Source organism: Ammodytes marinus, assembly GCF_949987685.1.
Source record: "Ammodytes marinus genome assembly, chromosome: 23".
NCBI classification, from domain to species: domain Eukaryota; kingdom Metazoa; phylum Chordata; class Actinopteri; order Uranoscopiformes; family Ammodytidae; genus Ammodytes; species Ammodytes marinus.
This window is the reverse complement of record NC_137227.1, coordinates 6,572,989-6,717,167: the sequence shown is the minus strand read 5'-3', so window position 1 is coordinate 6,717,167 and position 144,179 is coordinate 6,572,989. Positions and strand designations below refer to the sequence as shown.

Sequence of the window (144,179 nt, the reverse complement as noted above, 5' to 3'; positions counted from 1 at the left end):
TGTGGACATTTTTTTACATCAAAATGGCTCCCGTATAATTGTGCTAGAAACTCCGCTGACAAAGAAGCACTGCCATGTGTTGCATTAATTAGCTTAATTAATGACCTTATGAGCATAATTGGTTTTGTTGAATATATCATGGCCATTACAGCCAGGCATTAGGCAGCTTATTTGCCTCTTGTTTGTGCTTGGCTTGATGAATGCATGCACCCAAACACGCAGCTTATTTGTGTGGGTTTGTGGCCTGTTTAAAGGGGCAGCACGTAAGCCAGACAACGCATGATGCATTCACTGACATCATGTGCCCCCATCCCTTTAGGATTTATGGATCAACTTAATTGAATATTGATTGATTTTTGGTTTTGCTTGTATGATAAAGAGAGACGTTTGTAGGTAAAGGCCACTTACCATACTGTAAGTGCAGAACATTACGGGCAGACAGACAGTGGCAGACATTTTAGTTCAATTGTAAATGCACACTAAGTATGTGTGCGCCAAAGAGTGATCAAGCCAGGAGCCCAAAATAGCATTCATCTTTCTTAACTCTCCATGGGCCAGGCCCAGTTGGCTGTGCACACCAAATATATTTCCCAGCAGTGGGCAGACAACTTATTTTCAGTGTGGTTAATATAGGAAGACCTTTTTTTATAGAACTATAATACTGTCTCAGTGTGAAGGTGGGCATACTGTTTTTTGCTGGTGTGGTAGTGGTGTTGTATATCCATAGTGTGTGAGTGTTGCTATGTCTGTTTGGTGAGGTCAAGCCAGACAAATGCCTGACACTGTAGTTTATTTCCTAATGTATCTAGTATAAGATAAAGATACCTATTCCTGTTGTCATGTGTGTAATGCCTGCAAGTATTATACATTGACAATGTTAAAAGTGTTATGTATTATTGATTTATGGGGTAGTTTTACGAAAAACTATTGTTAATTTACAAAAGAACTTATACTTTGTTATTTCTGTATCTTTCTTGACCACACACACTTGCACTCCCACTCTCTCTCTCTCTCTCTCTCTCTCTCTCTCACTCACTCACACACACACACACACACACACACACATATATATAGACTCACATCTTCCTAAGACCTCCCTACCTAAACCTAGTTAAACATGTAATTAGCAATAAAGAGATGGATAGATGTATAGTGAAAATTGAGCGGTGCTTGTGACCTTATACAGTATTTACACTTGGAGCCCACAGCGGACAACATGCTGTAGCATCTGGCTGTATACCGGTGCTTAACCTCTACTGTATGGGGCTTAATAGATGACCTTTGCAATGCACCTGCCTTTAATAAAGCTCTAATTAGGAGTCCCATTAGAATGTGAGAGGCTTTCAGTTAATGGCTAGTTAAATAGAAAAGATTTAGGTGTTTGGTGGAACAATCGAAGATACTCGGCGAGTAATCACGAGAGGCAAATGTCAGGTATAGCAACAGAAATTGTGAGCTGTTATTACATTGCTGTGTTGATGAATGAACGGTTGTTTTATAGGGGACATGTTCAGTGCTTTATTATTCCACAATGGGCATTTTGATTTGCAAACTGCCTTTCTGTGTCACTTAATAACACATTAAACAACAATCATTACGCTGACAAAATTGTAAAGATGAAACTAATGAAATGAGGAATGTGCTTACAGTCGCGTAGTCCCAGTCCCTATTACATTATGCAAGTGAACCAACTGCATTATACAGGTCAGAATAGTAGTCAGTAGGCCTATATACATGTAGAAATTTCAAAAAAAATTCCAATCAGATCCCATTTCTCTGTTCATTCACATATTCTTCCTTTATGATATACTGTACTACAAAATGACCAGGGATAACATTACATATTGCTTTCTTATATATAGACCTTTTTTTTCCCTTCAAGACATTTTGGCATTTCACGCCAGGAAAAGCACAGTTGTATAAATAATAAAAAAAAAGGAACGGTGGCTGCATTCCATTTAGGCTGCTTCACTTTCAGGGGGTCCTGGTTATTGAGCATGCTGGCTCTCTGCCACACTGTCACGGCTCACTGGGACCCTACTAGTACTGCTGTAAAAATAAAGGTGTATACTTATTATGTTATATAAAAACAATATATATGCTGGAGTGTTACTTGTGCCTAAAAAAAAAGTAATTGCACAATTCTGAATTCAAAGCACGATGTGTCATCCCTTGTAATAGGGTTATTGGTGTGATTCAGATTGGGGATTGCTTGTATTTTTTCGGGAGTGCACACTGCTGCACTGTAAGTGGCTCTGTTGACAAGTTCCTCCTCAGCTGCCATTAGACAGAGTTAACGTCATCAAGAAGGGGAGCTGGAAAAAAGCAATTTCGTGTCTCGGTCCCCTTTTGCTTTCTCTGTATACCGTCTGTCACTCCTTGTTATTGAATGCTGGTGTTGCACTCACACACACACACGCACACACACACACATACACACTTGTCCTCTGAACTCGTGTAATTTACAGGCCAAAGTAGTGAACATTTGCCCCGACAGCTTTCGAAATACTGAAGTTACTGATTCTAACGATTACCTTGTCTCTCTCCCTCTCCCTCTTCTCTTTATTTTCTCCTCCCATCTCTACATCCTCTTTTCCTCTGTTCTTTTTCCCCACACTTCCTTATCCGTCTCCCCCCCCACTATCTTCCTACATCCATCTTTTGTTTTGCATACATTACCCAGGCTTCCTCAGTACGGGGGATCAGTCTGCTAAGGGTAACTACGGCCTGCTGGACCAGATCCAGGCCCTGCGTTGGCTCAACGAGAACATCGGCCATTTTGGAGGAGACCCGGAGAGGATCACTATCTTCGGCTCCGGTGCCGGGGCGTCCTGCGTCAACCTGCTCATCCTCTCACACCACTCAGAAGGTAAACCCAAGACTCTATAATAATGTCCTGTTCTCACCAAAATGATTCACTCTCCTTTTCTTTCAGTAGAAGCATTAAAGCTGGACTCAGCCATTCTGGAGAACGCTTTTTGTTAAAATCCCTTTTTGTCAAAATAAAATCAAAATAAAATAGAATATCGCCATCACAATACGCTACCTGTGTGTGTGTGTGTGTGTGTGTGTGTGTGTGTGTGTGTGTGTGTGTGTGCGCTGAAAACTCCGGTGTTTATACAAAGCCTAGGCTCTGTAAACTGGCATGTAAACAAAGGGTATGTAAACAAAAGGGGCCTACCGCAGCTTAAAATGATTGTTACGTATGTAACTACGGTTCTATGAGTTCCGGATGACCGCCAGAGACGATGCTGTAGGAACGAAATAGAACATGCCTGTTTACAGAGCCTAGGCTGTGTACCAACACTGGATTGTCACTACGGACATGTGAGGAGATATTCACTGATTTTGACAACAATCCCTGACTGGGCTGTGGCTGCTACCATGAATTCCACCTGATCTAATGATATTCCAGTCCTCAGTTTAGATAATTCTTCACTAATCCCTGCGTGGCCGCAATGCATATTTACACACTGTCTCTGTGTATTTGTTCAATGTATTTGCTAGACGCTGCACACCTGCTCGTCCTATTCAACCTCTGAAACTCTCCACCGAAAACAAACTGTATGTTCCTGTATTTGTTGCCGGACTTAATTGTGTTAATCTTATTATAGTATTGTTTTTATGTAATGACCCATGTTTTATCCAATGTAAAAAAATGTAATCAAGTCCCTGCAAATTCCCATGTGGTCGGACGGTAAAAACTAGCAGCATCCAGCCGAGAGATGGTTAAGTCCTCCTGCTATGTCCGTCCTCAAAGGAAAATACGCTGCTCTGTCCTTTTGAACTGAAGAATCTAAGCAGCCATGCGGCTAATGAGCGAGCACACGTTTGATCCAGGTTACGTCTTTATACGTCTATGGAGGATAAATGACACAGGAACTTTGCACCACAATTCTTGACTTTGGCGAGCACCATTGGCTCTGTTAACGGCCCACTGCGCTCTCCCTCGAGTCCAGGAAAAAAGAAAAAAAAAAAAAGACCTACATCCGTCTGACCTCATGCTCCCCATTACCGACAACACACCCCGAGGGCCGAATGTTAACACTGTACGGCCAAACGAGAGAGAGGGGGGAGGGGGGGTGGGGGGGCTACGGACTAATCTACTTTGATCTGAATTGAGATGGGTGTGTGTGTCTGACGACCCGCAGCCAAACGGTCACGCACCGGCCCTGCCTTTGATCAAGGCGCTCTTGAAGCTGTCCTCCTCCGACCGTAGCTTCTCCCCGGTTCCTCCCCCCCCCCTCCCCTTGGCTGCTGCTCCAGGACTCACACTAAATATCTCTCTCTCTCTCTCTCTCTCCTCGTTCATCATCACATGCACAAACCTCTCAAGACAGAAACAAGGAAAAAATGGTGCCTGGAAAAAAAAAGAGAGAAAGATTAGAGAGAGCACGTTCGCTCCACCGCTCCATCTGTTTTGATCCCAGTTGTGTGTGTGTGTGTGTGTGTGTGTGTGTGTGTGTGTGTGTGTGTGTGTGTGTGTGTGTGTGTGTGTGTGTGTGTGTGTTGAGAAGCACCAAGTGGACGCCCGACATATCTCTCCCTTTGACTCATTCTGTCATGTGAGGATGTGTCTTGAGAACAAATGTGTGTGTGTGTGTGTGTGTGTGTGTGTGTGTGTGTGTGCAAAGCTTGACAGAGCATCTGTGCACTGCTTCCATGTCATCGTGTCCATTTAACACAGCCTCTGTAATAACCACTGACTGTCTGTTAACTCTTCATCTCAACACAGGCGCTCCCAACTTACCAGGTGGCCAATTTAGCCGTTAGAAACATCCCAAGAACCCCAAATGTTACATATTTTTATCACGATAACAGAAGTCCCAAGGTGCCTATGGCTTGTACAAAGTGTGGATACAAAGCATGTTGAAAGTACTGTATGTTTTCTGTAAATAGAACAAAGGCATGAAATATTACATGGATTTTGGATTGGAAATGCAATTAATATAGCACGTGTTATTGCAACATAAAAAGGACCTAACACAATTTGTGTGTGGATAAAACAGATAAGATATGCATTATTTAGTGAACTTGTTTGGTAAGCCTGCTAGCCTGGCTCTCTTTATGTTCTACAACAACTTACCTTCTGTACAGTATGCTTAGCTTAGTTAATTACCTCTGAGCTCCATGTTGGTATTTAACATACAGGCATTATAGTGCTATGAATCTTATCTTATCCACCTCTGGAAAAGTAATTTAAAAAACAGTTTTCTCTAGTACACTTTAAAATAATGTACCACTCTGTTCAAGAGGCGTGTGTGTTAGTCATTGTAGTTTGAATTCATTCATTTTTCAGAGGGACGCTAACGGTTGGGGAGAGCCTGTATTAACCCATGTGTCTGCTGTTTGCTGACTACCAACCCCCTGCTCACACTGCCACCACCGCCACTACTGTCCATTCTCATTGCCTCCTGCTTTTGTCATCACCCCACCATCGTCAACCATCGTCTTCATCAGCATCTTCGCAGCATAACATCCGCCCTCTACTAGACGCCTGCCTGCCTGTCTGTCATTCACACCCACCACCCCACCCACCACACACACTCTCTCTCTCTCATCTCCCCCCTGCCATGGACGCCAGGTAAGGAGTCTGTCATCCCCAACCCTTAAGGCACACCAATCATGTCAACAACGCAGCGTCACACAAATCAAGGCCGACAGCACATGACGTGACTGGATGGATGGTAGATGGTAGATGGTAGGGTGGAAGTGGCAGACATTATGGAGGGAGGGACCGTAAGTGATAGTGATATGATGAAGGGGACATAGAGGGGAAGGCAGTGTGTATATATAGTGCGCTTCTTACTGTGTTTAAGGAAAGAGAGGAGAGGTAATAACATTTGTTCTCATTTTCAATAGAGCTGCACAGTTCGTTTCGGCTGAGCACGGTTTCGCCACAGCACGGTAACCGTAGGTCTGGCTTGGGTTTCCACTGCCGACACAGTACTACCCGTACTAAGTAGATTTATGTTGGACAGCGAAAGCCAAGGTCAGAGTATATACAGTCTATGGGTCAGAGCCATTAAACAGCCCTGGCCGTGACAGCTACAGTATGTAACTGTCATGACATCGTAGCAGCAGGACACAATGTAGCCCGCTGTTTAATTCAATTAAGAGCAAAATAAACAGGGAACTGTGCACCGGCATTTTTATCCAAACACAAGACTCTTCACTCTTGCAGAGGTGACTCCACACAATGTTTTATCGCTGATACTGGAATGATTATTCTGTCGACCAATCAACAGACTGCAGTGCATAGCTCCACCCTATTGGGACCCTTTGGGAGAGTTTAGTACCCCCGAACAAAGGGTGACAAAAATAGGTGTGGCTCGGCTTGCTAATTTTCGTACGCTTTCCAACTTTTGACAGTTGCAAACGAAAATGAATGCGTGCCAAGCCACACCGAACCAAACCGCTCCACTCAATAGAAACAAGGCTATTGTTAAGGAGGAGGAACAGGACATAAAAAGGCCCCTTGACATGGCATATCAGAAAAGACTAGTAGCCCCTATAGAGGAAGGTTCATAGCAGGGAAGGCAACAGGCACTTAGGGAGTGACAAAGACACTGATTGTGAAGACAAATGAAATGATACCTACCTCCCATCTGTTCTATATCCATCTCCCCCCTCCCTATTGCCTCTCTCACTATAGATATGTAGGTATAGCTGTTTCCAAGCTACTTCTTACTATAATTGATTTCCCAGGGAAAAGGGGGACTCTGCGGCTCGGCTTAATAATTAACTGGCCAATCTTCAGCACCGGGAGAGGGGGAGGAAAAGGGAAAGGAAGAAGGAGTGCGAGAGTAAAGGAGCGAGGCAGGCGGGCCCCTAACGAGCCACTCCACTGCTTCAAACAGCGCCATAGCTGTAGCTAGGACAGGCAGAACTAAGGAGACGGAGAGAGTGAGACAAAGTGGGAGGCACGCAGCTAGAGAGAGTTGGAGAGAAAGAAACAAGCACAGCACAAGGCAGAGGAAAATGGCTTCCTTGATGCCTCAGATGAGCCTATTCCCACTACTCTGCCTCTTTCTTTGTTCTCTTCTTCTTCTTTTTGAGCTACATCACAATAGCGAGCTCTATTTGAGATGATTAGGGGGTCTGTTGTCCATCCTGTGCTGCCAGCTTTCAGCCCCAGTGAGAATGGTTAGATGAAAAGACATCTACATTGGGAGAGTTTTTTTAAATAAAGGGTAATTATAAAAGTGGAAAAAGATCAATTTATTTACACATAAAGTAGTCTGTATGCATCCCAAAACTAAACTTCAGTTAGACAAGTTAACAGAGCTAATTCCTGCTAGCAAAAATGCTAAACATGGGGGCGGGGGAAAGCACATGACATTTTACATCGCTAACATTTCACCATGTATTTTAGAATGTTTAAAAGCCGGATTAATCTCCTCCTCCTGTCATAAAAAAAAAATGAATTGTTTCCATCTTTCCTTACAGGTTTGTTCCACAGGGCCATAGCCCAGAGTGGGACCGCCATCTCCAGCTGGTCCGTCAACTACCAGCCCCTCAAGTACACCAAGATCCTGGCGCGGAAGGTGGGCTGCACCTACACGGAGACGGCCGACCTGGTGGACTGCCTCCGCCGCAAGAACTTCCGGGAGCTGGTGGACCAGGACATCCAGCCGGCCAGATACCACATCGCCTTTGGCCCCGTGGTGGATGGAGACGTGGTGCCCGACGACCCAGAGATCCTCATGCAACAGGTGGGGGTCTGACCGCCAGTATATACCCAGGGTGGTACTGCAGACATGCTCTGTGCTATGGGATACATTAGTTGTTGTTGTTTTTTTTGCACGAGAACATCAAGAAATTGTTGCAGTAGGTGGGATTGTGACCTTTCCATACATGTGCCGCAGTTTGGGACGCATGCCCTGGTTTACAACTAGTATGTGTAACCCTCCTTAAAAGAAGAGGTGTCGTTTTGCACTGACAAAAAAAATGGAAGACAACAATAATGACCTTAAGAGTGTTTATTTTCCTTGGAGAGACGCACATTAGGGTTGAAAAGAATGTGCCGAGGTGTGATGTCATGACACTTCTACCACTGCTAGGGTACCATCACTGCTGTGTTGTTGGTGCGCATTGCCTTGGCGGTATGTTTTAGACACATCCTTTGTTGCTTTTAGAAGTATTGTGAACATGCGAACCCCTTTTAAGAGGCCCGAAAAGGTAAAAATAAAAATATCCTTATTATCTGAAGATGACCAGCTTTTAAATATGACACAGTGCAGCAGCAAGTCATCATGTCATATATTTTACGGTCACTTTTTTGGCTCGTAGCTGAAATCATCGCATAATAACTGCAATGTATCTAATGGCATATTAGAGATGAAGAGGGATACATGAAGTGTGAATGTTGCTGCTACTTTGTCAGTCTACCAGACTCTTCTCTTAGATCCCTAAAACAACATATAATCTGTAAGAAATAATAGAGGTGAGAATCAATACGTTTCTTGCTTATTTGATGTGGAAAAACCTGATCACAACACCTTTACATTTAACTTGTATTAGGTCATTGGTCAAACACTGCACAAGATAAGTGCTTACATTTTATTTCTGTGCTAATTTTCTTATGATGGAGTAAATCTTGTCTATTTGTTGAGCCTGTGGTATGGATTAAAACAAATAAGTGATACCGTGAGTTACATGTCTTGGCATAAATATCACAGAAAAAAATATATTTAACTGATTTGACTTGACAGATGAATACACAAAACACAACCTTACTGAGCAGCATTCATAGTTATGGCGATTTTTGGATTTTGTGAAAAAATGTACCCAGACTGAAAAACCCCTGTCTGTTGAGAACAATGTCATCACTCAACATGTCATTCTCCTATTGCGCCACCAGGGGGAGTTCCTTAACTACGACATCCTGATCGGAGTGAACCAGGGAGAGGGGCTGAAGTTTGTGGACGACAGTGAAGACAATGACGGCATCTCCGCGGCGGCCTTCGACTACACCATCTCTAACTTTGTGGACAACCTCTACGGCTACCCCGAAGGTGAGGAATACAAAACACTATACTCCTTTAAAGGCTTTATAGTCATCCATACTGTGTTCTCTAGCTGCTTCTCACAACACATAACCCATTGTTCTTTCTGCTTATTAGAAGCCCAGTTCATTTAATGATCCTTGGTCCACCAGACTAGACTGAAATTAATGAAAAAATTAATGATTGTCCAAATAAAAAAACACATGTAGTCGTATTTAAGCTGCAAAAACATCAATACTGGCAGTATTTGCAAATTCATAATTTGATGAAATCAAAACTTAAAATAGTGGAGAGAGTGAGACCTCCTCTGTTATCATCTGAAGCTATGGTAGAGGTCATGACAATACAATGATCTATACTGTACATACAATACATACAATATGATGAATGTGTTCCCTGATCCTTGAACTGTATGTGACATTAAGCACTACAGAAAAAGAGTTGCTACAGTTTGTTTTTGTTATTTGATCATACGCTTTCTCCAAAACTACATCAAACAACAACGTTTTCCAAAATTTCTTGTGTGAAATGCAAAGCCAAAAAAATAAAAAAAAACATTATGCGGGCAATGAATGAGAGAGAAAAGAACAAGATCAAAAGTGAGGCCCAGCAAAGTGTATCAACCAAGACAGGCATACTAAAGAGATTGCCTATCAACGAGATTATCTTTTTGGTCGTGGTGGGTCTCAGTGCTTTGGCCTTTTGAGAGGCTCTGTGGGCACTAATGTCGTCTCTCATCAATTCCCCCCCCCTTCCCCTTGAGGCAGCCAGGCAGCCTCCCATCCACAGGGCTGTTGTTCCTAACAGATCAGCCTGCCAAACCCCCACACAGCGGAGGGCCACAGTCAAAAATACAGACACAACATTTGGATAACACAGTCACGCTCCGTCTCACCCATTCTGCTCGGAGGGCCATACTCTCTCTGTTGCCCTTTTCAGTCTATCCTTTGAGGTTTATTCTCTTTAACTATATCTCTCAAAAACACAGATGCGTCTTACTTTTTCTTTTTTTTTTCTTCATTTCTGCCATGTTCATCTTAGCAACGGGTGCTTCTCTCCGCCTCAAAACTTTACATCTCTAGAAATGCTCTATCCCTCTCCTCTTAAAATCTTCTTTTTTTCTCTCCTGTATCCCCTTGTTTTCCCCTTGTTTCTACCTCTCCCCCCCTCCTCTCCCGCGTCTTACCCCGCCCCCCCCCCCCTTAGGCAAAGACATCCTGAGGGAGACCATTAAGTTCATGTACACAGACTGGGCGGACAGGGACAATGGGGACATGCGGAGGAAGACCCTCTTAGCTCTGTTTACCGACCACCAGTGGGTGGCGCCGGCAGTGGCCACCGCCAAGCTGCACGCCGAGTTCCAGTCTCCGGTTTACTTCTACACCTTCTACCACCACTGCCAGACGGAGACGCGGCCGGAGTGGGCCGACGCCGCGCACGGGGACGAGATACCGTACGTGTTCGGCGTGCCCATGATCGGCGCCACAGACCTCTTCCCCTGCAACTTCTCCAAGAACGACGTCATGCTGAGCGCCGTGGTCATGACCTACTGGACCAACTTCGCCAAGACCGGGTAGGCCTTTTGCTTTTATTTATTTATTTATTTATTTAGCCTTTATTTATACTGGAGAGATCAATTGAGGGGGGGGGGGACCCTTGTCGAAAATGATGTAGAGTCGAACAAAAACCAACAACACAAACACGATATACAATGCGAATACGTTAAATACGCGACAAGCTGATAAAGACCCAATTGAAATATTTAGACAGCGGTGTAGAATGGCTGCAATTAAAATGAAATGGGTGGAAGTACAATATATAATTTATATTAATATATTTTAAGTTGTTACATATGCTCTGTGTTGCGACTGCAGTGTTATCTAGCTACTGTAGCTAAAGTGAAGTGCTTCTTTAAAGATAAAAGGGAAATATTTTGCTTCCCTTTTAAAAGAAAGGATGTACAGTATTTACGAGACACGAGCTGATCTCACTAACTAAATGTGGGTAGATTTGTAAAAAGTTGTATGCCCTGTTTTACTCTGCTGGAAGTTCATATATGATACAAGGGTAAAGTCAGTGTTTGGATATCAACTCAATGAAATTGTTGATTAAAATCTCGATATGATACCTTTTAATATATTCATATATTCCATCTTTTCTCCATCAGGGACCCCAACCTGCCAGTCCCTCAGGACACCAAGTTCATTCACACAAAGCCCAACCGCTTTGAGGAGGTCATCTGGACCAAGTTCAACTCCAAGGACAAACAGTACCTGCACATCGGCTTAAAACCTCGTGTCAGAGACAACTACCGAGCCAACAAGGTGGCCTTCTGGCTGGAACTAGTCCCACACCTCCACAGCCTTCATGAGGAGCTCTTCCCCACCACGACCCGCTCTCCGGCGGGGGGCGGCCCAGGAACCCACAAACCCTCCTGGCCCAGAACGCCCGGCCCTCGCACCACGCGTCACCCCCCCTACCCCACCTTCCCCTCTGACCCAGAGCCTGATGGCTCAGAGCGCCCGCCCCAGTCCCTGTTCCCCGGGGACATGAGGGACTACTCCACTGAGCTGAGTGTGACGGTGGCTGTGGGCGCCTCGCTGCTCTTCCTCAACATCCTGGCCTTCGCCGCTCTGTACTACAAGCGCGACAAGCGGCACGAGATGCGGCGCCACCGGCTGTCCCCCCAGCGGGGCACGGCCAACGACCTGGCCCACAGCCAGGAGGAGGAGATCATGTCTCTGCAGATGAAGCACTCTGAACACGACCCCCACCACGACATGGAGCCCCTCAGGCCCCATGACATCCTGCGGCCCGCCTGCCCTCCAGACTACACCCTGGCCCTGCGCCGCGCCCCCGATGATGTGCCCCTCATGACCCCCAACACCATCACCATGATCCCCAGCACCATCACCAGCATGCAGCCTCTCCACGCCTTCAACACCTTCCCCTCCACAGGCCACAACAACACCCTGCCCCACCCCCACTCCACCACCCGGGTATAGTAGGGACTGAGCCCCAGCACAGCGCCCACCTACGGGAACCAGGGAAGACTGGATACTCTGCTACTGATCTAGGAAAAGGGAGGCCTCTGGATGTGGGGGCCTTTATTCTGTTCCCTTATTCACTTGTTTCTCCAAAAGACAACTCCACCTCCTCCATCCATCGTGTGCTGTGACAAACTGAGCAGCTCCACTGGTTGGCGTGTGGAGAAGCGACTGAACTGCATGGCAGCAGCTGATCAGTTTAGTGGTGGGGATGATTCAAAGATGATGTTTTCAAAGAGGGTCTGCTGTTTTCAGACTAAAGCTCCCCTGACATTTGTCAAAGGGACAACTGCTTTTCTCCCCTTGCTGTTTTCCCCTCTTGTTCTTTTCCGTCTCTCCCCTATTTTCTCTCTCCCTTGGTGTGTTCTGTGCATATATCTCTTTTCTCCATCTCTGTCTTATCCCTGCTTTGTTGTCTTATTCGACATGTGATTCTGTCCCTCTCGGCAGTGCTCCTTTGCTCTAAGGATTGATAAACTACTGGGCATTGGGTGGGGGCATAGAGTACGTAGAGTTATCATATAGCTATGAAAACATTGGTATCTGATACTTTCACTCTACCAGCATTCTTGGTGCCAACTGTGTACTACTGTGTTTGCTTTCTCATCGAGGGAGAAAAAAAAACTCTAGAGTATTCCTATTTACTGTCGATTAACAGATGATGTGTGTTCTCATGACCAAGTGCCAAACTGGCCCTCGATTGTGTTTCTTTCTTTCTTTCATCTTCCGTTTCTTTTTTTCAAGCATTTGTTTAATTGTTGTTTTTTTTTGTGGAAAGATTTTTTTTTGCTGAAAATATAGATATAGAGAAATGATATTATATATAGTTATATATAAATGTGTACAAAGGAGAAAGTATATAAATGGGGTTTTCTCAGTGGGGATCTATGCATGAATTATTTTTAAAGATGATGACGGGGAGGGGAAAAGGACACTGTATCTGTCAATGCACGTTTCCCCAAATCTAATCAATTCATATCGGCCCCACATCTGGATCTTTTGGTTTTACCTCACGGAACAAAATCAACACGTAAAATACGTACCATATTGTGCAACCAAACAAGTCTTTTTCACCATGCCAACACCCATTCTATGAAAACAGAGAACTCATGGCCACAGACCTCACAAAATGTTAGGGTCCAAGCAACAACTGTGAACACACTCTTCCACTCATTCTCCCCTTCACGACGTGAGTAAGAGAAAGAAAGAGGGCCCATCATTCCACAGTAGCTATACTTTTTTTTCCTTACCATCTGTATGAAAATGCTTGGTTTTTTTCGGGGTACGTGAGGTACCAAATCAGTTGTTGTAGCTTGCCTGTACAGACTTATTTTTGTATTTCAGTGACGGTGAGAAACAAAGCGGAGACAGGCAGCGTCTGCTCTTTAACGTACACCTTCCTCTTCTCCTGTCTGCACCCCTATTTCCAGCACATGCATATTCTGTTTGATGTGTGTGTGTGTGTGTGCCTGTGTGTGCATGCGCGTGTGTGTGCGTGTGTGTGTGTGTGTGTGTGTGTGTGTGTGTGTGTGTGTGTGTGTGTGTGTGTGTGTGTGTGTGTGTGTGTGTGTGTGTGTGTGTGTGTGTGTGTGTGTGTGTGTGTGTGTGTGTGTGTGTGTGTGTGTGTGTAAAATCTGAACCACTAAACATGGGTACAGGTGAGCCCTAATTAGACAGCAAAGAGATAGAGAGGCAGACAGGCCCGATCACGCCCATGGCAGAACTTTAGACTCCAGAATGAGCTCCTTTGTGCAGCATATCCATACACCTCCCTTCCTTCTCATCCCTCTGTCATGACAACAGCTTTGTATTCAAACCTGACGCCCATATTGCGGCGATCGCCCACACCTCCCCCCGCTGTGACCGCAAAAACTCCCTGCGCCACCTGACTTCACTGTGTCAGCGCCGCTCTACACAATTTCTGACCTCAGTTCAGCTCTGCTATTATCCTCACATCCTAAGGGGGTTAGTTCGCTATACGCTTGTGACTTTTTTAGAGCTCGTCAGTTGAAAAATGAAAATCTAAGCACACTGAGGGTAACCGGTGGGCCTTAAGGGGCTGAGGCGCAGAGCTGCAAGATGAAAAACAGGGGGCTTCGGATCTCCTACACAGGGTAAAAGCAACACAGTTGACGACTGCTGGTTTTTCCAATTCTACTCTTTTCTGTCGGGTGAGAATGTGCAGGCCAACAGCTCAGCGATGCCCCCCCCCCCCCCCCCTCCGATTCTCTGCTAAGGATCTCAAACACAAACCATGGGTAGCCCTATACTCATACAGTATGATAACTGAACTGATTTGCTATTGTTGGAGTGCACAGGAACACATGGTAGCCTACATCCAGTAATGGGAGGAGTTAGTCACCAGTACTGTCTTTTGCTTGTGTCCTAGCTTTTAGCCTGTTTGTTTGTTTTCTATTTTATTACTGCCTAACAAGGTGGTGGGGGCAGGGCTGGAAGGGTAGAGAGAGATACATCTGCCTGCTCCTGTCAAGTGATTTTGTAAGCCCAACGAAAAGGGAAATGTGCACAATGTAACACGCAAAACAAACGGACCTGGGTGTGCTGCAGGTGGGTGAAGGCAGTGGGACAGATGGAGGACGGTATGTGCGAGGAAAGGTGCACGCTGTGGAAAACAGACTTTGGGAGGAGATCGGAACAAAGACTCACAGCCTTAAATGTAGAAATCAGGACGTTCAAAGGCATGGCCATCTTTCTACCCACAATGTTTGCCAAGAGGATCCCCTTGCTTATAATCTGTTCTATGGGAGATGTGATATGTCTGATCAGATCCATATGAACCCTTTTGTACTCAATCCTGTGGACAAAGAGGCGGTGAGGGGGTTGTCAAGTAAACCTCACCACAACACAGTTCAGTGACACCACCAGAGTAAAACAAAAAGGTATTTGGTCTGTTCTTTTTTTTCCCCCTGTCTATTTTATAAGCTAACACTGGAGGGCGCCATCGTGACAGGTTCGCTGCAGTCCGCCCGCCCTGAGGATGTTTTATGAGGAAAGAATGCCAAACCGGGTGGCAGGAAAAGAGACGGACACACAACATCTGGAAGAGGATCAAAACTGTACATTTTTAAGTGTAAGAATCAAACAGACAAAATATTTGTAAATATTAAGTTTCTTGTTTGTTTTTCTTTTCCCGTTTTTTTTTTTTTGAGTGAATGAATGAAATGCTTATTTTGTGACAACAGACAACAGGTGCAGTTTGCCTCCCCAAAAAAATAATGGCCACTAGTTTAAGGTTTCACAAAATAAATTCCACCTTTCACTTTTCATACCATTAGCATTTTTAAATTGCTCTTGTTTTAATGGTGCCCACTATCTTATGGGCATCCTGTAGCATCATGATTTACAACCAGGAAAGTCACTGTAGCAGAAATGATTCTCCACTGCAGCCCCCACACAACAGATGACAACTTAAATCTGTGGTTTCATTGTTCTTTGTTTGTCACATAATCTCTGTAACATCAAAGTATTCGTGAAAACATATCAGAGGCTAAGAGCACTGATAAAAGCCAGCTTTGACCAGCTAGCTAACCTAGCCATGGTGTAGGGAACTGTGTAAGTCTGGGTCAATCCTTGTACACGGATGGAGATACAAAACTAAAGAGCAGTTAATACAATTCAAGCTGATCTCGCATGTAGCAGTGTTTACATGTAACCACTTCAATCACACATGGGGCAGACATGAGGGCTTTGATACCATAAGATGCCTCAAGAGATCATACAGGTCCCAATTTTTCCTTCCACACACTGTGTTGCATTGTGGTGACAGAGGTGAGGTGTTGACCTTCCAGCAATGTGATGAAGCAGTGAAGACTTCCCTATTCTGAACAGTTGAGACATGAATAAAATGTTAAGTTAATTTGAAAAGTCAAGTGCACTTTTGGATTTAGGGGTTAACAGTGGATATATGTGGATATCCACGTGGCTTCGCCTATGTTACAAAATGAGTCACGGAAGCCCAGTGTTTCTCACAGTTTGGGCTGGATTTCGGTTTATTAAAACTGCAGCCAAGCAACAGAAGATGTCTGCCTATCAGTGAGGTGTCAGTGTCAGTGCCCCCCTCCCCCCACAATGGCAAACATAACTTACACAAAAACAGTGACTAACACACACACAAACACACAATCTTACACACTGAATCTCCATTGCGAAGTTGCACCTGTTGTCTCGTTTTTACATTCTTTGTTAAATTCAGAAACCCAAGACTTGAGATGAAGAAAAATGTTAAATAATGGAAATTTAAAAAAAAGATGATTATTAAAAAAAAGTATAGTAAAACTATATAAATAAATGAGGTGATGATATTTCTGTTTACTTTAGAAGTTATTATACACTGTATGCTGTGATTCTGATCTGGGAAACATTAAAGACATTCATAGCCACTCTGCTGATTCCGTCTCTTTATTGCAGTACTTAACATGAGTAAGTTATATTGACATGATGATACGTATTTGGAATCAGTTTCTTTACAGACACTTAGGCAAATATATTTTAAATCTGGATTTTGAAAGAAATCACATCAAACTTAATTCGATTAAAACACACTTTCTGTCATGTATACATGTTGACACACATAGCTGAATATACTTTACTTGCTTTTAAAAATACAGATATGTTGAAACAAAAACATATATTCAAAATTCGACTAAAAAGAAAGATCAGAGAGAGCTTGCTTAGATGTAATATTTTTTCAAGTTCAAGGAATATCAGCAGGCTTTGCAATGAAATATTTGGCAAACTTCTTGTTGAATGTTGCCATTTTGAAAAAAAAATCACATCAAACTTAATTTGATTAAAACAGACTTTCTTTCTTGTTTACATGTTGACAATATCTCTTTTACATTTTAAATTCAGATATATTGAAATTAAAACAGATATTAAAAATTCGACTAAAAAGAAAGATCACAATTCGACTAAAAAGAAAGATCACATATCAGTCATAATAACATGTTAAGACTCTTCTGTCAGTTTGGTCTCATGACATTGTAAAACTTTTCAATGACAATATAGTGAAATTCATCCATTAATTTCACAAATAACATACTTAGATATAATCAGATTTGAACATTTAGTATGTTTCTAATTCGTGCTCCTTACACACACATACACATTGTCAAAGTATCACAAAGTACGTAAAAGTCCTCTTCAACAAACATTGAGTAAAGTAGAACATTTTTATAAAACATTTTAAATGTGATCTCGGTTATAGGTTGAGGATTATTTACAGACATTTTTGTTGTAAGCATTAGTGGTAAATATCATGGTGCACAATGACAATATCTTCAGCCATGCAATCCTATATACAGCATGTTGCTAAACGTAATTCTCTTTTATATCAAATAAAAGGAAATATATCTCGGAGGATTATGAAGGAATGAATGTGCACCTCTGTAACCACTAAGCATGTAATCTCTTAGCGGATGTTAAATGCCTCTTTGAGACTTGCATCTGCTTGCTCAAGTGTGATATATTTCCATGTGTCAGGAATATCACCGGGCTTTGCACCAAATGCTTTGGCAAACTTATTGTTGAACTTTGCCATTACATATTTCCAGTAGTCTGATGCCTCGAGGCTTACATCTGGAGCAATGTTCCAGTCAGGGAATATGTCTATGTAACGCTTGTAAGGGTGCCATTCATTTTTTGTTTTACTGCAGCGAAACTCTTTGTCACTGATCACCAAGGAAGAACATATGTCAATGCCTAGTTTATTTGTCTCATCCCACCTGCATCCACCAAGAGCTTCCGGACGATGTGCTGATGTCCAGTGCTCAATATGTTTTTTTCCTCCTGCCTCACAAGGCGCTTTGCAGAATGGACACTGTTTACCACACCCAATTAATGTGGTGAACAACTCATTTTCAGGCTTCCTGTGCAGATTCTTCAGTTTCGTTTTGAAGGTTGTTTCTTTAAACTTATCTTTAAGATTTTTTTCCATCTCCTTCACTGACACTGTGAGCCAGTGAGGAAACTGTTCCTGGTTGGCTCTGTTTAGGATCATGAAAGCACCAAGAGCATCCTGGGAAATGATCAGTTTATTGCCAAGTTCCTTACAGATATCTTGGACTAATGTCATCAAGTTGCCACTTTTTTTAGCTTTCTCAATAACATCATTTATGATCCGGATACATGACTGTACATGTTTATCCTCAAACTCAGACACTTTGGAACCATCTGAGAAGTGCTTCTCAATTTGTTTGAGTATCAATTCATTTACATACTTCTCATATGAACCAACATAGCTGAGATAGTTCTTGAAGTCCTTTGAGAGCAAGTCCTTTAAAACTGAATACTGGAAGAACATTCGGCTGCTGAAGTCCCTCTTTTTCAGCATTTCACCAATGATATCAAGACCCAAGGAACGGTTGACGAAGTCTTCGACTGCTGGCTTCAAGCAGCTGTTTGTGAACTCTTCTGCCTTCTTCTGGCACTGGTCTCGATTATGGAACACATCTTTGAAATCAGCACGCCACTTTTCTTTGTTTTGATTCAGACATCTGAATGGATCATTCTCCTCAATGAAATCTTCATTCATTTTCTGAAACTGCCTGGCTGCATTTCCACAGATGTGCTGTTTTAGAGAAACTTCAAAATGGATATCTGCCTTAACATCCTGATTGTCTTTCAGCCTCTCGTCAATCCTGTGTAGGATCTCCTGGATGTAATTTTCATGGTAGTTGTTTTTCTTTTGTACTTTTTCAGTCACAAGCTGTTTGCAATTGGTAATGATGCTGTCAGCTATTTTTTGTTTTGCCATAACCGGATCGTTAAAGGGCATTATCCTGCTGATGTGGTGTGTTATCGTATCGACAAGTCCAGCTTTATATTTGAAAGGTTCCAGTCCACAATCATTCAGCTCTTTTTTACTTAGTAATTCACATGCTTGACTCCCTTTATGTGATACATTTTCTCTCAGGTGGGTGGCCACATTTGCGATGACATTTTTGGCCTTTTGTTTAGAAAAGGCCAGTTTATCCACTGTTATTTTCCACGTGTTATCAAATTCTGTGTCTAACTCTTCGTCGGTCATCTTGGCTTTTCCCAAACGACATTTATCAATCAATCCACACACTTTGTCTTCTAATTCTTTTGAGTGGTTCTTCTTGATTTTATCAAGTACTATCATTCCCTTTTTGATGTCAGCTGCTGCTTTGAGTTGATTTAGAATAGAGGTCTCCATTTCTTGATGCAGGCTTTCTGCAGAGTTTTTAAAGTGTGCTTTGTATTCTTCAACTAGATGGACATGACCATATGTTTGCTTGAAGTACTGAGCCAGTTTTGCAAGAAGTGTAGTCTTCCATTTTGACAGCACTGTGCAAGCTTCGTCTTTCAAATCAGTGAGAAATGTATCAATGTCAGTTATCTTAGATTCATCAGCAATTGTGCCGAAATTGGAAATTTTGGTCCCTGCATTTGTCACCCATTGGTAGATTTCCTTTTTGAATTCCCATTCCCATGTGTTGAATTCTGTGCACAGCCTCATGTATGCATCAGCCACTAGGCTGTTTCTGAAGCTGAAGATGAAGTTTTCATGTTTTACCGCATTCCATAGGCTTTTCATCCACTCTGTAAACTCCAAGATATTATTAGCAGTTGACTCACAACTTCCCAAAATGTGGATAATTTCCTTCTTAAACTCATAAACAGCCCCACTGTATCCTGCATTGACCGGAGCCATTGGTGGGTTTCCTTTCCAGAGTCCAGGAATGTACCAGTTCCCAGTGTCTGGACTGTACTCCATCACATCAGTGAAGCTCTTGTTCCCCTCTTTCTTTTCCATTTTGGCTGCTGCCTTGGTCATCTCGTTTAACTGTTGCAAGAGCATTTTCCTGTCTCGTAAGTTCTTGTCATGGGCTGAAATATCTGACACATTCTGGTGAACAAACTGACATTTGGGCTTTTTTCCCACCTCTTTCATCCTGAGAAAAGCATGCACAACAATTTGCAGGATGTCCTTCATTTCTGATGAATTCTCCATTGAAATATTGATGATGGTGATATCACTTAACCCCACAACAAGTGTTGCAAGCTCATTGTCATGCTCATAGCTATTGTCCAGCTGTGCAAGCTCTTGTGACTTCAGTCCCTCAGTGTCAATGATCACCATGAAGTCACAGTTGAGCACTTTTTTGACATCTTCATTGATTTTGATGAGCAACATAAAAGCACCTCGAGTGCATCGACCACTGCTGACTGCAAACTGCACTCCAAACATGGTGTTGAGGAGAGTAGATTTCCCTGTGCTCTGAACTCCAAGAACTGTAACCACCAGTATTTTGTTTTTAGGGGATACCAAGTCATTGAGCTGAGATAGAACATCACTCACCCATCTGAGAGGTATGTTTGATGCATCTCCATCTACAAGCTCAAGCGGAAACCCATTAAGCAACAACTCTGCACATAGTTTGGGCAGATGCTGTAATTGTCGACGTGATGGGTGTTTTTGTGGAAGGGAAACTGAAGCTTCATAGATCTGACCCATTTCACGGAAAAAGTGTTCAGTCCCCAGTGAGCTGTTGGAAAGTTGTTTGTCAATTTCTTTCATCTCCTCCTTGTTCTTAGACTTTTGGGATTTTTCTTTGTACTGCTCTCTGAGATCAGACAGCTTTTTTCTTGACAGGTTGTCAAGGTTCATTCGCATCCATTTCAGAAAATAACACCTCTCCATCCCCTCTTTTGATATTGCATTTATGAAGCATGCCATTGCATTTGATATGGCATAAGAGTTCTGTTTTTCCCGGAGTTTTGTTCTCTGGTCCTTGAGATCACTTTTGTACTGTTCTACCACTTCAGTCCCAACTTTTTTGAGTCGAAATTCTTCTTTCTCCAAGTGAGCTAGTTTCTTCCATAGTTCGCCTTGAAGGGGTAGCTGAGTTTTTTTGAAATCAAAGATGTCTTTAATCTCTTTTGTGATGGCATCTGCATGTACCTTGGCTTTCTGGCACTCCTGGGAGTCTTCATCAACCTTGATTCCCAATTCATGGGCAATGTCAGCCATCTTCTCTATTTGCATCTTCAACTTTGGGTTCTCGATTACATTGCCAACTGTTTCACGCAAACGTTTGACGAAGTCTGCATCGTTAATGTTAGTAGCCTTCAAAAGAATGTTGCTATTAGTCAATCCTTTATTCTCTGCTACCTTTTGTAGAGCATTTTGAGGTGATCTTCCGATTGTCTGGTTACCAACCAAAAAGAGCTGTGCATTTGAATGTTGGTTGGTAAGCAGATTGGACCCAGAGTCCCAATTGTCAGAGAACACAAAAACGGCTGCAGATGTCTGACACAAAAAAGAAAATTGTGTTTCAAACAAAGCAATGTCCCCTCGGAGGTTAGCTACAGCTACTGGCTCTCCGAAAATGTCCCCGTCTTCGTCCCCACGAGGAAGATACCAAGTTAATTCAGTCAATCCGTCGGATATTCTCCTTGGACTGTCACCACCCTCCATATCACGGTGAACAAAGGTATCGTGATACTCCTGAGAATTGCTCAGTATCTTATTGAGGATTTCTGACTTGGACAAGGAGCACTTGCCCAGTCTCACAAAAGATATCATTGGAATTTCAGAGAGGACAATGCTGTCCTCAATGAAGCCCTTGGATTCTGAAAGTGACTGAGTTCTGTACTTTTTTATTATGTCTCTCATGGCCCACAGCATGAGTGTGGACTGATTCTTGTCACAATTTGGCAGCAGTAGAGGCACAGAGAACTGACACATAGACATTTTGAGTGCCATTTCCTGCTGTACAAAACCATCAGAACACAGAAAGAGAGCAGTGATTATGTCGAGGGGGTTAAGCCTGTCAGGTGAATGCTGACTGCCAAACAGTGCTTTAAAATCTAACTTAGTGTTTCCTGATGTAGCATCACAGGTTGAATCACTTACTGGAGTACATTTTAAATTCCTAGCTGTCGCATTAACCATCATCAGTTTCTTTAGAAAAGACCATGGAAGATCTGAGTTACTTCTGGCAGGTGCATCGGTAATGGTCTTCTTATCAATCTGAAGTATTGTGCTCAGGGATAGCTTCTTTGTGTAGTGCTGCTCCAACCCCAGGTCCTCCAAAAAGCTCTCTTGATGTGTCTCTGTAGATATGAAAATAATGGATATTAGAGCTATAATAACAGTCATTTTAACATTTTACAATTATTTTAGTGTAATTGTAGTGTTAATTCAGTAGGCTACATCTAACTTAAACAGTCTGAAATCTGTACTATTTACCCATAATTCCTAGAAAGTTTATTCAATCAAATTTAAAAATTGGTAGTAGCTGGCCCGGACAAGTTACAAGTTATTCTTAATTGAGAGCGTTTGTCTGTTTTACTTTACATTAAAAAAACATCCACCAGATGGCAGCTTTGGATCATAATGGCAACAGTAGGTTTTTTCAGTAAAATGGCATGTAAAGAGAGAATGTGATTTTCTGCTAGACATAGATTATGATAAAAACTGGTTGAGGTGCTTTCGGATGAATTCTGACTGATGATTCTGTGTTAGTGCAGACAGGTAGTATTTTTTTAATGTAATTGTAGTTAACTTGCTTATTCATTCATGAAAGAGTAAGCTATTGTTACTTTACTGTCACCTACTTGATAATAGTGCAGGCCAGAGAACATCCATAAATTAAGCCAAGTCAAAAGATACTCTTCGTAATCTTCTTTGTATATTGCCCCAAAATCTGTAGGTTAATTTCAAAAAATGTATTCTTCATTTTTTATTGGAATTTTGATTTGACTTTACTTACTTGTGCGGGCAGATGTTACAGTTGGTTCGCTTCTTCTTCCATTCCTAAATTGCACAGAAACCTGGAGAGAGTAGCACGTCCCTGGCATGAGGTTGGTGACTGTCAGGTTGTTTGTTTCCGTTCTCAACTCTTGCACGATTCCCCCCTCACTGCAACAAGTCACAATGTAACTCTCCACTTCACCAGCAGGAGGGTTCCAGTCCAGAGACAGTGAGTCAGTGCTGACCTGAGAGACTGTAAGCTGCTCAGGAGGGCAGGGCTCTGTGGAAACAATACATTGGTTCACTTATAACTGGAATTCAAGTTCTTTCAAGGGCGTTCTGCATTATAAAGCACTGTTTGAATACAAGCATGGCTGTGGGAAAAGACAAAGGCGCATACAATCCTATCATAGCCTACACTTAAATACATTCTACCACCTCTTTCGTCCAAAACTACATTTTATAACTCAATTCACACCCAGTGTAAGAAGAACATTTGTATGTACCAAAACAAATATAATTCAGACAGCAATTTCACAAAATGTTCTTTCTTTCAGATTAACCTGTGAAGTAATTCAATTTAGTAGCATATTGTACCCACCAGAGTAATCAATGAATGGTAAAGAAACAGTCTCCTGGTCTGCACTGAGAACTCGTACTTCTCCTGGTGGAGGAATAACTGTCATAAAAGAGGAGAGAAACATTTCAGTACAATACAAGCTTTTTTGATGACCTTGCTGAACTGCTGTCTGTAATCTGTACTGAGTTTGACTGTGTATTAATCGTCGGAGATTTCAATATTCATACTGACGAACCAGAGGACAGATGTGCGAAAGAACTGTGCTGTGTCCTTGACAACTTTGGACTAAATCAGCATGTTGACAAACCAACTCATAACAAAGGGCACACGCTGGACCTTATCATTTCCAGAGGAATGAACATTTCAGACTTAACAGTGGCAGATATGGGTCCCCTCTCAGACCATTCCTGTTTATTTTTTGAGAGTAAAATGTCTGTGCACACAATTGATCAATCAAAAGTAATCAAAAAACGGTATATTACAGAAAATACCAGTGAAACATTCATTCAAGCATTTTCTTCGATACCACCCCTCCCTTGTAACTCAGTTAAGGAGCTCTTAGACAACTTTAACGGCAAACTTATAAGTATTATAGATGCTATTGCGCCCACTAAGATGAAGGCTGTCTCTGGTAAGAAAAGATCTCCTTGGAGAAATGCCCCGCAGGTCAGAATAGAAAGAAGAGAGTGCCGTAAAGCAGAACGCAGGTGGCGAAAAACAAATCTCCAGGTTCATTATGACATCTTCAAAGAGAAACTGTGTACGTTTAACTCAGAACTGAGAAATGCAAGGCAGTCTTTCTTTTCTGACATAATCACCAAAAACAACAACAATGCACGTGCCCTGTTTGCTACTGTCGACAGATTAACAAACCCTCCTGTGTCAGTAGCGTCTGAACATCTCTCCACGAGAGCCTGCAATGAATTTGCCTCCTTCTTTACTGAGAAAATTCACAAAATTAGACAAGCTGTCACTGCATCAATACCAAGTTCAACATATGTGTTCCCTCTTAAAATCAATTCAAATACAATGACAGAATTTTATCTTATAAACCACAAAAACCTGGAGGACATTATACAACACCTGAACTCCTCATCCTGCTGCCTTGACATTCTGCCCACAGGCTTCTTTAAAACAGTTTTTAGCTGTATGGCCTCAGATGTTCTACAAATTGTCAACATGTCCCTTCAGACAGGTGTATTCCCACAGGCCCTGAAAACAGCAGTCATCAAGCCACTCCTAAAAAAGAACAATCTAGATACATCACTCATGAAAAATTATAGGCCCATATCTAACCTACCATTTTTAAGTAAAATCATTGAAAAAGCTGTTTATCAACAGCTAAATAACTACTTAGCAAAGAACAAATGCTTTGATGTTTTCCAGTCAGGATTTCGACAACACCACAGCACTGAGACTGCTCTGGTTAAGGTCCTCAATGACATCCATTTAAACACAGACAGTGGCAAAAGTTCTGTCTTAGTTTTACTGGATCTCAGTGCCGCTTTTGACACAGTTGACCACAGCATATTACTAGATCGACTAGCAAACTGGGTTGGACTTTCTGGAACTGTACTAAGCTGGTTTGAATCCTACTTAAAGGATAGAGACTACTATGTGTCAATAGGCAATTTCACATCTGAGCGGACAAATATTGAATGCGGAGTCCCCCAAGGTTCCATTCTTGGGCCTCTTCTGTTTAACATCTACATGCTCCCACTAGCTCAGATTATGAATAAGAACAAATTATGCTACCATAATTATGCAGACGACACACAAATTTACATAACCATATCACCAGGAGACTACAGTCCGATACAGGCACTGAGTAAGTGCATTGAACAAATCAATGATTGGATGTGCCAAAATTTTCTTCAATTAAACAACGACAAAACTGAAGTAATTGTCTTTGGTGCCAAAGATGAACAATTAAAAGTCAGCGCACAGCTTACATCCGTTATGTTAGAAACCACACCCCAAGCAAGAAATCTTGGTGTAATCGTAGACTCTGACTTGAATTTCAAGAAACACATTAAATCAATTAATAAATCAGCCTACTACCACCTAAAAAACATATCAAGAATTAAAGGGCTTATGTCTCAGCAAGATTTAGAAAAACCTATCCATGCATTTATCTTTAGTAGACTTGACTACTGTAACAGTGTCCTTGCTGGCCTTCCAAAAAAATCTATCAGACAGCTTCAGCTAATTCAGAACGCTGCTGCTCGTGTCCTCACTAGGACCAAAAAAGTGGATCACATTACCCCAGTTCTGAGGTCTTTACACTGGCTTCCTGTCACTCAAAGAATTGATTTCAAAATACTGATGTTGGTTTATAAAGCACTAAATGGTTTAGGGCCAAAATACATTACTGATATGCTGATACGTTATGAACCGTCCAGAGCCCTTAGGTCGTCTGAGACAGGTCTACTTACAGTCCCTAGAGTTAGGACTAAACAAGGAGAAGCAGCTTTTAGTTATTATGCACCAAAAATCTGGAACAAACTCCCAGAAAACTTGAGGTCTGCTGCAACTCTCAGTTCTTTTAAATCGAGTCTGAAGACTTTTTTGTTTCCATTTTAACCTGCAATTTTTATTTTATTTGCTTCTTTTATTCGCTTTTAAATGTTTTATAATGTGTTTTATGTATTCTAATCTTGCCCCTGTAAAGCACTTTGAGTGGCCTTGTGTCTGAATTGTGCTATATAAATAAACTTGCCTTGCCTTGCCTTGCCTTGCCTTGCCTTGCCTTGCCTTGCCTTGCCTTGCCTTGCCTTGCCTTGCCTTGCCTTGCCTTGCCTTGCCTTGCCTTGCCTTGCCTTGCCTTGCCTTGCCTTGCCTTGCCTTGCCTTGCCTTGCCTTGCCTTGCCTTGCCTTGCCTTGCCTTGCCTTGCCTATCTCCATGTTAAAGCATGTATTAAGGCATTATATTAGATTAGTTCCTGACAGTCTAATTGTGTTGGTGGGCCACAGGTGGGCATGGGGCTTTATTCAAAAGTTTAGCTTATATAAGCTTTTCAATAGGTTTTTGGAGAAATGATTGTACTTGCTTCCATTAAATGTACTCTTCCTTAAGCTTTGTATATTGGCCCTAAGTCTGTAAGTACATAACAAAAATGTATTCTTCATTTTTTTAATGGCAATTTTAATTTGATTTCACTTACTTGTGCGCACAGATGTTACAGTTGGCTCGCTTATTCTTCCATTCCTAAATTGCACAGAAACCTGGAGAGAGTAGCACGTCCCTGGCATGAGGTTGGTGACTGTCAGGTTGTTTGTTTTTGTACTCAACTTGTGCACGATTCCCCCCTCACTGCAACAAGCCACAATGTAACTCTCCACTTCACCAGCAGGAGGGTTCCAGTGCAGAGACAGTGAGTCAGTGCTGACCATGGTGCTGACCTGAGAGACTGTAAGCTGCTCAGGAGGGCAGGGCTCTGTGGAAACAATACATTGGTTCACTTATTACTGGAAATTCAAGTTCTGTCAATTAAGTTCTGCATTATAAAGCACTGTTTGAATACAAGCATAGCTGTGGGAAAAGACAAAGGTGCATATAATCCTATCATAGCCTACACTTAAATACATTCTACCACCTCTTTCGTCCGAAACTACATTTTATAACTCAATTCACACCAAGTGTAAGAAGAACATTTGCATAGACCAAAACAAATATAATTCAGACAGTGATTCCACTTTTGTTTTTTGATTTGTTTTTTCAGATTAACCTGTTAAGTAATTTAATTTAGTAGCATATAATACCCACCAGAGTCATCAGTCTCCTGGTCTGCACTGAGAACTGTTACCTCTCCTGGTGGAGGAACATCTGTCATGAGAGAGGAGATGTACAGTACATTTCAGTATCTCCATGTTAAAGCATGTATTAAGTCATTACATTAGATTAGTTCCTGACAGTCACACTTACATTCAGACTGTGGTGGTGGTGGAGTGTCCTCTCCTTCCCCACAGTAAAGATCAGGGAAACGATTGGATGCATCACAGAACTCCTTGGTAATTGAGACAAAAATTAAATTCAAAGATTAAATAATCCATTAAAAATTTCATTAACAGTACAAAACACGTAAAGATATATTTGGGCTGTAGTTGTGTGCAATCTTGTTATGTTAATAGTTGCAAAAACAAGCTGTGTACCTTCTCATTGGAGTTATTCACTGTGGGCTCTGCCATCCCACAGTTGGTCCAGACTATTCAAACTGCTTCTCACTGAAATTACACACAAATACCACCGTTAAGTGCAGGCTCCTAGACGTTAAGGGACAGATAGAACATGCAGAGTCATACTGTTTCGTGCGATGGTAAGCCTACATTCAAAAACTATTTCAGGATACAGATTTCAGGTTGCCTACCTTTGTAAAAGAGATTCATCCATCCTAATAATAAATAATCTTTTATCTTATCTGTCCTTTTATCCAAGGGTTTTATCTACTGTATTTGCAATATGATTTTACAGATTAAGAATTGGTTTTGAGGATAAGTCTCTGCACTTCACTGGGAAAAGTGCACAATAACCTAATGCAGGAGTGTCCTTTTATTCTGCCAGGCGAAATCACTTTAGGTTTCGTTTCCTAGGAAATTGGATGTTGAGTTGAATGATTATGTAGCTTGATAAGTGTCTGCTGATACAGGAGTTACGCTATCAGCAGTCATAAAATAAGAATCACACATGTACCACAACAGGACAAGATTAAATATTAAGCAAGTTAACACAAGATGCAATAAAATGGTGAGAAAAACTATTGACATCACAGCTTACAGTCCTTATTGATAATAGCGATGATGAGAACTCTGGTGAATGCGCTTCCAACCCGAATCTCTCTATGCAGCTGTTACCTGCAAATAAAATACTTCCTTTCGATGTAAAGTTCATATTTTTTGTGTGATGGGTTGTCGATGACAACAATACTAACCACATGATATTGACTTGACTTGATTGTAACTGTAGTTCAATTGTTAGTTATTTCATTGCAATGCACCTGACTCCAATGGTGTTGGAGGTGGGCCCACAGGGCGACCTCTTCATGTTATTATTTTGGGCTGTTTTTAGTGAGCAACCACCAGGCTCTTCATTCTCAGGTCTATACTGTAGCTCCAGGAGGGGGCCTTGTTTTATTCACGGTTGTGTAATAGCCAAGAATAGTAAAAGGTTTCAAATACAAGACCAAAGAAAGAAAAAAGAAAAGGTGAAACATTAACTATAGAGCTGCTCCATGACACTAAAACTAAAGGGTTAAAAGTAACAAATACTGCAACATTTTTTAATTACATTCTGTTCACAAAACAAGCACTGAATAATTTGGAAGATCCTTTAACTACAGAACAATTATACGTAAAAGGGTCTTTACCATAGAATAAAACAGACAAAACGTGTTACAAAGTCAAATTAGATTCTTCAAGTTAGCATTTGCCAATTTCTTGTGAAAGCAAACCTGAAAGTCAAAAACCTTTGGTTTAAGTTGATCACATGCGGGAGACATGAGGGATTTTATAATCACTTAATAATTTGGAATAATATCACAGTTGCTTCCCTCTCTTTCTCACATTAGCGAGCAGTGACTTTTAACTAAAACCATTAACTGACAGTTCTTGTGTCTCTGTGTATTTTTTCTCTTATTTACTTAGTTTGGCTCAGCAGGAAAACATTCACTGAACTGGATATAGAATTGGTGAGATCTTCACTGAACCGTGTTTCTACTTTGAAGATGACCAGGTGTCTTCTTCATGCAGGTAAACATATTTTTCAGCTTTTTTGATGACGTACACATCAAAAAATACGGACCCCATGAAACTTTAATTCATCATAACTCAGGCTGTGTTACCTAGCTGCACCACATTTAAAACCCAAATGTATCTTTGCAGGACCCACACAAAAGCCTCTTGAAGCCCCGCCCCAAAATCAACAAAAAAACTTTTAATTTAAAATATGTGAATTTCTGACTCTCAAATCATCACAATGTTCAAAAATTGACAACTCCTAGCAGGAACATATTTAGCAAAATGAAAACTCTAGGGACACTCATAAGACATGGAAGATACACCAAAAAAAATGTTGTTTGATTCCGAATAACTATGACGAGATGGCGGCCGATATTCTCCAAAGTTCACTCATATCTCATAACTCCACATTACTCTGCAGGATTGCAGAGTAAAGTGCACACATAACAACTTTTTGTGCAAAAAAAAACATGATAGGGTATGTCCTCCGACATGGAAGATGATATACCCGAAAGCTTGTTTTATCCGGAACTACCGTCTTCCAGCACCGGCGCCTCATTCGCCAAAAAACATCAAAAACTGACCTCATGAACCCTTTAATTGATCATAACTCAGGCTGTGTTACACTTAGATACACCAAATTTTATACAGCAATGTACAATCCCAGTACAAACAAAAAAGCCTCTTGATGCCCTGCCCCAAAATCAACAGGAAGTGTCTAATTTTGAAATATTCGCCAAAAAAACAGGAAGTTGGCCTAACTCCACCATGCTCAGTCTCATCTTCTCCAAATTTGTTATGGTTAATGAGACCCAAGACCCGAGGAGGTCCACACGCTAATATTCATATAAAGTGAGAGCGCCACATGCTGGGCAAAAAAAATATTGCATGTTGTTGATTTACCTCCACGTCCTACACACTCGATCAAATCAACCTCAAAGCACCTCAGGGAGGTCCAGAGACAACGATAACACGGGAAGCCGGTTCCGTCGGCTCCGTAGCCTTCGTAGTTTCTCGGCGTCGTCGCCACAAAACAGGAAGTCGCCGTAATTTCCCTCCGCACCGTCCCACGCGCTCCAAACTTCACCCGCCCGGTAAGAGCCCAGGCCCGAGGACGTCCTCGCGTCCGTATCGAGCGCGTCGCGGCAACTTCCGCGGTTCCGGCGACAGGCGTCGTTGCGCCGTGCGCTCCGAAGAGGAGGAGGCCACGGCGCGTCCTCTCGCGCGGTCGCCCGGAGCGCCGAGGCCGGCAGGACAGAACGGCGTCCAGCACAAGAGTGCGAGGGCCCGTTCATCACTGCTCGCAGTTTTAATTTTTATTGTTTTGGAAAACATTCACTGAACTGGATTTAAAATTGGTGAGATTTTCACTGAACCGTGTTTCTACTTGGTAGATGACCAGGTGTCTTCTTCATGCAGGTGAACATATTTGTTTAGCTTGATGTCTCCCTTTTGGGGCATGTGTTCCAACTTGAAAACATCGGTGTTAGACGGGTCACGTTGATCATCGTTAGCATGTGACTGTTCACTGCTGTGTAACAATTTTATAGTCTTGGATGTAGTGTTGATTGAGTTGAATGATTATGTATGTAGTTAATAATTGTCTGCTGATACAAGGTAGCCCTGGACTCTGTTCACTCTACGTGTTTCTTTATTCCATCCTGCGGTGTGTCTCACCTTGATCAATCGGGTTTTATGATATCAGCAGTCATAAAATAAGAATAACACATGTATGAATAAAGTCTAAAGTATCACAAAATGACCCGATTAAATTGGGGCGACTGTGGCTCTGGTGGTAAAGAGGGTCGGCCAATGATTGAAGGGTTGGCGATTCCATTCCCGCCCTACCACTTGTTGTTTCCTTGGGCAAGACACTTCACCCACCTTTCCTCGTGTGAATCTGTATGACTGCTGTGTGTTTGAGGTGGTGGTCGGAGGGAACAATTGACATCAGAGCTTACTGTCCTTATTGACGATAGCTACCTTGGAGCTATAACTCTGGTGAATGCACTTCCACCCAGTGGCGGCTCCTGACAATAATCTCAGGGGGGGCAATTGTTGCCATGATGGGAAATATGACCCAAAATTAACCTAAATCAGATAGCATATGACAATGTCATATTGCATTTAACTGTTTGTTTTTCCTGTTCATCTGGCATAACCACTCTGGCAACATTAGACAAGCATTGCACTGTACAGTATTTTTGGAAATTAAGTTAGTTAATTTCTTGAATAAAATTATTTTAGCTCTAAAATGATTAATTATCCGGCTGTGGCCATCACAGATAACTTGTCATCTACCAGTGTGCTCCTCAGATAGGCTTACTTTAAAAGTTAGGAGACAAAAATGGATGCTGGCATAGCATGTGCAACATTAACAGTGCTAATCATCACATTGGTTTGGGTTACTACTAGGGATGAGCCCGAATCCGAATATGTATTCGGATAAGCACGGATAATGAGTTATATACGGATACGGATAATTTCCGAATAGTCCCGTTATTATTCGGGGATTTTTTTTTATATATTATGCGCCTAATTGACGCAGCGCGTTCCGCCTGAATGACACAACAGGTAGAATGACACTAACAGCTGTTCTGCGGTGGACATGACAGGACCGGGCGCGTCCCGTGACCCGCGGTCTCTCTCTTTTTATCCACTGATAAACGCAGCGTGTTCGCCCTTTCCCTTGAATAGAGGGTTCTACCTGTCGCATTCGCTGCCGTTTTTATGTGAGTTTCCTCCGCTGCCGTGGCGGAGAAGAGACGAACCGATGGAATATGCTGCACCCCGAGTCACCGTCAGCCCTTCCCCGATGTATTTACATTCACTAGGCCTACTGCTTAAACTCTTTCAAACACCACAACGTTTCCATCAAACTGATGTTTAGGACCTGTACTTTTTCAGCTGTCAATCAATGCGTATACGGCTAGGCCTACTTCAGGACCTATACAATAAAATCGGAAACTGCAAACTTTACACATTAAAATCACATGTGGCTTTGTGGAAAGGCTAACATATTATTTAGCCTATGGTTTATGAGATTGGTACGTTGATACATATATTGTTCCTAAATCTTAATTTAGTAAAACAAAAGTAAAAAAAGAGGGAGAGATAGAGATAAAAAATAATCATGAAATACAGCTGTATTTCCCCCAGTTAAAGGGATACCTTAATTAAGTTAAAAGTAAAACACTGGCCCTCATTTACTAACAGTGAGTAGCCTATGCACAGATTTGGGCTGTTATTTATCAATATTTTCGTTCCCTGAATTTCTTCGTATTCTGAGAACAAAGAAGAGAGAGAGAGAGATGAAAAGGTAGAAATATATCTGACTTTTTGACTTATATGTCAATATTACATCAATGTGATGCTTTGAATTGACAACAATTGCATTGACAATGAATATTAGTTTAGAAAATCAATTTAGGTGTGACTTCCTTTAATGTAGGCTAATGTAAAAGAAACTTCCGGTATAAGCCACGCCCACTTCTTGTTGTGTATCCGGATACAGATACAGATACAGATAATTTTGTTGGTTGAACAGATACAGATACAGATACAGATAATGACGTCCCCGCACACCCCTAGTTACTACTGTCTACAGCACTTGGTAGGCGGGTTTATGTCGGACGGTGAAAGCAGCTGTCAGCTAAACGACGATCAACAGCTGATCACCGTTCAATAGCCGATCAGCTGTTGAACGGCGCTGGCTCGTATATGCAGATTGATGTTTAATGTTTGTTTTACCTTTTCTGAGAGATGATGCATAGGGGTGACACCCAAAGTTATCCATGCGGTCTCTGTGCTGCCATCAGGATGGATAAAAAGCCAGTATACAGTCCATATCATCATGCAGCGGCAGCAGGACAGAGCGTTAGCGCATTAGCATCCTGCTAGCCTCGTTAGCCGTTCAAACGAGCCCCGTGAAAATCCGCGTTTATAAGATCCCCCAATCCATCTTGGTAGATACTTGCTTGATGGTTACATTTTGTCTGGGAAAGACCTAGTCCGAGTCCGATCAAGTAAGTAGCTTGCCAGCCTAGCCTGAGTTGATATAAAGTTGTGTTGGTCTTGAATATGACCGCTCTGGGCTGCATACTGGACATGTGACTGTATCAGTCACTGTAATTGGTTTATTGTTTACTGTACGTATGACGACAACACGTTAGTGCGAGCACCCCCGGAACCCATAGAGATTGCATTGCGAGGCTTGCAGTTTGAAAAAAAAAAGTTTTACATTGATGTCTATGAGAGCGCTGGGGGCGATTTTCAACCAGCCCGACATCGCCCCAGAGTGACGGTACAGAGCACAGACGCTGATTGTACAATGATATTCAGACTTAGATGCAGGTAAAAACTGTATTGAAATCATAAATTATGATTATTAATACAAAAAAAACAAAAAAAAAACATTATTATTCATTATTATATTTTCGTTTTTTGCTGATATGGCTCAAGGAGGGCGGCGCCCTATCGCCCTCTATGGGCGAGCCGCCACTGCTTCCACCCTAAATCTCTCTATGCAGCTGTTACCTGCAAATGAAATCCTTACTGCTGATGCAAAGTACATATTGTTTTGTGTGATGAGTTGCTGATGACAACAATACTAACAACATGATATTGACCTGACTTGATTGTAACTGTAGTATCAACTGTTAGCTATTTAATTTGAATGCACCTGACTCCAATGGGGTGTGAGGTGGGCCCACAGGGCGACATTTCCTGCAACACAGCAGGAAAACATTCTGAACTGGATTTAGAATTAGTGAGATCTTCACTGAACACCTTGTTTCCCCTTTGTAGATGACCAGGGGCCTATTGCATAAAACTAGGATAAGGGATTAACCTAGGATATTTCGGTTATCCTGGCTTGCGTTAGCCATGATCCGGTTGCATAAAAGCGGAGGGACATAAGTTACCATGGAGATTTATCCTTTACGTTTAGCCTGGTCGGGACCAGGCTAAACGTAAAGGATAAACTTATTATGTTGCCTGATTGGCTCAGTCAGCTGTCACTCCGATCTGAAATCAAGGTGTTTAACAGTTATTCCATGATCTTCTGTGTATTGCTTTATTTTCATTAGCCTGTTTTAAGGTACCACATAAAAGACTGCATTGTCATTTAGTTAAATAGTTCTTCTTTTTTATTTATTTAACCTGAACCATTTATAATTAACTTAATTATAATTAGATTAAGATGCAATGATATAAATTATAATAATTGATGTTCAATATTGCAGGCTGTATTTATACAATTAATTATCGATGGCAGATGACGTTGCAAGTGTGGGTCAAATAAATTCACTTTGTACTTATCACTATATCGAGGTGCATCTAAAACAAAATTCAATATCAATGAAAAATTCTTTTTTCTGTAATTGAATTCAAAAAGTGAAATTTAAATATATTCTAGAAATTCATTACACATGGAGTGAAATTAATCGAGAATAAACATACTTTTCAGAAGGTCGACATTTCTGTATTATAAATCCTTTTTCTGATTGGTTGTATGTAACATTCTAATATTTTGAGATACTGGATTTTTTATTCCATGATCAACCAATCATCCAAAAAAAGGCCTGACATATTTCACTTTGTGTAATGAATCTATGAAAGTTTCACTTTTTGAATGGACTTTCCATGATATTCAATTTTTTAGATGCACCTGCAGACTGCTCACTGTCAACTATTTTATCATAAAACAATGCAGGGACATCAAGAACAGTTGGCAGAGAATACATCTCCTGTATGAAATGAACTGCCCCCTCACTTACGGTTTAAACTAGCAAGGCATTGTGGGAAAATGGGCCGTTTTCCATCAGTAAATCTGTGTTCGATCTTTGGGTCTACTTCTGAAAGCTGTGGGCTGGCACTTAACAGAATTACTTACACCTGGCTTGACAAAGCAGCCCCTTTACATCCTGGATTGGCATTTATGCAACTGACTAATCCAAAGTGCCCAGGCTAGACTTTGTCAAGGCTGGCTTTATCAATCATCCTGGATGTCTTTATTCCACTTTTATGCAATAGGCCAGGTGTCTTCTTCATGCAGGTAAACATATTTGTTGATTATGTGTGTAGATAATAATTTTCTGCTGATACAAGGTAGCCCTGGACTCTGTTCACACGTGTTTCTTTATTCTATCCTGCTGTCTCACCTTGATCAATCAGGTTTTATGATATCAGCAGTCATAAAATAAGAATAACACGTGTATGAATAAAGTCTAAAGTCTAAAGTATCACAAAATGACCCGATTAAATTGGGGCGACTGTGGCTCTGATGGTAGAGAGGGCCAATGATTGAAGGGTTGGCGATTCCATTCCCGCCCTGCCACTTGTGTCATGGTTGTTGTTTCCTTGGGCAAGACACTTCACCCACCTTGCCTCGTGTGAATCTGTATGACTGCTGTGTGTTTGAGGTGGTGGTCGGAGGGGCCATAGGCGCTGAACGGCAGCCACGCTTCCGTCAGTCTGCCCCAGGACAGCTGTGGCTATAGCTTAACACCACCGGTATGGTGTATGAATGAATGACACCTAAAAACCCAAAGCATTTTGAGTGCCCAGAAAGGCACTATATAAATCCAATCCATTATTAATATAATAATAATAATTATTATTATTAGATATTAAGCAAATTTTACCTGAGATACAATAAAATTGTGAGCTAAACAATTGACATCAGAGCTTACTGTCCTTATTGGCGATAGCTACCATGGAGCTACAGTAACTCTGATGAATGCACTTCCACCAAGAATCTCTTTATGCTGCTGTTACCTACAAATACAATACTTCCTGATGATGCAAAGTAAAAAAATTATGTGAGATGGGTTGCTGAAGACAACAAAACTAACAACATGATCTTGACTTGATTGTAACTGTAGTATCAACTGTTAGCTAATTAATTTCAATGCACCTGACTCCAATGGGATGGGAGGTGGGCCCACAGGGCGACATTTCCTGCAACACAGCAGGAAAACATTCTGAACTGGATTTAGAATTGGTGAGATCTTCACTGAAACTTGTTTCCCCTTTGTAGATGACCAGGGGCCTATTGCATAAAACTAGGATAAGGGATTAACCTAGGATATTTCGGTTATCCTGGCTTGCGTTAGCCATGATCCGGTTGCATAAAAGCGGAGGGACAGAAGTTACCATGGAGATTTATCCTTTACGTTTAGCCTGGTCGGGACCAGGCTAAACGTAAAGGATAAACTTATTATGTTGCCTGATTGGCTCAGTCAGCTGTCACTCCGATCTGAAATCAAGGTGTTTAACAGTTATTCCATGATCTTCCGTGTATTGCTTTATTTTCATTAGCCTGTTTTAAGGTACCACATAAAAGACTGCATTGTCATTTAGTTAAATAGTTCTTCTTTTTTATTTATTTAACCTGAACCATTTATAATTAACTTAATTATAATTAGATTAAGATGAAATGATATAAATTATAATAAGTTATGTGATAGTCTGTTCATATTGCAAGCTATATTTATACAATTGATTATCGATGGCAGATGACGTTGCAAGTGTGGGTCAAATAAATTCACTTTGTACTTATAACTATATCGAGGTGCATCTGAAACAAAATTCAATATCAATGAAAAATTCTTTTTCTAACTCTGTCTGCAAACTTTGTTTTCTTTCTTTCTTATTTTTTCAGTAATTGAATTCAAAAAGTGAAACTTAAATATATTCTAGAAATTCATTACACATGAAGTGAAATTAATCTAGAATAAACATACTTTACAGAAGGTCGACATTTCTGTATTATAAATCCTTTTTCTGATTGGTTGTATGTAACATTCTAATATTTTGAGATACTGGATTTTTTATTCCATGATCAATCAATCATCCAAAAAAAGGCCTGACATATTTCACTTCTTGTAATGAATCTATGAAAGTTTCACTTTTTGAATGGATTTTCCATGATATTAATTTTTTTAGATGCACCTGCAGACTGCTCACTGTCAACTATTTTATCATAAAACAATGCAGGGACATCAAGAACAGTTGGCAGAGAATACATCTTCTGTATGAAATGAACTGCCCCCTGACTTACGGTTTAAACTAGCAAGGCATTGTGGGAAAATGGGCCGTTTTCCATCAGTAAATCTGTGTTCGATCTTTGGGTCTACTTCTGAAAGCTGTGGGCTGGCACTTAACAGAATTACTTACACCTGGCTTGACAAAGCAGCCCCTTTACATCCTGGATTGGCGTTTATGCAACTGACTAATCCAAAGTGCCCAGGCTAGACTTTGTCAAGGCTGGCTTTATCAATCATCCTGGATGTCTTTATTCCACTTTTATGCAACAGGCCCCAGGTGTCTTCTTCGTGCAGGTAAACATATTTTTCAGCTTGATGTCTCTCTTTTGAGGCATGTGTTCCAACTTCATTTACTTTAAGGTATCAAAAACAAGACTCATTTTATAGTCTTGGATGTAGTGTTGATGGAGTTGAATGATTATCTGTGTAGCCTAGATAATAATTTTCTGCTGATACAAGGTAGCCCTGGACTCTGTTCACTCTACGTGTTTCTTTATTCCATCCTGCTGTCTCACCAGGTTTTACCATATCAGCAGTCATAAAATAAGAATCACACATGTTTCACAAAACTACATGATTAATTATTAAGAATATTTTAAATAAGATACAGTAAAATGGTGAGCAAAACAATTGACATCAGAGCATATTGTCCTTATTGGCGATAGCTACCATGGAGCTGTAACTGGTGAATGCACTTCCACCCTAAATCTCTTTATGCAGCTGTTACCTGCAAATAAAATACTTCCTTTTGATGCAAAGTAAGCCAACATATTTTTTTGTGTGATGGGTTGCTGATGACAACAATACTTACAGCTTGATATTGACTTGACTTGATTTTAACTGTAGTTCAACTGTTAGTTACAAAGGAAGCTGCTTTAAACGAAATGCCAATTACAATGCCAAAAAAAAAAAAGGGAAAAGGGAAAGCTGCTTTGAAGACCGACTACGCCATGGCCACTAGATGCCGCTGTACGACGCGAGCATGTAAAATCAAAGAGTGGATGCACTGCTGTGTGATATTTTACTATGCATGGTGCATAAAGGATAACTGTCTAAACTCCCATGCTCAAAAACATTTCAGTGAGGAAATAACCGGAGAGATTTAGTGCAGGAATCATTGCACTCACTCACTGTAGGAATGTCGAATGTGTAATTACATTTTGTCACTCCTAAATTTATAACAAGCTTACATGGTGTCTGTTTTTAAATTATTGGTGAATCGCTGATTAACAGCTAGAATGTGAAATTCCTTGAAATTTGTATTAATTTTCAGTTTCAAAAAGTGCAGGCTGCCCATGCGCAAAGCAGAGCAAAAGGCCTACAAATAAATACAGATTTTTATTTTTTACAAATAAATACAGATTTTTATTTTTGTAGGCTATGTGTTTCTTGTTTGTTCATTTCCATGTTTGACAGAACACAGCCGTTGGAATTATTATTTTAAATATTATAGATGGTCTAGGGATTTTATTTCTTTGCTGAAAATCATGAAATATTTTTCGACCGAGGCAGTGTTTTTCGTCCGTCGGACTACTTCCGGGGCGCACAGAAAATAAACAGCTTCTTCTACAGAGAAACTGCACGCTCCTCAGATATCTGCGATGGTATAAGGGACAGTTCTCACTTGGAATTATTTTCTGAAGGTACGTGAGCTAATTTAATGGACGAACTAGTCATGGAAATTACCTTTCACAGTAAATGACAGGGTGGGCTGCCTACCACCACAGGCTAATGTTGCGTTAGCTCGTTAGCTATGACAGGGCTAATGTAACACACGAACCTACCCGTGTGTCCCTACAGCTTGTTTAATACAGACAAGCCATATAGTATAGTTTAGGTGAGACACGTCTTTTCTGTTTTAACGATGCAGTAATAGTCTCATTTTAGTGGTAGTTTAGCACATCCTGCTTATGCCCATAATAACAAAGCTATATGGTGTAGATAAGCCATTCATTTTCATAGTTCCTATGCTATGAGATACACGTTTTTCATTTGTTGCCCTATTTTAGTGACGGCCCCTATAGTGTATGGCTGCAATGACTAATGTAAATCAGTATTAGTGAATCTGTTGATTGTTTAATCAGTTCATAAGAATGTGAGTAATAATAAGTGAAACATCCCCATCACAATTCAATCCAACCATCAGTCCAAAAGGGAACAATTTTCATTATACAAAGATATAGGCACTACTTTATGACTTAAAACATTCAATCATTCATTAATGAAGTTGTCAATTTTCTATTGGACACCTGACTTACTGCAGGATCAGGGATGTACAGCTGAAAGTACTGGTCAATTGATAGCAAATTAATTAACAACTACCCTATTATATTAAAAACATATTTTATATGTTAAATGATCTAGTCTGAAGTTTTTTGGTTCTGTTGCTTTTCTGTCTTATGGTATAGTTTAGGACTGTTGGTTGGATGCTGAAGGTATTATCCTGCGTTTTAGGAAATACCTTTACTTACATTGTATATAATAATATCATTACAAAAAAAAAAAAAAAATATCAAGAGATTTAGAAAATAATTGTCAGTTGCGGCCATGATAGGACAAATACTGTAATTGTTGAAGGTGTCATTTATCATGACGACATCTCACTCTGTCTGCAAACTTTGTTTTCTCAGCTTCCTCGTTTGGCCCCAGCTGCTAAGAACACATATCTCCACTCAGAAACATGACGGAGCAACGCAACCCAGGTATGTCCTCTGTCCCTGCTAGCGCCCCCCTGCACGCTGACTCTGCCTCTCCCGCTGTAGAGATGGACCCGGGGGAGTACACCCTTAGGAAGCGCCTGCCCCGCAAACTCCCAAAGAGACGCAACGACGTCTACGTCAACATGAAGACGGACTTCCGGGCTCAGCTGGCACGCTGTCAGAAGCTGCTGGAAGGTGGGGCTCACAGGGAGATCTGTGTGCACGGCCTGGGCCTGGCCATCAACAGAGCCATTAACATAGCCCTCCAGCTGCAGGCCGGCAGCCAGGGGGTACTGCAGCTGGCCGCCAACACCTCCACCGTGGAGCTGGTGGACGACCTGGAGCCAGAAGATCCCGATGAGGCCGGGGAGCCCATGACGCGCACACGCAACAACTCGGCCATTCATATTAAGGTTTTCTACCCAGACACTAAGTGAACAAAGGCGTGTGTTGGTCAGAAGTTCTCTATTCGTCTTCAAGTACGCATTTTGTTTCCTCAAAGACTGGTAGATGGATATCATATTGTTATCTGGTGGGACTGTGTGTGTGGAGACGACTGGTCACAGCAGCCAGAGGACTGCAGAACATTAAAGACAGCACAGTGTTTTGGATGTGTGTTTGTCAGTTTACTGTGTTTGAAAACTCCAAGTGGGACAACCTTAGTTGACTTAATATAATCTGCTAGTTTGTCATGTGTTTTGTCAATTACAAATTGTCACTGGTTGTTTATTCTTTCTTTTTTTCACTTTGCAGGTCTCTTGACGCAGCAGTGTTGTTTTCCATGTTAAACCTAAATGTGATTTAATAGTTGTTAAAATGTACAACTGTATTATCTTCAAAAGTCAGTGCAAGTGTGTATGGTTCCATGTATGTGCATATTTTGACCTTATTATTATGAAATAGAAATATCTGAGTTTACATTTCAAGCATGTGTTCTTTCGAATAATGTCCACTAGATGTCAGTGGTCTATTGATTTACATTTTGTTTCAGCCTTATGAACTGCTCATGTTCAAGCAGTTTTCAAGAAGACAAGGCATTTGATTTCATGGCAAAAATCTTACTTGCTGCAATGTATCTTGTACCATCACCTTTGCATGAAGGGCACGTTATACTTGAATGAATGAGACTCATTGAACCAGCAGGGTCTGTGGTAGCAGCTTGTATTCAGCATCAGAACAGCAGAAGCTTCTTTAACTCCACTGATGTGAACAAGACAAAGTTAATGAATGAAATGGGCAGACTTCCCCTTTGCTGTGTTTCCATCTATCCTTTCTTTATCCAAGAATAATATTTTGTATTTAAATAGCACATTATACAGTGATGGGACAAAACAACACAAACACAACAGGAAAGAAAACATGTACAAACATCCTTAAAAAACATCTAGCACTTGCAAAACAAGATTTAAAAATACGGGAAAAAACAAGGAAGAGCACTTAACTAACGTCATATAGTTGAGCATCCATTTGATGGAAAACCTCAAGTTCCCAGGACTAACTTGATTGCTGTTTGATGACGAACATTAGCAGGATGGAAGAGACCGTGTTAGCGTCAGAATCCGGAAAAATATTTGCAATTACAGTCTCGCAGGATGTTAAGGCAGTTTGGCCATCAGTGTGTAGCGACTGATGACTGTTGGTCTGCCAACAACAAAAACACACTTCTCATGTAATCCTCCATCCTTAGTCATGCCATGTGAATCTAACAGCTAGTAAGATACATACAGTCTTAATTAAGAGGAAGATGGTATCATCTAATGATGTCAGCAAATGCCATTACAAATGCACAAGAGGACATGGGAACTAAAGCCCAACTAAAATCTTAAAGCTCTGACACTAAAAAAATACAAAGACTGGAGCTTAAACGTAGAAAATCTGTATAAATAGTAATTACACAATTTTAAAAAATATATTAAAATATATATTGAAAAACATCCAAGAAAAGAGAGCAATGTTTCTGTGAGGCATATTTGAAAAATGTTAAAAGGCTTGTGGGGTGAGGCCTCGTTCAGTTTTGCCTTTTTGCAGTGGAATTGGAATCCTCGCAGTCCACTAATACCCTGGTGCAATCGAGATTTTCTGGGAGTTTCACTCCACAATTCACTCTAAAGAGGTAAGTGTAGAGGCCAAACTCACTGGAAACAGTCACACATACACACTATGTGCAGATTTAAACTTGCGGTCTTAACTAACACACAAAAAAGTGCAAGAGAGTGCCAGTAGAACAGCTATTGGAGCAGTGCTTCCCATAGGCCTCATTTTGGTCAGTGGGTGCTTCACCATGTCCCATGTTTCACATTCTGAGGTGCAATCATCTGCTGCCCACCCAAAGCCTAGATGGGACTGTCCTTTGCATCCAGCCTTCTCCCCTTATATGAGGATGGCTGTATCTTTCTTTGTCTGCTCACCGCTTCCAGCAGCCAGCATGAAGGGCAGCAGTGTCAAATCCCTCTTCTTGCCTTTGGAAACACAAAGTAGCTTCGCCTGGAGAAGGGAGACCAGCTGATCAGCTGACATCTTGCTGACAAGCCTGTGCATCCAGAAGAAGGAGGCGCACTTTGCCTCTCAGGAAGTTGACATGGACTTGAAGCAAATCTGTTGCTGAAGACACCGTCCATGTTCCTTCAAGTGTCGTTGCACTTGTTGGAGGAATATATTCCTGAAAGAGTACAAAGAAATAGTTTTGTTCTGACATTTCTCCTTCCATGCGTACAGTACAAAATGCTACTTTTTCCCCTGTAGGAGTAAGCCAAGTCACAGACATTTGCATCTGATTGATCTTCCATGGCATTTCCTCTTCAGGCAGCCCCACAGCAGTGATCCTATCTCATCTTGAAGTGTAGTGAAAATACTATTTATATTGACAAGATAGTTTTTTGTTTTGTTTTCGCTACTCATTCAGCTTTAGTTAGTCCAGCTACAAAGCCTCAGCTTGGACCTGAAATAGACCAAGGCTGTGCTGCCACAACTTAAGAACATCATTGTGCTGCAGCTTCAGTGCCCACGGTACTGTCACAAAATGCTTACGTTTTCTTCTCAGTGTTCTTTTACCAGACAAAACACCATTAATTCATTACAAGGAACTCAACTTGAGTTCAAGTATGGCCATTACATCTTCAATATAAGATAAATACATCTGCTTTATTTACCCTGGCCAATTTTCTCTCAGATATAATGAATTTATCTGGACAGGTCCTAAGTGTTTTCTTCATGACTACAATACATGGAAGGATAGGGTAAGGATCTCAATGTGCCAGTATAGTATAGTATATTGATTTTCCTAATATTATTACAATTAGGTTAATTTAATACCATTAAAGGAGAAGCAAGTGATATTTTTTTGTTAATATACGTGTTAAATCACTCTATTCATACAGCAATAACTTAAAATCCTAACAGAGCTCTCCCAGTTATTCAGCTTTCCAGGATTTGCCAGATACAATTTCGGGTATCCCGCTAGTTTTTATTCAATCAGGAGACAGAGCGCTATAAAGAGGCGGGCTTATGTGCCTGTGAACAATGACTCGCTGCTCTCCATTGCGGCACTATCTGATGAATGCAGCTGCGGGTTCATGTGGGGGTGACATAGGGACAAGGGAGGGGACTGCAGTGCCGACTGCAGTCACTGACAAGAAGTTAGCTTAAAGGACCATATCACTTACTTCTACTCTAAAGGGATAGCTCTGCATTATTGAAGGGGGCTTGTAGATGTACTTAGTCTGGCTAACCGGGTATAGACAACTAGTATAGCACTCCGGATGAAATGGAACCGGGAGCTAGGGCTGGGCGATATATCGAATATATTCGATATATCGCGAGATGTGCTCCAGGGGATGTATAAAATGACCCTATCGCGACCATCGAATACAAATTGGCACGTAATGTGTTTTTTTTAGCCACCGCCGCCGCCACCGGCAAACTCGCTGGTGTTCGCTTCTCTCGCTCTTTCCTGTGGCTCTCTGCCCCTCTGCCTCACAGACTCACATGCATTGGCAACTCACTCACTCACCCCTCCCAACCAGAGTCTCCTGGGCGCGCACCTGTGACGTAGTCTGTGCCCTGTGAGTGTTCACTTTTATCGCCATGTGAAAACAACGACGAGAGGGGGAGAAAAAAAGACGAGGGCTCTGCTCTTATGACAGCCGAACGAGCGGGTGGAGGGGGCGCGAAAGACGGCGAAGGCGGCTGTCGTTCATAGCATGGACCTTTTTTGTAGACGGGCGCTTGACAGCATAAGCGGCCGCTGTACAGAGCCTGGTCCTTATGAGAGGAAAGCGAACGAGCGCCGGGGGAGTTTTTGGTCCAACGTCACACAACCACGGCATCCCATTTAATTCTCAGCCGTATTTATTTAAATCCTCTGATTGTCTTCCAGTTTTATTTTCATTAACTAAATACAGGAGAATTAAACAATAAGGCAGGTAACAGAGGGACGATGAGCCACCTGCTGTTTGCGCTTGCATGAATCTCTCTCTCGGACTAACAGGCAGAAAACGAAACTTAACTTAGACAGGGAGCAACTGCTCTTAAAGCGACAGTAACCATTATACATGTCAGAGCCTTTTATACACATAGACTACTATTATGGATCAAAACCTGTTCTGCATTTAAAGTGTGGCTGCTATCTTCAGGGGGTTAGTGGTGATAAACAATTAGTAAGTGGTTGTAATGAGTCATAATTAGTGTTCTCAGTTTACAGATTAACAGAAGATGGAAAAAACTGTTTCTAAATAAAATAATGCTGGATCCATTGTATGGGAGTGGAAGGATGTGGAATAATCAATACAATGTGCAAACTCTTTGCCATGTGCAAGTTTCAAATTGTTTCAATAGAAAGCACTAAAGAATATAAACATGTTTCATGTAGCCTAATGCATCGTTAGTGCAGACACATTTTGCAGGGACTATTTAAATCATATTACTGGTGTGATGTTATGCAAAAAATAAATTAAATTGAGCATTTAGGATGTGCTCTAGAGGAGATTTGAAATATATCGAGATATATATCGTGTATCGAGATATAGTAAAAAAATATCGAGATATTGATTTTGGCCCATATCGCCCAGCCCTAGCGTTGTTAAACTCCCCCCCTTCCCCGCTGTAGCCTACCGTTTATGCTCCACTCGGGAGACAAAAGAAAGTGCGAGCGTGTGTTTGATATGTTTAAAAATATCCAGCTCATAATGTTGCTGCGCACACATACAGCACACGTCATTAACGGTGTTGGGTCGGCATCTTTTATAATAGGTCCATGGTCATCAAATTGCACTATTTTGAATGGAAACGTTGCGGCTTCCTGGGCCAGTTTTCCCGCCTATACTCGAAACTATATAGTTTGGTTGCGGACCATACTACTAAGCTTTAATTTGGTCTGGCTGAGCAAGACTAGTGTAGTCATTAGAATGAGTATTTTTGCACTTTTTCAAGTAAATTTTGGCCATGTGTTAAAATGCCAACTTGCGTTGGTGAAGTGCAGCGTATCAGTCCAGAAATCAGCAGTGAAAACATCATATATTTAGTGTAAATATATGTTTTTTTTTTTTAAAGTTAGCATTTTTATAATTGGTGGGGGGGGGGTTCTTCTGGCCCTCTCTGAAACAGTACAAGGCCGAAAATGCTAAAGTGATGTTTCTTACAAACTCCTTAGAATGACTGCAGTGATCGCCATCTCTATAAGGTAACAGACTAAAGATGCATAGGTACCTCATACAACCCCATTCAAGAATACTGAACTATGCCTTTAAGCCTCCCAGTAAACACTGTAACTCACCTGGATGCTGAGGCTGCGCAGCACAGCATTGATGCTTAGCAGGTTTCTGATGGAGTTATCTATTTGGCTGTGCAGTTCTGTGTTGGTGACTGAGGTCAGTAGCAAGCTGAGGGCCTGTTGTAAGAGCCATAAGCCGGACTGCACCTCATGGGCTTGCTCCAATGCCTTGCGAGAAAATATAAAGAAGACAAGAGTTTTAGAGTTATAAAGAACAAAGGAAGCAACTTATCAGCTTTCCCATTTGAAATTAACTCGAGTTACTTCCCCCAAAAACTGCAAAAGATAATGATATCTGAGAATTTTGGAAAAGTACGTGAGGATGTTTGTGGTTGAATGATTACACACATAAGCACATTTCTAGGATCTTGTATGATCTTATTGCATATCTAAATATATTTTCAGTGGTTACTTACATTTTTCTTCTCCCAGACATCAAATTCGACTGTGGTTTGAGGAACAGTCACAGACTCTGATAGGCTACAGCCTTCTCTGCAAGACTTCTAAGAAAACCAAGATTCAAGATTCAGTAACCATGTTAGCGATAAGGACACACTTTCTTTAATGATACAGGAACATTCAGTGCCAGTGATTCCAGGACATCAACCTCTCTGTGTTCACCTGGCCTTACACGCACACATTTGCCCTCACCATAGCAATTTCTGCGTCTCGTGCTTCCTTGATGAAATGGTTCAGGACTCTCAGGTCACAGATTGGCTTCAGCGGGGTCGGTAGGCTTGGCCGGGTCCACTCCAACACTATCAACAGCAAGGCGAGCAGTCCTGCAATCAAACATACATAAATACTGTCACTCAAAGGTCGCTTTAGAATTGTGACTGAATGAAAACACATAATGTTAACGTGTGTGTGTGTGTGTGTGCGCGTGTGTGCGCGTGAAAACAGGAATCTAAATGAATCCTTTTTTCACATTTTGAGACTAACTCTAATATAATTAATTTTTTTCCCCTTATCAATCCATACTTGACACCCCATGATGAAATGTTTGCAAATAACTTAAAGGGAAGATTAAGCCTACATATTTAAGATAACACATTGATACAGACAGTATTCAGACACTTTGCTATGAAACTTGAAATTCAGCTCAGACACAGGATTCTGTCCAAGCACAGATCTTGGAAAGTCTAGCCAAGATCAAAGTGGCATCCTTGATGCTTAAATGTAAAAAATTTGGAACAACTGGGGCCCTTTTAGAGACGGCCGTCTGTCCGAGAGAGGTGACCAAGAACCTGATAGTCTCCAAATATTTTGTGTTGAGACAGAGAAAGCTTGCAGAAGGACAATTATCCCAGCAACACACCCAACACTCCAGCAGTTCTGGGTCAAGTGCCTTGAAATGGTTGGCACCGAATATGTTATACCAGCCACCACTGGTATTACAAATAACACCCTCCTGTCCGGTGATCAAATATATGACGCGGAACATACAATACAACCCATTTATACATACATCTGATGACTCGCATATGGTCTGCCAAGGCCTTCAGGGGTAGTGACGCATCACTTTGGATTGAATTACTTTTGTCTAATTCCTACCATCGTTGTCCTATGTTCACCCACTTTGAGGTCATAGGTCTGTGTCAATTACAAAACAAGAACCTTCCAGTTGCTGGGGCCTTGCTTGCACTCTTATCTAGATAATTTAGCTGTTCGGGAATTGACCTTTCATTATCATTACAGTAATAATATATGATTTTTTAGGAATGTTTAAAGAACAATCAGCATGATTAAGCAGCATCTCATTTAGTTTCATGTCTAAGAACTAAGAAATCATGTGATTGCCTTGATTCTGAACAGAAAATCGCCGATATCATGACAATACAGAAATGATGGTGCCCTTGTTTAACCCTTCTTTAGAACAGGGCAGTTCTGTACCTTTAAGCAGCCTTATTCAGAAAGTTGAATATATTACTTCTAAGCTTTTCTCATTGGCCACGGAAGAAACTTCTAACATATAATTAAAGCACATGCACACTCTAGGGAAATGCTCGGCAATTACTGTAGTTTGGCTGTTGTGGGTCATGTGGGCATCAAGCCTCGTTCCTCTGTGCCACATGCTGAATGCTCTCTTTCAGCGCAGCCTGGGTGTGTGACGCAGAGGGAGGACAGAGATACAGCTGATCTTTCCAGGGAGATGGGTCAGATGCAGGCCAGATTAAGCTCCCAGAAAACTAGCAAAAAATTGAGCTGAACCGCAAAAACAAAAATGGTTACACTAATGTTGCAGGTTTGCTTCGGTACCACTGAGAATTATAAAGATAAATAGAATCAGTCTGTGTATATTATACTGCACATCTGACTCATAGCACCCACTTGTTTCCCAGAAAACCTGCTGTAAACCTTATGTACATATGGTAGTTGTGCACAGCGTCCCAAATCTTCATAGGTACTTATTGAACCATGTGCATTAGTCACAGTAACAGCCACCTTTCCCCCTGAGCCAACACTTATTATCCCTGCGGACGTGCAATCCAGTACGAGCGCACATACAAGAAAATATGCATGTTAATGGTGTTTATACAAGTGCTAGATGGATCCTCAAATTATCGTTCAAAAGCAAAACTTTACATCAAGTAGCGTCCCGACTGAATGCTGAACACATTCATATCAGATTCAAGTGAAGTCTGCACCGGCAAACTTATTCCATACACGTCATTTTCTAAAACGTGACCACTTTGCAGTAAGTGTTGTGTGTGACTCAGCTTGAGGATAATCGGTGACCCTTTCACCTGCGCCATTGCCTACGTGAGAATGTGTCAATCTAAACTGCGTATACACATACGCACACACACAACCACTCTACATTCTCACCATGGTGGTTGAGTTTGCAGGTACAGGACTGTGGCCAAACTAAAAGTTAATAGCTCTGTCTGCCAAGATCAGCTGGCAAAATAATGTTACTATTTTTAATTGGAAACAAGAGTCCACAAGTGGCAATGCTTTGGATAATGGCAAGCTACACTCCAGATATGTGACAGACACTTTGGAGAGGTGATGCATTCACGTGAGATGATGCCTTTGACATGTGCTACTTTATCTAACCGTATCAAACAGGTTCACACAACGAGCCCCCTAGATAAGGAGCTATTTAAAGTACACCTCACTGATGGCATTTAAATGCTATGCAACCTCCTTTCTATTTTGAAAAGGTCTTCCCCATGACCAAGCAGAGTTGTAAATAAGTAGTAATCGCATGACAAAGGCATGACATCATTTCCTGTTCAGCTTAGTTGGAGTCCCATAGAGCTGTCAGCCTTTGATAAAATGTTGCTTCTTTTTGTTGACGCATGTCAACTGACAATGACAATTGAGATTGTTGACCAAAAACTGCAGATTCAGCATTACCCTTCACTTTACAGTTTGCTGTGTCATGCTAGAGGAGAATGACTTGTATTTTCCCAGTGAACAAAGCAGAAAAAACAACTAGTCATTAATTACTCAGCAACTGCTTCTGCTGAGGTGGCTTACAGTAACATCTCTAGCATGACTAGGGAACAAAAGCACAACTCCAACAGATGTACTGCCTTGTCCAATCAGAGCAATAACAGTATATCAGCTTCAAAAACAGCATTAAAAAGATCAATGCAAGTTCAGTCCATTATTACGTTTGTTAATGTCCAGCACCTGACAGTCATTTAACTTCATTTAGAAGTTAATGTTAAAAAGCTTTATGATTGATGGCGATCCAGGGACTATAGTTTTGCAGAATAGCTTAATGTGGGCGACAGCAACCTATTAAGAAGTGGCAGTAAACAATCTAGTTCCATGAAATGTGGTGATTGAATACAGTCCTGAAGCATACAGAAAATAGGTTTTAGAATAGCCTAATGATATAGGATGAACACAAGTCAGGTGCCAACTCCTAGGAAAAGATGCAACAATATTCAAAGAATCCCAGACGTCCTGATGCTTTAAATTATCTCAAGATACATTGTGAACGAACACGTGCGATGACTGAATAGCTGCCAACACATGGGCTATATCCTAAAGATGTTGCAAAATACCGATACACTGATGCAGCACACAATGCAAAAAAATACAAAATGCACACAATTGAACGCAACAGACTACATGACATAAGCGCTCTTACCTCTACCCGTTTTCTGCAACATTCGCAAACAGGTGCCGCATCCTTAAAAAGCATTGTGACATAATTTAATAAATGCACAGGCTCCGCTGCTCAACTTAAAACGCACCAGTCAAATCCTATTAGTCCAACAGACAACAAAGTGCGCTGTTCCCAGCGCTACTCCTACCGGCATGTAGGTCCGAGACAAAAATATCTGTGCTCTCACCTACCAGACTTGGCATCACTGCAGTGCTCTGGCAAAACCTTTTATTTACCTTCCCAAAGGATATAGCGATAACATGATAGCCTGCAATGACGGGGACGCACCTTTTTACGCACCACGGTGAGCGATTAAACATCAAACCATGTCCCGCTTTGCGTAAAGCGTGAAAATAGACTAACAACCTAAGCCAAAGTACGGAGGAAAAAAATCACGAAAGGCATGTCCATAACTCACTGGGAAACTCCATAGCGGTGTCCGCATAGCCCTTCACAGGGTCCTCGCGGTTCGGCCCATAGGTCCGTCTATTGCCCATTAATTGGAAACCAAGCTCTTTTGTGAATCTCCTGCACTTATCCGGGAGGTGTTTCTAAAAACTCTTTGATTTTTTTTATTGATGACTTTGAAAATAAAGTTGCATTGTTTCTACGATGACGATCTCCACTACCTCCTCCCTTAAGGCAAAATGTTTTCTTTCATTGTTATCCAAATAATGGTCTATCCCTGTTTATAAAACATTTGTCCTAAAAAGTAAATACTGTCTCAAGAAAAGCCAGACACTTCCCATCCATTGTTCGGAGGATGTTAAGCCATTAAAGCAGTGTATGTTTTTTTTTTTAAACGAACGTGATACCAAATGAGCAATTGAGTCCTGATTGCCAAAATGTATATTTTTTTAAAGAATATAATTATTATAGAACTGCCACCGGCATCTGTCATACGCCAGAGCGCATTGAGTGACCACAGTGGTCAAATGATGCGACACAGAAATCAAGCTTCGACATTAATCGATATTATTGGTGAATGTTTCAACAATCTGACACTTTGAAATTGAGAATAAGAAGGGACACTGATCGCAGAGGGTCAGTAAGCATTTGTAGAAGTTGGTTATAGCACTGTGCGTCAGTCCGGTCAGCTGGCAGTAGGGCTTTAGTAGCTTTTGACGCACATCTATAGCCTCAAACACCCCTACCAGCGACACACACACTGCCCTCGAATCTCTGCAGTGTGTGTGATATGAAAGCTTTCATGCGTGTCAAAGTCGTTTGTAAATGAATTAAAGGAGGCGTGACTGTATGGTGTGATTATTTTACTCTGTGTTAATTTTAATTCAAAGTGTTCCAATACTTTAGTTCTCATCAGGTGATGAGACTGAACTGCTAGTTTATGTATGGTAAGTGATCAGCATAGCCTACTTATATTACAAACAGGTAGGTGACAAACCAAAGGAAAAGCTGAATCAAGGACTGGAAAAACCAAATAGGCTAAATGCAGATGATTTTATGCAGCTGTCTGAGTATGACATTTTCATTCATAACTTCTCAACCTAGTTGTAGCCTACACACATATGGGAGGGACATGGTAGTGCTTTCCACCACCATCATCATGAAATCAAAGGAAGGAAAATCATTTGAAGAATGCTGGGCATGCCTCCACCAGAAAGCTTGTGTTGGCCAAACTCGACCAAGCTGGTCACCTTCTTCATGTTTTCTAATATTGACAATCTTAAATATAGATACAGATTCACTGACTACGCTTTTTTTCCAGTCAGCATTTCCTGTTGTGCTAAACAGTATGCATACTGACTTTGGAAAATGGCAGTTAATTTTTTTTAAATGAAGGCAAATACTTTAAAAGTCACATATAATGCTCATTTTCAGGTTCAAAATTGTGATTTTGATCATTTTTTGGCATTTTTTATGCTTTTTATTTACAGTTTGTAGAGACAGAGGTGACATGGGGACAGGGGGGAAGACATAAAGAGAACGGACCTGGGCGGGATACGAGCCCGGATCTGCTGCGGGGCCTGGGCCCGGGGGGCAACGCCCTTACCCCTGTGCCACGGGCGCCCCCATGATTTGGATTTCTATTAGAACCTGATTAGTGTCCAAAAAAATCTTAATTTATTCTGTTTTAGCTAAACCCGCCTTCCAAAACGCTCAGTCGGCTCTGCCTGGGGTATCTGACGACGCTGAAGTTGGCAGCTGATTCGCAGCAGCCGATTCGGCAGTTAAGGAAAAGTTAAGGGATTCTTAAGGAGCGGCGGAGCGACTGATTCTCCGTTGTTTAACCTCCTAAATCGCGGCGGTAAAGCCACATTAATTAGTCTAGATTATCTAAGAGAGTCTAACCATTCTTTAAAAACAGTTTACAATTGATGTAACCTTTATTAAGTTTGTTTAAAAGAAAGAGAGGGGAGATTTCACTGCTTTTTTTGCATCTGGACCACATTAGAGCTGGTCCTGATTGAAAACCACTGCACCTAGACTCTTCACATCTGGACTAGAATATCACAGAGAGGCTATACATTATGGAAAACATAGTTTCTGATTTGTGAAACCTTTTTTCTATTTGTGAAAATGCAATAAAGATAAATTTCAAGTTTTTTTGGGGGGTCCAGACTGCATTAGAACTGGTCCTGATTGAAAACCACTGCACGTAGACTCTTCAAATCTGGACTAGAATATCACAGTGAGGCTATACATTATAGAAAACATAGTTTCTGATTTGTGAAACTTTTTTTCTATTTGTGAAAATGCAAAGAATGAACATTTTAATGGTTTTTATGGGTCTAGGCCACATTAGAACTGGTCCTGATTGAAAACCCTTGCACCTAGACTCTTCAAATCTGGACTAGAATATCACAGTGAGGCTATAGATTATAGAAAACAGAGTTTCTGATTTGTGAAACTTTTACCCTATCTGTGAAAATGCAATAAAGGCACATGTCAACGCTTTTTTGGGGTCCAGACCGCATTAGAACTGGTCCTGATTGAAAACCACTGCACCTAGACTCTTCAAATCTGGACTAGATTATCACAGTGAGGCTATAGATTATAGAAAACATAGTTTCTGATTTGTGAAACTTTTTTTCTATTTGTGAAAATGCAAAGAATGAACATTTTAATGGTTTTTAGGGGTATAGGCCACATTAGAACTGGTCCTGATTGAAAACCCTTGCACCTAGACTCTTCAAATCTGGACTAGACTATCACAGTGACGCTATAGATTATAGAAAACCTTGTTTTTGATTTGTGAAACTTTTTTTCTATTTGTGAAAATGAAATAAAGGCACATGTCAACGCTTTTTTGGGGTCTAGACCGCATTAGAACTGGTCCTGATTGAAAACCACTGTACCTAGACTCTTCAAATCTGGACTAGAATATCACAGAGAGGCTATACATTATAGAAAACTTAGTTTCTGATTTGTGAAACTTTTTTTCTATTTGTGAAAATGCAAAGAATGCCCATTTTAATTGTTTTTAGGGGTCTAGGCCGCATTAAAACTGGTCCTGATTGAAAACCACTGCACCTAGACTCTTCAAATCTGGACTAGAATATCACAGTGAGGCTATACATTATAGAAAACATAGTTTCTGATTTGTGAAACTTTTACCCTATCTGTGAAAATGCAATAAAGGCACATGTCAACGCTTTTTTGGGGTCCAGACCGCATTAGAACTGGTCCTGATTGAAAACCACTGCACCTAGACTCTTCAAATCTGGACTAGAATATTACAGTGAGGCTATACATTATAGAAAACATAGTTTCTGATTTGTGAAACTTTTACCCTATCTGTGAAAATGCAATAAAGGCACATGTCAACGCTTTTTTGGGGTCCAGACCGCATTAGAACTGGTCCTGATTGAAAACCACTGCACCTAGACTCTTCAAATCTGGACTAGAATATCACAGTGAGGCTATTGATTATAGAAAACATAGTTTCTGATTTGTGAAACTTTTTTTCTATTTGTTAAAATGCAAAGAATGAACATTTTAGTGGTTTTTAGGGGTATAGGCCACATTAGAACTGGTCCTGATTGAAAACCATTGCACTTAGACTCTTCAAATCTGGACTAGAATATCACAGTGAGGCTATAGATTATAGAAAACATAGTTTCTGATTTGTGAAACTTTTTTTCTATTTGTGAAAATGAAATAAAGGCACATGTCAACGCTTTTTTGGGGTCTAGACCGCATTAGAACTGGTCCTGATTGAAAACCACTGCACCTAGACTCTTCAAATCTGGACTAGAATATCACAGTGAGGCTATACATTATAGAAAACATAGTTTCTGATTTGTGAAACTTTTACCTTATCTGTGAAAATGCAATAAAGGCACATGTCAAGGCTTTTTTGGGATTCAGACCGCATTAGAACTGGTCCTGATTGAAAACCACTGCACCTAGACTCTTCAAATCTGGACTAGATTATCACAGTGATGCTATAGATTATAGAACACAGTTTCTGATTTGTGAAACTTTTTTTCTATTTGTGAAAATGCAATAAAGGCACATGTCAACGCTTTTTTGGGGTCTAGACCGCATTAGAACTGGTCCTGATTGAAAACCACTACACCTAGACTCAACAAGAGAAAGAGCAGGCTGCAGCCTTCACAATCGACAGAGTTGGGCATTTGTTTGGATGCCAAATCAGGAACTCTTTTTTTTTGACGTCGGCGAGACAGGCCGCCCTCAGGGCGTGCTTGTCCCAGTTTCGTTTGGGGGCCACAGTGACCTGGAGATTCAGCCTCGACTCTTTGGATTAATGGTAGCCACGGTGCACATCGTGTCCATGGCCCTTCTGAACATGCGCCCAGTGCAGCGTTGCCTCCTGAGCCTGGGACTTTGTCCACAGAGAGATCTGCATGCCAGAGTGTTGGTTTCACGCAGACTGCGCATAGCTCTCCGCTGGTGGGAGGAACCAGCCAATTTAGCACAGGGCAATGCACTGGGGCCGGTGTTGCGTCGCCAGGTGGTGTCCGCCGACGCCTCCCTGGTAGGCTGGGGAGCCGTACACAAGGGTCAAGGCATCAGTGGCCAATGGCACAGACCCTGGTTGACACAGCACATCAATCAGTTGGAATTGCAGGCTATCCATTTAGCTCTTTTGTACTTCCTGCCAGAGCTGGAAAACCGCCATATACTGGTAAGGACAGACAGAACAGTGGCAGCGGCATACATAAACAGGCAGGGGGGCCTGGGTTCCCCGCGCCTTTGCAGATTGGCTCAGATAATATGGGAGTGGGCGTATCCACGATTCAAGTCCCTCAGGGCGATGCACGTCCCGGGTCAGGTGAACCTTGCGGCGGATCGGCTCTCCAGAGGGGGACCCCTCCCCGGAGAATGGAGACTGCATCCGGGGGTCGTGAGCGATATCTGGGAGTGCTTTGGTACAGCCATAGCCGATCTCTTCGCCTCGAGGGAGACAGCTCACTGTCCCCTCTTTTTCTCCATGAAAAGGGGCGATCCTCCCTTGGGCACGGATGCCATGGCACACCAGTGGCCACAGGGCCTCCTGTATGCCTTCCCTCCCTTCACCCTCCTTCATACACTTCTACAGAGAGTTCAGGTGGAAGAGGTGAGCCTCATCCTGGTGGCCCCCAACTGGCCCCAGATGATTTGGTTCTCAGCGATTGCACCCCTGCTTCAGGGACACCCGTGAGAGCTCCCGGGTCGGCAGGACTTCCTGTCCCAGGTCCACGGGACTCTTTTTCATCCTTTTCCCCAGGGTCTCCGGCTTTGGGCCTGGCCCCTGAGAGGGCCGGGTTTCTAGCTATGGGGTTGCCCCAGTCTGTGGTTAGCACTCTACAAGGAGCCCGGGCTCCATCAACGAGGGCGGCATACGCTTATCGTTGGGGAGTGTTTCAATCATGGTGCAATTCGAGACAGGTGGATCCCCTCGCCTGCACGGCCCATGACATTCTCCAGTTCCTTCAGGAAATGTTGGAGGTGGGCAAATCTCCCTCGACATTGAGGGGAATAGTGGCAGCCATAAAGGCAGCCCGTATTGGACCTCGGAAGCTGGCAGAAGGCTGTTGCAACCTTATTGCTCAGTTTCTTAGAGGTGCTCGTAGGGTTACTCCACATTGCAGAAGGCCAGCTGTCCCCCCATGGGATTTGGAGGTGGTGCTGTTGGTCTTGCAGAATGAGCCATTCGAGCCCCTGGATACAGCTAGGCTACAATGGCTTTCTCTCAAGACAGCGTTTTTGCTCGCAATTAATATGGGAGAGCTGCATGCTCTTTCAGTGCATGAGGACTGCTGCCGCTTCTTGCCAGGTGGTGCTGGGGTGGTGCTGCGCCCGAACCCTGCATACCACCCTCAAGTCTGTTCTGAGTCCCACGCCGGTCGATCTATTGAGCTGCACCCTTTCCACCCTCCTCAGGAAGGTGAAGCAGGGTGGAGTCACTACTGTGCCCAGTCAGGGCCCTAACAGTGTATCTGCATCGGACACGTGGCCATAGGACAACGGACCAGCTCTTTGTCTGTTACAAGCCCAACAGTCTTGGACAGCCAGTCTCCAAGACCAGGCTTGCCCACTGGGTTGTGGATGCTATCCAGCAGGCATATGAGAGGGCAGGCAAGCCGACCCCAGTAGGGGTGCGGGCGCACTCCACACGGGGCATTGCTACGTCATGGGCCCTATGGCAAGGGGCCCCTCTATCGGAGATTCGTACGGCGGCCTCTTGGTCGACCCTGTCGACTTTTATCCGGTTGTACTGCATGAATGTGGCAGCCAGCACCCCATTCTTGGAGCGAGTGCTGGGCTCAATGCAGCAGGACGGTGTGTGTTTGGGCTAGGCCATCTACCCATTCATGGCTGGCTTTAGCGTCTTGCAGGGCCAGCTTAGCCTTTGTAGCGTCTGGCGCCTTGGCGAGGAGTGTGTACATATGTATAATTGTAAATAGTTCCTTAAACTGGGCACATGGGTGAACACTGGTGGTGGTGACGTGTCATTCGAACTCAACTGCCTTTTTTTATTTAGGCTCCCGCAGGAGCAGCTGGGTCTGCTTGGTTTCCTCGCGGTGTGTCTTACAGAAGTCCCCGTACATATGGAATATGTAGGGTGGAGAGATAGTCTTGACACGATAGAGAACGGTTGGTTACGTTGTAACCCAGGTTCTCTGAGTGGAGAGACTATCTCTCCAGCCAAGATGCCGCTCAGAAACGCGTTCCAATCAAGGTTCAAACCGAAGAGGCCACACATGTGTGTAGCTTATATAGCCATGGGTGGCCAATCATGCGTGGCCGCCACAAGTGATGTGTCTTAAAGAGTATCCACGTCAACTGCCCCTGTGGGGGTCAGTCCCCGTACATATGGAATATGTAGGGTGGAGAGATAGTCTCTCCACTCAGAGAACCTGGGTTACAACGTAACCAACCATTCTCTGCATGTCACTCCCCTCTCTGCCCCATTTCAACTCTGTCTCTACACTGTCAATAAAGCATAAAAATGCCCAAAAAATATCTTTAAAAAATAGAACAAAAAAAAAACAAATATAAAGACATCAGCTTCAATCAGGACCAGTTCTAATGCAGTCTGGACCCCAAAAAAAACTTCAAATGTATCTTTATTGCATTTTCACGAATAGAAACAAAGTTTCACAAATCAGAAACTTTGTTTTCTATAATCTATAGCATCACTGTGATAATCTAGTCGAGATTTGAATAGTCTAGGTGCAGTGGTTTTCAATCAGGATCAGTTCTAATGCGGCCAAGACCACTAAAAACGATTAAAATGTGCATTCTTTGCCTTTTCACAAATAGAAAAAAAGTTTCACAAATCAGAAACTATGTTTTCTATAATGTATAGCCTCTCTGTGATATTCTAGTCCAGATTTGAAGAGTCTAGGTGCAGTGGTTTTCAATCAGGACCAGTTCTAATGCGGTCTGGACCCCAAAAAAAAAACCTTGAAATGTATCTTTATTGCATTTTCACAAATAGAATAAAAGTTTCACAAATCAGAAACTATGTTTTCTATAATGTATAGCCTCTCTGTGATATTCTAGTCCAGATTTGAAGAGTCTAGGTGCAGTGGTTTTCAATCAGGACCAGTTCTAATGCGGTCTAGACCCCAAAAAAGCGTTGACATGTGCCTTTATTTCATTTTCACAAATAGAAAAAAACTTTCACAAATCAGAAACTATGTTTTCTATAATGTATAGCCTCTCTGTGATATTCTAGTCCAGATTTGAAGAGTCTAGGTGCAGTGGTTTTCAATCAGGACCAGTTCTAATGCGGTCTGGACCCCAAAAAAGCGTTGACATGTGCCTTTATTTCATTTTCACAAATAGAAAAAAACTTTCACAAATCAGAAACTATGTTTTCTATAATGTATAGCCTCTCTGTGATATTCTAGTCCAGATTTGAAGAGTCTAGGTGCAGTGGTTTTCAATCAGGACCAGTTCTAATGCGGTCTAGACCCCAAAAAAGCGTTGACATGTGCCTTTATTTCATTTTCACAAATAGAAAAAAAGTTTCACAAATCAGAAACTATGTTTTCTATAATGTATAGCCTCTCTGTGATATTCTAGTCCAGATTTGAAGAGTCTAGGTGCAGTGGTTTTCAATCAGGACCAGTTCTAATGCGGTCTAGACCCCAAAAAAGCGTTGACATGTGCCTTTATTTCATTTTCACAAATAGAAAAAAACTTTCACAAATCAGAAACTATGTTTTCTATAATGTATAGCCTCTCTGTGATATTCTAGTCCAGATTTGAAGAGTCTAGGTGCAGTGGTTTTCAATCAGGACCAGTTCTAATGCGGTCTAGACCCCAAAAAAGTGTTGACATGTGCCTTTATTTCATTTTCACAAATAGAAAAAAAGTTTCACAAATCAGAAACTATGTTTTCTATAATCTATAGCTTCACTATAATATTCTAGTCCAGATTTGAAGAGTCTAGGTGCAGTGGTCTTCAATCAGGACCAGTTCTAATGTGGTCTAGACCCCAAAAAAGCGTTGACATGTGCCTTTATTTCATTTTCACAAATAGAAAAAAAGTTTCACAAATCAGAAACTATGTTTTCTATAATGTACAGGTGAAACTCGAAAAATTAGAATATCGTGCAGAAGTTAATTTATTTCAGAAATTCAACTTTAAAGTTGAAAATAATATCTTATACAGACTCATTACATGCAAAGTGAGATATGTGAAGCCTTTATTTTTTATAATTGTGATTATTATGGCTTACAGCTTATGAAAACCCCAAATTCAAAATCTCAGAAAATTAGAATATTACATAAAATCAATAAAAAAATGATTTTAAATACAGAAATGTCGGCCCTCTAGAAAGTATAATCATGCATATGTACTAAGTACTTGGCTTGGGCCCCTTTTGCATGAATTATTGCCCCAATGTGGCATGGCATGGATGCTATCAGTCTGTGGCACTGCTGAGGTGTTATGGAAGCCCAGGTTGCTTTGATAGTGGCCTTCAGCTCGTCTGTATTGTTGGGTCTGGTGTGTATCATCTTCCTCTTGACAATAGTCCATAGTTTCTCTATGGAGTTCAGGTCAGGAGAGTTGTCTGGCCATTCATGCACAGTAATGCCATGGTCAGTCAACCAGTTACCAGTGGTTTATGGTACTGTGGGCAGGTGCCAAGTCTAGCTGGAAATGGAAATTGTCATCACCATAAAGCTTGTCAACAGACAGAAGCATGAAGTGCTCTAAAATCTTCTGGCAGATGGCTGTGGTGACTTTGGACTTGATAACACAGTGGACTAACAGCAGCAGATGACATGATACCTCAAATCATCACTGATCCAAATTAAATGTTGCATTCCATTTGGAAATCAAGGTCCCACAGTCCAGAGGAAGAGTGGAGGGGCACAAAATCCAAGGGGCTTGAAGACCAGTGTCAAGTTTCAACAGTCAGTGATGATTTGAGGCACCATGTCATCTGCTGGTGTTGGTCCACTGTTTTATCAAGTCCAAAGTCACCACAGCTGCCTACCAGGAGATTTTAGAGCACTTCATGCTCCTGTCTGTTGACAAGCTTTATGGCGATGCTGAATTACTTTTTCCAGCAAGACTTGACACCTGTCCACAGTGCTAAAACCACAAGTAACTGGATGACTGACCATGGTATTACTGTGTTGATTGGCCAGACAACTCTCCTGTCCTGAACCCAATAGAGAAACTATGGAGTATTGTCAAGAGGAAGATGAGACACACCAGACCCAACACTACAGAAGAGCTGAAGGCCACTATCAAAGCAACCATAACACCTCAGCAGTGCCACAGGCTGATAGCATCCATGCCACGCCGCATTTAGGCAATCATTTGTGCAAAAGGGACCCAAACCAAGTACTTAGTACACATGCATGATTATACTTTCTAGAGGGCCTATATTTCTGTATTTAAAATCCTTTTTTTATTTTATGTACTATTCTAATTTTCTGAGATTTTGAATTTGGGGTTTTCATAAGCTGTAAGCCATAATAATCACAATTATAACAAATAAAGGCTTGCAATATCTCACTTTTAATGTAATGAGTCTATATAATATATTAGTTTCACCATTTAGGTTGAATTTCTGAAATAAATTAACTTTTGCACAATATTCTAATATTTCGAGTTTCACCTGTATAGCCTCTCTGTGATATTCTAGTCCAGATTTGAAGAGTCTAGGTGCAGTGGTTTTCAATCAGGACCAGTTCTAATGCGGTCTAGACCCCAAAAAAGCGTTGACATGTGCCTTTATTTCATTTTCACAAATAAAAAAAAAGTTTCACAAATCAGAAACTATGTTTTCTATAATGTATAGCCTCATTGTGATATTCTAGTCCAGATTTGAAGAGTCTAGGTGCAGTGGTTTTCAATCAGGACCAGTTCTAATGCGGTCTGGACCCTTAAAAACCATTAAAATGTGCATTCTTTGCATTTTCACAAATAGAATAAAAGTTTCACAAATCAGAAACTATGTTTTCTATAATATATAGCCTCACTGTGATATTCTAGTCCAGATTTGAAGAGTCTAGGTGCAGTGGTTTTCAATCAAGACCAGTTCTAATGCGGTCTGTACCCCAAAAAAGCCTTGACATGTGCCTTTATTTCATTTTCACAAATAGAAAAAAAGTTTCACAAATCAGAAACTATGTTTTCTATAATGTATAGCCTCTCTGTGATATTCTAGTCCAGATTTGAAGAGTCTAGGTGCAGTGGTTTTCATTCAGGACCAGTTCTAATGTGGTCCAGATGCAAAAAAAGCATTGACATGTGCCTTTATTTCATTTTCACAAATAGAAAAAAAGTTTCACAAATCAAAAACTATGTTTTCCATAATCTATAGCCTCACTATGATAATCTAGTCAAGATTTGAAGAGTCTAGGTGCAGTGGTTTTCAATCAGGACCAGTTCTAATGTGGTCCAGATGCAAAAAAAGCAGTGAAATCTCCCCTCTCTTTCTTTTAAACAAACTTAATAAAGGTTCAATCAATTTTAAACTGTTTTTAAAGAATGGTTAGACTCTCTTAGATAATCTAGACTAATTAATGTGGCTTTACTGCGGCGATTTAGGAGGTTAAACAACGGAGAACCAGTCACTTCGCCGCTCCTTAAGAATCCCTTAACTTTTCCTTAACTGCCGAATCGGCTGCTGCGAATCAGCTGCCAACTTCAGCGTCGTGGGTATCTGGGGGTGTGCTTATCACAGGCAGACCCGGCGCCAGAGCAAATCTATACAGGGGGCACGTCGATTTTGTGGGAGGGCCCGCATCAATATTATGACAGACAGGTGTAGCCTACAAAAAACTAAATTGCGACAGTCCACAGCAGCGCAAACACATCAGCATGGCCAACAGCATTGCCTTAGACGCACGCAGCTGGCAAATAATACACATTAACACACAAACAGCCAAATACAAATGACATTTGCATTGTGTGCGCAAATAAGCATAACATACAAAACATTCGCAACATTGAATCATGTGCTCGGCAAAAACATTGTCGCATTATCCAATGAAAGCGCTGGTCGGGAGCCATGACGTCGGCATGTGAACAGACTTCAGCCTCGTTTGAGATGTCGCCGTCTTGCTAAAACCTGCGCAATTATGATGCTCGGCTTGCTGAGCGCACAGCATTTTTGCAGCATTTTTGTTGTGCGCTCAGCAAGACGCACGTCATAGTTGCGCAGGTCTGAGCAAGGCGGCTCCAAGTCGAACGAGGCTTTCGTCTCTTTTCACCAGAATTTGTTGGAAATTAGCGACAAAGACTACCAAAACAATTACCATAACACAGTGATTTTCGCTTTTCATAGCTTCAGGGCCTGTGTCCAAGTTATGTTTATTTTATTTTTTTGTCGGTTCACTGTCTGTGCTCTCGGGAGCGGAAAGGAAAAAAATTAAAAATAAGTTGATGAGGCAAACATTAATTTTTATGCGCTGGGAGAGAGAACGCTGTGAGCAGGGGAGAAAAAAAGCTGATCGTCATCTTGTCCACTGCCTATGTTAAGGCCTAAACACTGGTTAACTGTTTAGACTAACTGCTCTCTTTTTAAAATCGTTACATTTTAATATGAGTAGTCTTATGAAACGGAGAATACCGGTACTTTCCACCATCCTCTGTTTGGATGAAGAGTTATCGCGGCTCTTGCAAACACACACGGATCAAGTAGTAGGCTGATGCGCATGCAATGAGATAAAAAATAAAGCGAATCAAGTGTTTGCCTATCTGCTCCCACAGGAGGGCCCGCATCAATATTATGACAGACAGGTGTAGCCTACAAAAAAACTCATGCGACAGTCCACAGCAGCGCAAACACGCCAACAGCATTGCCTTAAGACGCACGCAGCTGGCAAATCCAGCTCCAGCAAGGGGCTCAGCCCGGTCAGGGTGTAAGCTAACTTTACTTACTGTAACTGCAGGTTTTTTTTCCGGATAAGTAGGCCCATTCGTTTTTAACCAGCGTCTGATATCCATTTTCAAAACACCAGAGCAGGCTAGGCTTCTAATTTGAATTTGCCGGTTAACGCTGTCGTTCCGTGTGACGCATTCTGAATAGTGATAGGTTTACACATATGTCAATCACATAGTCTCTATTTTCAACACATTTTTTATTTAGTTTAACAATTATTTTTTGAGATTTTAAATAGTATCTGACATCATATATATCTTAGCATAAAAAATAAAATAAAAAAGTAAAATACATTTTATTTTTACAAGGGCAAAGACATCAAATGGGCGGGCAAAGACACCAAATGGGCGGCCCGGCCCGGTCTGGCCCGCCCTTGGCGCCGGGTCTGATCACAGGTGAAGGTAGTACTAAGTTAGGTTGGTAATGAGAGGCCATATGATGTCATAAGGGGGGAGAAATCCAAATCATGGGGGCGCCCGTGGCGCAGTGGGTAAGGGCGTTGCCCCCCGGGCCCAGGCCCCACAGCAGACCCGGGCTCGTATTCCACCCAGGTCAGTTCTCTGCATGTCTTCCCCTCTCTGCCCAATTTCACCTCTGTCTCTCTCTACACACTGCCAATAAAGCATGAAAAAAGACAAAAATATATTTATGGATATGTTTAAATGTCACTTTGTAAAAAGGTTAGGACTATTCATTGGTTCAGTGCAGATGTGTTAAAAGATGTCCTAGAGCAATTCCATTCTCTGCCTGTGTTTATGTCAAGGGTCAAACCCTGGCCCTTTACAGACCCTTTGGAGCCAGAGTACAGGAAATGCATTGAAATGTCCTGAAAGTCCCCGCGTGTTTCCTAGAGAGGGTGTATTCCAGGGGCTACAGGAGGCTTTTCCATCAGACAGGTAGTAAAAGTATGTTTGCAAATGCATTACCAGGAGCCACCATGCAATGTCAACTGACATAGTTTCATTCACACTAATACTTGGAAGCACTGATAAGTTATCCAGCCCACAGGTCGGCACACTCACTATTTCCTAAGCCCATGTAAGGCACATGTACAGCAACCACGCGTGTCCATGAGTACAGAAGGATGAAATATAACAAATTACGAGAGTATTTGAAATGCAAAAGTAAATGATAAACAATAGTCTACTGTTTCTGATGTAAATTATGTTAATTATTCCTTTATAGTTCAAAATGACATGAATCTAAAATGTATTTAATATAAATGTATTACAAAATTAAAGAGGGTTATTTCTGGAAATTCTCAAATACGTTTAAATATGTATCTGTACTATTTCTGTTATGAGTCACCTTTAATACGCCATGGTCACTGCAGGGTTTAGCTGAAGACAATGTTGAAAGATTGTTGCACTGTTTGCTCAAAAGGCTGTTTGCTTATGTCTGAGCCAACATGAGAGAGAGACAGGGCAGAGGGAGACAAGGTACGTGCTGCGAGCCATGCTTCATGGCCAGGCCAGGGGATTGGGGTGGGAGGTGGGGGAGGTGTGTGGAGTGCGGGGGCAGGGGAATCCAGTCTCAATGACTCCTTAGTTGGAATGGGACACAGTTATCGAATTTAGGTTAATTCAAAAGAGGGGGGTGGTGTAAAGTTGGGGATGAACCCAAATGCTCTTTCGCTGCGACGTACTTGCACTTGCGCAGGAGAGGCTTTATCCTACTAATTAGAAAGCAATGTGCATATGATAGGTTGCAGTGTGTGTGTGTGTCTGTGTGTGTTGCATTCTCCCATCCAGGTTTTGGGCTCGCAGCCAGCAAGGTCTACTCCTCTGTCGCGACACGAGACAGGAAGCTGACAGAAAAGAATGGGGGGACTGACTGAGGGACGCAGGAGCCAAGACAGTAGACACTGACGAGGTGGGAAGGTATTGTTTGAGCTTTCAGGCATCCACGGTGACACAATCTTATCACTCTATTGAAGTTATTGTGGTCCCATGGTGATGGCAGCAAGTGAGAGAGCAATCCAGGACAGGAACCTCGTCACAGGGGGTTTCTCCCTGCACGAGTAAAGCATTTAACCCCCTAAATGCTCCAGTAGGAGCAACACAACACAACACTGTATGCGTGTAACTGTATTGCAACTATTTCTAAAGAATGTCAAAAGATTTGTATATGCTGATACTTCCCTTGGAAAAATAACAGGACTTAGGGTTTGTACTTATACCCAAACCTGCCACCTTGAGCACTGAAGTGCACATTCATGTGGCATCATGTAGTAGGCAGGTGAGAGCCTGAAGCCATGCTAGCAGCTGTGTAAGGCTTAATGTTTCCCTGTGCTACATGCAAACGCCGATGGGCTGATGGGAATGTCATTAGTTTTGCAGGAATTCAATCATTGGTCCCCAAGACCGAGAGTACCGTTTTACTGCACAGCCAAATACTCTTGTTTAAATTGGTTCCAAAATGATAGAATACAATAGACACAATATTGAAAATGACAACTTCTGTTTTTTCTAGTTAATTTTCAAAGCATTGCTCTTAAGTAGGACTTAACCCTACCTGCCTTAAACACTGTAGCATGTAACCCTCTGAAATCTACACGACATCCTTCGCAGATTTTTTTTTTTACCCTTGCCACCAAAGAATATGCCCCTTTGGACATTTCACAATTATTCGGCTTGTATCTATTCTCCCTGTTGCCAGGCTGCCTTCTGTGGTATTTTTTTGGCCTAGCTGCTGCTAGCCTCACACCTTCTGTTATCCTATAGGTCTAACCACTTGTTATTTCCACCTGACACTCATCCCTCCTCTTTTGGCGGTCCAGTTATTTCCCTGACTTGCTGGCCATGACTGTACTCTCTGTACTGCTTGAAATGCAGGTTCACATTTCACCTAAACCTTTCACCTCCATTTGTATTGTACTGATAGTTAGCCAGCACCCTGCGTAGTAGCTAAATCTATTGGTTTATGAATGTGTGCTCCAGTTGTAAGTCGCTTTGGATAAAAGCGTCTGCTGAATGACATGTAATGTAATGTAATGTATTATTGTGAAGTTTATGAAGCAATACATATATATGACAAATAATGTCTTATTAGAGGTGAACACATTGAATTTGACTGCTATTTGTCTGGTTGGGTTATTTACCACATGCATATAAAAACAAAGAAAATGACATTTTACTGGCCAAATAAGCTTGTCTAACAATAAGTGATAATCTGATTAGTATATGTGTGCTTTCAAAATGTAAAGCCATAGCTGTTTTTTTAGGCTCTCCCTTGTGCCTTGGTCTTGCTCATTCTTCTCCATATTTTCCAAAAGTAAACAATGGTGAACACAATGCAAGAGGCAATTATGTTTCATAATGTGCTAGGCAAAACAAATTATAAGTATATAAATAAAACGTGGTGGACGAAGCCATTCATCAAACGATGGGATGTTCACACCTTGAGCATGGTTAAGGTAACTTGTGAATTCTTAGTCCACCTGCCTATACCATCTTACAAGGTCATCCTTAAACGGTTGGAGAAGACGTAAGGCATAAAAACCCAAGATCAACATAATTTTAAAAAATTATTAAAAACAGTAGTCCTGAAATCTGAGAGGTTTCCTATTTGGTCCCTTACATTTCCTCCAGGGAATGTAAAGCATATACAGTATATGGCCAGGTAGCTGTCCCATTCTTACTCAAATGTCTGTTTATTCTAGTGCACTTGCTTGTTGCCCCAGAGATATTTTAGGCTCCATTGGGGTCTTTAAAACCTATTTGTGGAAATTCCTCGTAGGTTTTTTTTCATGGCTGACTGAAAAAAACTACACATTCTTCATTCATGTCTCTCATCTGGTCTGGCTCTCCGAAGATGACCAAAATCCTGCCCACAAATACAGTATTCGCTTGTCATTTGAAAATACATTATAATTTACCAAAACTAAACCATCCCTTTGGCATTTGGTCTGAGTTGTTCTGTTTGTGTTTCGTGGGGTCCGGGACAACTTCCTCAAAGGGACATGCATCACTGACTGACCTGTTTTGGTTAAGGTGCATCCTCGACCGGAACAGCACTGGCTCTCTGCACTGGCATCCAACAGGGATGTGTTATGCTACATGCAGACACAGAGCGTTAAGGAGGTTATAGTGGGACATTGTAGTTAGAAAAACTGAAGTTTACAGAAACAAAATTGGATAGTATCAGTTGCCTGAAACTGTTTGGGATGATAAGCACATATTTTGCTAAAAGAAATAACTCTTTGTACATTATTCTATTCAAATCTATTACTTTGTTTACATAATAGCAGTTTCATATTTTCCACAAACATTTTCTTTCTGCAGTTGGTTGTGTTGTGTAGGGGAGCTTTTTGAAGGTTATAGTCACATTTAGGGCCTTTTAAAAGGGGGTTTTGTAGGTGCATTGAAGTAATCAATTGTCAGTAGAGCCAATTAAAGCTTGTATGGCCATTCATGGCTTCCAACAATCATTTTTGTATCATCCAAATTTCAACTTTTATAATGACTTATGAGAAAAAAACAATATGTGATTGATTGATGCTTTATTTTCAAACACCTTGGCGATGGACTGACAGACGGCCTGTCCAATGGGAGCGTGGCAGGGTGTGAAGTGGTCCAACTGCTGTGTCCTCCTCGTGCTTGTTTTCTGCCAAAAATACATAAAGTTAGTGACCATACCATTGCACAGGCTACTATGTACACATCATATACACAAATTGCTATGCTCATGCTATCATTTGCATTCAGCACAGCTGGCAAAAATAACCCAAGATTGTTTAGGTTGCATTTGTAAAGGGCTGATCAACCTGTATCTGGTTCAAGTCGGTGTCCACTGTTCTTGTCTTCGGTCCGTTTAAAGCAGTCATCAGAGTCACAGCATTCACATAAAGCATTGTCTCCCTCTGTGGCCTGCCAGCTGAATGACAGAGAACCAGCCTGATAATACACATCAGCTCAGCAGATACAATACAATTCAGTAAATGTTGTAAGCTGGAACTGGATAGTTCCCATATAAGACCATATCATTTTGAAGTGATTGCACAACTGAGGGTCACCAACAGTTTGGCTGCCTTACCTGAATGTGGACCCATGAAAGAAGCAGGCTTTATCAAGGTGGCTGTGTGAGTTTTGTTTCAGAGTGGCCGTAAGGTGGCAGCTGATGAACATCTAGTGGAAAAAAGACAAATGTATTTATATTTGATGCAAGATTCATCTCAACAATATAAGCAATAAAGACAATTTAGCAAAGTAAGGTATGTTGAATTGTGCAGTAAAGGTGTATTTTGGCATCATCTAGTGGTGAAATATTTGATTGCAAGGCTCCGTCCCTACCCCTCCCATTCAGAGAATTTACAGAAACTACGATGGCCTTCAAGGAAAGGATAGTTACTAAAGCCTGCCTCAAGTCTTCCCACAATATCAAGTGATGATGTATTTAATTATTTATATAGTACTTAATATTTCAACAGGTGCATTTCCGCTGGACACCCACTGTATATTAAAACGCGTATGGCTGTTAAGTTTGTCCATTCTGTGCTACTGTAAAAACATGGTGCTCGTATGTAGATGTAAAACGCTCATTCCAAGGCAATTAAAAAAAACTTTTATTTGACTTTATATGAAAATACATCTTCAATGGCAATGGCTGTCCAAAAAGCCATTACCTGTTTCCTAGAATCATTGCTGAAGTGGAAGGCTTGGACACTGAAGCACAGTCTGTTGTCTTGCGCCCTTGGGAGGAATTTGGATGACGACCCTGGCAATACACTGTCTATAAGGTATCTGTAATGGAGAAATTATTCCATAAAAAGGGATAGGGTCCAACCTAGCTTCCCTTCCAACGTAGACAGCTAAATGTTAAAAGATGACCTAACTTGGCTACCAGGATACAGTACATTTAATCTTACATTGTTTGAATTGGATTGAGCACTGTGCAGTATAATAAATAACCTTATGTTGTAATGGGAGTTCAATATACTATCCATCCACAGATGAGTGTTATATTTTTTCAGTCAGAAGGAAAGACTTGGGGGCGCCCTTAGCTCAGTTGGTAGGGCGTCCCCCCCCCATGGGCCTCGGCCAGCAGCGGACCCGGGTTCGATTCCAGCCCGCGGTCGTTCTCTGCATGTCTCTCCCCTCTCTGCCCCATTTCAACTCTGTCTCTACACTATCAATAAAGCATAAAAATGCCAAAAAATATCTTAAAAGAAAAAAAAGAAGGAAAGACTTACCCATGCTTGATAAACTTGTAGCTTGGCAATGAGAGAGGGTCAGGCTCCCGTGTAGCGACGCAGTAGTCCACATATACAGTTAGAGGAGGGTGCAGAGGGGCCTCCACACTGGCCTCCAAAAACACTGCTTCCCCCTGCTGATACACTGACGAACTACGTACAGAGCTACAGTCCTCTGCATAGGAACAGACAGACTTTTATTTTCTGTCCACATTTCACATGGACAACAGATTGAAACAATATGGCCAGATTATAAGAAAAATCGTCCACCCAGTTTCTATTATTGTTTTCACCTGCCATGGTACGAAGGGAGAAGTGTAGAAGGCCAAATACACTGATAGTGGATGTCATCGGTAGCCAGGTTGGGGTTATTGGTTCTCCATGCACCGTCTGCTTTCTGTGCTCACACAAAGGAAAGAGACAGGTTATAACGTCAATGTTGATGGAAGCTAGCTGCAAATCTTGACAATAACATATGAAGCAGCATAAGAAACATGAACCTGTGTTCATATTGTGACGTGTACTCCGTAGGTGTACAAGCATGCAGTATGGCTCCTGACTTACCTCTTATAATGGCACTCGACAGGTATGACAGTAGCAGCCCTTCGAACTATCACACTGCCTGTAGTGGTGGGAACCACAGCCGGAAACAGTACCAGCTGGTTGGAATACACTATCCACTCACCGTGAACCTATCAACCATAAAGAAATTAATTGTTCCGTAAAATATGAAAAATTCCTCACATCCACTGCATAGGCTACATATTATAGTTTTTGTATTATTGTGCATAAAATGAAAGTTGATCACGTATGTCATAATTTAATATCATGTACAGTATTGTATTCACAACTATGTGCAATTAGTAGGCCTGTTTTAAACTTGAAAGATAGGCTACTTTGTGCAATATGACTTGTCACCATCTCAGGGTATCTATTCTTTCTGTGAGGCACTGTTTCTTTGCTTTTACTTCATACTTCATAAAAAATATTATAATTATAACACTTTTTATTTTATATTTCAATTGTTTTAATAATTTTTGTTTCTGTCATTTTGGAACTACTTGGCAAAACTATTTATTTTGGCATGAATACAATTGTATCTTTTCTAAAAAGTAAGGAATTAGTTTAAATATCTTTCATAATTTTATATTCACTTCCAACTTTTCTTCGCTGACCGCTCATTAAATAAAAAATGTAAAAAAACGTTCTCTTACACTGGACTCAGTCCCACATTCTCGTAGCCCAGCAGAGATGACCATTTCAGACCCAAACACCTGTCCCTCTGGTCCGCAAGAACTCTGCTGTGTTGAGTTGGCACCAAGTCGAAGATACTCGGCTTTGAACGGAACATGTCTCTCCTCGAAAAAAAATCGCGTTACGGTGATTCTCACTTTGACTTCTCCGCATTTTATTTCTAGTCCGACGCTGTCTGGAGTTCCTACATTTATTTTTTCAGCAAAATAAACGTCTCTCACGGATAGCAAAACCACAAATAAAGGGACGAAGCTTGTATATTTCACTCGGGACGCCATTTTTTTGTAGCGAGAAAACAAGCTAGTTGTTTATTAATTAGCGTCAAATTAATGACAGCCAGGTGTGTTGTGCTCGCGTGCACTGTCAAAGCCCGTTTGCCATCTTCAAAGACCGCTAAAAATATGGGAACTTTGATACTCACAGACAAATACCTAGTTAAGATGTGACTTTAAACGATTATATCTTTCATTGTGACTTAAAAAAAATATATACATATTTATGCGGTATAGGCTACTCATACAGTTTATGGGTATACTCATAGATAGGCCTTATAAAAAAGAGGATATACTACGAAATCTCCCAAACTATATCAAAGCAAAATGTGCGCATGCTATTCCAATTTGACAACACAATTAAACACTAACACAAAATCAGACCTTACTTTTTTAGATAAAACAATAACGGATTTGCTGAGAGAAATACACTTTCAAACAACTAAAAATTACGAAAATGTATATTCGCATGCATGGACCGGAGCTAAGGAAAAGCCCCTGAAGGCATAATCGTCAGTAGTGGGAACTGCTAAGGCGGAACTGAAGTATTGTTGCAAGTGCACTGGAGGGACTGTTATTGCAGTTACACCATGAGATTTTCGGACGAATAACCCATAATGAGCAGCTGGGACCATTTGTAAGTAGATATAAATTGTTTTAAATGGATTCAAAGCTTGCAGCGGTGGAATCTGAGGAGATTGACTGGGGAGGAAGTGGAGCTGAAGAGGGGAAGACTAATAAGAAGACCAACGCCTTATCAAAGAATGTCCAAATTGATCTTCCCCGTCCACTTGCAGACCCTGTGAAATGTTCTATGATAAAAGGTGACTATCTCTACTTCCATTATGGCTGTGATGGACAAGATGACAGAGGCTGGGGCTGTGGCTACCGCACTCTTCAGACCATTGCTTCCTGGCTTTGCCACAACTGCTGTCTGCCAACTAAGGACCAACAACACAGGCCTCCACCAAGCCTCCCAGAGATCCAGCAAGCCTTGGTCGACGTGGAGGACAAACCAGGCTTGTTCTCGTGCTCCAGGGAGTGGATAGGAACATTTGAAGCCTCCGTGGTCCTCGACTATTTCTACGATGTCCCCTGTAAGCTGGTGCATGTTCGAGGAGGAGGAGCAGAGCTGGAGCAGGTGGCAGTGGAAGAGCTCCATCAGCACTTTGAGAGGCATGGGTCTCCGGTCATGATGGGAGGGGACAGGGACAACTCTTCCAAGGGCATATTTGGGGTGTGCACTGGGGACAAAGGGAGCTACCTGCTGGTGGTTGACCCTCACTACTATGGCTGTCAACTGGAGAGGACGGAGCTGCAGAGGCAGGGGTGGGTGGTGTGGAAAAAAGTGTCATCTCTTGATCAGTCCTCATTTTATAACCTGTGCATGCCTCAGATTGCAAAGAAAGTAACATAAACTAAGCGATGATGGACTTATTTCTTTTTCTGACTTTCTAATTAATTATATTTTGTCTGTGTGAACTATACATGTGGGATTTCCATCTATATGTGATGTAAAAAGTGTCTTTTTGGGACAGGCTTGTGAACTGCATTGGCATTCATGATATAAAATGAGCTGTAGTGCCACCCTGTGGAGGAAACCAATGACAACACATTTAAAAAATAATTTGATGAAACTTCTTGATGATCAATTTCTTTATTTTTGCTCCTGCTGATAATCAAATGTTCTCATAAGTTACGTATTAACTTCAATGATTTATTTAGATAAAAGTAAAATGCTTTAAATTGTATTCCATGTGGTCAATATGCAGATTAAGGGTCAACAATCAAACATTCATAAGCATTTAATAGCACATGATTTTTTCTTCAGTATTGTAGATATAATTTGTAAGATAATGAATGACGTTTGGCTTTGCAAAGGGGGTTTTACCACTAATATTTATATAATTTAACACCGAATTATATTTGACTTTTAATTTTTAACCACACACACTAAATATCATATGGTTACAGCTTCGCAAATATGAAGATTGGCCTCTTTTCTCCGTCTTGTGTGATTGTAAACTTTAAATGTTTAAATATTTTATACCATTGGTTTCAGTTATTTTTTGCTATTTCTTTAAATTTTACACAGAACAAATTATTCAGATTATTCAAGAAAATTAAAGCCTAATTGATAGTAATTATATGGACATTCAGACTGAATTAGACGGACTCTAATCTATTTTATTGCTTACCATATATAATATAATTTGACAACACATCATCTTAGTTTCATGTATATTTCCAGCTGCAAGAATCCTAAACCTTTTCTACTGTGACACACTTTAAACTTCAATCCTAACGGAGATCCCACCCACTCCATCTCAGTTATCTGGCACACAGTCATTGTAGAAAATCTGAAAGTTCTTGTCCACGTCCATCCTGCCCTTGAGAAATTTCTCCAGGTTCTTGAGAGGGACTTCCACCATGTGATTGTTGACCCGATCGTTCAGCCCGTAAGCTGCGAACACTGGGAATTTGTAGCGCACAAAGTAGGGTGCGTTTTGGTCGAACTCGGTGCAGCAGTAGGCCGACCACATATACTCCGGTATGGCCACTCGGTCCAGGTTGTTGCGGCGGATGGTGTGGCCGGAGGTGGTGACTCCGGTGATGACGAAGGCTTTGCCGCGGCAGTAGTTGTTGAGACGTTTGCGGATGATGTCCTGGTGTTCGGACCAAGGACCCAGGTTGAACTCCCTGATCTGGGGCACCACGTTGGTCAAGCTGTAGGTGGAGGCTTTGTCCATGGGGTCTGCCTGGTGCTCGTCAGGATTCAGCTGGCCACGCTCGTACTGAACCACATCGGCGAAGTCCTCCAGGACCGCCTGGCTGTCCTCAAAGTTCATGTGCATGTTTGACGACTGGGGGAAGGGCTCCATGTTACTGCTGCTCTTATCTGAGGCCAGCTATAGATGCAGAGACAATAGAAAGAGCACAATGTGGCTTGAAACTTAGTTTTGGTCATTCTGAAGAGTTGAAGCTCCTTTCACAATGAGAAAATTTGACGCATTCCCATAAAACACATTTGCAAGCGACACATTTGCATAACTACGTACTAGATCATAAATGGTCAAGGCAACAGTGTTTCTTTTGAAATACTATACATAGCCAATAAAGCAGCCTATCTCAGGCTTACTTTGTTGCCCCATAAACTTCTCCTTAGTTGTGAATTCATAAAATACTTGTATGTATACTGCATTTGGATACATAGTGAAATACTGCATCAATGTAACTGATATATTTGCATAAGATATGTCACTACAAATATGATAGCAAAATGTATGACTGCTTTTTACATGTAGGCCCACAGAGAAAGAAAACCTAACCCACTTACCTATAGTATACCAAAGTGGCTTTGTCACTTGTCAGGCCGCAATAAATAAGAACTTGCCTGTTTTTAAATAAAAGTCAAATAAAATGGGTAAAAAAAAACATGAAAGAATACCCACCTGGGGCTCAAACATCCATGGGAAGTCCACCTTCTTCTCCCCGTCGGACTTCTTGAAGGTGTAGGCAGAATAGATGGGGATGTGTCTGTGGGGGTCGTACAGGGTGACATAGCGGGGCTTGTCCTCGTACCTCTGGCAGATCTTGCTATAGCCGCTGCTGAGGTAGCCTCGGGGAGGGGTGCCCATAAACAGAGAGTCCTTGCAGCGCTCGGCGTGATTGAAGTCCCCCACCACTCCGGCATGGGCCCCCTGGAGCAACACACAGGTCAGCACAGTTACCACAGCTGCCAGGGCCAATGCACGGTTTTCTGAAGCAGGTATCATGACGGAGGTTTTCTTTCCCTCGGTCTTGCAGCCTTTATGTCCCTCTTGACCTCTCTGCGTATGCTCCTACGTCTCTTTCTAACCTGCAAAGCACCACTGCAAACCCCACTGAAGTCACTGAAGTAAAGCTGTCTGTCCCAGCTCTATCAGGCTCAACACACCCCTGTGCCATGAGCGAACTGGTCTCCCATTGTACAGTATTTTCCATATATTCAAAATGCCACAAGGGTTGTAGCAGTCATTTAAGAGCAGTGAATGTTATCAATCATAGAGAGGATTTTATTACTATGAGCTGCAGAGGGAAAAGCGCTGCTGACTTGGTACTCTCTTGTGAAAAAATTAGACCTTTCCTCAAGCTGTGCACATACAGTCCCACACCACATTTTTAGGTGAGCAAAAGTATTGGAACAGATAGACTTAAAATAAATTAAAGTGAATAAGACTTAATATTTTGTTGCAAAGCCTTCGCTTGCAACAACTGCATCAAGCCTGTGACCCATTGACATCACAAAACTTTTGAATCCTCCTTTTTGATGCTTTTCCAGGCTTTCACCGCAGCCTTATTCAGTTGTTACTCTCTTCAGTCTCCTCTTTAGCAGGTACAATGCTTGCTCTATAGGGTTTAAGTCTGGAGGTTGACTTGACCAGTCTAAAACCTTCCCTTTCTTGACCCTGATTAACTCCTTTGGTGTTTTTGCAGTGTGTTTTGGGTCATTATCTTTAGCATTATGAAGAATCTTGCAATCAGTTTGGTTGCATCTTTCTTTAAATTGGCAGACAAAATGTTTGTGTAAACTTCTGAGTTCATTTAGCTGTTGCCATCATCAATGAAGATTAATGAGCCCATCCGAGAAGAAGCCATGCAAGCCCAAGCCATGACATTGCCTCCACCGTGTTTCACAGATGAGCTTGTATGCTTGGGGTCATGAGCAGATCCTTTCTTTCTCCAAACTTTAGCCTTTCCATCACTTTGGTAAAGGTTCATCTTGACAACAACACAGTAACACATGATGGCAGCAGCAAAATGAACTTAGAAGTTTACAGAAACATTCTGTCTGCCAATTTAAAGAAAGATTCAACCAAACTGATTGGAAGATCCTTCATCATGCAGCAAGGTAATGACCCTAAAAAACTGCAAAAACAACAAAGGAGTTCATCAGGGGCAAGAAATGGAAAGTTTTAGACTGGCCAAGTCAATCTCCAGACTTAAACCCTATAGAGCATGCATTTTACCTGCTAAAGAGGAGACCGAAGGGTGTAACCCCCCAAAACAAACAGCAACTGAATGAGTCTGCGGTAAAGGCCTGGAAAAGCATCACAAAAGAAGAATGCAAAAGTTTGGTGATGTCAATGGGTCACAGGCTTGATGCAGTTATTGCAAGCGAAGGATTTGCAACAAAATATTAAGTCTTATTCACTTTAATTTATTTTAAGTCTATCTGTTCCAATACTTTTGCTCACCTAAAAATGTGGTGTTCCTTTACAACAAATGCTATCTTCTCAGTTGTGTATCAGATCCAGATGTAAATACCTGGAAATGAAAGCTTAAATGTTGATCTATTGTCTCATATTCATATTTTGGTGTCAAACCCAAATGTTTCCAGTCTACAGCAAAAATAAAAGAATTGGCCTCACTGTTCCGATACTTATGGAGGGGACTGTATAGCTATAAGTTTTGCATTCAGTTTTGTGTTAAATTAAGAAAATACATCTTTAAAAATATTTTATGTCTGGGTGAAACTGTATTGCTATCCATGTGTCAGAGAACAGTTACCAAGTGAGAATACCAATTATCAAGAGTCTGTATATATTTCATGACGAGTGCAGGTGGCAGCAGCCCCATGAAAAAGGCTATGTGACCATAAGTGAGATAAATTATAATAGTAGCATTCTGAAATAATATGTGACTGTTTTAATGTAGGCCTACAAAAAAAAAGGATAAAAGCTGAGAATTATGGAATCAGATCCAAAAGAGGCCTTAAAGTGCTAATTTCAGAGTATAGCTTTCATATAAATGTGTTACTTGTAATATGAAGTCCCATTATATCAAAGGAATGTTCTTGAATGTGTCAAAGTAAGATTCAAAGACAGATGATTTACATTTTTCAAAGGTTTAATATTGCAAATTTGACAAAGCAGGTATACATTGTTACATGTGCAGACTAAGTGAGTGTATGTTGTTACAAGAGACAAGTTCCATGTTTTCTATCTCCACCAAATGATAAGACTTGTCGGCGCAGACATTTTGACATTTCATGGCAGGAAAATCACAGGGGATAATAATACAATTCATCTATTCTGAATCCAATAAGCCGTTTCAGTTCGATGGTCCGGTTATTGTGCACGCTGACTCACCGTCACACTGCCAAGGCTTACCGAGATGCTTGAACAGAGCCATTGTTATCAGGTTATCAGAAACATCTGTGCTTCTCTTACTATGACGTGTCAAAGTGCCTGCTGGTGTTCCGAAGATAAAGAACTTGACCAACATTACCAAATCCACAAAATCCTTCTAAAAAGTTTTTTAAATATTTATGAACATTTACTTTCAATCAGATTAGTGTAAAAGCTTATTGTGATAACCCAACATTGATGATATATTGATTTTTTTTTTACTATTTTAGACCAGGTTTTCAGAGGCTTTGAGGCAAAATGGCACATCGCTGCCTCATAGCTGAATATTTGCTTGTTCAGTTTCTACTGGCTGGCTGCTGGGACACAGTCACCCACAAAGATCTGAAAGTTCCCCTCTACATAGGTGGTCCTCTTGAGGAACTCCTTCAGCTTCTCGACGGAGGTTTCCACCACCTCGTTGTTCTCCGCCTCGTTCAGGCCGTAGTGAGCGAAGGACGGGAACTTAAAGCGCTCGCTGAAGGGCATGTTGTGGTCGTAGTCCACGCAGCAATACGCCGACCACAGGTGCGTGGGCACTGCGATGCGGTTGATGTTCTCCCGGCGTATCATCTTCCCCGAGGTGGTGATGCCTGTGACGATGTAAGCCTTTCCCAGGCAGTAGTTGTTGAGCCGTTTGCGGATAATGTCCTCCTGCTTGTCCCAGACCCTGTTGCTGAAGTCGGGCACCATGGGCACCACATTGGTGAGGGTGTACGTGGAGGCCTTGTCGTCGATGTCCTCCTGATGCAGGTCCGGGTTGAGGGTGCCCCGCTCGTAGTGGATGGCGTTGGTGTAATCGTCCAGCACGGCTTGGGCGTCTTCGAAGTTCATGTGCGCGTTTTCAAGTGGGAAAGGCTGCATCTCATCGGTATCGGCGGTAGTGGAAAGCTGTGTGGGTATGACAGACAGAGCCAGAGCAAAGGAGAGGATGAGAGTAGAATGTTACAATGGGACCACACAACATCTGCATGAGATAAAGCACTTGCTCGAGAATACTAACATGATTTCAGTATGGAAAAGTAGGCCAGCATGCTGTTCATGTTAAAGGTCACCTATTGCAAAATGCGATTTTTCATGATTTTTCAACATTAATATGGGTTCCCTGTGTGGTGTCACTAGATAGGCCTTTCACACCGCCGCAAAATCGGAGCTAGTTCCGGGCTAGTTCGGAGCTAGAGCCAGTGTTTTGGTTTCACAACGCCAGAGAGCCGGCTCCGGGCTGTAAAAACCGGTTCAACTCTAACCCCAGGATTGAGCAGGGTTTGAGGTAAGAACTGCTTGCGCCAGCGGCCGGGGGAGGGATTATCCTGACCAACCAGACCAACTCAAACCTCATGCCCGCCATATTTAAAAACACCGCTACTACGAGACGTAAACATAATTACCGAACGTAGCGATCAAATTGACCGGCGAAAATACGCTGTATGGGTCCTGTTTTTGCAAAATAAACTTGTGTCACCACCGGTAATGCCAGAGACACGGCTTTCTATATTGAAAAACACTATCTTTAGATCAGCGTGCAGCAGTTTAGTTACAAATAGAGCATTAAGGCTGCGGCTTCACATTAAAGGTCACATATTATGCTAAATGCACTTTTTAAATGTGTTCTAACATATCCATGGCTCCACGGTGTGCCTAGAGACTGCCAAAATATAAAAAAAAATAACAATCTCTCCTTTTCTCACTCTCCCCCTTTCTGAAACCCCCACCCCTCCCCCCCAATATACTCCAGTCAGAATTCTCCTCGTTTCTGACCTCACAAACTGGAAAGCCAGAAGCTTCCACTGTGCAGCCCACACCCCTATTTCTTATTGGTCCACGGCCCTGACAGACAGAGGGCGAGGCGTATAGAGCTGTTAAGCGGAAGTCCCTTACTTCCGGGGCATGGGGCCTATCGGCTCGAAAAATTACAAAGGTAGTCAATGGAAAGAAATGTATTATTTTCTGGTCCCAGTCATGAAATGCCTTCGATTACACATATGTTTTGTATGGATTTAGATGGTATTTTTTCGTGCAAAGAATGGAACAATTTAGCGAGTAGAAGCTGGATACGGTCAGGTTTTGTGCAGAGCGCTTTTGTGGACTACAGCTCTTTGCTGCTCTTGACACTTATGATATAAGTCACCACCACTCGCATCCGCTTAGCTCAGAAACATGGCTGTGTCTTTAATGCACTTTACCGCCTTCTTTCAATGACAAGACAAAAGTCTTCAGCGTGGCGAAAACCACTACACAAGTGGACATGTGGAGAGTTTAAATTTCTCGAGTGGGGAGATTGTTGGCGTTGTCCACGCCAGCCATTAGCATTAGCATTAGCACTGTCAGTCGAGAAGTGGAGGGAATGTGTTGAGGTGACGTCACAGAGGCAACAAGACTTGTAGTTGTTCTCGTAAAAAAATTTCAAAAGCCGTTAGACGAATAATCATACAACATACCGTCAAACTCTTCACATGAAAAATTATCATTTAGACCCATACAAAACATATATGTAATCCAAGGCATTTAATGACTGGGACCAGAAAATAGTAGATTACTTTCCATAGACTCCCATACATTTTTTTTCAGCCGATAGGCCCCATGCCCCGTAATTCCGCCACTTCCGCTTAACAGCTCTATCTGGCTTCGCTTCCGGACAGGGGGCGGGGGAGCTCAAAGATTGTATATTTACGAGGGGAGCTGCAGCTCTTTTTAAAAAATAGGCCATTGTGAGATTAGCTGAACATCAGCATAGTACAATAAATTATCTGAAAGTTTTTTTCAGCAAACAATTAAAGAAAAACATATTAGGGACCACTAAGACCATATAATATGGTGTATAATAGTACCAAAAAGTGTATAATATGGGAGCTTTAAAATCATTTCACTGGCTTCACATTAGCATTTCACTGGACAAACGTGAGTTGGCTTTTATTTTGAAGTAACATGAAAGTAAACGCTGAAGCAGGCAGCACCTTCACAGCATAAACACATAGCCCACTGAGCCAAGCAGCGCGACAAACGGAGACACACACGCACACACACACACACACACACACACACACACATACACAGATAAAGTGAGAGCCAACACGTGTAAAAATAAGACGTATTCGCCGCTGTTGTTGTGCTTAAAGCTAGCGCTAGCTTTAGCGTTAGCCACGAGAGCAGCGACACACGTTTACAGTGACGTCATGACGTTGCTCTCTTGCCGGCTCCATGGCTGGCTCTGGTCGTTGTGAAACCAACCGGTTCATAACTGGTATAAGGCTGTAACCAGTTTTGAACTGGCCCCAGCACCAGCCCGGAACTGACTCATGGTTCTTTTTGGTGTGAAAGGCCTAACACTAGAGACTCCCATAGTATGAGAAAAACATCCCTCTCTCTTTTTTTCAACTGCCACTTTTCTGTTCAAACACTCAGTTGAGATTTTTTTTATTTTTCCATATATGATGTCACAAGGGGAGAAGCCACCTCTCTGTGATAAGCACACGCCCAGATACCCCTGAATCTAACTGGCAGTTAGATGCAGGGCCAATCAGAGCAGACTTTGTTTTTTGGAAGGCGGGGCTTAAAGAGACAGGCTCTAAAACAGAACATTTCAAAGAGAGGCTAAAAAGAAGAGATTCAACCATGGCACTGAGAAATATGAAAGTTTTTTTGACAATGTACCATGAAAACAGACGCTAGTAGAAACCAAAATTAAAAAACGTTTTACCCGAGAATGAGCATGACATTTAAAGAACTTTTTCTAGCACATCACGTCCAACCTTATTTAGTTACCTGAGGTTCGTACATCCATGGGACATCCACACATTTCTCCCCCTCCGTGCGCTTGAAAGTGTAGGCCGAGTAGACGGGTATGTGGTCCACGGTGTTGTACAGCGTCACGTAGCGTGGCTTCTTGTTGTAGCGTTGACAAATGAACTGGAGGGATTTGTGCTGCAGCCCGGTCGGTGGCGTCCCCATGTAGAGGAATTCTCTGCACTCCGGAGAGAGCTGCTCTTCCACTCTCCCTCTCACCTCCAACAACATCATGTTGACCAGCAGGAAGGCCGTCTGAGCCCAGAGAGCCATAGTCCGGGTGGGCTTCGGTGAGGGGGTCAAAGCTGTCAAATCTAAATTAGAGCCGTGTTTCTGTGAGCTGCTACGAATGATTGAACGTGTCTTGAATGTATACACCTTCCCATGCACCTTCCCATGCAGCTCAGGTTTCACAGTACACTCTGTAATCAGGAGTCGGCATGCAAAACAATGAACTTCTCACACCTACCTGAGCAGATCCACCCACAGCGAGAGGTGCAGCTGCAGTGTTATAGGCCTATACCAATAGGAAAGGCATCAGCATCACATGTGAGGAATACCATAGAACTCATTCTACCCCTTTAAACCAACTCACCCCCTGCAGTCAAGCACTACTCAAATACACAATCTGTTAGGAACAATTCTAGTCCAAGTTTCCTACGGTTTATAGAGATTAACACATATATTTAATGCTGCATTAAACTAGTGCAACATGATGTAAGGAGTCTGTAAACCACCAGGTGGCCACATAACGTCCTAAATGGTGAGCAATGACTAACGTTGTACTACACCTCTGGGATTCTCTCACTGTTATGGTTATGACTGCAAACACTCATGTAAGACAGCTTCATGTCACTATGGTCTTACATAATATAAATCAATAAATGCATATGACAGAAATGTATTCATGAGTTTATAAGATAAAGAGGAGTTAGAGATGGGTGAGCAGTTGGCTGACCAAAAGTATTATTCTGAAGCCCAATCAGCTGGAAATGACAGAGTGCAGTATGAACCATTGTATTTAATCCAGTGATTAGCTGGTCAAACATACTATTTGACTAAACTGCAACCGTGTATCTTGTTCAAACAGTAACACAATTAGGGTATTTGCTCACAGAGGAACCCTAAACTTTGTATTACCAGTCACTAACTTGACATCAGGCTCTCTGGTGTGTTATACAAACCTTTGTGTTATACATTCGAAATGATCTCCCCCACAAAAGAGTACAACACGCAATGTCATTTCATTGCAAGGAAATCTGGAAACATTAAATGAACAGGCGAAACATTATTGGCAGATTGAAAGCAAAGACAGTGTTATGAGAGACTCTAGACATTGCATTCTGAGGTCACGTCACTTCAACATACCATGCATGTGACGAATCAGGTGTTTTATCGTTTTTATTCATGATTTAACAGATGTACTATTGATCTAAACATAATCAGTAATCAACACGCTTCACACCAATACAAAGATATCAAAACATATGTATTTACAGTATAAGTTATAAGCATTAGCTAGTTTCAAAAGTCATAAATGCTTGAATCCATAGCTTTTCTAGCATGTTTTCAACACTCTGTAGCGTCTCTTATGTGATGTATTGTATCCACTGATCATCCTGTGAAAAGCTTGGATCATTCCAAGTGGACTACAGAATGTCAGAGGTATGCAGCTAACCATTATGAGCTAAAAAACCCATAGAGAAAAAGTTTGCACAGCTTTTTTGCACACCTTCTTTTGCCCTGTCTGCGCTGCATGGTTCTGTAAGTTTTGGTAGTAAACCTTGTTTTTCTTTGTGGTGGTAGTACATATTTCTCATGTTTCGGCCATGGTGTTGGCCCAGTACTTCCCTAACTTCCACACATGGAACCTTTCGTTTGTTCAGCACTGACATATCAGTAAGAGGCTAATTTCCCAGAAGGAATAAGCTTCAAATAGTGTGCGGTCACACTTCCATGGAGTTACTTTGTCACCTGTGATATGGCCCATTCTTTTATACCACCATATAATGCAACTATGAATTAGAATCTTAACTAATCCCTTTTAAGGCTAAATGAAGAGCTGTGTTAGTTAGGGCATGGCTCTTTATTCCCAAACACATGAAGTCGGGTCTGCTTCTGTGACAGTTTATTTGAATAAGCCCTGTTTATACAGTCTCAACATAAAGGCTTCATCCATGAACGTCTATTCAGTTTAAGATGTCCCATCATACTGGAACACTGCTCAGGTCTCTCTTCTTCTTGAAGGTGTTTTCAGACACACAGCCCTTGTAGAAAATAGTCAACTCGCTGCCTGTTTCTGCCTGGCTCTTCAGGAAGCTCTCTAGAGTCTTAACGGGGACCTCCACCACACTCTGTTCGGTCTTTTCGTTCAGCGCGTAGCCTCCATAACTAGGGAACATGAACCTCACCTCGTAGGGCGCGTTGCGGTCAAAGCGGGGGCAGCAGTAGGCCAGCCACAAGTGTTTGGGGATTGCCAGGCGGTCCCGTTTATCTCGCTGGATGGTCACCCCGGAGCCAGCCACCCCCGTCACCATGAAAGATTGTCCGTGGCAGAAGTTGTTGAGGCGACGGCGGATGACGTCCAGGTACGGGTTCCAGCAGGTGTCCAGCAAGGTGACGATCAGCGGGACGACATTGGTCAGAGTGTACGTGGAGGATTTGTCGTTAGGCTCTGACTGGTGCAGGTCGGGATTGAGAGGGCCGCGTCTATACTCCACAGCGTCCGTGTAGTCTTCCAACACGGCCTGGCTGTCCTGAATCAGAGGGGGGGTGTCGTCAATCAGGGGAAGCGTTCTCATGTTGCCGCTCTCATCGCCAGAAACCAGCTACAAGGGGAAAAAGGAATGAAAGTTTTATCATTTTGATCCGCACACTTAATGTTTACTTTGGTGTCATCTGGTGGAGAAAGTTTTACATTGCAGTGCTCCCTTGCTTTAAGCCAATGCAAAATAAAAGCCTTAAAAGTCAGCTTATGCAATCTTTGACTGTAATAGGATTCCATTCAAAAAGTTCCAACTTGTCTCATATCTAATGCCACTGAGGATTTTCAACCACAAATTATGGCCTCAGCATTTGTTTTTCCTTTTTTTATGATTTCATATTTGATTTCAGTTTTCAATGACCATTTTGTAAATAAAAAAACAACTGACATGCAACTAGACGACCTGGTTATTTAGTAGCTGTGGAAATGTACATAACTTAGAGAAACAAGAAGCAAAAGCTAACAGAATTACAATAAAATAAAGCTCACAATAAAACAATAATAATCACGTTAAATCAAAATGAAAATTCGCCGAAAGAGCACATGACTGGCCATAGTGCATGAAGAGCAACAATCCACAAAGTCAGCTTAGTTATCACATTCTTATCAACTGAGCTTTATAGCGCCCCCTGGTTTTTCTTTTTCTAGCTATTCTTTAAAAATAAAAATAGATATATGCATATTTGCTTTCTTGCCAAGAGATCTTAAATGTATGATCAATTTGTATGTTTGTATGTTTGTTTGTTTGTGTAGAGCTGTCTTTGTGCTAAGCTAAGCTAACCAGCTGCAAACAGTAATGAACTTAAAAGCATTCGAGTGGAATTAACATTTCTCACCTAGGCCTAACTCGAAGCAAAAAAGCAAAAAAAATAAAATAAAAAGTATTCCTTTAAAGAGAACTAAGAATATTTGGGTGGTCAAAAGGTGACTCAGGTGGGGATTGCTGTTTGTTTTGTCCTGGGCTCCATACAAGTGTTGTCTTGATTACACTTTAAATTCTGCCTAAGTAAGTAAATGGCAAAAATGCAGCCAGCAGTACGCCCAAATTCAACCTTTTAAAATGTTGTTTTGCGAAGGTATCTGCTGATATCTCCACATATTGATGCATCTGATCTTATTTTTAGCTTGAAGATAAATACTAAATGACAAAATATTCTATGCCAAATCACATTTCTCTGTCTATATATACCTGTGGCTCATACATCCACGGTGTGTCTACCCTCCTCTTGCCGTCGGACTTCTTAAAGATGTAGGCTGAGAAAAGGGGGAGGCGACGACTGCCATCATACAAGGTGGCGTAACGCAGTTGGTCTGCATACATCTGGCAGATCCTCTTTAGGCCGCTTGCCTTCGACCCTACTACGGGTGGTGTCTGCATGTAGAAGAAATGGCTGCATTCTCTGAAGCTGCTGGACACTGTGGCACACACCAGCGGGGATGCTATCAGCAGAGAAAAGGAGAATGAATGAAGGAAATCCATGTGGCGATGAGGAATAATACTTCTGTTTAATGTGTCATGATCTAGTGAAGTGTAACGACTGTTGGACTGAGAGACTCTGCATGCAAAGCAGCAAGCAGCAGCAGCTCAGGGTGGTTCTATTGGCTGGATGGTTGACCTATCTGATCCTACAATAACTGTACAGCCAGCCAGGCGTACGTATGCTTTCCTGTTCAAATTGTGTGTGAAAGCATAAATCACAAACAATTAGGACATACTGACGTGTGTAATTATTTTGTAATTCTAGAATTATTCTTGGCATCAGTGATCTAAATGAGTTCAATTGGCATATGAGGCTGATATGGTAAAAGATCAAACTAAAAAAAGCCTTCATCACATTGCTAGTGACAGGCCTGTGTGATTGATGTCAACACCTGGCAAAACAAGAACAGGCTCCTACACCATCAGTCATTGGGAGCCTTACAAATGTGGAGCCGAGGCCAGCTGGACAATAGGCCAAAACACAACTCCAAGTCACTCATGCAGTCTGATGAAAAATTATTATCGCAATCTTTTTTTAATCTTTTTGTACAAACTAAATGTTTTGATGATACTTAAAGCTGGGGTGGAGGGTTTGGCGAGAAAATGGCAGTTGGGATAGAGATTCGAATCCAAATACCTCAATCGCTCCACTTGTTCTCTTTGGTCCCTCCTCTATGGTCCCTCCCTGACACGCTCTACTACACCAACAAAGTTGTGCCAAAGTGAATGGACAGTCAGTCCCAACAGCCAATAAGAACAGAGAATCAGAACCTTGCTCTGATTGGCCAAAGTGTCAGCTCATGTTAACTTTGACCAATCAGATATCATATACCCCAGCTCTAATAGCTGAATTGAATTGGCCTTAAGCATATTTTACAAATGCAAACAAAATGTTGGTTTCAGTTTTCCATCAGTCATTAGACCATCAAAGGTATACCAACTGTCGATTGAACACACAAACAGTTTGTTGCCTTCTAGTGAGTAAATAAGACTCTAACGAAGAACCATGTTGAATTGTATCCTGTTAGACACTTCAATACAGCTGCCCTGCAACAAATGCTACCTTTTGTAAATGTTTTTATCTACAGCTTTTATATACATGTTGTAAGGACAAAATATTATAATCACCTTCATGGCTGAATTCCCTGGTTGGTGAGCTGTTGAGCCCATGCCCTGTTTACCTACAGGTTGTGTCATTTTGTTTGTGGTAAATTAAACCCATTTTATTTTGGAATAAGCATGATCCAGGCACAATATACAACAATAATAACGTAAAGAGAACCACAGGCTTTGGGATATAAAGATTATTTATGCTCTGATGCTCCACAATAATAATGTAGGCTAGTTTTAAATTGCTTTGTAGCTTGTCATGCCTTCCCCACTGTATGTATTCTATTGTCAACTTATTCTAAATGTAATATTTAAATGTCTAATTAAATGCCACACCACTGTTCAATTGGGTCTGATTTATTTGCTTAATTTTTGTCTTCAGCTCCTCTAACTATTAAAATGCAAAACAAATGTATAACTATCAATGTTCTAACTTTGCAGAAGTTGAATTAGGATTAAGATAAAAGTTGGAGAACTTGCAACAATAAAGCTTTTTTCAAAAGTAATATATGCATTTCTTCAATATTTTCCCATCCACTTAGTTTTCCCCCCTTTTCAAGTGCATATAAAATATAGCCATGCATGTCTGCAGCAAAAAATACTATAGTGCCATTGTTGTTCGACATTGCCCCCTTCTGGCTAACCCCAACAATGTATTCCACTACAGTACCTGCACATGCTCAGATCGACATTCCCACTCAACATGCCCCGCATTCAGTTAACTTTCAAGGGTATAGCTAATGAGTCATAATATGACACTATGTCAAACACTACTGAAGGCAAAGTTAATGAAAATACTTTTTTCCCCAGAGGTTAACGTCACTCAATGTTGCTGCCTCGTGAATTTGCATCGAGCTGGCGCTTTTCAACGAATATTTTCAACACACGATACGCATGTTAAATGTGTCCCCTCTACATCTTGTTGGTTTATTAAACCCATCTCAAGTGAAGTGAGACGCTCCACACACAACCGTTGCAAACTGCAGTGCACGACGGAGCCCAGGCTTGTAAATAGGGGTGTGTTTGCCCTGCTACAACATTGGTTCTCCGCTTGTCAATGTCCAGTCACGTGGTATCACACGGACGGCCATGTTTCCGAAACACAAACAACAAGAAGAGAGCAGCGACTGGGAGCCAGCAGACACATACTGATACGCAGCTGCGACCGTTGGAGGAGAGGGGAAGAAAAATAATAAATAAAATATAGAGCGCGACTTACTGAAAGTACAATTCTGTCGAATGAATACGTTTACAGTGTTTAAAGAGACCAATGCATACGTTATTTTGGCTGTAGAGACGCCGTGCAGACAACCAGTCTGGTAGCTATAAACAGTGAAGGTAAGCCATGGTTCCTCTTTGCAGCTAGTCTTTTTAGCTAGCTGGCTAACGGCAGCTAACTGGCTAACCTCGGTTCTTTCAGCTCCAATGGCTTGGATTTTTGTCGTGAGAAAAAAAACGTTTGCAGTGAGGTCTTTAACAGCTCAACACCCTGTTGTTTTTGCCCTTGTGTGTTGTTTTGTTTACATCGCATTAGCCCGACAGCGCAGTGGAGGTGGTCGTCCGCACATTGGCGGAGCAGGCCGGGGAGTCTGATCCCAACACTCCGCCCCCTCCGCCATCATATCTGGTGTCGTTTGAACCTGCAGGCGAAGGCCTTTACGATCAACAACTCATACCTTGTGCTAGGTTTGGTAGCAAGCTAGCTAACTAACTAATCTGTGTTATGCGACAGAATAATATGATATCGCACGGCAAGTACTTTTGTAAGGATTGAATCACCTTCATTCCCTCACTAAAAGATGTGCTGGAATTAGCTCGAAAAACGAACAATGTACACGCTGATGTAGCTCGCAACCACTAACTGCAACTAACGTCAACTCGAAAGCAATTTTGTCTAAATGTTGTCCGTCTTTACGACCAAAGAAATTGAGAATTTGTTCACTTTGTTGAAGTTACACGCTTTATTACATTGAACGCCAGCTCTAGCATAGCTTCACAGTCTGTATCCCCGCAGCTTGTAGTCGTTGTCCCGCCACGTTTTGAAGCGGCACAAGATTTGCAAATATTCAAATGCATGAAAGCTTTGATATTCCGAGAGCAACGTTGATGTTGATCCTGCGTGACCTTGCCTCAGGTTTCCCAGTGCACATTTAGTACAAGCAAGGTACTTAAGATGTAAAATATGTTACCCGTTTTGGCCTAAAGTCTGGGGTGAAGTAATGCAATACTTGTTTAGTTTAAAGTTGGTATGATCTTCGTTGCTTCTGTTCTGTTAACTCAAGTGTGCAATCCTGCCAGGTCTTCAATGAACTCACTGTAATTTGCCATAAATGAATCCTAAATTCAATGTTTTCTTAATGTGCTGTCTTTTTAAACTGGTAATTTGCAAGGTGCATGTGCCCAAAGTGAATGGTGCTCACTAAATGACAGAAAATACGCATAGTAAATAACCTGAAGGATTTGGACAGACATGGGGGACTCGAGTCACATGACTTGACTCGAGTCAGACTCGAGTCGCAAATTTGAGGACTTGAGACTTGCTTGACTAACACTGATAAAAGACTCGACTTGACTTTGACTTGGTCTTCATGACTTGAGACTTGACTTAGACTTGAGACGGATGACTCGAAATGACTTGAATTTTTAAAAGTTAGATTACGTTAGAAATTATGTTTTATTTTGAAACATGATCGGGTGATTTTACAGTGCAATGCACGCAGCGCGCTGCACGGACAAACAGCGTCAGCAGGTCAACACAGGAGCAGCAGTCATGGAGGCGGCTAGACCTTTCTTTATATGTCCATGGGCTAGACCAAGAGTAATTCACGTGAGCCTCCCACACGCTTATCACAGTAAATATGTAGCGCCTTCTTCCCTTCCCTTTTCACGTTGTAACGGCCCCGGGAAGTCTTGTAAAAGAAAACGAAAATAACGAGCGTTTCCTGCAGCGCTGCTGCCTTGATAACGCACGCTTCCTTATCGAGCGCCCTACCTCCATGGACTGTAGGCTTTATATAAGCATCTCTGTGAGACAAAACAGCGGTTATTAATATGATGCAGTTCAACCTTCCACGTTCACCGGCTCCTTCCGACAGCTCACAGCCGCCGCACCCGCACCGACAGCACAGCAAACTGCCCGTTATGACAGTTCGCCCCCCAGTATGAAAAATTAATTAATCGGGATAAATCAAAATGTGATCCTGCCATAAAATAAAAGGTGATATGATATGTTTGCCATAGCGCAGATCCTTGCCCTGTTTTATTCTAAATGCATTATGGGGATTAAAGGTGCAGTGTGTAGCCTAATATGACATCATCAAGAAAGTTCTAGAAAGTTCTAGAATGCAACGCTCCCTGGGTAACCCCAACCCTTTCGAATAATAACAGAAGCTACAGTGGCCTTCAAGGACAAGAACAATTCTAAATTTTAAACAATGCACCTGATGACATTCCAACTATGACACTTTCAAGATGGCGGCACTAGGCCTTGGTCCAAAATATGCAGAAATATGGACATATATGAGACCCTTTCTAAGAGAAAAATAAATAATTCAAAACATTTTTTTCAGCTATTATGCACTAAATTAAATGTACTTATGGATATTATAATTACTTTCTACAAAATCTGCTAGGAAATAAAACCCCAAATTCTACACACTGCAGGTTTAAGTGTCTGTTTTGTGTAGCCTAAGTAGTAGGCTATCTGTTACTATTTGCCTTTCTTGTTTTCCATGTTAAAAGTAAGCTACTTGAAAATTGAAAGTAGCCTAAATGTGGTTGAAAGAAAAGGAAATGTGCGGTGTTGATCATATGTGATAGATAAGGGGTCGCTATTGGATGCAGACATTATGAGATTCGGACCTTTGCTGTAAGAAAATGTTGTCAACTGGACCCATTTCAATTTTAGTTGAAGACCCCTCGGTCAGACCAAGAATAATTCAATTGTAGTTCAAGGATGATGTTGTCGATGACGGTATGAAGAAGAGAACTGTGAAATGCAGGTCTTTTAAATGTAGAAACTGGGTTAGATAATATGATTTTTGTATGACTTGACTTGTGACTTGCTTGACCTGAGCAATGACTTGACTTGTGACTTGCTTGATTCTCACCACAGTGACTTGGACTTGCTTGAGACTTGAAGGTTATGACTTGAGACTTGCTTGTGACTTGCACATTAGTGACTTACCCCCATCTCTGGATTTGGATAATTAATAATAATAATAATAATAATAATACTAGTAGTATTATGATGTCATTCCAATATCAAACAGTTGTGGCTACAGATGTCTGCTGGAAATGGTACACAACATTCCCGTATTTAACAGGTCACCTCTACCCCAATTTACTACAAAGGCTGTTGCATTATGTCCCTTAAGTTACTATTAGGGGTGTAACGGTACGCTAAAGTCACGGTTCGGTACGTACCTCGGTTTTGAAGTCACGGTACGGTACAGTACGGTACGGTTCATAGTTAACGGAGAATGAACATCTTTAGCTGTCAGTAAGTAGCTGACAGTAACATATATTTATTTTGAATTGTTTTAGTTTTACAGTCTCTAGTGTTTTCTCTCTGATGATGGCGTTTCCTCAGCGCAGTTTCCTTCCTGTTTTTAATGAATTTCTTATTTTGGGGTATGGATGGGTGGGAGGGGGAATGTTTTTGCATGTATGCATATCTCTGGGTGGGGGGTGTGTGTGTGTGTGTGGGGGGGGGGTTGTATTAAGCACTTTGTGTTACATTTGATTCTATGAAAAGTGCTATAGCCTATAAATAAAGTTTGATATAAATAAAATGCATAACAAATATAAAAATACTGCCGCAATTCTCCAATAAATAAAATAGTTATTAAATACTAGTGTAGGTGCAGCATAAACTAAAATTGCAATGAAAAAATATAGTGTTAATACTCAGCAGGCTCTGTAAGCTGGTGTAAACAAAGGGTATGTCATCTTTAAGGGTCTTTTTGAAAAAAATAAAATATTGCTGCAGCTCTCTTAAACTCTAAAGTGCTCTTATAAATATAAAAATTATCAAATAAAAGTGCTACTGCAGCATTAATTAAATGACAGCTTGTTTATATTCAGTATAAAAAAGAAAATAATGTCTGGGTTTTGCCCAGCTCGTTTTTCTTCACAGTAATGGTGAGAGTAGCCAAACACCTGATGGTGCCTTTTCTAATGCGTACATGTTCGACGTGTTGCCTCCTACATAAGCGATCGCGGTGAAACAATAACCTGTGTGCCGACATTGTTCCACACGTCTGTCACTGTTTTCATGATTCACCTGGAATCCGAAATTATCCCTCAAACGGGATTTGAATAACAGGGGGACGCCTGCGCGCTCCGGTTTCCTGTTGTCTTTCGCCATGCAATTCGCTCTCTGTTCGAAAGCACTGTATCATTTTGACTTGCACTACTCATAGACTGTAAAAGAGGGGGGAACGCTGCTACTACAACTGCTAATAGTGATGCAAACGGAACACTAGAGCGGAGAGGTGTGTATCTCCTGCTCTGACCGCAGCTGGGAGGGACTGCTGCGTGAGGACTCGGCCGCCTGTCAGTGCTGTGGGACCGGGGGGAGTGGCCGTTGAGCACCCGCTGGCCGCTGCTCGTTTAGAAGTGTTAAGAGCGATACATGCTTTAGCGACAGCACAGGGTCTCCAAAAGTCACCAATAACACCAGAAAAAGTAGCTAGATTGGTCGCTGGTCGCTTTTTTAAAAAAAGAGTCACCAGAGCGGTCTGAAAAGTCGTTGAATATAGCTAAGTTGCTAACACTGCCTGACCCTCATGCTCACCATGGAGATAATACACTCTCAATCGCTGCTGGCTGCTACTGCGCACGTGCGAGCCGAGCCGCAGGCTAAATGGTCCGGGGGGAACTCCGACCACAAGTTTTAAGTTCCACACCGCAAAACAAGCCTGTACATTCGCCATATATTAACGCTATGTACTCCACATACGGACCGCGGTCCACCTCTGTAACACCAAATACGTGCCTGTACCGTCACGGTACGGTACAAATACGTGTACCGTTACACCCCTAGTTACTATATACTGACATATAGATAAGGATGTCAATCCAAACCCCTCAAATAAAAATAATAATAACTTGCACACAAAGCAGTTGTATGTAAATGCGGCATTACATTTTTTCAATAGTCTGTCTTAATTTAGTGTCCCTTTTAAGTTTCTAAGATGGTAGACTTTTGAAGTACTCAGCAGTAATGGTGTACATATTTATTCTGTTAATACATAGTGTGTTCACCATGTTGAAATTATAAGATGCAGCAGTTCTAACACTAGCAGTAAACTGCACAAAAGACTGCCGGCTTCATTCAAAACAATTTTCAAAAAATACAAAACATCCAATTGTTAATTCACATGGGAAAATATAGTGTCTCAATGTTTTCTAGAAGTTTGACTGGTGACATTTGGGGATTTTGGGCATGCACAACTGTGTTATAGAAGAGTCATTCAGAATTACACATTTGTTGTTGTTGTTGTTCCGATCAGTGTGCCTTTGAATAATCATTTATCAGTTAGAGTAGAGTTGAATGCTGCCTCCTCGTAAGTGATTGGCAATTTAAAACTTGACCGTCAGGTTCACAAAACTACATATTTATACATTATTAAAAAGCTGAAGTGAAATGCGGTATTCAGCTAGCATAAAAGTGCTAGGAGCTAGAAGGAATTGAGGTTTAGTTTTAAAATGACAACAATTACTTTTATAAACTTTGGTACGAAAAATGGTAACAGCCAGGGTGGCAGTTTACATCTCTCACTTACTTAAAGTGATTTGTCTTACTTATGTATTAAGCATTTAAACGTGAGGACGCATGGAGGCCATTGGGTTTCCTGGATATTGGTTTAGTTGCCATGACATTCTCGGGAACCCTCCCCAACCAGCTGGTTCACTACATCACTGAAATAAATCTCCTGTGAGTAGCGGCAACACTGGGCCGTGATTGAGCACTGGACTACAAATAGTTTTCCTTTTCATTCATTCAGTGTAAGAATACCACAGTGTTTAACCCTCTGAACTCGGTGCGCTGTGAATGGTTTTAAATCATTGTTCCGGTACCTTTCAGTCCAAGGCATGCTGGGAAATTTGTGTCATGGCTACCCAACGGAAAATCAAATTACTATTTATTTTCTATTCCTCAAATATAGGCGTGCTGCCAAGCTGTGAAAATGCAACTCACCTACAGCTAATTTATTAAGCGTACACTTGTAATGTTTTTCCATCGTTCTTTGAACCTGTGACTGATCCCCCTCTCTCAAACTCTGCTCTATTTCCAGTGGTGCAAAGGGAGGAGGAGAGGAAATAAAGGAGTTACCTGAAGGGTCTCCGTCTATCCACATTTCAGTTGGAGCGAGAGAAAAGGCACGGAGAGAGAGAGAAAGGAGAAGAGGAGTGCGAGTCGCGTCTGCTGTCGGCAGCTGATCCAGCAGCCTGTTTGATAGATTTGGCTGTCATTACGTTCCTGCGTTACCTTTTCTGATGAATCAGTTCATATTTTTAACTTTAATGTGAGATATAACTGCTGTAAAAAGAAGAAGAAAAAAAAAAACTAAGAAAAAAAAAAAAAGAGAGAACATTACTAGCAAGAGTGTTTTATTTTTGTTCCATTGCTGATTTCCAAGGTTCTTTTTGTTTATTTTTTTTATGTTGAACAACCTTTTTGGGCTGTGAGTAGCAGGAGCTTCCATTCTCCAAACGATCGTCGACAACCCCCCCTTCCTTACCTAGTTTAGGACCTGATAACCTGGTATTCCTCAAGCACCTGAAACTGGCAGCTATTCTCTTTGTGTCTGTGTGTTTGGGGAGCTCTGTGACCACAGCTTAAGCACCACTCAGCCTTCTAGTCACCTAAGCCTAACTAAAGCAAGCCAGCTCTAGCCTGGTCCAGCCCAGTCCAGCCTGCTCCGATCATTTGGACAGGGTAAGGCACTTTTGGCGGCATCCTTCAGTCCTTAACGCATACATTGTCTACAAGCTGTGGTTTGTTTTTCTATTCAACATAATGAGACAATCTTTTCCCCTTCAGATACTCAGTTCTGTGTGGACGTGAGGAATATGACTGCTGAGACTCTTAACTTCGGCCCAGAATGGTAACTGATCTCATGTCTTTACATTATTATTTCCTTCAAAGTAGCATTGAATACATTATAGAAAGTAAATGGGATTCCTCTCATGAAGATAAGATATATTTCTGGGGACAACTTTGGCATTTGAAAATGTACTTAAGTCAATTTTGTTTTCTGATTTAATTCCATTCAAGGCGTTCTAAAGTGTAGGTCAGTACTGGTCTTCATCAGCTGATAGTTGACCCAATAGCGGGAAACTAAATATCTTAGGGTTTTGGACCGTTGGCGGAAACAAAACAAGCTGTCTGAAAACAACATGCAAAGATGGGATTTCAATCTAATTTGGTTTTCAATTGTGGCTTCCAAAGTCTGTTTTTCTCTTGTAATCGCTATCCGTGGCAAAGTAGTTTTTTACCTGAAGTCTTAACCGTAGGTATTATCACAGCGGTGTCCTGTCTGTCTCTATGCTGGCTCTCCTCCTCCTCTCTAGTGTGTATGTTTGTGTTAGGACTAGTGGGGGCGTTGTCTCCCGTTTGGTAGCGCTCCATCTCTAACGGCCTGCGACTGCTGCTGTGTGCATTCTTGGTGCAGTGCCAGGCCTCGCAGAATAATTCTCTCTTTACACATCTGCAGCTGCTTTCCTCCCGAGTCCCGACGGCCCTTCTAACCCACGTTTATCCTAGTAGCCTTTTTTAGCGTAGCTTTTAAGTGGCCTGTGATGTGCTCACCACATACAGCTGTCAGGCTGGCATGTTTACAAGCCTTTTTTTATGCCCGTGAACATCACAAAATTAATGAGGCTGTCCGCTATCGGTTTGATTTATGTATATTAGGCCAACCATTTCTCCCTAAGACCCACACAAAGGATTATGAGTGTATAGATGTAAGTATGTGGAAGATCCCCTAGATTTCCTGCTTTAGCCTGTAAGAGAGGGAAGCTAAATTTTTGCTACTGTGGACACAAATATGCAGGATTATGTCTTAGCATCCCGCCCACTGGCCTCAGTTCTCCCCTCTCTTACTATGCATATTATTCGCTGCTCCACTTCTTATTTTTACCCTCTTTGAAATGCCACATGCTGGCAACCTTGCCTTTCATGATGCTCTCCTCTACCTCTCGCTCTCCACACCTCTCAGCGTTACATATGGTTTTGATGTGGGGCTGGGAGTCAATGGCACACTTTGTCGAGGCCTGTGAATGGGGCCATTGTTGAAACAGCGGGCCTTGGAACCTGGCCTGCTCGTAATAGGTTTTTAAAATGAAGATAGGAAAGCTAATATATCATCCGCGTTGTGCCAAATGTATTCAGGGGGACCTGCGTAGGAGGAGGCTTGATTTGTTACAGAGCGTAGACCAAATAGTTTTTTCCCTGCTGCAAGAAAGATGCTATTAGATATTTTTCTCCAGTTAAGATGAAAGGAGATTCCATCACAGTAAAACAACAGCTCTCTGTTTGTAGTAGTCTGTACCAACAGGGGAATTTACACCAAGGTATTGTAAGTGATTTATTTACATTGAATAGAAGCTTGAGTAAATAATACTGGCTTTAAAGGTTCAGTCAGTCATTTCTCAATAGCACATTCCTTCAAACACTGACACCTGGTCAGTAGCCTTGGTTACCAGTGTGTTTTTTTTTTGTGTATTTGATAACCTTTTAAATATTTATTCATATTTGGATTATGAAGAGTTGCAAAAGACCTTTCACCCAGGTCCTCCCATTCAAATCCAACAGCGAGAGGTCTTATGGTCTGCTTGAGATTTGACACAATTCAACTCAATTCTTAATGATTCTTGTGCTCACACAGGCTCCGTGCACTGTCCAGTGGGGGGAGTGTGACGTCCCCCCCTCCTTCCCCCGCCATGCCAAAGTACAAGCTGGCCGAGTACCGCTACGGCCGAGAAGAGATGTTAGCACTTTATATCAAAGACAACAAGGTAACTGTCAGCACAAAATAAATCACAGAAGAAGAATGATCTCTAATGTTTAGAAATGGTGAAGCGGTGATAAAAGAGTAATAAAGTCTCCGTTTACTTAATAAACCTCAAACGTTTCTTAACCTCTTCTGTTGGTCAGTAGTGTGTTGAAGTCTGGGTAAAAGATCCTAAGTGGCCATTGTTTTTGTTTCAGGTCCCAGAGGACATGCAGGATAAGGAGTTTGCTGCTATTCTGCAAGATGAGCCCATGCAGCCACTGGCACTGGTGCCTCTCACTGAGGAGGAGCAGGTCAGTCACCAACACACACACACACACAAATGCACTGATACCTGCAATTGAACTGTGCCAACCCATCATGTGATCTCTTATCGTGATATGACCTGACCTCCCATCCAAAGCAAGCCGTTCTGTTTGGTTGACAAATGTGGCTGTGAGCTCACATTCCTCACATTCCTCCATTTTGCTCTCTCTCTCTCTGCAGAGGAACTTCTCCATGTCTGTGAACAGTGTGGCGGTGCTAAGGCTCATGGGAAAAGGGGTGGGCGGGGCCGCCCCAGCTGGAGTGGTCCGAGGACGAGGGGCCGCACGAGGCGGTCGAGGTAAATACTGAAGGCACAGGCGCTCCCATTAGAATAGAAAGAAACAGCAACAAATAAGATACAGCATTTATGTAGCCCAAGTGCACTTGTGATACATCCACAAGCACTTGCGCTAAAGCTAACATGAGTCCAACAGCAACAGAAATACTGCCCTGAACCTTTGGCTGAAAGTACAGTGGCTGTTATCCAGGGAAGCAAGACGGCTATTCAAGCCAACAAGTCAAGTGTTTATTTCCCCTTTTTCTTTCCACCATCTTAATGCGGCACACTTCCTCATAGGTCATTTAAATAGCCCTTATTTTGTCCTGCCACACCTGTCTGACACCACTGGACCTGTGAACTCACCTTGTGCACACACAGCACTCTGTGCATATGAATGGCCAATGTAAACAGTGGCCCTCTGGTTCAGGCCAGCCAAAAAAACAACTTAGAAGAATGATCCCGTTTGGTTTTCAGCATATGTGTGCGTGTATCAGCTTAAATGGGATAAAAAACAATGTTTTAAGTGATTAAAATTATGAGAAAGAAAAGCTTGTTAGCCTGATTATATTATATAGAGAAGACATACGGGCACACTCAACTGTAGAGAGTGAGTGAAACACTCCAAAATGGCTGTCGTCATTCAGATTATGATCATATTTAACTTATACACCTCCTTCTCTGTGTGCCTGTGTGTCTCATCAGGACGAGGTCGTGGTGAAGGTGGATTCTACCAAAGAAGTATTGAAGAGCCGGAGGTGGGCTTCGGCCGCGGTGTCCGAGAGATTCACCGCAGCCAGAGCTGGGATGACCGGTAAGAAAACCCCCAGCACACCCCACCTGGTGGTCAAAGAAATCAATTCATCCAAGTGCTCCACAGTATAGTCTTAACTGCTGAGAGAAGCCGTCACCCAGTGTAATAAACTACATAATCCTCTGTGGTATTTTTGTAGATTTATTTTTTGCTCTCGGGGGAAGGATTTATTTCACTGTTGCAGGCCTCTTCTCTAATCTGCCTAGACAGAACTAAAGGATCTTATTGCTGATTTTCTTCAGTCATTTTTTCTTCGTGGTCCATGTTAAATTGTACAACTTGGTATCTGTGGTTGTGGAAGTGGACGTTTTTGGCTTTCTCTAGCATAGTTGTTTTGGGCTCATATTCCTCGTGTATATCTCTTAACTGATAGGAAATTCTCTCAACTTCCCCTCCTTTTTCCCCCAGGGGCGAGCGTCGTTTTGAGAAGCCTGTGCGGCGGGAGGTGGGGCGTCCTGGCTTTGAAGAGGCTGGCGTCCCCGCGGCTCCACCCAGGAAAGAGTTGACGAGGTCGGACAGCGATAACTGGCGCGTCCTCCGGGAGGAGCAGGAGGAAGACGATGGGGAGCCCGGCACCAACTGGAGGCTTACTGGACCCCGCAGGGATGGTATGATGATTAAAAACAAAACATTGACTTATCTCCTACTCCTGTTTGTGTTGGAAATGAAAGCTATACCCGGGGGAAAGCAAGATGCAATACACATTCCTCTTGATAGGATTTTTTTTCACAAGCTAGTGTAGCTGCAGTTTAGTTTAGTTCATTTAACTGGTGTTCTCAGGAGTTTATCACCCATTTGTCTGCTAAAATCAGAGGTATGACTTTGTCAAAACAAGCATGGAGTCACCTCAAATTCAGCCTCTACCATTGAAGAATAGTCATTTGAACTTTTATAGGCTCTTTACTTACTGAATTAAGTATAACACTTCCTTAAAATGTGATTTTATCTAATTCCCTAACAAAGTTAGCGTTGTCCGTTTGGTTCTGGACGCCTTTTTAGACTAGGGTAATCTCGCAATATGTTACCTTTTTGTTTACACTAAAGCTTATAATGTTTGGCTTGAATAGAAGACTGTGATTCATACTTTTACTTAACCCATGCCATTACAACTCAGTTGTGACCAAGTGTGCAGCAAGTCTAACTCAAACAGTGGACACAGTGACATCTAGTGGCAGTGATGTGTTTTCTACAAGACACACTAGATGCATTTTATCTGAAACCGAGCTGCACTTTAAAGCCTCCACAGTTGAAGTCAGATTTAACTCTAAACTCAAGCAGGTTAATGCCACGATGAAGATGCAACAGATCCCAAGACATAACCACGTGTGTTCTCTCTAACCAAACTATATTGACCCACCCTTTCTGTAATAGGAACCTCCTTCACATGTGAAAGTGTCCTCTCTGACGGGCGCGCCATGTCTTTGTCAGATGGCGGTCCTCGCTCAGCAGGCTGGCGGGACCACAATGCTCCGGGCGAGGGTCGGAGGAGGAAGTTTGATTTCGACTTCGGGGAGTCCGGGGGTCACGTAGGCGGGCGGAGACGGGCGGGCAGCGAGGGGCTGGAGGACGACAGGGACGGCCTGCCCGAGTGGTGCACGGACGAAGAGGACGGGGAGATGGGCACTTTTGACTCATCTGGAGCTTTCATGTGTTTGAAGGTGGAGTACCTGTTCTTCTTTCAATACCAAAACTGTGTTGAAAAACCCTGGCAACGTTGTGATTTGATTATGTTTCTTTTGTCTGGCCCTTATGGATGTCCTTAAATATCTCTTTGATTTCCCCCAGAAGGGAGGCAAGGAGACAATCCTGGAGGAGGACTTTGAGTTCAAGGGGATAGAAGAGGAGGACGAAGAGGAGAGCTATGCTGACATTGAGAGGAACGGTGCTGAAGGAGACAAAGACAAGGGTGAGGAAGGAACTTTTTCACATTGGCCACTCAGAACAATGCAGTTTTTTCAATACAATCACTGCAGGTATCCTTGTGTTTGAAGAATTTCTCTATGCTAGCTTTATTGTTACAGATTTGTTCAGAGACCAATTGATTTAAAGGTGGAGTCAGCGATTCTGTAGAATTATTGTCAAAATCATTGAATATCTCCTCACCACCTGCCAAATGTCTGTACTGTGGGTGCGCTGGATGTTTGTTGACATACCAGTTTAGAAAGCCTAAGTTGTATATTAACCCCCCCCCCCCCCCCCCCCTTCTTCTTGTTTTTCAGCACACACACAGTTCATGCAGTTAGCGGATCTTGAGGAGATGCTATTTTTGACTAAAGGTGAATTGAAAGGTTAATGAAAGTTGATCAAAATGGACTACAGTAGTACATAAGCCTGTTAACCAACCACTGTTATCACTTTGTCAATGACAGGAGGAATGAATTACTAATGTTTGGGGCATCCTACTCAATGTTTTCCTCTCTTCCACTCTTCACATTACAGAGAGTAAAGACGCTGTTTCTGCTGTAGGCGACAATGAGACAAAGGCGGCGTCACCACCCTCCTCCTCCTCCTCTCCTCCGGTCCACTGCGCCCCTCCATTCCTGGAGCCTCGACCCAGCAACGTGGGCCCAGTGCTGGACAACCATCAGCTCAACAACAGCCACCCTGTCAAGGCCAGCAGCACACCCAGTGAAGGTGCAGATTCTAATTCATTCCATGGCTTTTTGTTTTTCAGAACACTGTTGTGCATGGATCCAGTTAGCAGAATCATTATGCATCAGTTTATTTGTAGCTGAAATTGTAAAGATTGTGCTCGTCAGTTTAAACATTTTATTGTAAAAGTGTAAAACTCGACTGCACGATGTGGATCATATAGTATTTTGAAATCTAGTATAGATTTAAAAACATCATGTTCTGATCTGATTTTCAGGTTTAAACAAGCTTTTTATTGAGCAGTGAGTTTGAAGTGTTAAGGTTTCAACTGTGAAAAAGTATTCTTACTTCTTTCTTGAGTTCCAAGAGTCTTTGCCCTTCCTCTTTATCGTCAGACCGTTTGACTTCATGCATTCACCCACAGTGACTGTGTTGATATTTTGGGTTTGATACACAATATGTTCAGCCCCAGTCATTTAATATCTTGTTTACTGAACCTGCTGCTCCTGCTGTATCAGACACACAGAGAGAGTCCGTAGGGGGGGGGCTCTATCCCTCACATCCTCATCTTTTTTAGAAATAGAAAATACTAAAAATAGTGGCCATTGTTTGACCAAATGTTTCCTTCTTGCTGTTGTCTTTGTGTCAGACATGGCTCCATTAGGGGGCCTGAAGGTCCAGCTGAGCCCCGGCCCTAGCAGCACCTCCTCCAGCCTGCCTCCCCCTCCCCCCTCCTCTGCTGCTCCTCCCCGCCATCCATCAGGAGGAGACACGGAGGACGACGAGGGCATGAAGCACTTGCAGCAGGTAGGAACACTCATCAAGCAGCTGTCTCACTGATAATACCTCATTACAATCAACCCCCTGCCTTCCACATTGCATACTCTTTCTGTGTTCCACATACTACATCTAACCATTAAAAGTGTGTCAGTTTGCACACAATTGGGACATACTTTTACTCATTTCATCTTATCATTACGCCTTGAACTTGCCTCTTGCTTATAGATCTATAGCAATTAATGTGACGTTTTAATGAGAATATGTTTGTGTGTGTGTGTGTGTGTAGGAGGCAGAGAAGATGGTGGCATCACTGCAGGACACCTCGTTGGAAGAGGAGTGTTTCACCCAGGCTCTTCAGCAGCAGCAGGAGAGCAGGAACACATCGGCTGCTCTGCCCCTGTCACATGAGGCCGCCATGAAGTGGTTCTACAAGGACCCGCAGGGAGAAATCCAAGGTACACTCGCACCCTGTGGCCTTCAGTCACTTTGTTCACTAACACATGCAAGCATAGCCATGTTGATTTATAAATGTTGCTATTGGCAGAACTCATTTAAAGATGCAGTCTGCGATTCGGGAGAACGTTTGTTGTTAAAATCAGTGAATGTCTCAACATGGATCGGCTACCTGTCAGTACTGTGTGCGCACTGAAACAAAATCCAGTGTTTATACACAGCTTAGGCTCTGTTAACGAAAAGGTCAGTCAACAAATAAGGCTTACCATAGCTGGCAACATGCGCCTTTACAGAGCCAATGCTGCGTATTAACACTAGATTCAATTTCAGCAAACGCACAGTATGGACAGGTAGAGGATCGTGAGTAGATATTCACAGACAACACCAAGCATTCTCCAGAATTGCTGACTCAACCATTTTAAGTGAGGTGCACAACGTGGGCTACATATTCCCAGGGTTTGCATGATACACGGTAAACTCTTCTCTCTCTGTGCGGCAGGTCCTTTCACCACGGTGGAGATGTGCGAGTGGTACCAGGCGGGCTACTTCACCATGAGCCTCTTGGTGAAGCGGGGCTGCGACGAGGGCTTCCAACCCCTGGGCGACGTCATCAAGATGTGGGGCCGCGTGCCCTTCATCCCGGGGCCCTCCCCTCCTCCACTGCTGGTCAGACCGCCTGCGCAGCAGCAGCGCCCGCAGCCCGCCCGGGGCTCCGCCGGGACTGTGAGTCAGAGCTCTGCCAGCCTAGAGGATGGGGAAGGGAGGATGCAGAGGAGAGCAAAGATTGATAGACAGGTCACGGTAAAAAGACCCAATCATTAATTCCAAATTCAAGTGTACACAAGAGGCGCTCAATTTGAGAGTTTTCTGCAATGACCCACACACACCAAACTATATGTTGTCTTTTTTAAATTGTTTTGCACTGCAATTTCTTAATTCCCTACTGTGAAATATTACATAGTTTAAAAAAAAAATGCAGCGGCCCCCATAAAAAGTCACTCATATGCTTTAAATGAAAGGAGCAGAACAGGGCAGGTCCCATACCAGCATTTGATGCTGTAATATAACATTGCACATCACAGTCACATTGTTTTCTTTTTGCCTGTGAATGCAGCACAGTTGAATGTGAGGCTATGACTTGATCTTTGGAAAAGCTTTCCGTTTTAATTTTTAACATATCCGTTAAACACGCAGACTAGTTTTATACAGTATGTGGTAACAAAGAATAGACCTGTTTTATGGCTGCAAGTCCATTTTGAAAAAAACTCTTCTAGCAATTCTCTTATACATAGCCGACTATGTATTTACAGCTGTGTGTTGGTATATTGAGTGCGAAGATGTAATATACTGATGGATGGTCGCTCTCCTCATTACAGGGAAACCTGGACCCGGATCGCCTGAAAAAGCAACAGGAGCTGGCAGCAGCAGCTCTTTATCAGCAGCTCCAACAGCAGCAGCTATTCCAGCTCATTAACAGGTAGGGGATGTAGCGCCGACCTGACCTGACTCCTCACGATACGCTTAACTGTCTGTACTGCATGCAATATGTAAATACACAGCCAAGGCTTTATAAACTGGTGTGTACAGAACCTAGGCTGTGTAGTTAAACCAAATGAGTTGATCTTGAGGGGCTATTAACTGATTCTGAGACGAAGGGAATTTGACAACTCACATTCGCCAGAATCACTGACTCCCCCTTTAAGCTGCCTTTTGTAGCCCAGTTTCTGTCATGTCACAATTTTGAATTGTGCTGCGTGTGTTCCAGGTGCAGTGAGCAGGGTATGATGCCTTCGATTAACAGGTCGATGTCAGTGCCAGATACAGGGTCCATGTGGGACATGCATACCTCAGCTTCACAGCCGTCAGGTACATTCAAGGCAGCAACTTTTTGGGCATGTGCACACGACAACAACCATGAACGCTGCAGTTGATAATGCTAAAATAACCCAATTCTATTTCCATACAGGCGGTGAAGCCAGTCTTTGGGACATAACAATGAATCCCTCTACTCAGGGTCCAACTCTCGAACAGCTTCAAAAGGTGGGCTCAGCCTCAGAACAAAACTTCACTATCCATCATTTCTGGGTTCGGAATGGTTTTCATGTTAGACCCATTTACATGTTATACACAGTCATATCAGTTTTATATCATATCAGGCAGCAGCTGAAACATTTGAACTAAAATGATTTAAAGTGCTTTTATTGCTCGCTAGACACATTGTTAAGAATGCTAAAAGGCACAATAACTTTAATCAAAACTGATAGAGCGAGAATTGTGTAAAACATTTTTTCTTCTACTTGTTTCACATTGCCTTTTCTACTGGGTTTGACTGGTGTTGTTTTGCCCTCAGCTCCAGCAGGAGAGGAGAGACGCTGAACTCAGGGCGAAGCGTGAGGAGGAGGAGCAGAGGAAGAGGAGGGAGGAGAAGAGGAGGCTACAGGAGGAGCAGAAGAGGAGGGACGAAGAGGAACTCTTCAGACGCAAGCAGGTCAGATCAAAGAGGCTTTTCCCTTCTTCATGTCTGTGGCCTCGGGCTACAAAACAATGAGAGAACCCTCTCTGAGCACTGGAATCTAAAATGTTATAACACTAAAAAAAACATGGAATGTTTATGAAAACTGAACTATTTTATGAACATGTCCTAGATTTCAATAAGCTTGAAATCTCAGTTGGTTGTCATGAATATTGTACATATCACAAACATAACATATAACTTTACCACATGAATCGGTTTGAGGATGAAAGGGAAAACAAAGCCTCTATAGAGTGTTGCGCTACAAAGTGTTGACATCCGTCATTTCTTCCCTTTAGTGTCGTCAGCAGCAGGAACTGATCATGAAGCTGCTGCAGCAGGCCCCCCAGCAGCAGGGCCCTGGGACAGGCAGCTCAGGCTGGAGCGGGGCCTCCTCCTCTGGCCTCTCAAAGTCAGGAAAGCCCCCGGCTCTGGCCCTGCTGGAGATGCAGCAGGAGGCAGAGCGCCTCCTCAAGCAGCAGCAGCAACAGAGAGCCCAGGCGCAGAGGGAACGAGTGAGTTTTATAAACTTTAAATGATTACGTTTGTTAGATGTTGGTAAAGAGAGCCTGTTGTAGAGAATTCAAATGACATGTCATCAATCGTAATGCTTCTATCCATCTGCAGCACTCGGGCATGTCTATGGGGAGCTCCTCCATGGGCGGCCAGTGGGTGGACGGTGTTGGGATGTGGGGCGGCGGTATGGACGGTAAGAGCAGCAGTGGAAGCTCTTCAGGCAGCATGGGCATGTGGGACGAGGCCGTGAAGCGCGGCAGCACCAACAACAACATGGGCCTGAAGAACAGCCGCAGCAGCCCTTCACTCAGGTACAGGACACTAAACCACAATACAGATTCATGCACAACAATGGATGGCCTGTTCAAAATACTTTCCTTTTACCCATGACCATGATTTTTACACATACAGTTGCAGATTGTAAACAGAACTTTTAGTTGAAAAACATTGAACAATTGAACCCTGTGTGTCCTCCTTAGTGAACAATACATGATGCGTCGTAAGCGGACAGACGAGGAAGACAAGCTGCTGAAGCTGCTGCAGGGCATGAAGCCTCAGGACGGCTTCACCACCTGGTGTGAACAGATGCTGCACGCTCTCAACACCTCTGCCAACAACTCCTCCTCCTCTCTGGATGGTAGGACAAACAGCTCTTATGGATTTAGCAAAGAATTCACTCTCAGCGTAGTCCATTGCTATGTGTTCATTTAAAACACATATTAGTATTTATTTACTTGAAGTTCATTTATCTCAACATCTTTCCCCATGACAATATCAGCATGGCTAATCATTTCAACTGTTGTGTTTTTCTTCAGTTGCCACTATAGTGGCCTACCTGAAGGAGGTGGAGTCTCCCTATGCAGTGCTGGACTTCATCCGGTCCTACCTAGGGGACACAGTGGAAGCCAAAGAGTTCGCCAAACAGTTTCTGGAGCGACGTGCCAAACAGAAAGCCAACCATCAGAGACAGCAGCAGCAGGTAAGCCTGGACTCAAAGCTCTTTTTGTTGAGAAAGGCACATGACGTTGCATACACTGTATGCAGTCAGTTTAGAATCCTTCAGTCAACAAATATGTATGTTCCAAACAGAGACAAAGGGGGTCTATCATGTCATCTAATGGCTACTTTCAGTGCATAGTTTAAAAAAAGATCTGACCTTACCACAGAAAACATAAACAAAGTGCAACAGAGTATGTTATTATGCCGTTTAAATGCGTTTTTCTTTCATTGACGGGAAGTTTAGCTTTCAACTTACTCGACAAGAAAATGTACTTATTAATAACAATATGTACTAAAAGACATGCTTTATATTTTATATTTTGAGTGACAGAGCTGGGACATGTATCCTAATATACTGACAATTAATGAAGAGATAGAATAGAAGCATATGCATAATTGTGAAGAAAATAAAATGTACATGAAGGTTAGGCCATGGAATGATGTAATACAAGCATGTGTGGCCATGTTTAAAGGTACTATTCACAGGCTAAAAGATAACTGTAAGAGAATCAATTGGAGTGTGTTATTTTATTGTAAATTCCTCCTCTTTGTGTCCCAGTTAACAAAGGAAGTGGCTGGATTGAACATGAACTTCCCTCTGCAGGTACAAATGCCTCTGCACTGTACATGCCAACACTGATGGTGTTGAGTTGTTAGCCGGGTCAACAGCCCAGCTAACAACTTTCTTTGTTAAGAAAAAGGAGGGCTGCTGTAATAACAAACAATACAATACATCACCTAAAGGAACACATACTGGGTTTGATGCATGTTCAAGTCTCCTTTTAAAAAATAAATAAATCTGGTTGCTAAATATCAAATCTGGGCAGACAACTTCAAATATAATAATAATAATAATAATAATAATAATAATAATAATAATAATAATAACTAGAACTGCAAGCAGTTTTTACCGGGGGCCAAGCCTCCGACGCAACTCGTCGTCAAGCGCCGCGCCTGCCGCTCACTTCGCGGAATCCGTGGATGTAAAGTTTTTGACCGCGGGATGTTCGGTGCGGGAGTTGTATAGGTATCGCTGTTTACGGATGAATTTGGCGAAACTGCCACGGTGGAACGATGCAGCTCATTTCACAGAACAAGTGCATGTCAAGTTTTTTAATGTGCGATGTGTGGTTGGCGAGTTATGAGCAAAAGTAGATTGTCAGCCTTGACAAAATGGCCGCCGGAGCTAATTGCACAATGTAATGTCAATGGACATGCTAACATTCCCGCCTTTTTTCTTTGACGGAAAAAAAAATATCTAATTTTATTAAAAAGTCCCTTAAACATTACTATTTCTTGGCCATATTTTTTCTATAGACTCGTGTATGCCCCTTGATGGTTTACCGTGAGTTTTAAGAAAATTCCTCTGGCCAATTAGGAGATATAAAATTTCCTAATTTATGGCGCCCCCTTATGGCGAAAATTTCCGATTTTTTTATTTAACGCAATTAAGGGTAGCCCCAACATATGTCTAAAATTTGGACTTGATCCGACTTATGATTTTGGATTTATGAATTTCTACGTAAAACGTAGCTAATCAACAAATATTCAAAGCGCTACCGTTTCGTTATCGATGGTCGGATCAAAATTCTTTCAAAAAAATCTTTTCCGTGTGGGTCGGTAGATGTTCTGTGCAAAGTTTGGTGTCAATTGTCCAAGAAATATGGGAGGAGTAGCGAAAAATATGTTTTGCAGTTTTCGCGATTTTGCGAAAAATCTATAATATCGCAAATGGGCGTGGCCTATGCCAAATGATGCAGCTGACTCCAGTGCATCTGTGGATATAAAGTTTTTGACTGTAGGACGTTCGGTGTGGGAGTTATGACCCCAAACGCGTTTTCCTTCGTTGTAGCGCCACCTAGTGGCCGGCATGTCTGAATTTTTGTCGTATGCGTAGTCCGGACGGACCTGGATCTAGTCATGCAATTGGCATGTCTGCACCCTTTACGGTTTGGGCTGTGCACGCAGTTTTAGGGAGGTACAAATAATAATAATAACTAGAACTGCAAGCAGTTTTTACCGGGGGCCAAGCCTCCGACGCAACTCGTCGTCAACCGCCGCGCCGGCCGCTCACTCCGCGGAATCTGCGGATGTAAAGTTTTTGACCGTGGGATGTTCGGTGCGGGAGTTGTATAGGTATCGCTGTTTACGGATGAATTTCGCGAAAGTGCCACGGTGGAACGATGCAGCTCAATTCACAGAACAAGTGGATGTCAAGTTTTTTAATGTGCGATGTGTGGTTGGCGAGTTATGAGCAAAAGCAGATTGTCAGCCTTGACAAAATGGCCGCCGGAGCTAATTGCACAATGTAATGTCAATGGACATGCTAACATTCCCGCCTTTTTTCTTTGACGGAAAAAAAAAATATCTAATTTTATTAAAAAGTCCCTTACACATTACTATTTCTTGGCCATATTTTTTATATAGACTCGTGTATGCCCCTTGATGGTTTCCCGTGAGTTGTAAGAAAATTCCTCTGGCCAATTAGGAGATATGAAATTTCCTAATTTATGGCGCCCCCTTATGGCGAAAATTTCCGAATTTTTTATTGAACGCAATTAAGGGTAGCCCCAACATATGTCTAAAATTTGGACTTGATCCGACTTATGATTTTGGATTTATGAATTTTTACGTAAAACGTAGCTAATCAACAAATATTTAAAACGCTACCGTTTCATTATCGATGGTCGGATCAAAATTCTTTCAAATGATTATTTTCCGTGTGGGTCGGTAGATGTTCTGTGCAAAGTCTGGTGTCAATTGTCCAAAAATTGTGGGAGGAGTAACGAAAAGTCAGTTTTGCAGTTTTCGCGATTTTGCGAAAAATCTATAATATCGCAAATGGGCGTGGCCTATGCCAAATGATGCAGCTGACTCCAGTGAATCTGTGGATATAAAGTTTTTGACTGTGGGAGGTTCGGTGTGGGAGTTATGACCCAAAAAGCGTTTTCCTTCGTTGTAGCGCCACCTAGTGGCCGGCATGTCTGAATTTTTTTGTATGCTGAGAATTCACGGATATGGATCTAGTCATGCAATTGGCATGTCGGCACCCTTTACGGTTTGGGCTGTGCACGCAGTTTTAGGGGACGAAGTATAATAATAATAATAAAAAAAATCGCCACTAAAACAATAGGGTTCCCTGCCCCGCAGGGCTTGGGAACCGCGTTGCTGTGCAAAACGCGGTCCCAGCTCCTGCTCGGGCTTGGCCCCCTAACTAGAACTGCAAGCAGTTTTTACCGGGGGCCAAGCCTCCGACGCGACTCGTCGTCAACCGCCGCGCCGGCCGCTCACTTTGCGGAATCCGTGGATGTAAAGTTTTTGACCGTGGGATGTTCAGTGCGGGAGTTGTATAGGTATCGCTGTTTACGGATGAATTTGGCGAAACTGCCACGGTGGAACGATGCAGCTCAATTCACAGAACAAGTGCATGTCAAGTTTTTTAATGTGCGATGTGTGGTTGGCGAGTTATGAGCAAAAGTAGATGGTCAGCCTTGACAAAATGGCCGCCGGAGCTAATTGCACAATGTAATGTCAATGGACATGCTAACATTCCCGCCTTTTTTCTTTGACGGAAAAAAAAAAATCTAATTTTATTAAAAAGTCCCTTACACATTAATATTTCTTGGCCATATTTTTTATATAGACTCGTGTATGCCCCTTGATGGTTTCACGTGAGTTTTAAGAAAATTCCTCTGGTCAATTAGGAGATATGAAATTTCCTAATTTATGGCGCCCCCTTATGGCAAAAATTTCCAAATTTTTTATTGAACGCAATTAAGGGTAGCCCCAACATATGTCTAAAATTTGGACTTGATCCGACTTATGATTTTGGATTTATGAATTTTTTCGTAAAACGTAGCTAATCAAGAAATATTTAAAACGCTACCGTTTCGTTATCGATGGTCGGATCAAAATTCTTTTGAATGATTCTTTTCCGTGTGGGTCGGTAGATGTTCTGTGCAAACTTTGGTGTCAATTGTCCAAAAATTGTGGGAGGAGTAACGAAAAGTCAGTTTTGCAGTTTTCGCGATTTTGCGAAAAATCTATAATATCGCAAATGGGCGTGGCCTATGCCAAATGATGCAGCTGACTCCAGTGCATCTGTGGATATAAAGTTTTTGACTGTGGGACGTTCGGTGTGGGAGTTATGACCCCAAACGCGTTTTCCTTCGTTGTAGCGCCACCTAGTGGCCGGCATGTCTGAATTTTTTTGTATGCTGAGAATTCACGGATCTGGATCTAGTCATGCAATTGGCATGTCTGCACCCTTTACGGTTTGGGCTGTGCACGCAGTTTTAGGGGACGAAGTATAATAATAATAATAAAACTAGAACTGCAAGCAGTTTTTACCGGGGGCCAAGCCTCCGACGCAACTCGTCGTCAACCGCCGCGCCGGCCGCTCACTCCGCAGAATCCGCGGATGTAAAGTTTTTGACCGTGGGATGTTCGGTGCGGGAGTTGTATAGGTATCGCTGTTTACGGATGAATTTGGCGAAAGTGCCACGGTGGAACGATGCAGCTCAATTCACAGAACAAGTGGATGTCAAGTTTTTTAATGTGCGATGTGTGGTTGGCGAGTTATGAGCAAAAGCAGATTGTCAGCCTTGACAAAATGGCCGCCGGAGCTAATTGCACAATGTAATGTCAATGGACATGCTAACATTCCCGCCTTTTTTCTTTGACGGAAAAAAAAAAATCTAATTTTATTAAAAAGTCCCTTACACATTAATATTTCTTGGCCATATTTTTTATATAGACTCGTGTATGCCCCTTGATGGTTTCCCGTGAGTTTTAAGAAATTTCCTCTGGCCAATTAGGAGATATGAAATTTCCTAATTTATGGCGCCCCCTTATGGCGAAATTCTCCAATTTTTTTATTGAACGCAATTAAGGGTAGCCCCAACATATGTCTAAAATTTGGACTTGATCCGACTTATGATTTTGGATTTATGAATTTTTTCGTAAAACGTAGCTAATCAACAAATATTTAAAACGCTACCGTTTCGTTATCCATGGTCGGATCAAAATGCTTTAGCAAGATTTATTTCCGGGTGGGTCGGTAGATGTTCTGTGCAAAGTTTGGTGTCGATTGTCCAAAAATTGTGGGAGGAGTAGCGAAAAGTCAGTTTTGCAGTTTTCGCGATTTTGCAAAAAATCTATAATATCGCAAATGGGCGTGGCCTATGCCAAATGATGCAGCTGACTCCAGTGCATCTGTGGATATAAAGTTTTTGACTGTAGGACGTTCGGTGTGGGAGTTATGACCCCAAACGCGTTTTCTTTCGTTGTAGCGCCACCTAGTGGCCGGCATGTCTGAATTTTGTTGTATGCTGAGATTTCACGGACCTGGGTCTAGTCATGCAATTGGCATGTCTGCACCTTTTACGGTTTGGGCTGTGGACGCAGTTCTAGCGGCGACAAATAAGAATAATAACTAGAACTGCAAGCAGTTTTGACCGGGGGCCAAGCCTCCGACGCAACTCGTCGTCAAGCGCCGTGCCTGCCGCTCACTCCGCAGAACCTGTGGATGTAAAGTTTTTGACCGTGGGATGTTCGGTGCGGGAGTTGTATAGGTATCGCTGTTTACGGATGAATTTGGCGAAACTGCCACGGTGGAACGATGCAGCTCAATTCACAGAACAAGTGCATGTCAAGTTTTTTAATGTGCGATGTGTGGTTGGCGAGTTATGAGCAAAAGTAGATTGTCAGCCTTGACAAAATGGCCGCCGGAGCTAATTGCACAATGTAATGTCAATGGTCATGCTAACATTCCCGCCTTTTTTCTTTGACGGAAAAAAAAAATATCTAATTTTATTAAAAAGTCCCTTACACATTAATATTTCTTGGCCATATTTTTTATATAGACTCGTGTATGCCCCTTGATGGTTTCCCGTGAGTTTTAAGAATTTTCCTCTGGCCAATTAGGAGATATAAAATTTCCTAATTTATGGCGCCCCCTTATGGCGAAAATGTCCAATTTTTTTATTGAATGCAATTATGGGTAGCCCCAACATATGTCTAAAATTTGGACTTGATCCGACTTATGATTTTGGATTTATGAATTTTTTCGTAAAACGTAGCTAATCAACAAATATTTAAAACGCTACCGTTTCGTTATCGATGGTCGGATCAAAATTCTTTTACGTGATTTTTTTCCGTGTGGGTCGGTAGATGGTCTGTGCAAAGTTTGGTGTCAATTGTCCAAAAAATATGGGAGGAGTAGCGAAAAATATGTTTTGCAGTTTTCGCGATTTTGCGAAAAATCTATATAATCGCAAATGGGCGTGGCCTATGCCAAATGATGCAGCTGACTCCAGTGCATCTGTGGATATAAAGTTTTTGACGGTGGGACGTTCGGTGTGGGAGTTATGGCCCCAAACGCGTTTTCCTCCGTTGTAGCGCCACCTAGTGGCCGGCATGTCTGAATTCTCTTGTATGCGTACACGGCCCGGCCCTGGATCTAGTCATGCAATTGGCATGTCTGCGCCCTTTACGGTTTGGGCTGTGCACGCAGTTTTAGATGACTACAAATAATAATAATAATAATAATCGCCACAAAAACAATAGGGTTCCCTGCCCCGCAGGGCTTGGGAACCGCGTTGCTGTGCAAAACGCGGTCCCAGCTCCTGCTCGGGCTTGGCCCCCTAAAAAATCCTTACAAAAACAATAGGGTTCCCTGCCCCGCAGGGCTTGGGAACCGCGTTGCTGTGCAAAACGCGGTCCCAGCTCCTGCTCGGGCTTGGCCCCCTAATAATACTAGAACTGCAAGCAGTTTTTACCGGGGGCCAAGCCTCCGACGCAACTCGTCGTCAACCGCCCCGCCGGCCGCTCACTCCGCAGAATCTGCGGATGTAAAGTTTTTGACCGTGGGATGTTCGGTGTGGGAGTTGTATAGGTATCGCTGTTTACGGATGAATTTCGCGAAAGTGCCACGGTGGAACGATGCAGCTCAATTCACAGAACAAGTGGATGTCAAGTTTTTTAATGTGCGATGTGTGGTTGGCGAGTTATGAGCAAAAGCAGATTGTCAGCCTTGACAAAATGGCCGCCGGAGCTAATTGCACAATGTAATGTCAATGGACATGCTAACATTCCCGCCTTTTTTCTTTGACGGAAAAAAAAAAATCTAATTTTATTAAAAAGTCCCTTAAACATTACTATTTCTTGGCCACATTTTTCATATAGACTTGGGTATGCCCCTTGATGGTTTCCCGTGAGTTTTAAGAAAATTCCTCTGGCCAATTAGGAGATATAAAATTTCCTAATTTATGGCGCCCCCTTATGGCAAAATTCTCCAAATTTTTTATTGAACGCAATTAAGGGTAGCCCCAACATATGTCTAAAATTTGGACTTGATCCGACTTATGATTTTGGATTTATGAATTTTTTCGTAAAACGTAGCTAATCAACAAATATTTAAAACGCTACCGTTTCGTTATCGATGGTCGGATCAAAATGCTTTTGAAAAAATCTTTTCCGTGTGGGTCGGTAGATGTTCTGTGCAAACGTTGGTGTCAATTGTCCAAAAATTGTGGGAGGAGTAGCGAAAAATATGTTTTGCAGTTTTCGCGATTTTGCGAAAAATCTATAATATCGCAAATGGGCGTGGCCTATGCCAAATGATGCAGCTGACTCCAGTGCATCTGTGGATATAAAGTTTTTGACTGTGGGACGTTCGGTGTGGGAGTTATGACCCCAAACGCGTTTTCCTTTGTTGTAGCGCCACCTAGTGGCCGGCATGTCTGAATTTTTGTCGTATGCGTAGTCCGGACGGACCTGGATCTAGTCATGCAATTGGCATGTCTGCACCCTTTACGGTTTGGGCTGTGCACGCAGTTTTAGGGAGGTACAAATAATAATAATAATAACTAGAACTGCGAGCAGTTGTGAACGGGGGCCAAGCCTCCCACGCGACTCGGGATCGGGCGTCGTCGTCCGCGGCGCCGGCCCCTCGCTTCACGGAATCCGGGGATGTAAAGTTTTTGAATGTGGGATGTTTGGTTTGGGAGTTATAGACCAAAAGGCAAAAGTAATGGCAGAGACAGATGCTCAAGTGTGTTTTTGGCGCCCCCTTTTGGAGCAATTTAAGGAATAAGTAGAACCAGCCTGAGAACCATAGGACAAACACATGTGTGAAGTTTGGTGTTAATAGGATAAATCGTTTTGGATTTAGGAGCAGTTTGGTTAAAGGTAGCTAATGTGCAAATCTTTAAAGCGCTACCGTTTGGTCTTCCGATGGTCGTAGAAAAATTCTTTACACAACATTTGCTCGTGGGAGTCGGTAGAGCATAATGCTTTTGGTTTCGTCGAAATCGGACAAAAACTGTAGGAGGAGTGTGTTTTGGTGACTGACACAGTTTTTGCGATGTAGCGAAAGAAAATCCCATATGCAAATGGGCGTGGCCTATCTCAAAAGATGCAGCTGACTTGTGGGCATATGTGGATATAAAGTGTTTGACTGTGGGATGTTCGGTGTGGAAGTTATAGCCCCAAACGCGTTTTCTTTGCTTTTTGTGGTTTTGGCGCCCCCTATGGATGACATTCGCAAAATTACGTGAGATAGAAATATGCGGCTCAATGTACCGAACAAGTGGATGTCAAGTTTTTGAATGTGCGATGTTCGGTTGGGGAGTTATAGCAAAATCAAATTGTCAACCTCTCCATTGTAAAGACACTTTTTTGAATTTTCCCATTTTCCCGCCTAAAGACTTAGAAAATGGCGAAAACAGGCAAAAAAATTGAAAAACTCTTTTTTTTAATAAGTCCGGCCCACATCTGAATTTCTTGCCCATATTTTTGCCATAGGCTCAGGTATGCCCCATGATAGTCTCCCTTCAGTTTCAAGAAAATCCCCCCCCCCTTTTTTTTAAAGGAATTTTCGCGAATCTTTAAAGCGCTACCGTTTGGTCTTCCGATGGTCGTAGAAAAATCATTTGACCTTCCTTTGCTCGTGGGAGTCGGGAGAGCATAATGCTTTTGGTTTCGTCCAAATCGTGAGAAAACTGTAGGAGGAGTATGTTTTGGTGACTGACACAGTTTTTGCGATGTAGCAATAAATGTATATATACGCAAATGGGCGTGGCCTATCTCAAAAGATGCAGCTGACTTGTGGGCATCTGTGGATATAAAGTTTTTGACTGTCAGACTTTCGGTGCGGAAGTTATAGCCCAAAACGCCTTTTCCTTTGTTGTAGCGCCACCTAGTGGCTGGGATGTCTGAATTTTTTTGTCTGCGTACGGGGTACGGACGTGGATATGTCCTGGAAGTGGCATGTCCCAAACCTTTACGGTTTGGGCTGCAGCACCACTTTTACGCGGAGAAAAATAATAATAATAATAATCCCTACAAGAACAATAGGGTTCCCTGCCCCGCAGGGCTTGGGAACCGCGTTGCTCTGCAAAACGCGGTCCCAGCCCTACTCGGGCTTGGCCCCCTAATAACTAGAACTGCAAGCAGTTTTTACCGGGGGCCAAGCCTCCGACGCAACTCGTCGTCAAGCGCCGCGCCTGCCGCTCACTTCGCGGAATCCGTGGATGTAAAGTTTTTGACCGTGGGATGTTCGGTGCGGGAGTTGTATAGGTATCGCTGTTTACGGATGAATTTGGCGAAACTGCCACGGTGGAACGATGCAGCTCAATTCACAGAACAAGTGCATGTCAAGTTTTTTAATGTGCGATGTGTGGTTGGCGAGTTATGAGCAAAAGTAGATTGTCAGCCTTGACAAAATGGCCGCCGGAGCTAATTGCACAATGTAATGTCAATGGACATGCTAACATTCCCGCCTTTTTTCTTTGACGGAAAAAAAAAAATCTAATTTTATTAAAAAGTCCCTTAAACATTACTATTTCTTGGCCATATTTTTTCTATAGACTCGTGTTTGCCCCTTGATGTTTTACCGTGAGTTTTAAGAAAATTCCTCTGGCCAATTAGGAGATATAAAATTTCCTAATTTATGGCGCCCCCTTATGGCGAAAATGTCCAATTTTTTTATTGAACGCAATTAAGGGTAGCCCCAACATATGTCTAAAATTTGGACTTGATCCGACTTATGATTTTGGATTTATGAATTTTTTCGTAAAACGTAGCTAATCAACAAATATTTAAAACGCTACCGTTTCGTTATCCATGGTCGGATCAAAATTCTTTCGTATGATTTCTTTCCGTGTGGGTCGGTAGATGTTCTGTGCAATGTTTGGTGTCGATTGTCCAAAAATTGTGGGAGGAGTAGCGAAAAATATGTTTTGCAGTTTTCGCGATTTTGCGAAAAATCTATAATATCGCAAATGGGCGTGGCCTATGCCAAATGATGCAGCTGACTCCAGTGCATCTGTGGATATAAAGTTTTTGACTGTGGGACGTTCGGTGTGGGAGTTATGGCCCCGAACGCGTTTTCTTTGGTGTAGCGCCACCTAGTGGCCGGCATGTCTGAATTTTGTTGTCTGCGTAGTCCGGACGGACCTGGATCTAGTCATGCAATTGGCATGTCTGCACCCTTTACGGTTTAGGCTGTGGACACACTTTCAGGAGGGTAAGTATAATAATAATAATAAAAAAAATCGCCACTAAAACAATAGGGTTCCCTGCCCCGCAGGGCTTTGGAACCGCGTTGCTGTGCAAAACGCGGTCCCAGCTCCTGCTCGGGCTTGGCCCCCTAATAATAATAATCCTTACAAAAACAATAGGGTTCCCTGCCCCGCAGGGCTTGGGAACCGCGTTGCTGTGCAAAACGCGGTCCCAGCTCCTGCTCGGGCTTGGCCCCCTAATTAATGTAATGAATCATTCATGGAGACAAAAGGTCCTCCTAAAGTTCAAGGATTCCAATAAAACAACATCAGTGTAATCAGTCAAAAACTAAAATAAGTTAGCAATCAGTTTTTTTTTCAGTAAAGTAGGAGCAGTAACTGACGGTTGTTAAAAAAAAAAAACATTCATCCATCTAAAGAGTCTGGATTGAAAATGAAAATGCAAATAGATGACATTTAGGTGATTAGACAAATACTTGGTGGGGCCATTGAGAACATTCCTGGTTATAATTGTTCCTTCCCTTTTTCTTCCTTTTCTCTTTAGGACGCAATGCGAGGAATGAATCCAAGCACCCTGCAGTCCATGTTTCAAGCCAACCACATGAGCAAGGCTGCTCTCTATGACAACCAGGGAGGAAAGATGAAGAAGAAACAGCCCATGATGCTGCACTCTGACCCCAGCATCTTAGGTGAGTGCCCCCACTAGCATTTCACATTCTTTTGTCTTCATGTATCTATCAATAGTCAGAATGTGTTATTAGCTTGACCCTGGGTTAGTATTGGGAATATAGAAAACGCTACCTGTCAACACATGCATCAAGTACACAGTTAATAGACAAGACAAAATGAAAAATAATTTATCCACATGGAATAATTGTTTTTTGAAGCAACAGTGGAAAGTATTGCTGCTTCCTAATAACTTGTTTGCCCCCTCTCCAGGTGGAGAGTAGGATGTGCTCGTAGGATAGGCTCACGTCTGAAGTTTATTTATGTTTCTCTAAACTGTTGAGTCCATTAACACAGGGAGGGACCATCTTTATTTCAGACTCTCAAATAGGACGATAGCAATACATAAAATGTAAAGAAATACATATACAATAAACAATACATCAGCCATTTTAAGAATGGCTGTTTTCATAGTCCAGATGAGTATTGAAAGCAGTTCTTCCTAGGACTTGCTAGAGCCTCAATGATGCTATTTTCTGACTCATCCAAAAGATGCATGCATGTATAATGAATTGCCTTAGTAGTGCCTGGCATGTAGGAACACAAGAGCACTAAGACAATTGCGTGGCACTAGGCCATCTGGGGACCTGAAGCAGCACCCTCATTGCATCACTATACGCCACAATGAGCCTTTCACATGCTACTTTTACTGCAGCTCCACCACAAATGAGCTGTGTACATAGGATTACAGAAAACTCTAAATAACATCACATTTTACAGCACTGCCTGTATACATCTCTGTCGCCATTCAAATGATCAGTTACAAAGAGGCCAAGATATGTTATTTCCTTGTATGACCTGAAAGGATAAACACAAACAACAAGAAAAATATATATAAAGTATATGTACTTGTCCTACTAGGTTTACATGTGACCACTATCTACTATTACTACCTTTTCATTATTCAAGAACAGTACATGAACAAACATGACTGCAATATTCATGGCTTGTGATGGGTTAGCTGCTTCTTACAATGTAGAGTACAGAGGTTATCCTTTCCAGGACAGTGGTTCTTGTGAATCATGTCGCATCTTTTGTCACTGTCTAATCCAGCTCCATTATCCTTCCCTGATCTGACTGGGCTCTCTCTCTCTCTCTCTCTCTCTGTCCTCCCTGCAGGGTACTCATTCCACAACGCGGGCGAGTGTCTGAGCCTGAATGAGATGGAGATGGTGGAGGATTACTGATGTGATGCGGCAGCGCAGCAGCAATAGCTACCTGAGGCCTTCTGTCTTTTAATCAGACAAAAACCTGATGACGAATGTGCACTGCTGGGGGAACCAATGGGGGGGGGGGAGGCTTTGGGGCGGGGGTTAGGAAGGGAGCGCAAGAGCATGAGGGGAGGTGCAGGGTGGAGGCGCCTGGATGTGCGCCTCCCACTCTTTCCTTCCCTCTAGCAAGAGAATAAAGGGCTCCCTGCTGCACCAGTTGATCACTTGAGCAGGGGAGAATGGGGGTGGGGGGGGGGTTAGGGGTTAAAAGGAAGATGGGTATCCTCTGGCACTCAAAAGATTAAGCACCTTATACTGAACTAATGCACTTTATTGAGATGGGATTTGAATAGTTTTTTTTTTCTCTCCGTGTGAGTGTGTGAATGAGTGAGTGTGTGTTGGGAATCAGTGCGCATACACATGATCTGTGTGCGTGTGCATCAGAACTGGAAGGGTGGGGTGGGGGCGGTGAACAGTCTGTGGGGTGAATGATCGGGCTGTTAGGTTTTCAAAGTCAGGGGGACCTTTTAGTTGAAACCTTATCAGAGAGCAAATCCTTTCTCGAAAGACAAACACTGTTGATATTTCTCTTGTTTAGCATTTTTTTTTACGTTTATATAAAAAGTAAAGCTATTGAAAAAATGGATTATTAAAAAAACTTGAAGATTTGCACTTGCCTAAAAAAGAAATAACAAAAACAACAAAAAAAAAATCATACAAATGGGGTTAGTTATAGAAGTGAATATTTTTGTGAATGTAAGAGGAATGACTGTGAGAATGACTGCTGTGTGATGGATGGTTTGTGTCAGTGATATACTCTGCACAATGTTTCTTTTTTTTCTTTTGTTGCTTACCAAGATGTATGAAACATAAGAGGCCATTTTTGTCTTTTTTTGTTCAAATGGTAATTTTGTATTCTCATGTTTAGAGAGCGCGCGTGTGTTTCCCTTCTCCAAACAGGGACTTGGTCTGTGTGTTTTCAGAGAGTGAATGATTGAATGAGAGAGAGAGAGAGAGGGCAATTGCACAACACATCCTTTCTCTCACCAGCTCTTCATCCCCAGATAGACAAAATAGAAATGCATACATTTGTAAATGTTAGCTTTTGCGCTCATCACATGATGACCACAACTAGTTTATTTCCCTTAGCTTCTCCGCATGGGGAGCTGTCTCTAGACCTGTGAGGACTAGCAGACAGTGCAAATCATGAGGGACATTACTGTGTGTGCATCAGAATGAGACTGTGTGTGTGTGTGTGTGTTTTCAGTATGCATGTTCATTTACTGTTCATAGAAATGAGTTAAGACTACAGGTACTCATTTTGAATACATGTGCTTTTTTTGTATGTGTATGAATGCACATTTGTGCCTAAGAACTTGGATAGGGTGCGTGGCCATTATGACATTAACTCTTTTTTGAGAGCGAGTGTGACGTGTGTCAGTGCTCAGCACAGTGTATGTAAAGTATGTAAGTTTATATCGTAAATATTTCTAGTTGAGTCTAGGGGTGATCCATCGGAAGGTTAGTCCAGTCTGTTTTCCTGGGATGTGATCACGTTGCCTTTTGTCAGCTCTCGAACTTGTGAATGAAAGGTGTCGAGTTTCTGACTCTGAAAAAAAAAATACAGCATCTTAATGTGCAAGTGCACAGAACGGTGCATGAAATGTTAGCATATTGTGTTACTTATTCGTTGTTGCAATTTGATAATGACGAGTTTTCTTTTTTTAATGAAAAATATATATGAATATATACATTATATACAAAGTTTAAAAAGTATTTGAACTAAGATAATGAGCACTTGGGGCTGCTATTTTTGTTGTGTGTTAATTTTTTTTTTCCTTAATTTGTTTTTCATTTCTGTTTCATTATCGCCATGTGAAGTGTGTATTATTTCTTTCTTAAGAAAATATTGAATGTATTCCAAAAAAATGACAAGAAACCCGTGCTGATACCAGATATTCTTTTTTTTTTCCTCTGAAGATTTCAAAAATGGAAACATACAAAAAAGCTTCAAAGAGTTTAGTAAGGACTTTTTTTTCTTTTTTTTTACACAATGGAGAAGAAGAAAAAAATAACTTGGGATGGATATACAGTTGAACACACTGCCTCTACAATCCTGGTCATACAAGTAGTGACTAAGAATTTAAAAAAAGAAAGGACTCTTTCTATTCCATACTGGAGCTTTGGTTGTTTACAAACCACATGGATATCTGTGGGTGCAGTTTTTTTTTGTTTTCCTTTACATTTTGTTTTTGTTTTTGTTCCCACATTAAAACGGGTGGGGTTTGCAAGTGCGCTTCTGCCATATGGACATTGAGTGGTGTTGGCTTGAGGAAGAGTTGCAGGCGTCACCACAACATGGACAAGATCCTCTAACTGGACCTTGTGTGTCTGTGTCGTGTAGCCTGACACTTGATCAACCACGGAGCGGATGTGTGAAAAATCAAGGAATGGGCTCTGTTTGTTTATTGGAGAAAAGGAGTGCAGAACCCTAGAGGGGAACTGAGAGGACAATGTGAGTACACCTGGTTAGTGCACTTGTCCTCACCTCAAACCCTCACAAAGCACTCACACCCTGCCCTCACCAACTCACCTATGCACTTTTGTTCATTCAAGCTGTGAGGTACCATTTCGGGGATGGGAGCACAATTTCAACAGGAGGATCGCTACGACTTTGACAAAGTCACTGAAAAAAGATATTCCCAAAAACTGAAACAAAGAGACTCGGGAAGCACGTCTTCTCCCACCTCCTGTATATAACCATATTTTTGTATTACCTTTCGGAGTAGAAAGAAAAAGAGAGAAAAATGCAAACGGATGAAGGAAAATTCATGAGACATTGCTTATACGGAGTGAATGTTCTTCAAGAAAACCAATCTTTTTATTTTATTTTTTTGAATATAGTTTGAGATAGGCTCGCTGTGAGTTTCCCCAAGTTTGCCAGTAACCCTGAAAGAATCGGGGATTGGAAGGGAAAACCACAGGGACATGGTCGGGCTGCAGTGGCTCCATGACTGAATGATAGTTACTTATCAAAAATGGATGTTGCAGCCGCTACAAAGAGCCCCCACCACGAGTGTTTGATCAACGTGAGCAGTGAAGAGGCAGACACACGGTTGAAGAGCTCTTCGTCTCCCAACCTGATGACTGCTTTGAGAGCTGTGGAGTGAATGCAGGAGGAAAAATCCTTGGCGTTGGTAAGATAATCTTGCTTTTTTTTCTTCTAATTAGCGCTGTGTAGTTATGATTAGATTTTTATTAATTCTCTTGATTAAATGTGGAGTCAGCGATTCTGGAGAACGCTTGTTGTCACAAATCTGTGAATATCTCCTCAAGGTCCACTACCTGTCCGTACTGTGTGTGTGTGTGTGTGTGTGTGTGTGTGTGTGTGTGTGTGTGTGTGTGTGTGTGTGTGTGTGTGTGTGCGCGCTGAAAATAATTCGGTGTCAATACACAGCCTAGACTATGTAAACCGTTATGTTGCCAGCTACGGTGGGCCCCCTTTGTGTACATACCAAGCATTTAAAGAGCCTAGGCTGTGTATAAACACCACCTATTCTTTTTCAGCTTACACACAGTACGGACAGGTAGCGGATCGTAAAGAGATGTTTAATCTTGTAGCACTCGTTTCTACCAGGAATGTTCTGAGAGTGGAGTGATAATGGGTTTTGTGCTCTCTCTCTCTGTCTTGTCTTCACACAGGAGTCTGGCTGTGCTTTATTTGCTGCCCTCTGCAAGGAGGATCTAATCTACAGCCAACCCACAAACCAGTTCAACCCCTATACCTTGTCCTTTTGAACTTAAAACCCTAAAGAAACTTTTCTGTCTCGGACGGCGGACCGGGCAGGCCATTGGCATTATCAGTTGGACAGTTACCAGATGATACAGGTTTATCGCCCGTGGATCCCATCTGTGTTGGAAGCGGTTCGGTTTGGGGGGATTTTGAACAGGCCCTCTCCGGCAAGGAAAAGGATAAAAGAGGCACGTTTTGCCCAGATGTCATTGGCCCTGATACTCTCAGGCGGTGGCATGGAGGTTTTTCGACCCGTCGGGGTTGGATTTGGGTGGACGTGGCCGGATTACATATAAGCCGCCATAAATCCGTGCAGCTGTGGAAACTGGAAGAACTGAACGAATTGTACAGAAGAAGAAAAAAAAAAGACTTTGAAACATGACAAAACACAAAAACACGTAGCTACATGTCACATAGATTCTACAGTCCAGAGGAGATGCAGACACTACATGCACACGCCCAGCAAAAGTAACACACATTCAAGTTACAGCAGCTCTCCTCTGGAAACATGTCTGCACACACAACACGGCTCAATGTCAAATCACACACACAAAGACACACACACACACACAAGCATCAACGCCCAGCAGTATAAACGCTGAGCTTGTAAATAATGTAAAAGTTTGTGTTTTGATTTTGTTTCCTCTCATAGTGGATTTTGCTTTATTTCTCTGTTCAACATGCCTTAAATTGTATAGTTCAGTCCTGAACAGCTAACTGAAAATGTTCTCTAAAAATGACAAATTTAAGTTGGAAGTCCCCTTGTTGACTGTCCCCTAAAGTCAGACAGAAAGGAAGGCTAATGGAACAATCTGTATTAACCTGATACATGTATCACCATCAATGTTCCTGGTTAGCTACAGAGGCGAGCATCAAGCTGTCTCTGATTAATCAATCAGCATTTTTTTTTTTTTTTTTTTTTGGGTCGTTGGCTTTTGTTGCCCTTTTGGTTTCCTTAAAATTAAGAGTGGATTTGTTCAGATTTCCTGTTTAGATTATTGCTGAAGGTGCAGGCATAAAGGGCTGAAATCTGTACAGTGTGGAGCTGATCTGACAGGTGGGTATGCAGAGGATTGGCTTAAAGCAAAGACTGTGGCTGTGTGGTCATTATTGTTGGGTTTACAGTTCTAGGCGAAAACAAAACCAGAGTGACAGGTCTTCGAAGCGAAATACAAGTATGGGCTTTTGGGTTCATTTTTTTTTACACTCCGTGGGACTAAAATGTTTTTGGAAGCTACTAGGTACTTTTAACAGTTTTGAGATATGAAATCAGGCTTGTATGATGGCCTTATTGTAAGAGCAAGCTTGCATGATTTGTAATAATTGTGGATTGTGACACTAAACCTTGAGGTGGGTCACAACTTGGCCCAGATTGCCTCCGCTTTGTCTGTGCACCAAGTAGTGCTGCTGACCATCTCTGATGGCACTGAATAGACATGGCATCGCTAGTCAGTGGTTATCTGAAAGGAAATTCCATTTGCTTAAACGTTGGATAGTGTCTTGTTGCATATTTCTATGTCTTATTGGATTTGAAAGATTCATGCTTTTAGTCAACCAGTAGTTGTTGTCCCATCCTTGATGTCTCGAACAATATGCAGTTTTTAATCCAAATGGCAACTGATATAAATTGAATATAATCAGCTTAGACTTGTAATACACTGGTACATCTGGTTTATCTGAGGTTTTTGTGGACAGTTAACTGCTGTAGCTAACTTCTCCAGTATGTCTTTACTGTTGAAATGACACTGAAGTAATACTAAATGGTTATTAAGTTAAATGTTGTAATCAGTTGCCAAACCAAAGAAATTGACTTAAACCATACGAGTATAGTATCAAGTCTTATTTGTGAATTACTTGAAAGAAAATACATTTTTAAAAGCTGACGTTGTGTGGTGTAAGTTGTTGGTCAGTCAGTCTGTCTTAAGGTTAAACCGAGGTAGTTTGCAGTTTATTTTTTACTGCACTACGCATGCTTTTATGAATAGATAAACTGCCATATTATGTTGTCAAAGCCCTGGGTGTTTGGCTCTAGCCTCAGAAAAATATCCTGTCACGGTATATCCACTTTAGACGGTATGAAAGTGGTCATCTGGTTTGTTTTAGCCCTGGTAACTGTAGCTTCAACAATATTGACCCAAAAGATTAAATAAAAGTCCTATTCTAGTCAACTCAGCTCCTTCGCTTAATGAGTCTGTGTATGTTGTTTAAAATAACAGCATACATGTAATGAAACTGTTTTGGAAAAGAACAACTGAAAGATGTGTAAATAGTTTGGCTTTTGTTTGTTTGAAGAACAAAATAAGTACTAAATAAATAGCATTCAGCAGTGACTGACTCAGTATTTATTTCTTTTCATTCAATTGGAAGTGGATTTTTTTGTGTGAGTGCAAAAGATGAGAGAAATGAACAACATTGGGACAGCAGTCACTCAGTCCTTAGGGTCTTGGCTGGGGACATGGAGGCTGACCCTTTAACAACCAGCAGCACGTATGACGGATTGCAGTGTGGAGCTCGAGAGATTCCAGTTCACCGGCTGTCCACTGTGGAGGTGTCCTTGAGCAAACTATGAACCCTTAACTCCTAGCACAGACTACATGGAGCCCCTTTGCTCTTACATAATGTATCTCCACTAATGTGTGTGTGAGAGAGAGAAAATAACTACTAAAATAAAATTCACTTAAGGGGGTTTTAATATTTTTTATTTTATATAAATATAATATACTTGCATACAGATAGATAGTCCTGTCCTACTCCTACTAGTATATAAATTATATGAGGCTGTATGAGCCAGGAGCAGTTCGTACGCCGCCACCGTCGCAACTCTCGCGATAGTTTGAAACACATGGCCGTCCAATGTTTACAACTTCTCGCAATGAACCGGTGAACAGAAACTCCCAAGCAGAAGGACGACTATTAGTTGCGTGCAATATTCGTGCTCTCCGGCTACAGGCGGAACTTTGACACCGTCGAGGAATAAAGTGTTCGTCCCAAACTGCGAGCAGAACCACAGGCCAGGCAAAGCCACAACACAGGTGGATAGCATAACACTGCTAGCATGAGCTAATGCTAATACGAGCTAACGTGAGGTGATTGCTTTTTCTGTTGTGGACCGAAGGTTAAAGAAATGTATGCATGCGTCAATCAGTTTACACAACAGCAGAAAAAATGGACTGGGTAAAACGTGTGAGGGGTTGGTGGTTTAGTTTATTCCTCGTTTACCACTAAATGAGCATTAATGCTAGTTCGGAGCTGTTGGCACGACTAGCCACAGGTGTTTGCATGTGCAGCTTGCTGTCAGTCATAAACCCTCCTCCAACCAAATGAGTTACCTTTACTTCTCTTAATTGATGGGCGTGTTTAGGCTTTTGCAATAATGCTCATATTTTTACGTATTTTCTATCTTTTTACATTGTTGGTGTGTAGGCTAGTGGGCGTAGTGCTGTGATGTCCTCGACCCCCAGCAGACTCAAACACCCCCACTGCAGGAAGAAGCACTATCCTAGTTGCACCTACCTCACCCACGTCTGACAGCCAAACACTGGACACCAAAAGCCAATTGAACGCCATTTTTACAGGACTGACAACAAAGAGACCAATTGATAAACAAATAGAGATGGCTGACTCAGCTGGAGGTGGTGAGAGCGGAGGTGTAGCAGGCGCGGGACAGGACGCAGAGACAGATAGTGAGCCCCCTCAACAGGTGCCACCTCTACATGAAGGTAACAGCTTGGAATTAAGGGACATCTTGGAGGAAGGGGCCCCGACGTCTGCTAAGCGGTCCAGGATGAGTGAGGAGGAGCAGGGGCTGAAGCTGGTTGAAAAGCCCCTCGAAACGCAAAGGGAAACGTCAGCACAGGAAGCCTTCTTGCAGGAAGACTCGGCACCAACAGAACAAAGTAAGTTGTCTGCAAAATACCTTTCATTCAAGTTAAAGGTGCAGTCAGCGCTCCTGGAGAATACTTATTGTCCAAATCACAAAAAATAAATAAAAAATCAGCACGCAGTACACACAGGTAGCCAATCACCTTCATTGATTTTGACAAAAAGCACTCTCCAGAATCGCTGACTCCACTGTTTGGATGTCTGTTTGTGATAATGTTTTCTGGATTTGCTTGAAGATCTAATGAGTTAAAGTTGTGATCTGCCAGATTTGAGTTAACGTTGTTTCTAGGCCTGCGGATAAGATGTTATTGCTCTGGACCTCATCTCCCAGAATTCCTTTCAAAACCGAACAGTGTGACGTCATCACTCACTCACATTAGCTTCTTTTCTTAGGTTTTGCCTCTTTGCTTTTTCTATGGACCTGTAGGCCTAGTGGAACTGACTTCTTTTGTCTCTGTGTGTTGTTTCACCAGTTTGACTCAAGTGTGATGAAATCATTACAGCAGTGACAGGCATAACACCTGCCTACTAATGGTGCTCTGCATGTGATTTCTAGTGTGGGAAAGTCACCACAGCCACTCGGATCGTATTATTCTGCAAAGCTGCAAATACACAAGCTTTTATCAGTGGGTCATGTGCTCCTCAAACACCATTGTTTTACCTCACTTCAATAGGAACTAAACACAACTTTAGCTTGATGAAAATCTTACGTAGTACAGCTTTAACCTGTGCTAATTTACTCTTTGATTCTAGTTACTGGAGAGCCACCACCACCATGTGAGGAGGAAGGTGGAGAAGGGGGAAAGGGTCCTGTCATAGGGGGAGGAGAAGAAGAAGAATGCCATCAAAATGGAGGTGGAGAGAATAGTGCCCCCTTAGAAGGAGAGGCCAAAGCAGAGGAGGAGCAAATCGGTAACGGATCTGCAGACAGCCCCAGTGAAGCACAGCAGTAAGTGGAGGAAGAAGTCAGGTTTATTTTTAAGCACTTACCTCACCCATAGCTAGGGATAGAGACACAGTCCAGTGAGCTATTTTAAGCAGGGGTGTTATGGGGTGAGAATGAATGTGAAGCATGTGAAATGTGTTAAACTCCTACAGTGCCAAGAAGAATGACCTACATTTATGCAAAATGTATCCATATAAAGTTGTCCGATCCCAGTCAAAGTCACTAAAGTAGACAAATGCACTCTGTGTAAACTAATAAAACTCATAATTGGCATATTCATTCAAAAATCTCAATATTAAAAATACAAAAAGTAAATAGTCTGTGAATCCCCTTGACTACAAGTCAGTGTATTGCCATCAATGAGTTTACATTGTAGTTAGTGGTTATTGTGCCTTGCTCTTTTTAAAACACATGAAATACATGTTACTGGCACTCATCCCATTAGTTTATGAGAGCGCTTCAGATCAATTTAACAACAAAAACCATCTGAGTGAATGCACAGCCTAGGCTCTGTAAACTGGTATATATATATAAAGGGAATGTAAAAAAGCGGTCTAATTTTAGTTTATATTCCATTTTGTTTAAACACTAGTTTACAAAGCCTAGGCTCTGTATTAACACCATTTTTTTTTCAGTGTGTGCACAGTATGGACAGGGTGGAGTTTGTGAGGAGATATTCACTGATTTTGACAGTAGAGAGTGATTTTTCAACAAACATTCTCCAGAATGACCTAGTATGCCTTTAAAAACAAGTCTGAATATCTCAAAGTCACTGAGGTCAAGATTCATGTCTCGGCAAGAAAAGAATGTGGCAAAAATGGTGCTCATGGGAGGGCACCTGAAAAGGAAAGCATATTTCTAAGTTGTAAGGACAATGTTATGAATGAATGTTATGAAAACATTAAACAATATTCTATATTGTGACGCCAAAAAACCTTTAGTTTGGATTCATCAAAACTTAAAGCTGACCAATGAATGCTTAATTCAAGTGAAGCATAGAGTGGGATCAACATGATTTATAGTCCCTTTGCTGCCACTGGGCCTCAACAATCTTTAGAATGCACTGAAACGTATAAAATAATTTTCAGGGTAAATTTCATTCATTTGATGCTTAAAAGAAATTGGCAGAAATCAATCATTTGAGATTCTGGGACATTCCTGCAATATCAATATAACTTAACAGCTTTCTATAAGGAAATAGTCCATTATATTAATAATAGGTAACAGAGCCCATGACCGTTATCTAATTTGTATAGAAATATCAACTGCCATTACAAAGTGCCAACAAAGCAGTAACCAACCTAAGCAGGTTTCACACAGATGACAAAACACGATTTAAACAATTATAATGATTAGTTATATTCACATTAATGCTATCAACCATACTTTCAAACAGACAGGAAAATGTATGCTGTTGTGTTGTGGGTCTACAAAGCAGTATGACATGTAAAAAAAACACTGAATTCAAGACAGCTTGGCACTGTTACCAGTTTCTTCAGCCAAAGCAGGGCAAGCAATTGTAAGGAATTAGTAGTAGCAACTTGATTGGATCCCAATATTGATAATTGCACAGCCACAGCTAATTCAACATGAATAAATGCCTGTTAATGTCAGATGTTCTCCTGCGTCCTCTGTGTATTTGATATTAGCAGTCATTTGAAAGTGTGGCAGCGGAAAGCACCATATCAACTGATTAAGTTGTGATGACTATCCATCATCACAATGGCAAAAAAATGATAGATTAACCTGGAGAGGTGTCAAATGCAAATGAACTATCCTCTACTCCAAGTAGTGGTGGCACTTTGTCTTAATGGAGTAGCTCAGTCTTTGCCAGTGAAATGTTCATAGACATTTGCATGCAGTTTTTTTCCCAAGGCTTGGTCAGTTAACTTAATTAAACAACATTTCAGCATTATACAAGTCACAAGTCATCGATGTGGTTACGTTTATTTTGGTAACTTTATGCCCTCAAAAATGTGTCGAGTGGAAAAATTCCTCCTTTCAGTCTGTTGTGCGATGTGTTTCCAAACTCATTAAAGACCTACTTCACCGGTGGAAATATGAAGGTGTATTGAACTCTGAGATCCTATGTAGTATAACTGTGCAAACCTTTTAGAAATCGGTTCATCCTAGCCTGAGAAAAGGCAGAAAGAGTGTTTTATGTTCTCACTGTCTAACCCTACATTTTCCCCATGTGTGACGTCATATATGGTAAAATGTAGGGTTAGGATTAACAGAACAGCTGGGTTAAGGAACACTGAGGGAAGAAAAACCTCATTCATTACTGTATATTATAAAAGTGATGTTATAATGATAAAACGACGGTTATATGCCTTTTAAATTAAGATGTGTCCTTGTCTTTATTATCTTTCTTTCAGCCTAGGTCTTGATTTCACACAGACTCCCCAGATGCTGACTGGTGCCTGGACCGAGTACTCCAGCCTTCCAGAGAATTACCTCAAAGGCTGCAAATGGTAAAGCTCTCCTAAAAATAGCACGGACACATAATGCACCGTGTGGATGAGATTTTGTTGAAGGCGCTCATCCTCCAATTTGTGAGTCATTAGTATAATTATATCGTAAATAAATAAGAGCGTAACATTTGTACGTGTTGTGCCCTGGTTCAGAATGTCCCGGATTACTGAGAAAATTTGATCTTTTCAGTGCAAATGAAAGCAGGATTATGATTCCCAGTGTTTTAGTTAGTCTCAGACTTTAGTGGGGAACACCAGTGTAGACAGTTCATTTGGAATAAGTGAGGCTGCTAGTAATTTATAATCTGATGGCCAGGTTAAATCAATATCTAAATCCAGTACAATTATCAGATGTATCCTTAAAGGTGCACTATGTAACTTTGGTTGTGTCAGAGAAGTGATCCCCGGAACACTGTTTGAAGTTATAAAAGCTTCCCGAAAAGTTGCTGTTTCACTGTTGTTGAGTACAGCAGCATAGCCCCACAATTTAGTTTATAAACATATTCCAGTCTTGCGTTTGATTCCAGGTGCCTCAAAATAATTTAGTTTTGAGTTACGATGATAGAATTATTCAATTCTAAGAACTACATGTAGAGAAAATACGTTTTGTGAACTGACTGCAGGCTCTGTGTATGTAAACAAATCCCCCTTCCCCCGAAACTGCGTAATGCACCTTTTTAAATGTTGCTATAAAGAGCACCTTTACTTCAAACGGCCTGTGTTGTTCCCAGTTTACTATACACCCACCATCTCTTTCTCATCCTCCCTTCTTTTCCCTCAACCAGGGCCCCTGACGGTTCCTGTATCCTAACCAACAGCGCAGACAATGTGCTCCGTGTCTACAACATCCCTCCAGAGATCTACAGCTACAACTGGGACCTGCTGCCAGAGATGGTGAGAACACAGATATATCCTACCATCGGGGGATTTCCCTCAATGTTTGTGTAGAGAGGATAGAAAAAAAAGCTCGCTGCTGTATTCAAATGATGATGTTGGATCGGTCAAATGTGCCCCACTGGTGTAAGCATTCCAACGTCTCCTTTGAAGCCCATTCTGTGATTTTTAGTGCACAGTTTTATTGTTTTGAAACACATGGAACACATTTAGCTTTTTATCATTTATGGTCTGACATGTGGGGGGGGGGGGGATACAAAAATGAACAAAAAGCATCTTAGAATTGGAAGGTCACGAAATATCACAAAATAAATTGTGAGATTCCTGTGAAGAAAAGGTCACCAATCCATTGTATAACCTTTTTATACAAAGACTATCAGTATGTTGTTGTTGTTGAACGTGACTGCTCCATGTGTGTTGTTACAAACCACTCAGAAAAAACAGAAATATTTCTCACATTTTTTAGAAAAACCCATTATTGAGGATTTAACAGTTGGAAATTAAGCATTCTGTCTTTCAGGTGTTGGGGAAATAGCAGTCGGCCGCTCAATCTCTTAATTGTATTACGGCGCTGGTAGATTGGGATCACTGAACAAAAATAATTGAATATAATACATAATCCATTCGTCCCCTCCATTGCTGAGATTTCAAACTGTTTGTGAAACAAGTAGAAAATTGAGCGTTGATTGCTCTCTTTCTCACATGTTGCAACTGGCTCTTGAGTCTTGATATTTCATTTTTTTCTCAGTGAAAAGGCAACAAGATACAGATCCCAATGCGTTAATTCCAATTTTTGCCAATATTGTATGTTTCAGAGTCCAGTGCTGCGGATGTCAGAGGGAGACACCATCTACGACTACTGCTGGTACCCAAAGATGAACTCTCTGGACCCGGACACGTGCTTGTGAGTTTGAGCTTGATCCTTGCCCACCATGCCCCTAGCCTCAACCCCTCAGCTCTTAACAGCTGAATGGATGAGACATTTAAAGTTCAGTGGGAAGGTCAGCCTGCCAGATGGTGACAAATGTATACATAGAAAGAAAGACACCATGTCGTTTATCCATGCAGTGATTGGTGTTTTTAATGTAGATCTTGGATGGTAAAGTGTGTGTGTGTGTGTGTGTGTGTGTGTGTGTGTGTGTGTGTGTGTGTGTGTGTGTGTGTGTGTGTGTGTGTGTGTGTGTGTGTGTGTGTGTGTGTGTGTGTGTGTGTGTGTGTGTGTGTGTGTGTGTGTGTGTGTGTGTGTGTGTGTGTGTGTGTGTGTGTGTGTGTGTGTGTGTGTGTGTGTGTGTGTGTGTGTGTGTGTGTGTGTGTGTGTGACAGGCGCACGCACGCACACGCGCGCCTGTCTAATGGACTATCCGAATATAGAAGATGCTGTCTGTTGTGTGTGCTTGTGACTCATTCTTTGATCCCTGCTGTATTTGCGCTGGTTGTGTGAGCCTGCTGCCAGCGTGGAGGCAAGCTGTAAAAAGCTTTGTGATGTCTCTCATTATGAGTGAAGAGCTGGCCTTGGTCTTGTCTGCCTGTTGCCTTTTCGTCGCAATCCGCTCGTGGCTTTGAGGCCCGCCGTGCTTTTTTCAGCACGATTCAGCCCACTAACAGTTCTCCTGAGTTCAGACTATACACCTAAAGGGCCTGACTATTCCCCGACTTGGGGCTTCTCTTTTCATCTTACTCTCTTTTTTGTGTGTGTGTGTGCTGTAGCAAGCTTCTTTTCTTTTTTTAAATGTGCTAATTTATGACATCACCGCTGTGTGTTTGTGCGTGCGCTGTGAATCAGAGCAAACAGCAGTGACGCCCAGCCAGCCGTCACCGTGGCGATGGTGTACAGTCTGTGGTGAGAGAGCTAGCGGTAGCGGCGTGCTAACGAGCTGAGGTCAAGTTGCCAACAGCTTTCACCGCCTATATAAACCTCCTTCCCCCAGCTCCCATCATCCAATGGTTAACTTACAGCCTCCACCCCTTTTATGACAGAGCCCTCTGATCAAGGCTCAGTATTGGCACCTCTCCACCCTAACACCAGGCAGCCGTCACTCTTTAAGAGGGGGTGGGAGGGGGGGGGGGGGGGTCAGGAGCTGCATGTCCAAAGATGAGAGCTGTATGAACAGTCCAATGAACAACAAACTACTCCTGTGGACAATAAGCTACTCCAGAGAGCTGTGTGCAAAGACCTGTCTTGTCCTGACAGATGAGCATGCCAGTAGGAGATGACAGCATATATTCTTGGGGTTTAACTTCAGATCTCTGCAGCACATCAGAGAGGAGCTCCCCGCGAGGCACAGCTAGGTGGTCGGACAGGGCTCACAGTAAATTGTTAAAATGGCCGAGGCAGCCAGATAAAAAGGTTACGGACGGTTGTGATTTATTAAACGCGTTTACAGCAAACCTGTTTATCCTAGCGCCCTGTTCTGTCTCCCTTCTATCTGCCTCACATCTCCCCCATTTTAGTCTCTCATACCTCCCCAGCGCTCTCCTTGAACTGTCCGTCTGCCAGAAAGCTGCATGTTCTTGATGCCCCCCCCCCCCCCCCTCCTGTAGAGAGGGAATACGCTTCCCCCTGTTATGGCTGGGTTAAGTTTGCACTGCGTTTTTCTAGGCATGGCTCCAAGCTAGCAGCAGTCTAGCATTATAATTGGGGCATTTCCCTGCTCTGGAATAAAGCCCGCGGCTCAGAGGGGCCGTCACAGAACACGGGCTACGCGGCTAATTTCCTTTTTTTGTCTAATTGAGCCGCGGTGATGTTTCGCCGTTTTGCCCAGCGCCCAGTAATTAGAGTTAAAAAGACTCGGCTCAAGTCTCTCGGCCCCTGATTTGAATCGATGGGAATGCGCTCTGGTCTTCTCTTGAGGAAAATGAATCTACCAGGTTTTGTTAAGACATAATTGTATATTTCAAAAGAATCTTCATTTGGATGTTTTTATTGTCATCCCCTGAGACGGAGCTAATTTGTTCACTGGTTACACAAATGATTGTTACACATTGTTCATTCACTGCACACTGAATAGGTTCCTATGTGGTTAAATTCTAAAATGAGTCTTCTTCTTAATTGCTACCTGTGTGAAAAAAAATAAAAAAAATTGCTCCTCTGGGGGACAATAAAGATTGACTCCATCATCTATTCCCCAATAATTCATATTTTCCATCTTTCGCTCTCTATTCCCTCTGGTCTCTCAGTCTTTTCCCCATTTATCTTAACACTATTTGTCTGGCCTCTCTCTCTCAGTCTAGCCAGCAGTAGCCGTGATAACCCGGTGCACGTGTGGGATGCGTTCTACGGGGAGGTGCGAGCCAGTTTCCGGCCCTACAACCACCTGGATGAGCTGACGGCGGCCCACTCCCTGTGCTTCTCCCCCGATGGAACACAGCTGTACTGCGGCTTCGATAAAACAGTCAGGGTCTTCTACACCGACCGGCCCGGCAGAGACTGTGAGGAGAGGCCCACTGTAGGTCAGTCATCACCTGCTCTCACACAGCTTCCCCCTCAAAGCATCATGGGGGTTTGGTGTGACTTAGCTGATTAACTAACTACTTATAATGGTATGTACTTAACAGTACTATGGTGTATAGGGCTCCACACTATTTTCCCAAAGAAAACGTGAAAAGTAGGGCCTAAAGAACTTCTTGGTTTTTCATTTAAAAATGGAAAACGGGGAAACGTTTACAAGCCTACGGGAATTCATTTATTTGAATTCAGAGAGTACACTAGGTTTTCAATTATTTCTGCTTTAAACTGTAGAACTATGCACCTGGTGGGAGTGAGCTCAGCTAAAGTGAACACTAGCAGACATTGTAATGATTTACAAGGCAAAGTACTACTTTTAAAACGATCAAATCTACTTGGTCAGGTTCTTCAAAGATGATATATGATCTGTATTCTATAGTTTTTCAATAACTTTACAACATTTACTTGAAACATTTTTTTCAGTATTTCTTAGGGCAGACTCTTTGGTGTTCTTTGTAAATGTCTTAAGATAGATGAGGTTTTTAGATTTGAATAGACTCATGTGGGGGGAATGGATGAACCTGACAAAGTAGATTTATATCATGTTTAAATAGTGGATTGCCTTAAAAATAATATCATTGTCCATTAGTTTTCCCAGTAGCGTGTGCACTACAGATCATGTAAAGTCAGTAGTGTCTTTTTATGCAAGAAGTTGCTTGATTCTCCTTGAAAAACTCATCAACAAGAGTTTTGAATTGACTTCTGACAGAAAATAAAAGGGAAAACTGTCTGTATTGTAGTGGAAGATTTTTATTTTTTTTCAACTCAAGGTTTGACTATTCATATCTTTTGTCATTGCTTCATCATTAATTGTGGAATGTATCCAAACAAGCCTGATAACAAACGCAAAAGGTCTGATTTCTTATCTTTTTCAAAGTAAACTTCAACTCGGCAAATCTGGCAACTCAACATCTTCCTCTGGTAGTTAATTGCCGTCTATGGTTCCCAGTCTGTTTGGCTCCATAAGTTCTGCTTGATAATTAATAACCGTAAATGATGCAGAAAACGTATGGTTAATCTCATAAAGCAGGTTATGTGATGCATGGCTAGGACTGTGCCAAACCATTAGGTTCTGCTACTTGTGCCAAAAACGTGCTGCAAGCCTTTTTTTATAGTGTGAGAAGAAGAAATATTTCGCAAAAAAATATAAACGGTCCATCCAAATGTGAGTTTCTGTGTACACTGTGGATAAATATATCCCCCTTTGGAGATGTAACCAGCTCTGTAAACCCTGCCAAAATAGTCCACTGTAAGTAGAAGTCATTGGAAGTGTGGTGTGAAGTGAACTCTCTTTTTTTTTTTTTTAAGCCTTTGCCAAATGCCATTCTCTCTTCTTTCCACTTCAGTGAAGAAGCAGGGCCAAAGTGGCATCATCTCGTGCTTTGGCTTCAGCCCGTGTCAGTCTGTGTACGCCTGCGGCTCGTACTCGCGCTGTGCCGGCCTTTACTCCTGCAGAGACGGAGAGCTGCTGGCCCTGCTGCCCACCAGGCACCATGGAGGCCTCACCCATCTGCTCTTCTCCCCCGACGGAAACTACCTGTACACCGGCGGACGCAAGGTCAGTACACACACACACACACACACACACACACACACACACACACACACACACACACACACACACACACACACACACACACACACACACACACAGGCACATGCATACATAAAAAGACAAGAGGTGATAATACTGCTTAGTTTGAATGAACACGCATGCACACACGCACAAGCACGTACACAGACACACACACACACACACGCTACACACAGACATGCAGAGACCCGAGGTGATAATACTGCTTAGTTTGAATGAACGCACACACACACACACACACACACACACAGTGCAACCTGTGGTATGTCGCCCCTCTAATCCCCCTCTTTGCTCTGTTACATTGGAAAATTGGTTTGAACAAGCATTATACAAGATTTTACATACAAGCTTTATATGCTGAGTTCCCGTCTTGATGTCAGCATGTCATAATTATAATGAGGTAAAATGGCACTCAATATGATTCACTGTTTGTCAAGCCTATTAGAATTTCAGTTAACTGGTCATCATTGGCTAGTCATTTTCCAAAACTGCTTAACAGACAAACATGTGAAAAAAAACACCACCATAACTTTAGTATGAATAACAGGAAAGAAGCCAGCATTGTGATGAGCCATTTCCTAGTTTTACTTCACAAAAAATTGTCAACAATGTTCAATTGGACTATTTCCATAACCATCCATCTGTGTGGGATTCAATGCCCTCCATTCATTCTTCTTAGTTTCTGCCTCCCTCTTCAGATTGAATACACACTATCAAAGCATTCCAGAGTCTACAAAGTCACTCTGCAAGTTAATTCATCCAAAATGTAGCAACAGGGTCAAGAGTACAGCTGTGTTTGCACACTGTATTTCTATGTCAAGTCATAATAAGCATCACAATGGAAGATCTGGATGTAAAGGTGCCATTGGAATTGATCGCTGTCTGTAAGTTATTTAGACCTGAGATTTTTCTTTTTCTTTTTTTATACCTTTTGTTTATTCAATATGTAGTTTAAGTTTTATTTTTGCTTTGCTGAGGTGGTATTTATAAATATGTAGCGAGACAAGGTCAAAGAGAATTTCTTCTGTTTACAAAAGGTAAACAAGAGATTCATTCATTTTGACTAAATGCCTCCAGGCCATTTTTTTTAAGCTTAAAGCAAGCTGCCTAAATCTTGTGTTTGAACTTGTTTTGAGAATAATTACCTCTGATACCTTTTTTTAAAGTAGTCAGCTCTGTAGCCCTAGAACTAACCCTCTGGTGACTTGTGTGTTTGTGTGTAGGATCCAGAAATCCTGTGCTGGGACCTGAGAGAGACGGACAAAGTTGTGTTTTCCCTTAAGAGGAATGTGGCCACTAACCAGCGAATCTACTTTGACCTGGACCAGTAAGTTTACTTGACTAAGGGCTCCACTGTGTGTATGTGTGTGAGCGTATGTTGAATGTGTACTGTATGTTTGTTTGTGTGTTTGTGTATAGGTCAGGCAGGTACCTGGTGAGTGGTGACACAGAGGGAGTGGTGTCAGTATGGGACACCCTGACAGCTCCCCCCGATGGTAACGAGGAGCTACTGCAGCCTCAGCTCAAGATCCAGCCCCATTGGGACTGCACCAACGGCATCAGGTAGGATTGCATAATAACCCAACCCCTCCCATTAGCTGATGATGTGTAACGCCACTGTTAAATCTAGCAAATTCCTGTTTAGGGTTCAGTTATGATAAGATTACTTTTTGTAAAAAATCAGTGAATATCTCATCATGATTTACAACACTACTTCCATTTTCTCCTTGTTCCTCCATCCTTCTCTTCTACAGTATTCATCCTTTCATGCCGTTATTGGCCACATCCAGCGGGCAGAGGCAGTTCCCGTCGCCTGGAGACAGCGGGGGAGACTCTGCCTCTGACGCAGAGGAAGGTGAAGCTGTGCTGAAGGAGCAGGAGAGTCGTCAAGACAACAACCTGACCCTGTGGTGGGCCGGACCGCTGGGCCCTGCAGCAGAGGACAGCCAGGAGCACACACAGGCCTGAAGCTCACTCTGACTGACTGACTGACTCTGACCATGGGATATTTATTATGGGGATGTGTGGTGTGCATCAATCAAATGATGGGCCAGTCACAGTGTCTTTGCCCCGTCAGCAACGTGAAGTCCTGAGTTTGAAAAGCTTTTCACAAGTTAAACATTAGAACATTGACACATTGTTTTTTTACACATCACCTGCAACACTTACAGACATAGTGCTCACTTGCAGAGTATAAAAGAAAACCTCAGCTCAGTTACAGGACAGATTTTCAGGGTTCCGTGAGTGAAGACTTCATTGTTTTAATGCCAATTTGCCAAGGAGGTTTTCCTTCAAACCATACTCGGGTTGAGACAAGATATATGGGATGCATAATGAGTGGACTGAGGCCCCATATGGATGAGAAGACCTTTTTTCATTATTTTATTTTTAAATAGTCAAGACATGATGTTATGGATTTTTTTAAAGCTTTAGTTGAGTTATTTTACTATTATGGGGGACTCTACATCCTGAATGTGGATGCATTTGGTTGAATTGGAGCCTTGACTGCAGTGTACAGTGGCCCAGTGTCTGTCTACTGATGGCCCCGCCGACCTGAGCTGTATCTCTAGGAGTGTTTGTTTACGTGTATGTGGCTGTAATGCTGCCCTGGAGACTCCAAACTGCTATAGTTACAGTAAGTGCCATATGTTCCCAAGCTTTGCTTTTGTAAACTGATGGGATCTCCTGTTTTTACCGTCTTTTTTTTAAACGATTGGACACACTATATAGTGTTGTGCCGCCCAGTGCATGCCCCAACAAATGTATATTTTTGTAAAGCCATGGTGATCATTCTGATTGTCCGAATGTATACTCTCTCTGTAAGCAGCTAGCTTGATTACTGTAACCTCATCACAATCTGTGAAATAATTTTTTCAGTGGTGGGTGCACTTGGAAAACAAGCAATGTCTTGATTTATTTTTTTTCTTCTAAAGATTGTGCCCCCGATTACAATTGTACCTGTGAGTGGTGACGTGGCCACGCAAAACACATTGTGTGTGTGTGTGTGTATAATCGCATTAATAATGTATTGCAGTGATTTGCTCAATGCTTATGTTGCCATGGATGGTGTGTGCTTTGCTGTAGGATTTCTTTACATGTTGATCAGAAGGAGCATAGGATGCTCCAACACTTAAGCCTTGTATCTTTAGACACTTGAGGAATCTTAACATTTCAACCAGTAAGCATTAGGAACCATGAAGGCCTCAATGATGTCACTTAACTCTAGCTAGATGGCTGTGTCTACAACAAGTGGCTCTGTGGTGGTTTTAATGTCAGCTGGAGTAAATTAAAAGCATATCTCTTCACAGGTTCACATTCTCTCTTATTCATTTTTGTCCTTTCCCTTTTAAGGCATTTCAACCATGCCCTGTGTGATAAATCCCTGATGAATGCAAGGTGAGGCTGCACTCCAGTCAAGAGGCAGCTTTTGAAAGCTGAGGGGACTTTTGGCTTCGGCTTATGAGATGGAAACTATTCATAGCTTTCACCTTTTCCGGCAAACACTCTTGTACCAACGCGCGCACACTCATGTATTTGATTGTCTGAAACCACAGGGGCGCACAGAGCCCAGAGCCAAGTTGGAGAGCTGCCGGCGCTGGTGTTGTGCGGGTTGCCTAGCGACGTCCCCACCCTTGGGAGAGGAAAAGTAGGTAGAAAGACGACAGGGAGGGAAATAGAGGAAAAAATAAAGCCGAACAAAGTGTAATAGATAATCCAATGGTGTAGTGATTGCTCCTGCTTTGTCTGATGGTCCGGACTCATTTTAAACCTCAGCCCCAACAAAGTGAAGTGGGTGTGTGTGCATGAGAGAGAGGTTGATCATTGGTGCCTGTCTGCTGTGGCGATGACAACCTTATTCAAGTCAATCCATAGACTGTTCCTTGAACTTGTGTTTGTTCTTTCACTATGAACTGAGATGTTCTATACACACCAATGTAAGCTATACCATATGATATCTAGTCCGTAACTTTCCATTGATCGAAAGAATCATGTCTAATCACTTGATTCGGCAGTGATCATCACAGCACTGCTTTATATGCCAAACCATATCAGTCCCCAACCCCTGTTTGACATGTTTGAATAATACATTTTGTGGTTTTCAGTGTTCCAGTCCCATTATCCAGTCATTCGTCAGATGCTAATCCGCTTTCCCCCCCCAACAATCATCTTTTATTTTTTGAACCCTCCGTCAATGTCATTTGTAAGTGCATCTGTAGGCCCTTCTGCCTTCAGGAAGAGCCATGATGTCGGACCAAAACCCATAGCGCTGTCGCCGATGACAGCGGCGGCCATTATCTTCATCCCAAGGTGGCCACGAGTGCTGCCTTTCCACTTGTGCAGTTAATGAGCCAATCCACGTCAAGTGCGCTGCGTTCTCTGTGTTTCTGTGCTTCCATTTCCTGTGGCACACTGAGTGAGTCTCCATGGCCTTGCATAAGTGCCTTTCATTAGACAAGCACACACACACACACACACACACACACACACACACACACACACACACACACACACACACACACACACACACACACACACACACACACACACAGTTAACAGTGCCCAGCGCTTATCAGAGTGCGGAATAGAAAGTAATGGGATCTTGATATTAAGAAAGACATTTGAAAACAATTATTCAAATGGCTTGTCTCCCTGTTGAATCTTACCAAATCCCACAGTGAAGCACTCAAGCAAACACTCAGCGGCATGACCCCCCTTCCCCCCCCCCCCAGATAAATTAGCATGGAGAAGCTCTGAAGTTGGAGATGCTGAAAATGTCTAGACCGCTCTCTGGTTTGTCACTCTCGCGCTGCCTTTGAAAGGGGGGGAGGCTTTTCAGAACATAAGGCCGAGGGAAGAGCGATTTGCTGCTGCTATTTTAACAGCTTGTCACAGGCTACATGGCATTTTTGAAAATGTCAAAGGGACGTGTCTTTTATCTCCAGGAGACTTGAGGATGCGTTTGGCAGGCGTTTAACAAGGGGGCCGTAACTCTGACCCGGCTCTGACACCAGTAGAGTTGAGTTGTTACATCCAGTTTGCTTCAGGCTTAAAAGGCTATACTGCATATATAGGCTATATACGCAGCTGCCACTTCATTTGTTACACCGCTCACTTTAAGGGAATATATGCGGCCTTGATTAAATGCTTAAAGTACGCGGGCAGATCTCAACCTGATCACATTTGGGCCGCAGTGTGGCAGAATCTGCAACCAAGATGTCCCATCAAGCAAATATTTGAATAGGACTTTCTTTGTGACTCCATTATAACCTTTAAACTGTACGTGTGACTATTATATCATTTAAGCTGTACTATGTAAGATTTTCATTTTAAAAGAGTGTTTTTCTTTTTCAATGGCATTTTGTCCACAATAACCATTACACTTAAATTTGACAGACTACTGACTACTAGACTATATACTTTTTCTCTAAATACTTTTGAGTTACTGTCTACCCCTTACATTCACGCCAGAATCACGCAGGCATTCAGGAAGTAATGCGAAATCAGAAATCAATTAGCCTACTAGCAACAAAACAAAAACACGCTTTGGATAACTATAATAATTCAGACATGGCAGAGCAGTCGATAGAGAGACTACAAATTCCTGTTACATAGTTACGTACTACAGCTTTAAACTCCTAATAGTGAAACCTGGTTGAGTCCATGATTCCCACATTAGGTTGTGCTGAGAGCAATAATGGGCTCTATACCTGCTCTGGAAGGATTATCTTGCAGTGTTAGCTGTTAGCACCTGAAATCCCCTGGTGAGGCAGGTTTCTCCACACGTAAGGCCCCTGTGCAGTCAATGCAGGAGAAGCAGGACATCTGAGGGAATATTCAGAAAGCTGGGCAACTAGGTAGAGACAGTATAGGAAATAAAATAAAGCGTAATGCCATTTAAGTATATCTATTCTGTGTAGAAACATGGCTGCCTCCGTTGAGTGCGCCCGACTCCTATGTAGATAGGAAAGGCTCATTCTAAGGTAATAGATTTTTTTTTCAAGAGATTATACACTTATTAATTAAAACATACTGATGAATATTATTTTCCATTGCTACCAAGTGTGCTATGAAAGAGGCCAATTCATTCTACACACAGTTATTTTAAATATATGATAAACTAAAATAATGAACATGGTAACATTAAAGGAATAGTTCTAAATTAATTTTAAGCTTTTTGCCTCAATCTCGAGCTCAAGAAAAGGTGACAGAAACCGTTCTTGTAACTGTGCGTGCATTTTTGCATCTAGAGATGGGAAAAAGATGCTTATCCAGGTTAGCTTAGCTCAAACACTGGTAGGGGAGCAGGAGAGTGAGGCAAATAGCTATTGCTCTAACTTACCTGTCTATTGACACGTCACTGTTGTCAATGTAAGCCTAGCTAGCATTAAGCTCAAGGCAGCACTGTGTAGCAAAGTCTCACAGAACGGTTGCTGCAGTGCAGACAGGCTTGTTTTGTTGTCATTGTCGTTTCTTTACTGTTTGGCTTCATGCATTTCCTACCTGCATAAGATCAATGAACTTGTCTGTTAACACAAGTAAGAATAGGAGCTTAATCCATACAAAAAAGTAGTGCATTCCTTATGAACACGTATCAAAAATCAAACCTGCTTATTGTTCACAGTCTGGTAGTAGAATGTCATTTTCGCACATTTTCTGCTCATTATAAGACGGAGCCGTCTGAAGTTCATATGATACGCTAGGGTATATTTATAAGTGCCGCGCCAAAAACCCATTTCATCAGCTGCCAAAATAGCCTCGTTCCCATGAATGCGCGGCGCCATTTCCATTCCAAAAGGCGAAGCGACTGGTGATTGACGCGTCCTTGTTCTCTGGTTTACATTAGATGTGAAAATAATTGGCACCTGTATTCCTGCACATTCTCCAACCAGAAAAGCCAGGGGGGGGGGGGGGGGGGGTTCATTTCACTGCTGGGACTTTATCCTCCTTTTTCTCTATTCACTCCAGATGTGCAGGCACACACGTCGGACATCTATCTGAAAACGACTGGGGGGGGGGGATTAATACTGAGAAAAGACGTGTGTCCTATCACCATCATTCTACTGTGGCTGACAGGTGGAGACGCGTGGCCCTGCATTGATATTTCCCTCACCAATGTATATAAGCCCCTAATACATATACAATACCAACTTAAGATATGTTCGTGCATGTGTGCCTCTACCGTACCGACCTATCTTAAAAGGTGCTACGAGGAACTCGAATCTTTCCTCTGATGATCATGAATTACATGCAACAGCAAACGAGACCATCAGTGCAAAGAATGCCTTTTTTATATAGTTTTTGTTAATGCCTTTGTCATGGGTACGCTCGCCTATAGGAACAACAGCTGGTGTACTAAAACACTACCGCTTTTGTCCAAAGGGGGTGCAAGAATTCACGAAAACTGAAAGTTCCTCGAAGCACCTTTATAATGGTGGAGTAAGAGATTATGCTGAATGTAAAATCAATGACCTGTCCGCTACCTGTCCGCACTGTGTGTGCTCTGGAAAAAAACTAGTGTTAATAGTACACATCCTAGGCTCTGTAAATGGTCATGTTACTAGCTAAGGTGGGCTACTTTTTATCTTCATCCCCTTTGTTTACATACCAGTTTACAAGAGCCTAGGCTGTGTATTAACACTGGATTATTTTCAGTGCACACACTTGTCGAATGCGGACAGGTAGTGGATCGTGAGGAGATATTCAGATTTTGACCGAAGGTGATTTTGACAACAAGCATTCTCCAGAACCGCTGACTCCCCCCTTTTTTTAAATCCTCTTTCTCTTCTCATCCTGCTCTTTACACATTCCCTCAGGCTATCCCCATAGCTACTTATCAGGAGGGTGAGCCCATTGAAGTGCATTAGGCATCCGCTATCCCACGCCGGCACCTGGCAGATTGGGTGTGATCTTTGGCGGTTAAGCCGGGGTTTGTGTGATGTCCTGGGAGAGTAATTTGTCTGCATAATTGCACTCTGGGGAAGGAAAAGCTTGAGCCGTGTTGGGCCTAAACTCATCCCGTCTACCTACCTGCCTACAGGCTGTATGGACAACTCTTAGGTCCATGCATCTGTCCATTCCTTCCACCTTTCCACAGCCACCCACCCACCCACCCTCACTCACTCACTCTGCCCCTCTACCCACACTGGCTTGAGGGGAGGTTTTAACGGAAGAGTAGGCGTTTGAGGAAGAAAGCCCAGGGCATGGTTGAGTGAAGGGGGAGCAGGTGGAGGTATAGTGAGCCAGGGCATAGGAGAACTGAGAGGAACTAAGGAGACAGATGGACCAGGAGATTAGAAGAGGTGGAAGGAAGAGCCCTGTTGACAAAATAAAAAGGGGGAAGGCAGCAGGTGATATGAATGCCATAGTGAGGCAAGGCAAGGTGATTTTAGTTCAGACATGAAGCAATTCAAAGTGCTTTACAGGGGTGGAAATGCATGCAAAACAGTAATGTTATAAAGTTGTGTGTGAGTGTGTTCTCGCACCAAATATATATATATGAAGATAAGAAGATGGTGGAGGGACATTTTCCCAGAGTTGACCCGTTGTGTGTGGCCTGCAGCTCACAAGAGGCTACTTTAGGGGGTTCAGATTTAGGGATTAAAGTGAGCATATGGCTTAAGTCAACCCTGTGATTTGAGTACTGGCGTCACTCCTGGAACAAAGGGTGAATTCAGTTGACGGCAATTACAGTTCATGTGTGGCGAGGCTGAAAATCACGGTGCTGCGTCCCGATTCCGCACCACTTATCATAAATCTGACGGGGTTGTTGTGAGAGGATCAATTGGAAGGACAGAAGAAAAAAAAGTTCTGTAAATTCAATTTAGATTTGTCAGGGACTGAATGACCTATCTTTGCTTGCTTTTGAAATCCTAGTTATATATTTGATCTCATCTCTTTAGGCCTACTTATAATCATGCAGATGAAACAAACTGATAGGTTTGAAGTAAAAAAAAAATCACTCTTTGCAATAAGGCCTCACAACTCCCTGATGATAAAATGCATTCAACTTGTAAGGGCGTGTAAGCAGACACTGCTTTTTAAGAGGGTTGCCAGTCAAAAGGTTGGGGATCCACTAGTATATACAATGTGCTTTAAACAACATTTTTTATTCTACTTTTTTTGCAGATACCCCACAATAACCCATTTCTTTACTAACTGAAGTTTATACTGGGTTTTTTTTTTTGGCAAATAATTAGTTTTCTCAATGTCTGTGCAACCCATTGTGCCATATTAGTGTCCGACAGCACAATCTACAATTAAATTAAGCAGACTTAATATGCTTATGTTTATGAGTATACTAAATTATTTTCCGGCAAAACACTACATTCCTCTTCAAATCAGATTAGAATTAGTGTGTGGTGTGGGTTTTGGGACACAGCTCAGCAGTCTTATCCAGGTTAGGGTATGCACTTGTAGTCATAATGTCACCTCCCGTACAGTACATATCTGGCCCGGCGACCACAGAAACACATTCAATTACACCTGCAAGTCATGGCGGTGTAATCTTGCATTGTGCAGCTGCGCGGTTAAGATTATTTCCCTGTTGAGGTTTGGGGTTTAAGGGTAGAATTACAACTAGATGGAGGTGTATTTGGAGAAGGGCAGGCTAAAGCAGCACACACACACACACACACATACATAGGCTGCGTAAGTATGCTAATGTAAGCATCTGTGTGTGGGGGTGGGGGATCAACTGTCAGGCACAAATTGTTTACGGATGCAGAATCAGCGAGTCACTCTGTGCCATCCGTATGTGTGATCTG

General features: G+C 42.1%; 9 protein-coding genes and 1 long non-coding RNA gene across 22 annotated transcripts in view; 6 read left to right on the top strand and 4 right to left on the bottom strand.

The window, feature by feature from the left end:
• Positions 1-12,013, top strand: part of nlgn2a (neuroligin 2a) — a gene marked incomplete at both ends in the record, with an annotated part of 119,230 nt that extends 107,217 nt beyond the window's left edge. For all 3 annotated transcript variants that reach the window (XM_080052300.1, XM_080052299.1, XM_080052301.1), the window contains 5 exons: positions 2,684-2,869; positions 7,450-7,715; positions 8,864-9,017; positions 10,215-10,581; positions 11,176-12,013. In XM_080052300.1, coding sequence (XP_079908426.1) covers positions 2,684-2,869; positions 7,450-7,715; positions 8,864-9,017; positions 10,215-10,581; positions 11,176-12,013 — 1,811 coding nt within the window. The remainder of the gene's footprint in view (positions 1-2,683; positions 2,870-7,449; positions 7,716-8,863; positions 9,018-10,214; positions 10,582-11,175) is intronic.
• A 5,473-nt stretch (positions 12,014-17,486) lies between these two features.
• LOC307269454 (interferon-induced very large GTPase 1) lies at positions 17,487-27,564 on the bottom strand (the record flags this gene model as incomplete). Its single annotated transcript, XM_080052422.1, has 7 exons — positions 17,487-22,156; positions 22,816-23,076; positions 23,398-23,475; positions 26,691-26,813; positions 27,143-27,202; positions 27,302-27,383; positions 27,529-27,564. The coding sequence occupies 7 exons, from the start codon at positions 27,562-27,564 to the stop codon at positions 17,487-17,489; spliced, it is 5,310 nt and encodes a 1,769-aa protein (XP_079908548.1).
• An 11,121-nt stretch (positions 27,565-38,685) lies between these two features.
• pop7 (POP7 homolog, ribonuclease P/MRP subunit) lies at positions 38,686-41,107 on the top strand. The gene is made up of 2 exons (XM_080051636.1): positions 38,686-38,800; positions 39,788-41,107. The coding sequence occupies exon 2, from the start codon at positions 39,838-39,840 to the stop codon at positions 40,291-40,293; it is 456 nt and encodes a 151-aa protein (XP_079907762.1). The 5' UTR covers positions 38,686-38,800; positions 39,788-39,837; the 3' UTR covers positions 40,294-41,107.
• A 1,255-nt stretch (positions 41,108-42,362) lies between these two features.
• epoa (erythropoietin a) lies at positions 42,363-50,246 on the bottom strand (the record flags this gene model as incomplete). Its single annotated transcript, XM_080051922.1, has 5 exons — positions 42,363-42,515; positions 45,627-45,791; positions 46,040-46,126; positions 46,275-46,405; positions 50,168-50,246. 5 exons carry the CDS (start codon positions 50,244-50,246, stop codon positions 42,363-42,365), a joined length of 615 nt encoding a protein of 204 aa, XP_079908048.1.
• Positions 50,247-70,929: 20,683 nt separating this feature from the next.
• ufsp1 (UFM1-specific peptidase 1) lies at positions 70,930-71,709 on the top strand (the record flags this gene model as incomplete). Its single annotated transcript, XM_080051575.1, has 1 exon — positions 70,930-71,709. The coding sequence occupies exon 1, from the start codon at positions 70,954-70,956 to the stop codon at positions 71,707-71,709; it is 756 nt and encodes a 251-aa protein (XP_079907701.1). The 5' UTR covers positions 70,930-70,953.
• Positions 71,710-72,619: 910 nt separating this feature from the next.
• LOC307269453 (endonuclease domain-containing 1 protein-like) lies at positions 72,620-74,159 on the bottom strand (the record flags this gene model as incomplete). The annotated part of the gene is made up of 2 exons (XM_080052421.1): positions 73,745-74,159; positions 72,620-73,201 (listed from the first exon to the last, which is right to left on the bottom strand). Exons 1-2 carry the CDS (start codon positions 74,066-74,068, stop codon positions 72,620-72,622), a joined length of 906 nt encoding a protein of 301 aa, XP_079908547.1. The 5' UTR covers positions 74,069-74,159.
• Positions 74,160-76,765: 2,606 nt separating this feature from the next.
• LOC307269451 (endonuclease domain-containing 1 protein-like) lies at positions 76,766-80,515 on the bottom strand (the record flags this gene model as incomplete). The annotated part of the gene is made up of 2 exons (XM_080052419.1): positions 76,766-77,350; positions 80,222-80,515. 2 exons carry the CDS (start codon positions 80,513-80,515, stop codon positions 76,766-76,768), a joined length of 879 nt encoding a protein of 292 aa, XP_079908545.1.
• A 6,224-nt stretch (positions 80,516-86,739) lies between these two features.
• On the top strand, positions 86,740-117,381 carry gigyf1a (GRB10 interacting GYF protein 1a). 10 transcript variants are annotated; one of them, XM_080052309.1, is made up of 26 exons: positions 86,740-86,934; positions 92,898-93,541; positions 93,647-93,710; positions 95,493-95,622; positions 95,816-95,911; positions 96,105-96,222; positions 96,907-97,015; positions 97,424-97,623; positions 98,444-98,673; positions 98,801-98,921; positions 99,235-99,291; positions 99,455-99,649; positions 100,257-100,414; positions 100,674-100,842; positions 101,340-101,641; positions 102,217-102,317; positions 102,606-102,706; positions 102,807-102,880; positions 103,191-103,328; positions 103,652-103,867; positions 103,980-104,179; positions 104,348-104,505; positions 104,684-104,847; positions 105,427-105,471; positions 115,935-116,079; positions 117,236-117,381. In XM_080052309.1, the coding sequence occupies exons 3-26, from the start codon at positions 93,676-93,678 to the stop codon at positions 117,301-117,303; spliced, it is 3,330 nt and encodes a 1,109-aa protein (XP_079908435.1). In that variant the 5' UTR covers positions 86,740-86,934; positions 92,898-93,541; positions 93,647-93,675; the 3' UTR covers positions 117,304-117,381. The 10 variants fall into 10 exon arrangements, with proteins under 10 accessions (XP_079908435.1, XP_079908432.1, XP_079908437.1 ...); XM_080052306.1 differs by having other exon boundaries at positions 98,387-98,673; positions 98,804-98,921; XM_080052311.1 differs by having other exon boundaries at positions 98,387-98,673; positions 101,340-101,563.
• A 433-nt stretch (positions 117,382-117,814) lies between these two features.
• Positions 117,815-123,450, top strand: LOC307269396. Its single transcript, XR_013845502.1, has 2 exons — positions 117,815-120,524; positions 121,030-123,450. It is a non-coding gene; the product is annotated as an uncharacterized lncRNA (long non-coding RNA).
• A 533-nt stretch (positions 123,451-123,983) lies between these two features.
• Positions 123,984-137,699, top strand: wrap53 (WD repeat containing, antisense to TP53). 2 transcript variants are annotated; one of them, XM_080051792.1, is made up of 11 exons: positions 123,984-124,152; positions 124,544-125,016; positions 125,756-125,951; positions 128,327-128,422; positions 129,208-129,316; positions 130,132-130,220; positions 132,543-132,766; positions 134,168-134,379; positions 135,639-135,742; positions 135,835-135,978; positions 136,170-137,699. In XM_080051792.1, exons 2-11 carry the CDS (start codon positions 124,734-124,736, stop codon positions 136,381-136,383), a joined length of 1,671 nt encoding a protein of 556 aa, XP_079907918.1. In that variant the 5' UTR covers positions 123,984-124,152; positions 124,544-124,733; the 3' UTR covers positions 136,384-137,699. The 2 variants fall into 2 exon arrangements, with proteins under 2 accessions (XP_079907918.1, XP_079907919.1); XM_080051793.1 differs by having other exon boundaries at positions 123,984-124,206.
• Positions 137,700-144,179: the final 6,480 nt, after the last annotated feature.

Bases quoted from the DNA above. Each gene is read 5' to 3' on its own strand.
- wrap53 (XM_080051792.1), top strand. From the start codon at position 124,734: ATGGCTGACTCAGCTGGAGGTGGTGAGAGCGGAGGTGTAGCAGGCGCG. The intron at 134,380-135,638 runs GTCAGTACACAC...GTTTGTGTGTAG, and splicing joins TGTACACCGGCGGACGCAAG to GATCCAGAAATCCTGTGCTG. The intron at 135,979-136,169 runs GTAGGATTGCAT...TCTCTTCTACAG, and splicing joins GACTGCACCAACGGCATCAG to TATTCATCCTTTCATGCCGT.
- pop7 (XM_080051636.1), top strand. From the start codon at position 39,838: ATGACGGAGCAACGCAACCCAGGTATGTCCTCTGTCCCTGCTAGCGCC.
- gigyf1a (XM_080052304.1), top strand. From the start codon at position 93,676: ATGACTGCTGAGACTCTTAACTTCGGCCCAGAATG. The intron at 95,623-95,815 runs GTAACTGTCAGC...TTTTTGTTTCAG, and splicing joins TTTATATCAAAGACAACAAG to GTCCCAGAGGACATGCAGGA. The intron at 98,674-98,800 runs GTGGAGTACCTG...GATTTCCCCCAG, and splicing joins GAGCTTTCATGTGTTTGAAG to AAGGGAGGCAAGGAGACAAT.